At 41.2% G+C, this 124584-nt stretch overlaps 8 protein-coding genes, 1 long non-coding RNA gene and 1 pseudogene across 12 annotated transcripts; 2 read left to right on the forward strand and 8 right to left on the reverse strand.

Moving 5' to 3' along the window:
- Window positions 1–1782: 1782 nt before the first annotated feature.
- Window positions 1783–10224, reverse strand: LOC146546382 (vitamin D3 hydroxylase-associated protein-like). Of its 2 annotated transcripts, XM_085265568.1 has the most exons (15): window positions 9934–10224; window positions 9487–9600; window positions 9001–9141; window positions 8724–8857; window positions 8366–8572; window positions 8228–8268; window positions 7978–8102; window positions 7660–7785; window positions 5394–5491; window positions 5060–5159; window positions 4938–4981; window positions 4796–4835; window positions 4612–4720; window positions 3954–4099; window positions 1783–2325 (listed from the first exon to the last, which is right to left on the reverse strand). In XM_085265568.1, exons 1-15 carry the CDS (start codon window positions 10111–10113, stop codon window positions 2203–2205), a joined length of 1728 nt encoding a protein of 575 aa, XP_085121694.1. In that variant the 5' UTR covers window positions 10114–10224; the 3' UTR covers window positions 1783–2202. The 2 variants fall into 2 exon arrangements, 1 of the variants encoding a protein (XP_085121694.1); XR_014890816.1 differs by lacking the exon at window positions 1783–2325 and having other exon boundaries at window positions 4082–4099; window positions 4230–4720; window positions 9934–10222.
- Window positions 10225–15470: 5246 nt separating this feature from the next.
- Window positions 15471–16345, forward strand: LOC146546383 (uncharacterized). The gene is made up of 2 exons (XR_014890729.1): window positions 15471–15583; window positions 15917–16345. It is a non-coding gene; the product is annotated as an uncharacterized LOC146546383 (long non-coding RNA).
- Window positions 16346–16815: 470 nt separating this feature from the next.
- Window positions 16816–26150, reverse strand: LOC146546384 (vitamin D3 hydroxylase-associated protein-like). The gene is made up of 16 exons (XM_085265105.1): window positions 26040–26150; window positions 24307–24544; window positions 23859–23972; window positions 23373–23513; window positions 23096–23229; window positions 22738–22944; window positions 22600–22640; window positions 22350–22474; window positions 21995–22120; window positions 21807–21904; window positions 21473–21572; window positions 21351–21394; window positions 21209–21248; window positions 21025–21133; window positions 20059–20204; window positions 16816–17133 (listed from the first exon to the last, which is right to left on the reverse strand). The coding sequence occupies exons 2-16, from the start codon at window positions 24484–24486 to the stop codon at window positions 17011–17013; spliced, it is 1728 nt and encodes a 575-aa protein (XP_085121231.1). The 5' UTR covers window positions 24487–24544; window positions 26040–26150; the 3' UTR covers window positions 16816–17010.
- A 6807-nt stretch (window positions 26151–32957) lies between these two features.
- Window positions 32958–41207, reverse strand: LOC146546385 (vitamin D3 hydroxylase-associated protein-like). The gene is made up of 15 exons (XM_085264061.1): window positions 40917–41207; window positions 40470–40583; window positions 39984–40124; window positions 39707–39840; window positions 39349–39555; window positions 39211–39251; window positions 38961–39085; window positions 38643–38768; window positions 36377–36474; window positions 36043–36142; window positions 35921–35964; window positions 35779–35818; window positions 35595–35703; window positions 34921–35066; window positions 32958–33292 (listed from the first exon to the last, which is right to left on the reverse strand). The coding sequence occupies exons 1-15, from the start codon at window positions 41094–41096 to the stop codon at window positions 33170–33172; spliced, it is 1728 nt and encodes a 575-aa protein (XP_085120187.1). The 5' UTR covers window positions 41097–41207; the 3' UTR covers window positions 32958–33169.
- Window positions 41208–47788: 6581 nt separating this feature from the next.
- Window positions 47789–55596, reverse strand: LOC146546386 (vitamin D3 hydroxylase-associated protein-like). The gene is made up of 15 exons (XM_085265103.1): window positions 55284–55596; window positions 54837–54950; window positions 54351–54491; window positions 54074–54207; window positions 53716–53922; window positions 53578–53618; window positions 53328–53452; window positions 52973–53098; window positions 52785–52882; window positions 52451–52550; window positions 52329–52372; window positions 52187–52226; window positions 52003–52111; window positions 51037–51182; window positions 47789–48106 (listed from the first exon to the last, which is right to left on the reverse strand). Exons 1-15 carry the CDS (start codon window positions 55461–55463, stop codon window positions 47984–47986), a joined length of 1728 nt encoding a protein of 575 aa, XP_085121229.1. The 5' UTR covers window positions 55464–55596; the 3' UTR covers window positions 47789–47983.
- A 6562-nt stretch (window positions 55597–62158) lies between these two features.
- Window positions 62159–71417, reverse strand: LOC146546387 (fatty-acid amide hydrolase 1-like). 2 transcript variants are annotated; one of them, XM_085264060.1, is made up of 15 exons: window positions 71385–71417; window positions 69106–69219; window positions 68720–68860; window positions 68443–68576; window positions 68085–68291; window positions 67947–67987; window positions 67697–67821; window positions 67337–67462; window positions 67149–67246; window positions 66815–66914; window positions 66694–66737; window positions 66552–66591; window positions 66368–66476; window positions 65402–65547; window positions 62159–62476 (listed from the first exon to the last, which is right to left on the reverse strand). In XM_085264060.1, exons 2-15 carry the CDS (start codon window positions 69112–69114, stop codon window positions 62354–62356), a joined length of 1443 nt encoding a protein of 480 aa, XP_085120186.1. In that variant the 5' UTR covers window positions 69115–69219; window positions 71385–71417; the 3' UTR covers window positions 62159–62353. The 2 variants fall into 2 exon arrangements, with proteins under 2 accessions (XP_085120186.1, XP_085120185.1); XM_085264059.1 differs by lacking the exon at window positions 71385–71417 and adding an exon at window positions 70796–71378.
- Window positions 71418–72264: 847 nt separating this feature from the next.
- Window positions 72265–81132, reverse strand: LOC146546388 (vitamin D3 hydroxylase-associated protein-like). The gene is made up of 15 exons (XM_085266533.1): window positions 80861–81132; window positions 79030–79143; window positions 78307–78447; window positions 77843–77976; window positions 77499–77705; window positions 77367–77407; window positions 77130–77254; window positions 75734–75859; window positions 75556–75653; window positions 75229–75328; window positions 75093–75136; window positions 74948–74987; window positions 74764–74872; window positions 73737–73870; window positions 72265–72646 (listed from the first exon to the last, which is right to left on the reverse strand). The coding sequence occupies exons 1-15, from the start codon at window positions 81083–81085 to the stop codon at window positions 72524–72526; spliced, it is 1761 nt and encodes a 586-aa protein (XP_085122659.1). The 5' UTR covers window positions 81086–81132; the 3' UTR covers window positions 72265–72523.
- A 114-nt stretch (window positions 81133–81246) lies between these two features.
- LOC146546389 (vitamin D3 hydroxylase-associated protein-like) lies at window positions 81247–108483 on the reverse strand (annotated as a pseudogene). Its single transcript, XR_014890939.1, has 16 exons — window positions 108386–108483; window positions 95015–95389; window positions 92844–92957; window positions 92535–92675; window positions 92227–92360; window positions 91613–91819; window positions 91488–91528; window positions 89514–89638; window positions 89261–89386; window positions 89042–89157; window positions 88790–88889; window positions 88626–88669; window positions 88491–88530; window positions 88307–88415; window positions 87869–88014; window positions 81247–85302 (listed from the first exon to the last, which is right to left on the reverse strand). The product of XR_014890939.1 is annotated as a vitamin D3 hydroxylase-associated protein-like (transcript).
- Window positions 108484–108622: 139 nt separating this feature from the next.
- uqcrh (ubiquinol-cytochrome c reductase hinge protein) lies at window positions 108623–111763 on the reverse strand. The gene is made up of 4 exons (XM_085266537.1): window positions 111556–111763; window positions 111227–111253; window positions 110729–110890; window positions 108623–108850 (listed from the first exon to the last, which is right to left on the reverse strand). Exons 1-4 carry the CDS (start codon window positions 111595–111597, stop codon window positions 108818–108820), a joined length of 264 nt encoding a protein of 87 aa, XP_085122663.1. The 5' UTR covers window positions 111598–111763; the 3' UTR covers window positions 108623–108817.
- A 958-nt stretch (window positions 111764–112721) lies between these two features.
- On the forward strand, window positions 112722–116999 carry LOC146546391 (cytochrome P450 2J6-like). The gene is made up of 9 exons (XM_085266534.1): window positions 112722–113006; window positions 113094–113256; window positions 113500–113649; window positions 113732–113892; window positions 114875–115051; window positions 115174–115315; window positions 115560–115747; window positions 115841–115982; window positions 116181–116999. Exons 1-9 carry the CDS (start codon window positions 112803–112805, stop codon window positions 116357–116359), a joined length of 1506 nt encoding a protein of 501 aa, XP_085122660.1. The 5' UTR covers window positions 112722–112802; the 3' UTR covers window positions 116360–116999.
- The last annotated feature ends 7585 nt before the right edge of the window (window positions 117000–124584 follow it).

Here is a 124584-nt window from a genome sequence, read left to right on the forward strand (position 1 = left end):
GGAGACCCGGTGCTGAGTGTGATGGTGCTGGACCGGTGGGGGCCGAGTCTGACAGACTGTGGTCTATTTGTCAGGAAGTCCTTGATCCAGAGGCAGATGGAGGTGGAGAGTCCCAGGTGAGACAGTTTCTGGACCAGGATCTCCGGGATGATATGATTGAATGCTGAGCTAAAGTCCAGAAAGAGCATTCTCACATAGCTTCCTCGGTGCTCCAGGTGACTCAGCGCAGTGTGGAGCGCTATGGTGATAGCGTCCTCGGTGGATCGATTTGTCCTGTAGGCAAATTGGTGGGGGTCCAGACTGGGAGGCAGACCGGCCCTGATGTGCTGACAGACCAGCCTCTCAAAGCACTTCATCACTACAGGCGTAAGTGCAACAGGCCTGTAGTCGTTTGGGCTGGCCACAGCTGTCTTCTTGGCGATGGGGATGATGGTGGAGGTTTTGATGCAGGGCGGGACGGTGTTTGATGACAAGGAAAGGTTGAAGATTTTAGTGAAGACTCCGGTCAGTTCGTCAGCACATGCTCTGAGAACCTTTCCATGTATTCCATCAGGACCTGCCGCCTTCCTGGGATTCACTGACCTTAGAACACACCTCACTTGGTGCTCCCTGAGTGTTAGTGTGCCAGTGCTGGGGGCGGGTGGAAGTGGTGTGGCAGCTGAGGGCCTGGTCGTCTCAAACAGCGTTAACAGCGTTCTCTGCAATAAGAAAGAGAGAATTTATTGTGTCGGTTAAAGCTGATATCAGCATGACAATAAAACATCCCTGATAACAACTGAGGTAAGGTGTTTTCTCACACGGGGCACTCTGTCAAGTGAGATCTTTCACTGTAAGCCAATGACTGTTGCCACGTGGAAAGACTATCAGGAGAACAAATCAGGGAGTGCCAATTCTTAACCACGGCTCTTTCCCTGTGTCATTCTTTCAACCAATCAGACAGATGCACATTCTCATGTAAATCTTTCTATAACTGCTAAGATAGTTTACTCTCTTTTGGAAGTTGACTGCTTGCAGACTGTATGTTAGAGAGTTATTTCTGGGATGCTGGGATGATAGCTCCCTCAGGACTTAAACTCCGGTCAGAGAGTGGGGCACAGAGAGTGATGTCCGGATATACTTTAATGGAAGTTAACAGCAGCTCAACAGTAGGCATACTTAACGAATGTGGGAGGGGTGGACAGACGTGTGGTTCTGAATAACAAGAAACAAGGAGAAACAATTTTCACATGTAAACAACAATCGTCACTTCCCAACATCATGCCAATATAATGAACTGTAACACAAATAATCAGCTGAATGCTCTGACATAAGAAAGTCCCACAATCCCATTTGAACAGGCAGGAAACAAGAATATCTGCATATCTCAGGCAACAGAAAAGACCTAATGCCCCCAAATTAGGAAAGGTCAGCAATTACATGGTCTTCAGTGCCCTCTAGTGGCTAAATAACCCAACTGCGGTGCACAGATCCAACCCGCAACAAATGCTACGGTGGTAAGTCACATGCCTCTATCAATCTCGATAAATCTCCTAGCATAAACCCCCTGTAATTAACGTCAAAGTACAGCCCGTGCTATAAGTGGGAATGGACTCGTAGAACTGGAGGGATTTTGACTCACATTTGCACAGGAACGCACACGTCTGGAGATCGCTATTCCCCCGCACTCATGGAGAAAAACATGCCTAGTGCTCCTCGGACTCGTGATACGGCAGGACCGTAGCAAACAGTAAGAACAAAGTGGAACTTATCGGCAGAAATTAACACTGCACTTATAGCGATGCGATTGAAATAGAAGGAGACTTTCGGACACACTGTAGTTTTCTGAACAGAAGAGATCCATGTATGTGCTGATTTTTGATCAGCCAATGCTTTAATAAATACACCAAAAGATGAAGCGTTTTGACTGCAGGTTCCTAAAAGTGGATAAATGATCATGATAACAATGGTGATAGCAAGACAATATAAAAGACCCACCTTTAAAATATAAGAACAAAAAACATAAATGCATAATTTTGCCAGTTAATTTTTATTTAACCTTTAGCAAACAGCCAAAAAACCCCAGAAAGTGCCCAGATTAAGCTTGTAGTGCAGAGAATATTCCATTTATGACACCATTAGCTCATTATTACAGGAAATACTCAAGTTAACATGTTTCCTCTGAAGTCTGCAGCCTCTCCTGTGAGACTGACAAAGAAAGCAGCTTTATTTCTTGCTTTCTTTGACCAGTTGTTCCACTTCCTTCATGAAGCGCAGGCAGAGCTCATCCTGCCACGGCAGAGCAACACACTGAACCGCCACAGGTAGACCCTCGCCACCAGTCACTGCCTGAACACAAAAACACACTCCTGTCACTTAATGCTCAGCAGCTGAACGCACCACAGTCTCCTTCATCCACCTACTGTGATAAAAAGAAACTCTATAAATATTGGAGCCGCAATAGACTGATCTGGTTCAGTTCTTGGTTCTGTGTAAAGTCATGTTAAGTACATAGAATTGAAGTGAATGTCCAGAGTAATACATCACATTTTTAAATAACATTCCACAGAAAAAAAATTGCATTTCTTAATTTAGTTATTACAAGATAAAACTGATACTAAGGGAAAAATTAGATTCAAGCAAGTAATGTTTATTATTACTTCAACATGCACAGATGAGTAATAGGGAACATCAAACGATGAGCTCTACATAGCCCGAGACAGATGTGCTACAGCAGCTGATTGAAACCACATTAAAGTACACTGACGCACATTCACAAGTATACAAAAAAAAAAAAAATGTATCTGTATTTTAGACTTTACATCAGGGGCTCCTGACTTGTTGTTGCTGCATGAAAAGCTAGCCTGACACTGAGTCTAAGACACCAGATTTATGTGTACGCGTGTACATCTGTGATCTCACGTATTGTCAAAGTGCATGCAGCTGAATTTGTGTAGACCCACCAGTAATAAGTAATGGTGTTGGAGCACAGCTGATGTGCTGAAAACCGTGTGCTGTTCATGATCCTGGAATTATAACTGTTTAAGTGGAGTATAATAAAACTTTAAAAGCACACTTTTACTTAATAACTTTTATCAACATAAATACATTGTTTAGTATGATGTCCTTCAAAGGTCTGATTCTTCTGAGGATCAGTGCTGTCCTCCTCCCTGTTTCTCCATTTTTTGGCCGCTTCTCTTTGAACCCTATTGCACAGGCTGTGAAACTGAAGAGCTGGAAGCAGTTTTGTTGCCGCTGGCATTGTGTGACTCGTTTAGCTTGAAGGTTACAAGTCACCTCTGACTTCATTGAATAAATTTAGCATTAAGTGGTTTGGTAGTCAGTTCCTTGGAATGGTTAGTCTGATTAGCTATCGATCTTGCTTATCGGTTGCACTTGCACATGAGATACAATCAGCTGATTTCAATTCATATGCCGCAGGGCGAAAATAGTGACACAGTCTACAACGTGGATATAAACATTACTTTTATTTTAAATTGCAGAAAAGAACAAGCGTTAAGTTACAGTGAAAACCTCCAGAACAGAAACAACTGCAACAGTTTTTAATCTACTGCACAATATTTTGAAGGCATTTATCTGCTATAAAAAGACAGGCCAGGAAAATCTGATTCACATTCTCTGTATTTTATCCTCAGTTACTTTGACACAAAGGCATCTGCTGTGATGCTTACACTTCTAATAAAGTCTCACATGTGTCAGCTTTGTTTTTATACATAGATATAACAATAGGAATATGTACTGATAAATGATCAGAATTATAATATTTCTGGATGTCTGCGATAAAACTGAATCAACATCGATATGCAGCACTAATTTTACTCTTACTGCACTTTCTTTACAAAAATCTACTTTATGCCTTTTTAATGCTAAAACCCAGTTTTGTCCTGACACAACGTGTTAGTAAATCTGGCTCTATGTTCTCACTCAGTCTTATCTCACTGGTACATGTTGCCTACCTCTTTGAAGAGTTTGTCCCACATGTCCTGATAACAGCCCTTATAGTGCTTGAGTTCCTCCTCATCCTTTGTGGTCACTGTGGAAACAGTGACTACACCCGCAGGAAAGGTAAGGAGATTGTAGAGCATCGTGTAGCTGGCAGCAGCTGAAAGTGTAGAAAACAAAAATAAAGAAACATAAACACCATTCTTAGCCTTTACAAATGCAATTATTGTTTAATTTAAATATAATTTAGTTAATGCAGTAATGCCTTTGCTTGTTGTAATCCAGGTTACCTTTTAATCAAGTAATGTCTGGAGACAGTTTCATGACTCTTACTGTGCTGCACTCTGTCCTGTAATGCCCAGTTTTCCCAGCAGTAGACAAAAGCAGTCGTCCTCATCTTTGATGAAATGTCTCTTTTTCTTCACTTTTTTAAGTCCTGTCACACTCTTGTATTGTAACATGTAACTGTTTTGTTTCTTATATGTATCCGGTTCCCCAGTGAGGAAACTCTCTGAATCCACTACAACATGAATTACACCTTTAGCTAAACTTCATTTACAAATAGAAGTACTAAACACAATAAAAATTAAACTGGAAAAATAAAGCGGTTGTTTTCTTAGTCCCTGCAATCTTTTGCCTTTTATAGTTTACAGCTATCATAATCAGCCATACTTAAAATTTTGCCACAGTATAAGAAGTTGTAGGCTGGACCAGTCACAGGACACAGCAGCACATCAATGTTGCAGCTCCTCCAATGTGCTATTGTCTCTTGAATGTAGTCCTAAAGAAAACACAGGAAATCTCAATTTCTCCTTCAGACTTTCATACGTGACCATGCATCACCAGCTGACAGTACCTCAACAGCAGCATGTTGCTTCCACAGCTCTGGAACAGATCTAAGAATGAAGCAGAATGTTTGGATATAATTCCTAGCACATGGAAATGTAACAAAGAAACGATTCAAGCACAAATGAAGAATTTCAAGGATACTTTCTCACCCAACTCCACAAAGAGCATCAAAGTTGGCAGAAAGACGAGGAAACTGCCAAAAAAAATCAGCATCATTATAAATGTTTTATCAGACTGAACTGTGAAGTTAACTGTTAAACCAAGGACTCACCACGGGTTTGAGCAAGAATGAAATGGTTTTCTTCAACCACTTGGGAAAGCCGTAAGGAAAAACCTGAGGCTCCAGACAAGGGTCCACAGGTCCCCCTTCCCTAAAATGAAAGAGATCATTGGCACAGGAGAAAACAGTCTGTTCAGAGACACTGAACTGAGAATTACTGTAATGGTTTCAAAAAGAACCACAACCCCATGTTGCTCGTAAAGACAATGGCAGCATGGTGATGTTTAGTGGTTAGAACTAAAAAGAAACAAAATCTCAAAATGTTAGATGATTTAAGTTTAGAAAACAAATGGTACTAACTGACTTATTAAATGGAACAACTCACAGTTTTTGTAGCAGGGTGGTAGCTCCATCTGCAAATAAACCCTTTAAAAATAGTTCAGGGATAATTTGATCCATCTTCAGTGGACAGTAAGGGACGAGCTAAAGGCAAAAATGACAGGATTAATGACCTATGACTCGTAGGGCTATGCGATATGTCGAAATACACTCAACAAAAATATAAACGCAACACCTTTGTTACTGCTCCCATTCCCCATGGGATGGACGTAGAGACCTAAAATTCATTCCAGATACACAATATAACCATCCCTCCCAAACAGTGGTCACAAATCAGTCCAAATGTGTGGTAGTGGGCACATCTGCTATATTGAGATAATCCATCCCACCTCACAGGTGTGCCACATCAGGATGCTGATCTGACATCATGAGTAGTGCACAGGTGTACCTCAGACTGCCCACAACAAAAGGCCACCCTGGAATGTGCAGTTTTTTGCGCTATTGGGGGTCTGGGGACCCAGAACCGGTCAGTATCTGGTGTGACCACCATTTACCTCATGCAGTGCAACACATCGTCGCATGGAGTCTATCAGATTGTCAGTTGTGGCCTGTGGAATGTTGGTCCACTCCACTTCAATGGCTGTGCGAGGTTGTTGGATATTCGTGGGAACTGGTACACGCTGTCGTATACGCCGGTCAAGCACATCCCGAACATGCTCAATGGGTGACACGTCCGGTGAGTATGCTGGCCATGCAAGAACTGGGACATTCTCAGCTGCCATCTGCCCTGAACAATGTGAACCATGATTCATCCGTGAAGCGCACACCTCTCCAACGTGCCAGACGCCATCGAATGTGAGCATTTGCCCACACAAGTCTGTTACGGCGACGAGCTGGAGTCAGGTCAAGACCCCGATGAGGACGACGGGCATGCAGTTGAGCATCCCTGAGACGGTTTCTGACAGTTTGTGCAGAAATTGTTTGGTTGTGCAAACCAATTGTTCCAGCAGCTGTCTGGGTGGCTGGTCTCAGACGATCTTGGAGATGAACCTGCTGGATGTGGAGGTCCTGGGCTGGTGTGGTTACACGAGGTCTGCAGTTGTGAGGCCAGTTGGATGTGCTGCCATATTCTCTGAAACGCCTGTGGAGACGGCTTATGGTTGAGAAATGAACATTCAATGCACGGGCGACAGATCTGGTTGACATTCCTGCTGTCAGCATGCCAATTGCACGCTCCCTCATTGCTTGTGGCATCTGTGGCATTTTGCTGTGAGACAAAACTGCACATTCCAGGGTGGCCTTTTGTTGTGGGCAGTCTGAGGTACACCTGTGCACTACTCATGATGTCAGATCAGCATCCTGATGTGGCACACCTGTGAGGTGGGATGGATTATCTCAATATAGCAGATGTGCCCACTACCACACATTTGGACTGATTTGTGACCACTGTTTGGGAGGGATGGTTATATTGTGTATCTGGAATGAATTTTAGGTCTCTACGTCCATCCCATGGGGAATGGGAGCAGTAACAAAGGTGTTGCGTTTATATTTTTGTTGAGTGTATATCAGATGACTTTATGAAAACATCTATCATTTCAAATTATATGCTATCGTTTGGCATGGTGTCGCAAAATAAACTGTTTACAGCAATATTTTTTCATCGGGACACAGAGAATACCAGCTTAGCCAGTGAAAATGAGGCAACAACAGGTAGCTCCAAATGGAAGGACCAGTCAAAATAAATCAAGGACCTTATTACCTCTGAAGCATGGACATGGTTTGGTTATGAAAGGACTGACGCGGAGCGGAAAACTGTACTATGCAAATTACGCTGCAAACCACTCACCACCACAGACTCAAACACGACAAACTTCTTCTACCACCTACACAAGAATCATGTGAAAGCGTATGGAGCGAGTTTATGGATGGGAAGCAAAAAAGAGTCGTCAGGTGCTCAAAATAAACTTTAGACTCAAACATTAGAACAGGCTTTTCCCCGCAGCACGCCATGTAATAAATACATACAAATAGAAATTGGAGCCCCTGTCACAACTTATGTTTAAAAATGTATAGCTTCATGCATGGGTCAAAGTACTCGACTCCAGGTACACAACGCCCAGCTGAAAATACTTCACGCAAGTCGAGTTGCCCGAGATTTACAGAATTTACAGAAAATGCCCTGTTTTGTGATATCTATTGTTATCAGGATGAAAAATGTCCTATATTGGGATATGAGATTTTGGTGATATCGCACAGCCCTAAATCACATACGTGGCTTGACAGTGATCATAGTGTGTGTGGTGACGTCTTACTGTGTGCCCTGCTTGCTCTAGCAGAGCTTTGACCTCTCTGACGCCTCGGGCCATGCTTGGAGATGGATGCGTGTAGCCATTGCTTTCCAAATAACCGATCCTTAGAGGTCTGGAGCTTCTGTATATCTAAGGGTTAGAATTTTCATTTCCTGAGTCAATTAAATATAATCAGATGTTTTTGCGAAGTTTAAGATTACAGCCTGTAAAGCGTAATATAAAGTGAAGGATTAGGACAACTATGTATCGGTTTAATTTGTAGTTTTTAACCAAAAGAATAATCATTAACAGATTATATGAACCTCACAGTACAGGACACACCTCCATGTTAAAAGGTAATGGTGGAACAGTGGGGTCCAAAGAAAACATGTGGTCACAAAGAAGTGCCTGCATGCACAGAGCCAGGCTGTCCACATCTCTTGCCATGGGTCCAGGAGATGACGACACTAGTTTCATACGAAATATAAAGCAGTGACTCAAATATTTGAGACAGTTTGTGTCTGTGAAATATTGCTATACAGTGGTTATGTAACTACATTTACTTTATATGTAAAGTACATATGTTTCTTACCCGACTTTTGCCCTCGATAAATTGGACGAAGGCCCTGTAAACTAATCATTACACAAAAGTGTTAACAAAGACAAGAGTTTAACTCAGTGTAACTCAATGTGTAATAAATTTCCAGGAAACTGACTGAATGAGACCCACCTGAGCCGACCTGCAGTTGGCTTGAAACCACAGATTCCACAGAAGGATGCAGGAATACGGATACTGCCACCTATATCAGTGCCTATACCAAGCAGAGAGCCCCCTCCCCCGATGAGAGCCCCCTCCCCACCAGATGAACCTCCAGAGGTCTTCTGGGGGTTATGAGGGTTCACAGTCTGCCCGTAGATAGGATTACTGCAGTCATAGCTGTCAACAGACAGTTAATGAGTCTCTGCATATTATTTTCATTCATATTTTCATTATTTGCACATTTGGAATGGACAAAGGCAACTTAACACATGCACTCAGTTTTAAATGTGCTGTAGATTTTTATGTGAGTAACTGATAAAAGATGTACTTTAAAAGAGCTTGAGGCAAGTTGGTTCTCACAAAGGGAATAGCTCCTTGTTTCTTCAGGACTTGAACAAGCACACTGTCCTTTTCAGCGGGCTGGTCCAGGTTAATGACCACACCACAAGAACAGTCATGATTCTAGTGTTGGAAAAAACAAAGATGATAATGTTACATCAAATACCTGAGCTATGATGCTCGAGAATACTGTACCATACTTATAAATACTGATGGGAAATACTTTAACTGTAACTGAAATTTGCATTGCATAACCTTTGTAATACCTTAAATGTAATATTTTCTTTGACGCTAACTGGAACTCCGTACAAGAGACCATCCTTGTTGGAGCCAACAGTTGTCAGCTGGTCCAAACTCTCCAGCAAAATTTCAGTGCAGCAGTTCAGCTTTTTGTTTACAGCCAGAGTCTGTTGGAAAGGAAACAAGCACAGACAGTTTGAGATTAACTTATTCACCTAAAGGGATTTTAATCTTTGTAAAATATTAAACTCTTGTTGGAAACACAAACATTACTTGACACATCAGTCTGTGTTGCTTATATGAATATTTTTATCCAGTGTGTCTAAACTTTAACTGTAATAAGACAATTCTGTGTAAAAAGAACTAAAAAGCAGTGAGTTATAAGTAGGAGTAATGTCAAAAATAAACAACATTAAGATAAGTCTGAGTAATTTAAATGATTACTTGTTTAAAAATGACTTTTGCTGTATTTGATCTATTATGAAAGATTTGTGTCATGCTGGATATTGAACCTTTTCCATGTAAGAGTAAAGCACATCCTCGGGGCGCAGTAAACCTTCGTTCAGCTGCTGTGTCAGCTCAGACAGGGAGAGCGTCAGGATGAAAGCAGAGTCAGTTGTCGGATGCTAGGAGACACAGACCCACACAGAATCATTATGTTATTATTTCTTTTAAAGGCTGCAACAAAGAGACGGAACCACATCCATGTACAGATTCAGGATTCTTCCTTCCACTTTTTTTTTACAAACTTTCTCAAACACAGCAATGAGTTCACTGCACTTAAACGGTTTGCACAGTCATAACTTTCATTTTCATGCTCAAGCATGGAGACATTGCAAAGTGCCAGTATTTTGGTATTTAATAACTACACCTCTGCCAGGTTAAACTAAAAGCAGATCATTAGCTGAGATTATCGATAAAGAGAAAGTAGAAAAATCCCCAAAGCTCTGAACTCTCACCGACTGTTTGTACCGGAGCACCGCCTGCTCTGCCCGCTGCAAGCTCTCGTCTCTCCTGTTTCTGGCTCTCTTGATCTTTTCCTCTGCCTGTCGGAGGCTGTTGATCTTTTTCACCCGCACAACCAGGTATCCCACAATGCAGGCAACACCAGTGAGCAGAGCCGCTGTCCACTTGTCCATCTTCACTCTCTTAATAAACGGTTCAGTGTTCTGCGTGATTTTCGTCTTTGTCCTGGGGCTGCAAATGGGTTTAAATGCCACATGGTCCTAACACACAGCTGTTTAAATGCGACAGGCTTGCCTTGTTTTTAGCTGTGAACTAAAGTGGGCGTGGTGAGCATGTAGGGTTGATTAACTTCAGGACAGACAAAAAGCCTTTTTTAGTTACTCATTAACCAGTAGCCACCAACAACTAATATGATAAGAGATAAGATAAGATAAAACTTTATTAATCCCTCGGGTGGGTTCCTCTGGGAAATTCGGTTTCCAAAAGCACAGCACCGACAGAAGTTACAGTTACAGAATATTATATACACACACACATATAAATACAGAGACATATATAAATAAAATATACGAAGGGGATAAATAGGAATAAAAATGAAAATACAAGTGAATTGCACATTTCAAGTATGGAGTCTATTGCACCATTGACTATTAACAAAAGTATTACACAAAAGGTATTGCACAGTGAAGTGAAGAGGCACTACAGCTTAGTTGTTCCCCCCTCCCTTGTCCCCCTGTTTCCCCTCCCTCTCCCCTCCAGAGAGGAGTTAAACAGTCTGATGGCGTGTGGGACAAAGGAGTTTTTAAGTCTGTTAGTTCTTGTCTTGGGGAGAAGCAACCTGTCACTGAACAGACTCTTCTGGTTGTTTATGGCCGTGTGCAGAGGATGCCCAGCATTGTTCATAATGTCCATCAGTTTCTTTAATGTCCTTTTCTCTGCCACTGTCACCAGAGTGTCCAGCTTCATGCCGACCACAGAGCCAGCCTTCCTGATCAGTTTCTCCAGCCTGGATGAGTCCTCCTTTGCTGTGCTGCTCCCCCAGCACACCACAGCATAGAAAAGTACTCCAGCAACCACTGACTGGTAAAACATCCACAGGAGCTTCCTGCAGATGTTAAAAGACCTCAGCCTCCTGAGGAAGTACAGTCGGCTTTGGGCTTTTTTATACAGGTGCTCTGTGTTGCATGACCAATCCAGTTTGTTGTCCACCCACAGCCCGAGGTACTTGTACGTGTTGACCACCTACACCTCCTCCCCCTCTATCTGAACCGGCAGTGGACCTGCTCTAGACCTCCCGAAGTCCACAACCAGTTCCTTAGTCTTTGAGGTGTTGAGTTGCAGGTGGTTTGTGTGACTCCATGCAACAAAGTTCCTCACCAGGCTCCTGTACTCCTCTTCCTGATCATCCCAGATACACCCCATGATGGCTGTGTCATCTGCAAACTTCTGAATGTGGCATAATTCAGAGTTGTAGCAGAAGTCAGAGGTGTACAGGGTGAAGAGAAGAGGGGACAGCACAGTTCCCTGTGGTGCTCCTGTGCTGCTGACCACAGTGTCCGACGTGATGTCCTTCAGCCTGACGTACTGTGGTCTGTCGGTGAGGTAGTCGGAGATCCAAGCCACCAGGCAGGGGTCCACCTCCATCCTGTTCAGTTTTTCCTGAAGCATACAGGGCTGGATGGTATTAAAGGCACTGGAAAAGTCAAGAAACAGGATCCTGACCGTGCCTTTTCCCCCATCCAGGTGTGAGTGGGCTCTGTGCAGGAGGTACAGGATGGCATCCTCCACTCCGACATCCGCCTTGTATGCAAACTGTAGTGGGTCCTGGGCATGTTGTACCTGTGGTCGGAGGAGGTTGAGGAAGAGCCGCTCTAGAGTCTTCATAAGATGTGACGTCAGTGCCACCGTTCGGAAGTCATTCAGCTCATTGGGCCGGTTCCTTTTGGGGACCGGGACGATGCAGGATGTCTTCCATAGGGCGGGCACTCTCCCCAGTCGCAGACTGAGATTGAAGACTCGTTGTAGCGGCTCCCCAAGTTCAGCAGCACACGCCTTTAGCATCCTAGGACACACCTTGTCTGGGCCTGCTGCCTTTCTGGGGCGAAGCTTCCTCAGTTGCCTCCTGACCTGATCCACTGTGACACTGGGAGATGTTTGGGAAGAGGGGAGGGGGGGAGATGTCTTGCTGCTGAGAGAGGGATTCGAGGAGGGGGGTGTCATGGTGTCAGGAAGGGGGGGAAGCGAGGGAGGTAGGAGAGTGGGGAGAGGACTCTGTAGTAAAGGTGAGGGTGAGGGTGGGGGTTGTGGGCTGGTCAAAACCTGTTTCTTTCGTTTGCCTTCTCCACAGTCCCCCCCACTGTACTTTTCTTGGTGTTGTGGCCTGTGATGGTTTTCACACCATTCCAGACCTCCCTCATATTGTTCCTCTCCAACTTCTGCTCCACCTTCCTCCTGTAGGTGTCCTTTGCTTCCCTCAGGCAGCGTTTCACCTCCTGCTGTGCTGCTTTCATCTCCTCCTTCACTTTGCTCCTGAAAGCCTTCTTCTTCATGTTGAGGACAGCTTTGACTTCCTGTGTTACCCACGGTTTGTTATTAGGATAACACCGTACCGTCTTAGCAGGGGCGACTGTGTCCACACAAAAGTTGAGGTAGTCTGTAAGACAGTGTGTCGCCCCCTCTATGTCCTCACCATGTGGGCTCAGAAGCACATCCCAGTCTGTGGTGTCATAGCAGTCTCTCAGAGCATCCTCCTTTTCTGGGGTCCATCTCCGGATGGAGCGCGTTGTGACAGGCTGCCTTTGGACGAGGGGTGTGTATTGTGGCTGTAGGTAAACCAGGTTGTGGTCTGACTTCCCTAGTGGGGGGAGGGGGGTGGCTCTGTATGCATCTCTCACATTAGCATACAGTAGGTCAATTGTCCTGTTGCTCCTTGTGGGACAATTCACAAACTGGTGAAAAGCAGCCAGAGTAGAATCCAGTGTGGCATGGTTAAAGTCTCCAGATATAATAATGAAAGCCTCGGGGTTTTGTGTCTGAAGTCTTGCTGTGACTGTGTGTATTTTCTCACAGGCAGCTGTTGAGTCAGCCCTCGGAGGGATGTAAACACACACACAGATCACATGACTGAACTCCCGAGGTAGATAATATGGCCGCAAGCTAACAGCTAGCAGCTCCAGGTCCGGACGGCATACCGAAACTTTAACGGAGACGTGTCCAGGGTTACAGTATCTGTTGTTAACGTAGACCAGGGACGTGCAGAGGGGGGGGGGGGCTAGAGGGGCTTGAGCACCCGCCCCTTTCCTGATGAGTGCCCAAAGTGCCCTTTTGTTGAGGCAACTTTTAAAATTTTTTTATTTATTTTTTTATGTGTGTGTGCGTGCGGAGTCCTTTCTGTGCCCCTCAACAATAATATTTAACTATTAATCACAGTTTTGCTAAATAAAAGGATCTGGCTTGCATCAGTCACATGATCACTATTAACCAATGATCGCCCTCGACGGCAGAACGCGCTGGTTACGAGCCGGGAACGAGCTCACAAAGAGCACGCGCATTTTTTGCGGTCCGGAGCTGTAGGAGAAACACAAGTTAACTCAGAGACACAGACTGATGCGACAAAACCAGTAAGTAGGTGTACAGCGTACACTGTAGTGTGTAGCACCCAGGAGTATTAGCTTATTACGTACACGTTGGTAAGCTGTCTTGTTGCAACTGACGAACTGAAACAAACGAGCGTGCTGTGTGTGCAACAGCGCGACAAACATTACCTGTCCTTTTATTAACTGCACAGGTAGTGCTGGTCATAGCTGCTGGCTACCTGTGTAAGGCTGTCATGGGTCTGTAGCTCTGTCACCGTTTTAGGGAACATATTTAGTTTTAAAGTATTTAGAACATATTTAGTTTTAGAGTAAGTTTCTGGGCATTTCCTGCCTTTCTGGAGGGATTATATTTCACTAAAAAACGATCTAATATGCATGTCCACATAATAATTATTATAATTATAATATATTAAAAAACACAAGCTGTATTTTAAAAAACATACATTAAGAAGCAGATTATATTAGATTTATATTTTAAATAAGACAAAAGTTGGATTTTACAGCAGCAAAATGATTGTATCTCTAGTTTAAAAATGTAATAAGCTTTGCCCTGCACAGAGTGGATAGTGAAACAAATGGAATCATCATAAATACATTATTTCATATTTATTACTTCCCCCTCCTCATTGCTTTATTATTGTAGCTCTAGTAATGAATAATAATGTAAGGATTCTGGATCAGCACCATGATGCCCATAGTATATACAGTATTCTGAAGAAGGTCTAAAATGTCACTGTGTGTGCATGTGTGTGTTTTATTTAGCTGGATTTAAAAAAATATTACTCATGATATAACATTGTGCAGACATGGCTGGTAAGGACATGAGGAGGAAACAGTAGGAGCTGTGTGAGGCTACTAAAGGCAGTGCTATAACATTTTTCTGTCATCATTTTATTATAGATTAAGTGCAGGAGTTGTTAGGTGTGGATAATTAGATTATAGTTTATTGCAATAGCAAGTTGTGCCTTGTTCTCAGATAGACAGCAAGTGGAGAGTGATATATGAAATGATGGGATGGAAGGAAGAAGAGAAGCAAAGAGTGATTCACAGGCAGAGCCGAGTTTATGTCACAGTTTTTTGTTGCCTTATGGTTCCAAGCGCTGTCACCAATCTTTGCATTTTGTTATTATCTCATGACACTTGTTTAATCAGCTACCATCTCTCCTGTGGACTTTTTAATGTCTACAGTCTCAGATCAACACAGCCCTGCCCTTCCCATATTAGATTCTTGATGAATGTGTGTTGTTGTTATTCAGCCTGGTTCAATGTGCCCCTTTTTAACTTTGAGCACCCGCCCCTTTAAACCTCTCTGCACGTCCCTGACGTAGACAATGAGTCCCCCACCTCTGCTTTTTCCGCTGGCCTGCGTGTCCCTATCGGCTCTCACGGATGTGAAACCGCATAGGTCTACGTTAGCCTGTGGCGTTAGCTCGGTTAGCCACGTCTCCGTGAAGATAAACAAGCTGCACTCACGGTATAGTCTGTGGTTGTTCAGAGCGCACAGTTCATCAATCTTATTCTGTAGCGCGTTCACGTTGCCCATTATCACTGTCGGGATTGATGGTTTGAATCGCCTCCGGTGATCCGCTCTCCTCGCTCCAGCATGAGCGTGAGAAAGAGTGATTAACCCACTAACAAAAAATCAATATGCTATGTAATTAATAGCATAACACAGTACTAACTTAGCCTATATGCACAAGAACATAAATAATAAACTTCATTCAACACTGTAAAATTAATTAGCTCCAAGAAATTATGGATACAACTATAAATATAGTTATTTGGCTTATATCGTGATATATATCGTTATCGCCCGAAATGAAAAAGCATATCGTGATATGAAAAAATCTTATATCGCCCAGCTCTATTAACAATATAGCTCCAAGCTACCTCATTGAGCTACTTAGATTATACACCCCTGCTAGAGTACTAAGATCATCTTCCCAGTCACTCTTGGTACTGCCGAGATCCCGGCTGAAGACTAGAGGTGACCGAGCGTTTGCCTTGGCTGCACCCAATCTATGGAATAACCTCCCCATCGCTGTCCGTGAGTCTGATTCCATTCAATCCTTCAAATCGCGGTTAAAAGCCCACCTATTTAGCCTTGCCTTTTTCTACCAGTTAATGCTTGTTAGTTAGTTTAATGCTTATTTCTATCTCCGGTCTATTCTTAACTACTTTTAATCATTTTTAAAATTTTTGACTGTTTTATCCTTTACATATATTGTTCTTTTATGCTTTTATATGCATTTCTTTTGCTTCTATGTTTTTAATGCCATTTAACCTGCTAGCATGTTGGTACTTTGCCATAGCCTGTTACGAACTTGCACGTTCATGTGTTTGTTTTGTGCAGGTGATGTACCTTTTTATGTTAATTCAGCTGTGCCAGGGCCCTGCTCCGATTGGTGCGTGGATACACCGCCCCGACGTGACTGGTTCCAGCTGGAGGACCCGCCCATTAAAAGGAGTCTGGAGTGCTACTGCAGGAGAGGTCCTCGCGTTTCTCCTCATGACCCAGCAGTGTAACTGTGGCAGCCGCTGGCTACAGTGCGGCTTAAAAGTTGTGGAAGTGGAGTGGGTAGGGGTGAGCTGCCGTTTCTTTTGATCACCCGTTTTTTCCTGTTTTGAATTAGTTAAGGAGGTCAGACTCTGTCTTTACTTTTGACTTTGTTTTGGTAAGGTCAGGGGAGCGGGATTTGTGTAGATTTGTTTTTGTTTATTATTTTGGCCTTGGCTCACCCTGAAGTGTTGACACTCCCGTTTTGTTGTTCCTTTTTTTCACTTTGTAAATAAATCACATTATAACGAACGGATTTGTTTCCTGTGGCTGCTTGGGTCTTGGGGTGGGAAGCGAGTGCCTCACTCATGTTATTGCCTGGCCCTAGACGGGTCGTAACAAGCCTTCATCCTTCCCTGTTACTTCATCTTACCCTCTTGTATGTTAAGCACTTTGGTACACCACTGGTTTTAAATGTGCTGTATAAATAAAGGTTATTGTTGTTGTTGTTGTTGTTGTAAACAAAAGCAAATGTAGTATGTACTAATTTGTATATGTATACAATGTAAATCGTAGAATTATGTGCACAAACAGTAATATTACTTTACATACTTATTATTTAATGCTAATTCTTAACATTTTTACACATGTACTAGCACTGTCTCTTTGCCTACTGTTGACATGATTCCAGTTTTCGTTCTTTTAGTGCCTTTTCATACTTTATTACATGAAATGGATGGTAATACGACAAAAGACCTACAACAATAAGAACAAAAAATGTGTAATTTTAACAATTACCTTTTATTTAACCTTCAACAAACAGCCAAAAAACAAAAAGTGCCCAGATTAAGCTTGTAGTGTAGAGAATACTCCACTATTTATGACACCATTAGCTCATTATTACAGGAAATACTCAAGTTAACATGTCTCCTCTCAAGTCTGCAGCCTCTCCTGTGAGACTGAGAAAGAAAGCAGCTTTACTTCTTGCTTTCTTTGACCAGTTGTTCCACTTCCTTCATGAAGCGCAGGCAGAGCTCATCCTGCCACGGCAGAGCAACACACTGAACCGCCACAGGTAGACCCTCGCCACCGGACACTGCCTGAACACAAAAAAACACTCCTGTCACTTAATGCTCAGCAGCTGAACGCACCACCTAAATGTGTAATTTACTAAACAGGGCAAAAGAGCACAATCCCCAAATAGTGCTGAAAGGTGTTTACCTAGAAAAAAAATGGATTTGCTGAATTCATGGGGAAGTCATGTGTGTACATGTGTTCATCTGTAATCTCACGTATTGTCAAAGTGCATGCAGCTGAACTTGTGTAGATCCACCAGTAATAAGTAACGGTTGTTGGAGCACAGCTGATGTGCTGAAAACCGTGTGCTGTTTACACTCCTGGAATTATAACTGTTTAAGTGGAGTGTGATAAAACTTTATTAAGGAAAAATGTATTTTTAAAGTTTATCAACATAAATACATTGCTTTAATGTCCATCAAAGGTCTGATTCTTCTGAGGATCAGTGCTGTCCTCCTCCCTGTTTCTCCATTTTTTGGCCGTTTCCCTTTGAACCCTATTGCACAGGCTGTGAAACTGAAGAGCTGGAAGCAGGGGCGGAGCGTGGGGGTGGCTTACGGGGCTTAAGCCCGGGTTGTTTTGTCAGAAGCCCGGGGTCTTTTGGAGTGTAATTTTTCATAGTTAGATGTCTGGCTGACAACTGTATAAAACAAAAAGTACACACAATATTCGAAGCACATAGTGCACACTGTGGGAATTTACGACTGTGCGTGAATCCCCCCCTGATATTGGTATGATCCAAGCTCAGGCACTAAGCGACTGAGCGAGGGGGCGGGGCAGCTGCTGCCCGTGAGTGCGCTGTTGGAGAGACGGAGCCAGCCATATTAAGGAGAGCTTAAGTTTGACCAGGTACCAAAGCAAATAATTCGTACCGTACAAATAATGTAAATATGACGGTGCATCACGAAAGATTGATATGAAACTGATCACTTGACCAATATTACGTTACTTGCTCTTCAAGTGAATCAACAAATGGCAAAATGAAAAGCCGAACAAATGCTATTTTTTTTAGAGAGTCTTAGCTTACGTGTGTTTATTTCATATTTTCAGTTCTTACCCTCCCCGACTAAATCGGTTTCAGTTATGTACTGAAACATAAGAATGGACATTCGAGGGTTCTTTCAAAGAAAAAACTCAGGTAAATGTTATTTTATATATTATGCTTTGTATGTTGTTCAGTATATTTCTATGCAAAACAAGAGGGATTTCAGTACACAGCAGGATATTCACATTTGTAACCAGATATTTACATACACTTTAGGGAGAAAACATAAAACATTTTTACTGTACAACATCAATTTAGAGTAAATTTTTGTTTTAGATAAATATTGAAATATATTTTGAATTAGTTAAATTTCAGAATAAAGAGAGACAGAGCTATTTTTATCACTTTCATCAAATTTAGGAGTACATGTACACTAAATTTATTGTTAATTAATAAGAAAACTCCAGACGATTCCATTCTGAGCTGAAGAAGCTTCTGATAGGTTAGTAGAGTCCATGTGAGTAAACTGGTGGCACAGCTGTGGATGCATATAAGGCAAAACACAGAGCCTGTTTCTGTGACATGGGAAAATCAAGAGATATCAACCAAAACACCAGGAAAAGAACTGTGGAGCTCCATAAATGTGGCTCAAGTTTGAATACAATTTGGTGCCATTTGCAATTAAGAAATACAGATAGTTTCTCTCTTTACTCTTAAAGTTAACAAATATGTTTTTATATTTATCAATCTAAAAAAATAAACATTTAGTCTGATTTGATGTTACAATTAAAAAAGTGTTTTTATCTGAAGAGTAAATATCTGGTTTCAACTGTATATTTGATGATTGTCAGCACAAAGAGGGAGAGAGAGGAGAACGAGGACAGAACAGATGAACAAGAGCAGGTGAGACACACATGTTAGTCAAATGGTTGTTTACCAAAAGTATCACCGTATCACAGGTCCTCATGTATCTCGTACCTAGTGTTTCTTTTTAGGTTTGTTATTTTTCAAATTCTGTATTTATTAAGTTCTGCAGGCTTGTTTGCACAACAAGGCTAAATAATTATATAAACTTTTCTCAATCTAAATAGTGGACTTTGGTAGAATTAAAAAATAAGTGTAGTGCAGGTCTATGATGATTTTTAGTGCTATCATCTAGTTCTGATTCTGGTTCTGTCTCGGTTAAGTCCTCAGTAGTCCTGATTTTGAACTGTTGTAGTCCTGTTTTAATTCTGGATCAGTTCTGGGTCTGGTTGAATTGGGGTTTAGTCCCTGTGTCTTGATACAGCCCTGACCTTGTTCTGCCTTGCTGCTTAATTAAAAAACTAGTTTAAGGTGTCCTGCACATGTGATATATATTTTTCCCTATATGAAGTCATTCTTTTTTGAACAGAGCCTATTAATCTTTCAGTCATTTCTACACCCCCCCCCCCCCCCCCCAAAAAAAAAAAAAAAAAAAAATCCCACATGCATACTACTCTTTGGGCTAAGCCCCGGGTGTTTCAAATGTCTGGCTCCGCCTCTGGCTGGAAGCAGTTTTGTTGCCGCTGGCATTGTGTGACTCCTTTAGGTTAGAGGCTCCAGGTCATCTCTGAAGCTATTGAGCAAATTTAGCATTAAGTGGCTTGGTAGCTCTGTACCTTGGAATTGTTAGTCTGCTTGCCTATCGATCCTGCTCAATGGTTCCACTTGCACATGTGCTGCAATCAGCTGATTTCACTTCATATGCCAGAAGAGGAAAATAGTGACGCAGTCTATAGCGTGGATATAAACATTAAACACGTGCAAATGGATCATTTACAAAAGTCTCTGAGCCCCCACTTCTTAACTGAAGTCTTCTTACTGCACTCGCTTTGGAAAAATCTATTTTTTTTCATGCCAAAAGTTTGTCCTGACACAACGTGTTAGTAAATCTGGCTCTATGTTCTCACTCAGTCTTATCTCACTGGTACATGTTGCCTACCTCTTTGAAGAGTTTGTCCCACATGTCCTGATAACAGCCCTTATAGTGCTTGAGTTCTTCCTCATCCTTTGTGGTCACTGTGGAAACAGTGACTACACCCGCAGGAAAGGTAAGGAGATTGTAGAGTATCGTGTAGCTAACAGCAGCTTAAAACGCAGAAAAGACAAAACAATTACTTACTTACTTACTCTATATCCAGACCCAGGTTACTTTTTAAATCAAGTAATGTCTGGAGAGTCGTCCTCATCTTTGATGAAATGTCTCTTTTTTTCCTCTTTTCAAAGTTCAGTTGTATTATAACGTGTAACTGTTTTGTACACTAAGGAGCTTGGAAATAAAAGTGTCTGGACTTCTTTAGGTTTCTTGAAGACGTTTCACCTCTCATTCGAGAAGCTTCTTCAGTTCCAAGAGCAGCTGGTGGAGAGTCCCAGATTTTAAGCCCCATGGAAGTGTCCCCAAGAGGGTCATGGACCACCCATTGATCCTATACCTAATCACACCATCCAAGGTGTGAAAACGGGTGTAAGTCACAAGCAGCAATGATGTTTTTCTTTCCAAGCTCCTTAGACTACAGTGACCTGGATGACTGAGTTCACAGACATGTTTTGTACACTGTCATTCTTTTTTTTTATCATGTCTATCCAGTTCCCCAGTGATGAAACCCGCTGAATCCACTACAACATGAATTACACTTTAGCTAAACTTCATTTACAAATAGAAGTACTAAACACAATAAAAATTAAACTGGAAAAATAAAGTGTTTTTTATTAGTTACTGTTATCTTTTGCCTTTTATATTTTACATATCTTTGTAATTTTCTGAAACTATTAAAGTAACAATATCTGATCTAATTTGTGACTTTTGCTTCACACTTTAAACATCTTTAAAGTCCTGTAATTACATTTTTTTGAAAACAAAGTGATAAATACAGAAACTAAGTTGTCTGTCATACTGAGTTAATCATACTTGAAAGTTTGCCACAGTATAAGAAGTTGTAGGCTGGTCCAATCACAGGACACAGCAGCACATCAATGTTGCAGCTCCTCCAATGTGCTATTGTCTCTTGAATGTAGTCCTAAAGAAAACACAGGAAATCTCAATTTCACCTTCAGACTTTCATACGTGACCATGCATCATCAGCTGACAGTACCTCAACAGCAGCATGTTGCTTCCACAGCTCTGGAACAGATCTAAGAATGAAGCAGAATGTTTGGATATAATTCCTAGCACATGGAAATGTAACAAAGAAACGATTCAAGCACAAATGAAGAATTTCAAGGATACTTTCTCACCCAACTCCACAAAGAGCATCAAAGTTGGCAGAAACACGAGGAAACTGCCAAAAAAAATCAGCATCATTATAAATGTTTTATCAGACTGAACTGTGAAGTTAACTGTTAAACCAAGGACTCACCACGGGTTTGAGCAAGAATGAAATGGTTTTCTTCAACCACTTGGGAAAGCCGCAAGGAAAAACCTGAGGCTCCAGACAAGGGTCCACAGGTCCCCCTTCCCTAAAATGAAAGAGATCATTGGCACAGGAGAAAACAGTCTGTTCAGAGACACTGAACTGAGAATTACTGTAATGGTTTCAAAAAGAACCACAACCCCATGTTGCTCGTAAAGACAATGGCAGCATGGTGATGTTTAGTGGTTAGAACTAAAAAGAAACAAAATCTCTAAATGTTAGATGATTTAAGTTTAGAAAACAAATGGTACTAACTGACTTATTAAATGGAACAACTCACAGTTTTTGTAGCACGGTGGTAGCTCCATCTGCTAAAAAACCCTTTATCAATAGTTCAGGGAAAATTTGATCCATCTTCAGTGGACAGTAAGGGACGAGCTAAAGACACAAATATCAACACTAAGGACCTATGACTCATATCACATACGTGGCTTGACAGTGATCATAGTGTGTGTGGTGACGTCTTACTGTGTGTCCTGCTTGCTCTAGCAGAGCTTTGACCTCTCTGACGCCTCGGGCCATGCTTGGAGATGGATGCGTGTAGCCATCGCTTTCCAAATAACCGATCCTTAGAGGTCTGGAGCTTCTGTATATCTAAGGGTCAATCTTTTTTACTTCCTCAGTCAATTAAACATAATCAGTTTGCAAAGGTTAAGATTACAGCCTGTAAAGTTAGTTCTGTATCTCAGGACATTAATAACAGGTGAGGTAAGAGTAATATAAAGTGAAGCGTTAGGACAACCATGTATCCGCTTAATTTGTAGTTTTTAACCAAAAGAATAATCATTAACAGATTATATGAACCTCACAGTACAGGACACACCTCCATGTTAAAAGGTAACGGTGGAACAGTGGGGTCCAAAGAAAACATGTGGTCACAAAGAAGTGCCTGCATGCACAGAGCCAGGCTGTCCACATCTCTTGCCATGGGTCCAGGAGATGACGGCACTAGTTTCATACGAAATATAAAGCAGTGACTCAAATATTTGAGACAGTTTGTGTCTGTGAAATATTGCTATACAGTGGTTATGTAACTACATTTACTTTATATGTAAAGTACATATGTTTCTTACCCGACTTTTGCCCTCGATAAATTGGACGAAGGCCCTGTAAACTAATCATTACACAAAAGTGTTAACAAAGACAAGAGTTTAACTCAGTGTAACTCAATGTGTAATAAATTTCCAGGAAACTGACTGAATGAGACCCACCTGAGCCGACCTGCAGTTGGCTTGAAACCACAGATTCCACAGAAGGATGCAGGAATACGGATACTGCCACCTATATCAGTGCCTATACCAAGCAGAGAGCCCCCTCCCCCGATGAGAGCCCCCTCCCCACCAGATGAACCTCCAGAGGTCTTCTGGGGGTTATGAGGGTTCACAGTCTGCCCGTAGATAGGATTACTGCAGTCATAGCTGTCAACAGACAGTTAATGAGTCTTTGCATATTATTTTCATTCATATTTTCATTATTTGCACATTTGGAATGGACAAAGGCAACTTAACACATGCACTCAGTTTTAAATGTGCTGTAGATTTTTATGTGAGTAACTGATAAAAGATGTACTTTAAAAGAGCTTGAGGCAAGTTGGTTCTCACAAAGGGAATAGCTCCTTGTTTCTTCAGGACTTGAACGAGCACACTGTCCTTTTCAGCGGGCTGGTCCAGGTTAATGATCACACCACAAGAACAGTCATGATTCTAGTGTTGGAAAAAACAAAGATGATAATGTTACATCAAATACCTGAGCTATGATGCTCGAGAATACTGTACCATACTTATAAATACTGATGGGAAATACTTTAACTGTAACTGAAATTTGCATTGCATAACCTTTGTAATACCTTAAATGTAATATTTTCTTTGACGCTAACTGGAACTCCGTACAAGAGACCATCCTTGTTGGAGCCAACAGTTGTCAGCTGGTCCAAACTCTCCAGCAAAATTTCAGTGCAGCAGTTCAGCTTTTTGTTTACAGCCAGAGTCTGTTGGAAAGGAAACAAGCACAGACAGTTTGAGATTAACTTATTCACCTAAAGGGATTTTAATCTTTGTAAAATATTAAACTCTTGTTGGAAACACAGACATTACTTGACACATCAGTCTGTGTTGCTTATATGAATATTATTATCCAGTGTGTCTAAACTTTAACTGTAATAAGACAATTCTGTGTAAAAAGAACTAAAAAGCAGTGAGTTGTAAGTAGGAGTAATGTCAAAAATAAACAACATTAAGATAAGTCTGAGTAATTTAAATGATTACTTGTTTAAAAATGACTTTTGCTGTATTTGATCTATTATGAAAGATTTGTGTCATGCTGGATATTGAACCTTTTCCATGTAAGAGTAAAGCACATCCTCGGGGCGCAGTAAACCTTCGTTCAGCTGCTGTGTCAGCTCAGACAGGGAGAGCGTCAGGATGAAAGCAGAGTCAGTTGTCGGATGCTAGGAGACACAGACCCACACAGAATCATTATGTTATTATTTCTTTTAAAGGCTGCAACAAAGAGACGGAACCACATCCATGTACAGATTCAGGATTCTTCCTTCCACTTTTCTTTTTACAAACTTTCTCAAACACAGCAATGAGTTCACTGCACTTAAACGGTTTGCACAGTCATAACTTTCATTTTCATGCTCAAGCATGGAGACATTGCAAAGTGCCAGTATTTTGGTATTTAATAACTACACCTCTGCCAGGTTAAACTAAAAGCAGATCATTAGCTGAGATTATCGATAAAGAGAAAGTAGAAAAATCCCCAAAGCTCTGAACTCTCACCGACTGTTTGTACCGGAGCACCGCCTGCTCTGCCCGCTGCAAGCTCTCGTCTCTCCTGTTTCTGGCTCTCTTGATCTTTTCCTCTGCCTGTCGGAGGCTGTTGATCTTTTTCACCCGCACAACCAGGTATCCCACAATGCAGGCAACACCAGTGAGCAGAGCCGCTGTCCAGTTGTCCATCTTCACTCTCTTAATAAACAGTTCAGTGTTCTGCGTGGCTTTCGTCTTTGCCCTGTGGCTGCAAGATGCAAAAATCCAAGCGGACCTAACAGTCAGATGTTTAAACACGACGACAGGCTTGTCTTGTTTTAGGCGTGGCCGTGTTGTGTACCGTAGCTTCCCTAATCTACATGCACAGCAACATGTCCTTTCATTTTAATAATAAGCCACATTCCAAAATGTAAAATCTAATTAGTTCTCAGAATGTAAATAAATTATGCAAAATCTCTGCCTTAAAGAAAAGTACAGCTTACTTAAGATTGCTGAGTTAGAGCAACTTATTCATTGTGAGTACACAGCAGTAAGAATAGCTTGATTTTTCTGAGTGAGAAATACTAAATGTTAACTGACAAACATTTATTGTTCAGCAAAATTAAAAAATAGTTTGTGGTAACTTACGTTTTAACATTTTGCTTATGTGACCAAGTGGTCGGCGGAGTTATAAAAGAATAATAAAATGACAACGCTATAGGGGAATTTCACCCCCAGGAAATATATATTTAAGAAAAATAGATAAAAGGAATAAAGAGAGGCCGCACAGATTCAAGGATGCACACCGAGGCAGATTGGCTCCAATATTAAAACTGTTTTATTTATAACAAAAATAAATAAAATATTAGAAAATCAAATGTAGCGTCGTGTTGACAGTGTCCTAAAACTTTAGGACACTGTCAACAACGACGCACCGCAAGAAGAAAATCACTACAGCCCACCCGGTGCTGTACAAAAGAAAGTGCGAAAATGACCCACCACCTGAGGTCTCAGGGCCACTGGCACGTCCTCCGTTCACCGAAATAAAACACAGAAATACGTTAAAAGAATAAAAGGACACTGAGCGTCCGGCTCGCTACAGATCATAAAAAACTAAAACCAACTTTAATTAAAGAAATCACGCGCGCGCGCACGCACACAATACTGGAAGGCGTACGCCCCACGAGTCAACTACAACTCCAGCAACAATCCAGAATAAAATAAAATAAAACCAGGCGAACCAGAAAAAGGTAAGCCTACAGTTTCACGACGAGACAAGACAGCAGGCTCCACCGAGGAGGAGCCCTCACAACAGCAGCTGGGAAGGCGTTTCACTCTTCCGATTAAGGTCGGGCAGTTTGCCAGGGAGATGTGAAGGCAGCAATCAAACCCTATAACAACAGATAAATATAACCTTAACCTCCGGTAATTGTGAATGCTAATAAAAGTAGTAGGACCGGAGGCGCTATACTCTCACGGGTGGAGATAACTGGAGCACTTCTCTCCGCAACGCCGGAATAAAACAAACTGCCGCGCTGTAGCTGTCATATGATCTACTCGCTTGCTGATCAATCCGTTGTGGTGTGCCAGCATTGGCTGCTGCTTTTTGCCAAACGGATGGGAGGAATAAACCAGGAGAACACCGGCTTTGTCATGGTCCTGGGTCGGTGACCCAGCGCTTTGAGTTTATGATTATTATTTTCTAGTTTATTCTGTTTTTGTATTAGTTCTTGGGGTTTGGTTGTCGTGTTTCTTTTCCCTACCTGTGTCTCCCTCTGTGCTCTGTACAGGTCCCCGAGTTTTGTGTTGTAAAACAGTCTGTGTGTGTCCTGTTTTACTTTGTAGGGCTGTGTCTCGTTATGCCCATTAGTTCCAGCTGTGTCCCCTCCTGTGTGCCGTTTCCTGATTACCTGGTGTGTGTATTTATATTTTGTGTCTGCCTGTGCTTCTCGTCGCGTCGTCTGTGTTTCTCTGTGAATCTCCTGTGTAGTCTACATTGTTCCATGTTTCTTCGTGTCTTTCTGCTCCTCGCTCTATGTCCTCCATTTCGTATTAGTTTTCCCAGTTTAGGTTTATGTTCGGTTCTGCCCACACCTTGGTTTTGTGCACTGTAAATAAAACCCACTTGCACCTCTGCTATTGGATCCTCCTTTCTCACCCTCCACACGACTGCCGCCCCAGCCGTGACAGGCTTAACTTTATATGGACTGGCGCCACCCTGCAATCAATATGCAGGTGGGTTCCCAATTAACCTAGTGGCGCAGCCGAGAGCAAGCGCAGTAGAGCGAGCGAGGGAGAGAGAGAAAAAGAAAGGCGAGTAGCCCATCCGGCTACACTTACAAATTAAATGCAACTAAATCCCATTAAATTTGTATCACTGTTGACTTAAAAGATTTCTTGTCCAACAACACAATAAACAATATAAAAGTGTATGTAAATATGAATACAAAATAATAATGAAAAACACTTCTTGTAAAGCGTTAAATCAGCGTAACGATTATTTTTAAACGCAAAAAATTGATCAGCCAACATACTGGAAACTGTTCTCCTGAACAACAAACCACCACTACTGTAGCTGGTGTTATTTAATGTTTTCAATGTTTTCAAATCAACATTTCATATTTTTTATTTTATATATGTATCTGTTACACGATTTAAACTTTAATAACTTCACAACCAATAAAAGCCTTGGATGTAATCCTTTTGAAACTACGTTCACATAACTTTGTATTGCAATTTACATTAATGATATTGGCTGTTGAAGCTAAAGGTTTCCCGAAGGAATTTTTCTGCTGTTTTCTGACCACCGCATGGATTGTTCCCAAGATCGTTTGTGTCTCGGCATTTTCTGGATCCTGTTGATGTCTGCTTGATGTCTGTGTAAAAGGTTAACATCTGTGTTTAAGTTGAAATGTGTGGCTGGTAAATCTGGATTACACTAATAGTTAAAAAGTTAAGAGATAAAAAGGCTTATGGGGATGTTAGTTCAGTTTATGTCTTCATACAAGGAAAAAAGGGAACCCCCCAGTTATAATTTGGTCTTTGTTATATCGTTCAGTGTTAAATCAGTATTTTCTAATTACACTTTACATCTTCCATGGCATTACTTAAAAAATACCACTAGGTGGCGCATAGCGGCCGGGAGGAGCGTAAACCCCCTGGGAGGCAAATCTGCAGAATAAATCCTGCAGTTGAAACGTAAACAAGTTCATGATCTGTGCCTCTTTATTTCAATATACAGGTGGGTTACTAGTCCTCAAAATGACTAATAGGTAACACAGTAGAAGAAATAAGACTGTTGTGAACTCGTGAATGAAAGTATACCGTTATAAGCTGCAGGATCTAGGATCGCACCCCTCCCAGGCACCTGTCACACCAGGGGGGCAACATCTGCTTAGTCGTGGTCGGCTTTGATGACCTCCGCCGTGAAACCTGAGGCCGCTGCGTCGGATTTCTCGACTTGCTGAAGCCCGTGCTCCAGCTCCTGCTCCTGCTCCTGCTCCAGCTCCTGCTCCAGCTCCAGCTCCAGCTCCTGCTCCTGCTCCTGCTCCAGCTCCTGCTCCAGCTCCTGCTCCTGCTCCAGCTCCAGCTCCTGCTCCTGCTCCAGCTCCAGCTCCAGCTCCTGCTCCTGCTCCAGCTCCTGCTCCTGCTCCAGCTCCTGCTCCTGCTCCTGCTCCTGCTCCTGCTCCTGCTCCAGCTCCTGCTCCTGCTCCTGCTCCTGCTCCTGCTCCAGCTCCAGCTCCAGCTGCTGCTCCTGCTCCTGCTCCAGCTCCAGCTCCAGCTGCTGCTCCTGCTCCTGCTCCAGCTCCAGCTCCTGCTCCTGCTCCAGCTCCTGCTCCAGCTCCAGCTCCTGCTCCTGCTCCTGCTCCTGCTCCAGCTCCAGCTCCAGCTCCTGCTCCTGCTCCTGCCAGGATTGGCCTGGTGAGTGACAGATCGCTTTTGAACGACACTTTTGATCTTCTGGACTTTTTCGGTTCCCGTGATCTGGATTTCCTGTGTGTGACTGAGACGTAGCTGAGTGGTGGCGAGTCCAGTGCTCTGTCTGAACTTCTACCAGTGGATTGCTGCTATTTTAACTCGCCACGGACGTCAGGCGGAGGTGGAGGCACAGCGGCTATTTACAAAAAAGATGACAAATGTAAGCAGTGTTTTCTGAAGCCTTCATTCTCCAGCTTCGAACTTACCTCGCTTGAGGTGAGTCACACAAACCCGGTTTTCTGCGCCTCATCTATTGCATGGAAATAAAACAAGAACTTCATAAACGACTTCCATTTTTTCCAGCTGGGATTATGCCCAACTATGATCATGTTCTTATTGCTGGCAATTTTAATATACGTGTGTTGTCCTGATAAACCACTGGTAAAGGACTTTTTGGGCCTTTTGACTCTTTTAACCTGGTATAGTCCGTGCCAGGCCCTACACATGAGCACGGACACACACTGGACCTTGTTCTTTCATGTGGTCTGCCTGTCACTAACCTGGAGATCTGTGACTCTGTGCTCTCAGATCATATGCCTGTGTTATTCAATGTTGCTTTTACACATACTGCAGTTAAATCTCGCGCTGCTGCTCTGCACTGTCGGGTTATTAACCCCTCCACTGCCACGCATTTTTCTGTTGCTTTTAATCAGCCCTGTGGCCCTTCTGACTTTGTCTCCTCTGATACAGAAGACCTTAATTCCTGGTCTTATTCTTGCTGTCAAACTATCTTGGAATCTGTGGCTCTAGATATTATTTCAAACTCTAAGACTGCTGGAATTGCTACTAGAACACTGCCAAAGAGGCAAAAAGGGAATACTTTGCAAATATTATTTCTTCCAACAGTCATAACCCACTTGTGTTATTTAAAACCATTGAGGCTGTTCTTAATACTCCATTGAATGTCTGTTTGGAAGTTTCTGCTAATATGTGCAATCATTTTCTGAGCTTTTTTATAGTAAAGGATGTCACCACCAGGGCTCTCATACAGCTTCTGACTCTGACCTCTCTGTCTCTGTTGTTTTTACTCAGTTTGAGCTTGTGACTCTCTTGATTTTAGGGGATGTGGTTCATCATATTAGGCCTGGCAAATAGAACTCTTTCTGTCAGCCTTCTCAGTTTTGTATCATCTTCTGCTCAGAATGCAACATTTTCATTATTTATTTATGATGAAATTAAAAAAATATTTTCCCAAAAGTTTACATAATGAATGACATACGACACAAAAGCAAATGTACTAACTCATATCACCATCAATGAAAATAAGTTGGGGGTTTCTTATTATTATTTTACAATAATTTCAGTTCAAAGTAATTCAGTGAGTGCTGTCAGGGAACATGTTAACTATCAGGAAGGAGCAGTTAACAGGAAATTAGCCCACTTTAAAGTCCAGAAAGAGTAATTTATCATTTTTATAATATAATTCCATCCAAAATACTTTGAAACATATGCTGTTGGGTAAATATCATGGTATGCTAACTATATTTAAAAAATAAACTGGGTTGCACCAGCTACCTTGACCTCAAAACCTTTTTTCTGAAGATTAGTATCTATAAGTTGCTGCACATTCAGGACATAGATGTTGCAACACAGATTGCTCATTGCCATTCATTAACTAAAATACACACACACACACACACACACACACGCACACAGTTTCTGTTTTATATGCTAGTGAGCTTATTTTTTAAACATTAGCTGTGAAGCAATTTAAACACACATGACTTTAGCCTGTACAAATACAACTGACTTGACTTTAGTAAAATACATAAAACGAATGTTACAGACAGCTTAGAGCAAAGAGATATAGGTGTGTTTTGTGCAGATTATTTTCGATACCTATCGTTTAATGTTAATTTTCAATATTTTCAAACTTGTACTAGCACTGTCCCTTTGCCTAATATTGACATGCTTCTAGTTTTCAGGCTTTTAGTGCCTTTTCATGCTTTATTACATGAAATGGATGGTGTTAGGGAGAAATATTTTCATGTATGGTTAAGATGTCCTTTTATACTTCTATATTTTTTGTAGAATAGAATAGCCTTTATTGTCATTGTACAGAGTACAACGAAATTGGAGTGCCACTCCCTTGGTGCAAGATTCAATAATAAATATAAATGTAAAATATAAAAAGTACAATAAAACAATCGCAAGTACTCAAACAATAGTAAGTATGATATATACAGGATAGCAGCATTAATATAATGACAGTATGAATAGCAGCATAATATAATGGCAGTGACGGTATGGTATAGCTAAGCAGGTTCAATTGTTTTGTGCTTATTTACTACGGTGATAGCTCTGGGAAAGAAGCTATCCCTGAATCTGTTTGTCCTGGTTTTATGTGACCTGTACTGTCGGCCTGACAGTAATAGTTCAAACAGTTGATTGCTGGGGTGAGAGTAGTCCTTGATGATATTGCCACCGAGAGTTTGCAGTGACCTCCAGGCTGGGCAGAGAGCAGCCAGTGATCTTCTGGGCTGTGTTAATGACCCTCTGCAGTACTTTCCTGTCCGCAGCTGAGCACCCTGCATACCATGTTGTTATGCCGTACGTTAGGATGCTCTCTATGGTGGCTCTGTAAAATGTCACCAGCAGCCTCTCCTCCAGGTTGTTCCTCCTGAGCACTCTCAGAAAGTGGAGACGCTGACGTGGAGACGAGCAGTCGGATGTGTAGAGCGTAAACAGGAGGGGACTCAAAACACATCCTTGTGGAGACCCGGTGCTGAGTGTGATGGTGCTGGACCGGTGGGGGCCGAGTCTGACAGACTGTGGTCTATTTGTCAGGAAGTCCTTGATCCAGAGGCAGATGGAGGTGGAGAGTCCCAGGTGAGACAGTTTCTGGACCAGGATCTCCGGGATGATATGATTGAATGCTGAGCTAAAGTCCAGAAAGAGCATTCTCACATAGCTTCCTCGGTGCTCCAGGTGACTCAGCGCAGTGTGGAGCGCTATGGTGATAGCGTCCTCGGTGGATCGATTTGTCCTGTAGGCAAATTGGTGGGGGTCCAGACTGGGAGGCAGACCGGCCCTGATGTGCTGACAGACCAGCCTCTCAAAGCACTTCATCACTACAGGCGTAAGTGCAACAGGCCTGTAGTCGTTTGGGCTGGCCACAGCTGTCTTCTTGGCGATGGGGATGATGGTGGAGGTTTTGATGCAGGGCGGGACGGTGTTTGATGACAAGGAAAGGTTGAAGATTTTAGTGAAGACTCCGGTCAGTTCGTCAGCACATGCTCTGAGAACCTTTCCATGTATTCCATCAGGACCTGCCGCCTTCCTGGGATTCACTGACCTTAGAACACACCTCACTTGGTGCTCCCTGAGTGTTAGTGTGCCAGTGCTGGGGGCGGGTGGAAGTGGTGTGGCAGCTGAGGGCCTGGTCGTCTCAAACAGCGTTAACAGCGTTCTCTGCAATAAGAAAGAGAGAATTTATTGTGTCGGTTAAAGCTGATATCAGCATGACAATAAAACATCCCTGATAACAACTGAGGTAAGGTGTTTTCTCACACGGGGCACTCTGTCAAGTGAGATCTTTCACTGTAAGCCAATGACTGTTGCCACGTGGAAAGACTATCAGGAGAACAAATCAGGGAGTGCCAATTCTTAACCACGGCTCTTTCCCTGTGTCATTCTTTCAACCAATCAGACAGATGCACATTCTCATGTAAATCTTTCTATAACTGCTAAGATAGTTTACTCTCTTTTGGAAGTTGACTGCTTGCAGACTGTATGTTAGAGAGTTATTTCTGGGATGCTGGGATGATAGCTCCCTCAGGACTTAAACTCCGGTCAGAGAGTGGGGCACAGAGAGTGATGTCCGGATATACTTTAATGGAAGTTAACAGCAGCTCAACAGTAGGCATACTTAACGAATGTGGGAGGGGTGGACAGACGTGTGGTTCTGAATAACAAGAAACAAGGAGAAACAATTTTCACATGTAAACAACAATCGTCACTTCCCAACATCATGCCAATATAATGAACTGTAACACAAATAATCAGCTGAATGCTCTGACATAAGAAAGTCCCACAATCCCATTTGAACAGGCAGGAAACAAGAATATCTGCATATCTCAGGCAACAGAAAAGACCTAATGCCCCCAAATTAGGAAAGGTCAGCAATTACATGGTCTTCAGTGCCCTCTAGTGGCTAAATAACCCAACTGCGGTGCACAGATCCAACCCGCAACAAATGCTACGGTGGTAAGTCACATGCCTCTATCAATCTCGATAAATCTCCTAGCATAAACCCCCTGTAATTAACGTCAAAGTACAGCCCGTGCTATAAGTGGGAATGGACTCGTAGAACTGGAGGGATTTTGACTCACATTTGCACAGGAACGCACACGTCTGGAGATCGCTATTCCCCCGCACTCATGGAGAAAAACATGCCTAGTGCTCCTCGGACTCGTGATACGGCAGGACCGTAGCAAACAGTAAGAACAAAGTGGAACTTATCGGCAGAAATTAACACTGCACTTATAGCGATGCGATTGAAATAGAAGGAGACTTTCGGACACACTGTAGTTTTCTGAACAGAAGAGATCCATGTATGTGCTGATTTTTGATCAGCCAATGCTTTAATAAATACACCAAAAGATGAAGCGTTTTGACTGCAGGTTCCTAAAAGTGGATAAATGATCATGATAACAATGGTGATAGCAAGACAATATAAAAGACCCACCTTTAAAATATAAGAACAAAAAACATAAATGCATAATTTTGCCAGTTAATTTTTATTTAACCTTTAGCAAACAGCCAAAAAACCCCAGAAAGTGCCCAGATTAAGCTTGTAGTGCAGAGAATATTCCATTTATGACACCATTAGCTCATTATTACAGGAAATACTCAAGTTAACATGTTTCCTCTGAAGTCTGCAGCCTCTCCTGTGAGACTGACAAAGAAAGCAGCTTTATTTCTTGCTTTCTTTGACCAGTTGTTCCACTTCCTTCATGAAGCGCAGGCAGAGCTCATCCTGCCACGGCAGAGCAACACACTGAACCGCCACAGGTAGACCCTCACCACCAGTCACTGCCTGAACACAAAAACACACTCCTGTCACTTAATGCTCAGCAGCTGAACGCACCACAGTCTCCTTCATCCACCTACTGTGATAAAAAGAAACTCTATAAATATTGGAGCCGCAATAGACTGATCTGGTTCAGTTCTTGGTTCTGTGTAAAGTCATGTTAAGTACATAGAATTGAAGTGAATGTCCAGAGTAATACATCACATTTTTAAATAACATTCCACAGAAAAAAAATTGCATTTCTTAATTTAGTTATTACAAGATAAAACTGATACTAAGGGAAAAATTAGATTCAAGCAAGTAATGTTTATTATTACTTCAACATGCACAGATGAGTAATAGGGAACATCAAACGATGAGCTCTACATAGCCCGAGACAGATGTGCTACAGCAGCTGATTGAAACCACATTAAAGTACACTGACGCACATTCACAAGTATACAAAAAAAAAAAAAATGTATCTGTATTTTAGACTTTACATCAGGGGCTCCTGACTTGTTGTTGCTGCATGAAAAGCTAGCCTGACACTGAGCCTAAGACACCAGATTTATGTGTACGCGTGTACATCTGTGATCTCACGTATTGTCAAAGTGCATGCAGCTGAATTTGTGTAGACCCACCAGTAATAAGTAATGGTGTTGGAGCACAGCTGATGTGCTGAAAACCGTGTGCTGTTCATGATCCTGGAATTATAACTGTTTAAGTGGAGTATAATAAAACTTTAAAAGCACACTTTTACTTAATAACTTTTATCAACATAAATACATTGTTTAGTATGATGTCCTTCAAAGGTCTGATTCTTCTGAGGATCAGTGCTGTCCTCCTCCCTGTTTCTCCATTTTTTGGCCGCTTCTCTTTGAACCCTATTGCACAGGCTGTGAAACTGAAGAGCTGGAAGCAGTTTTGTTGCCGCTGGCATTGTGTGACTCGTTTAGCTTGAAGGTTACAAGTCACCTCTGACTTCATTGAATAAATTTAGCATTAAGTGGTTTGGTAGTCAGTTCCTTGGAATGGTTAGTCTGATTAGCTATCGATCTTGCTTATCGGTTGCACTTGCACATGAGATACAATCAGCTGATTTCAATTCATATGCCGCAGGGCGAAAATAGTGACACAGTCTACAACGTGGATATAAACATTACTTTTATTTTAAATTGCAGAAAAGAACAAGCGTTAAGTTACAGTGAAAACGTCCAGAACAGAAACAACTGCAACAGTTTTTAATCTACTGCACAATATTTTGAAGGCATTTATCTGCTATAAAAAGACAGGCCAGGAAAATCTGATTCACATTCTCTGTATTTTATCCTCAGTTACTTTGACACAAAGGCATCTGCTGTGATGCTTACACTTCTAATAAAGTCTCACATGTGTCAGCTTTGTTTTTATACATAGATATAACAATAGGAATATGTACTGATAAATGATCAGAATTATAATATTTCTGGATGTCTGCGATAAAACTGAATCAACATCGATATGCAGCACTAATTTTACTCTTACTGCACTTTCTTTACAAAAATCTACTTTATGCCTTTTTAATGCTAAAACCCAGTTTTGTCCTGAGACAACGTGTTAGTAAATCTGGGTCTATGTTCTCACTCAGTCTTATCTCACTGGTACATGTTGCCTACCTCTTTGAAGAGTTTGTCCCACATGTCCTGATAACAGCCCTTATAGTGCTTGAGTTCCTCCTCATCCTTTGTGGTCACTGTGGAAACAGTGACTACACCCGCAGGAAAGGTAAGGAGATTGTAGAGCATCGTGTAGCTGGCAGCAGCTGAAAGTGTAGAAAACAAAAATAAAGAAACATAAACACCATTCTTAGCCTTTACAAATGCAATTATTGTTTAATTTAAATATAATTTAGTTAATGCAGTAATGCCTTTGCTTTGCTCTTTATCCAGATGTTGTAATCCAGGTTACCTTTTAATCAAGTAATGTCTGGAGACAGTTTCATGACTCTTACTGTGCTGCACTCTGTCCTGTAATGCCCAGTTTTCCCAGCAGTAGACAAAAGCAGTCGTCCTCATCTTTGATGAAATGTCTCTTTTTCTTCACTTTTTTAAGTCCTGTCACACTCTTGTATTGTAACATGTAACTGTTTTGTTTCTTATATGTATCCGGTTCCCCAGTGAGGAAACTCTCTGAATCCACTACAACATGAATTACACCTTTAGCTAAACTTCATTTACAAATAGAAGTACTAAACACAATAAAAATTAAACTGGAAAAATAAAGCGGTTGTTTTCTTAGTCCCTGCAATCTTTTGCCTTTTATAGTTTACAGCTATCATAATCAGCCATACTTAAAAGTTTGCCACAGTATAAGAAGTTGTAGGCTGGACCAGTCACAGGACACAGCAGCACATCAATGTTGCAGCTCCTCCAATGTGCTATTGTCTCTTGAATGTAGTCCTAAAGAAAACACAGGAAATCTCAATTTCTCCTTCAGACTTTCATACGTGACCATGCATCACCAGCTGACAGTACCTCAACAGCAGCATGTTGCTTCCACAGCTCTGGAACAGATCTAAGAATGAAGCAGAATGTTTGGATATAATTCCTAGCACATGGAAATGTAACAAAGAAACGATTCAAGCACAAATGAAGAATTTCAAGGATACTTTCTCACCCAACTCCACAAAGAGCATCAAAGTTGGCAGAAAGACGAGGAAACTGCCAAAAAAAATCAGCATCATTATAAATGTTTTATCAGACTGAACTGTGAAGTTAACTGTTAAACCAAGGACTCACCACGGGTTTGAGCAAGAATGAAATGGTTTTCTTCAACCACTTGGGAAAGCCGTAAGGAAAAACCTGAGGCTCCAGACAAGGGTCCACAGGTCCCCCTTCCCTAAAATGAAAGAGATCATTGGCACAGGAGAAAACAGTCTGTTCAGAGACACTGAACTGAGAATTACTGTAATGGTTTCAAAAAGAACCACAACCCCATGTTGCTCGTAAAGACAATGGCAGCATGGTGATGTTTAGTGGTTAGAACTAAAAAGAAACAAAATCTCAAAATGTTAGATGATTTAAGTTTAGAAAACAAATGGTACTAACTGACTTATTAAATGGAACAACTCACAGTTTTTGTAGCAGGGTGGTAGCTCCATCTGCAAATAAACCCTTTAAAAATAGTTCAGGGATAATTTGATCCATCTTCAGTGGACAGTAAGGGACGAGCTAAAGGCAAAAATGACAGGATTAATGACCTATGACTCGTAGGGCTATGCGATATGTCGAAATACACTCAACAAAAATATAAACGCAACACCTTTGTTACTGCTCCCATTCCCCATGGGATGGACGTAGAGACCTAAAATTCATTCCAGATACACAATATAACCATCCCTCCCAAACAGTGGTCACAAATCAGTCCAAATGTGTGGTAGTGGGCACATCTGCTATATTGAGATAATCCATCCCACCTCACAGGTGTGCCACATCAGGATGCTGATCTGACATCATGAGTAGTGCACAGGTGTACCTCAGACTGCCCACAACAAAAGGCCACCCTGGAATGTGCAGTTTTTTGCGCTATTGGGGGTCTGGGGACCCAGAACCGGTCAGTATCTGGTGTGACCACCATTTACCTCATGCAGTGCAACACATCGTCGCATGGAGTCTATCAGATTGTCAGTTGTGGCCTGTGGAATGTTGGTCCACTCCACTTCAATGGCTGTGCGAGGTTGTTGGATATTCGTGGGAACTGGTACACGCTGTCGTATACGCCGGTCAAGCACATCCCGAACATGCTCAATGGGTGACACGTCCGGTGAGTATGCTGGCCATGCAAGAACTGGGACATTCTCAGCTGCCATCTGCCCTGAACAATGTGAACCATGATTCATCCGTGAAGCGCACACCTCTCCAACGTGCCAGACGCCATCGAATGTGAGCATTTGCCCACACAAGTCTGTTACGGCGACGAGCTGGAGTCAGGTCAAGACCCCGATGAGGACGACGGGCATGCAGTTGAGCATCCCTGAGACGGTTTCTGACAGTTTGTGCAGAAATTGTTTGGTTGTGCAAACCAATTGTTCCAGCAGCTGTCTGGGTGGCTGGTCTCAGACGATCTTGGAGATGAACCTGCTGGATGTGGAGGTCCTGGGCTGGTGTGGTTACACGAGGTCTGCAGTTGTGAGGCCAGTTGGATGTGCTGCCATATTCTCTGAAACGCCTGTGGAGACGGCTTATGGTTGAGAAATGAACATTCAATGCACGGGCGACAGATCTGGTTGACATTCCTGCTGTCAGCATGCCAATTGCACGCTCCCTCATTGCTTGTGGCATCTGTGGCATTTTGCTGTGAGACAAAACTGCACATTCCAGGGTGGCCTTTTGTTGTGGGCAGTCTGAGGTACACCTGTGCACTACTCATGATGTCAGATCAGCATCCTGATGTGGCACACCTGTGAGGTGGGATGGATTATCTCAATATAGCAGATGTGCCCACTACCACACATTTGGACTGATTTGTGACCACTGTTTGGGAGGGATGGTTATATTGTGTATCTGGAATGAATTTTAGGTCTCTACGTCCATCCCATGGGGAATGGGAGCAGTAACAAAGGTGTTGCGTTTATATTTTTGTTGAGTGTATATCAGATGACTTTATGAAAACATCTATCATTTCAAATTATATGCTATCGTTTGGCATGGTGTCGCAAAATAAACTGTTTACAGCAATATTTTTTCATCGGGACACAGAGAATACCAGCTTAGCCAGTGAAAATGAGGCAACAACAGGTAGCTCCAAATGGAAGGACCAGTCAAAATAAATCAAGGACCTTATTACCTCTGAAGCATGGACATGGTTTGGTTATGAAAGGACTGACGCGGAGCGGAAAACTGTACTATGCAAATTACGCTGCAAACCACTCACCACCACAGACTCAAACACGACAAACTTCTTCTACCACCTACACAAGAATCATGTGAAAGCGTATGGAGCGAGTTTATGGATGGGAAGCAAAAAAGAGTCGTCAGGTGCTCAAAATAAACTTTAGACTCAAACATTAGAACAGGCTTTTCCCCGCAGCACGCCATGTAATAAATACATACAAATAGAAATTGGAGCCCCTGTCACAACTTATGTTTAAAAATGTATAGCTTCATGCATGGGTCAAAGTACTCGACTCCAGGTACACAACGCCCAGCTGAAAATACTTCACGCAAGTCGAGTTGCCCGAGATTTACAGAATTTACAGAAAATGCCCTGTTTTGTGATATCTATTGTTATCAGGATGAAAAATGTCCTATATTGGGATATGAGATTTTGGTGATATCGCACAGCCCTAAATCACATACGTGGCTTGACAGTGATCATAGTGTGTGTGGTGGCGTCTTACTGTGTGCCCTGCTTGCTCTAGCAGAGCTTTGACCTCTCTGACGCCTCGGGCCATGCTTGGAGATGGATGCGTGTAGCCATTGCTTTCCAAATAACCGATCCTTAGAGGTCTGGAGCTTCTGTATATCTAAGGGTTAGAATTTTCATTTCCTGAGTCAATTAAATATAATCAGATGTTTTTGCGAAGTTTAAGATTACAGCCTGTAAAGCGTAATATAAAGTGAAGGATTAGGACAACTATGTATCGGTTTAATTTGTAGTTTTTAACCAAAAGAATAATCATTAACAGATTATATGAACCTCACAGTACAGGACACACCTCCATGTTAAAAGGTAATGGTGGAACAGTGGGGTCCAAAGAAAACATGTGGTCACAAAGAAGTGCCTGCATGCACAGAGCCAGGCTGTCCACATCTCTTGCCATGGGTCCAGGAGATGACGACACTAGTTTCATACGAAATATAAAGCAGTGACTCAAATATTTGAGACAGTTTGTGTCTGTGAAATATTGCTATACAGTGGTTATGTAACTACATTTACTTTATATGTAAAGTACATATGTTTCTTACCCGACTTTTGCCCTCGATAAATTGGACGAAGGCCCTGTAAACTAATCATTACACAAAAGTGTTAACAAAGACAAGAGTTTAACTCAGTGTAACTCAATGTGTAATAAATTTCCAGGAAACTGACTGAATGAGACCCACCTGAGCCGACCTGCAGTTGGCTTGAAACCACAGATTCCACAGAAGGATGCAGGAATACGGATACTGCCACCTATATCAGTGCCTATACCAAGCAGAGAGCCCCCTCCCCCGATGAGAGCCCCCTCCCCACCAGATGAACCTCCAGAGGTCTTCTGGGGGTTATGAGGGTTCACAGTCTGCCCGTAGATAGGATTACTGCAGTCATAGCTGTCAACAGACAGTTAATGAGTCTCTGCATATTATTTTCATTCATATTTTCATTATTTGCACATTTGGAATGGACAAAGGCAACTTAACACATGCACTCAGTTTTAAATGTGCTGTAGATTTTTATGTGAGTAACTGATAAAAGATGTACTTTAAAAGAGCTTGAGGCAAGTTGGTTCTCACAAAGGGAATAGCTCCTTGTTTCTTCAGGACTTGAACAAGCACACTGTCCTTTTCAGCGGGCTGGTCCAGGTTAATGACCACACCACAAGAACAGTCATGATTCTAGTGTTGGAAAAAACAAAGATGATAATGTTACATCAAATACCTGAGCTATGATGCTCGAGAATACTGTACCATACTTATAAATACTGATGGGAAATACTTTAACTGTAACTGAAATTTGCATTGCATAACCTTTGTAATACCTTAAATGTAATATTTTCTTTGACGCTAACTGGAACTCCGTACAAGAGACCATCCTTGTTGGAGCCAACAGTTGTCAGCTGGTCCAAACTCTCCAGCAAAATTTCAGTGCAGCAGTTCAGCTTTTTGTTTACAGCCAGAGTCTGTTGGAAAGGAAACAAGCACAGACAGTTTGAGATTAACTTATTCACCTAAAGGGATTTTAATCTTTGTAAAATATTAAACTCTTGTTGGAAACACAAACATTACTTGACACATCAGTCTGTGTTGCTTATATGAATATTTTTATCCAGTGTGTCTAAACTTTAACTGTAATAAGACAATTCTGTGTAAAAAGAACTAAAAAGCAGTGAGTTATAAGTAGGAGTAATGTCAAAAATAAACAACATTAAGATAAGTCTGAGTAATTTAAATGATTACTTGTTTAAAAATGACTTTTGCTGTATTTGATCTATTATGAAAGATTTGTGTCATGCTGGATATTGAACCTTTTCCATGTAAGAGTAAAGCACATCCTCGGGGCGCAGTAAACCTTCGTTCAGCTGCTGTGTCAGCTCAGACAGGGAGAGCGTCAGGATGAAAGCAGAGTCAGTTGTCGGATGCTAGGAGACACAGACCCACACAGAATCATTATGTTATTATTTCTTTTAAAGGCTGCAACAAAGAGACGGAACCACATCCATGTACAGATTCAGGATTCTTCCTTCCACTTTTTTTTTACAAACTTTCTCAAACACAGCAATGAGTTCACTGCACTTAAACGGTTTGCACAGTCATAACTTTCATTTTCATGCTCAAGCATGGAGACATTGCAAAGTGCCAGTATTTTGGTATTTAATAACTACACCTCTGCCAGGTTAAACTAAAAGCAGATCATTAGCTGAGATTATCGATAAAGAGAAAGTAGAAAAATCCCCAAAGCTCTGAACTCTCACCGACTGTTTGTACCGGAGCACCGCCTGCTCTGCCCGCTGCAAGCTCTCGTCTCTCCTGTTTCTGGCTCTCTTGATCTTTTCCTCTGCCTGTCGGAGGCTGTTGATCTTTTTCACCCGCACAACCAGGTATCCCACAATGCAGGCAACACCAGTGAGCAGAGCCGCTGTCCACTTGTCCATCTTCACTCTCTTAATAAACGGTTCAGTGTTCTGCGTGATTTTCGTCTTTGTCCTGGGGCTGCAAATGGGTTTAAATGCCACATGGTCCTAACACACAGCTGTTTAAATGCGACAGGCTTGCCTTGTTTTTAGCTGTGAACTAAAGTGGGCGTGGTGAGCATGTAGGGTTGATTAACTTCAGGACAGACAAAAAGCCTTTTTTAGTTACTCATTAACCAGTAGCCACCAACAACTAATATGATAAGAGATAAGATAAGATAAAACTTTATTAATCCCTCGGGTGGGTTCCTCTGGGAAATTCGGTTTCCAAAAGCACAGCACCGACAGAAGTTACAGTTACAGAATATTATATACACACACACATATAAATACAGAGACATATATAAATAAAATATACGAAGGGGATAAATAGGAATAAAAATGAAAATACAAGTGAATTGCACATTTCAAGTATGGAGTCTATTGCACCATTGACTATTAACAAAAGTATTGCACAAAAGGTATTGCACAGTGAAGTGAAGAGGCACTACAGCTTAGTTGTTCCCCCCTCCTTTGTCCTCCTGTTTCCCCTCACTCTCCCCTCCAGAGAGGAGTTAAACAGTCTGATGGCGTGTGGGACAAAGGAGTTTTTAAGTCTGTTAGTTCTTGTCTTGGGGAGAAGCAACCTGTCACTGAACAGACTCTTCTGGTTGTTTATGGCCGTGTGCAGAGGATGCCCAGCATTGTTCATAATGTCCATCAGTTTCTTTAATGTCCTTTTCTCTGCCACTGTCACCAGAGTGTCCAGCTTCATGCCGACCACAGAGCCAGCCTTCCTGATCAGTTTCTCCAGCCTGGATGAGTCCTCCTTTGCTGTGCTGCTCCCCCAGCACACCACAGCATAGAAAAGTACTCCAGCAACCACTGACTGGTAAAACATCCACAGGAGCTTCCTGCAGATGTTAAAAGACCTCAGCCTCCTGAGGAAGTACAGTCGGCTTTGGGCTTTTTTATACAGGTGCTCTGTGTTGCATGACCAATCCAGTTTGTTGTCCACCCACAGCCCGAGGTACTTGTACGTGTTGACCACCTACACCTCCTCCCCCTCTATCTGAACCGGCAGTGGACCTGCTCTAGACCTCCCGAAGTCCACAACCAGTTCCTTAGTCTTTGAGGTGTTGAGTTGCAGGTGGTTTGTGTGACTCCATGCAACAAAGTTCCTCACCAGGCTCCTGTACTCCTCTTCCTGATCATCCCAGATACACCCCATGATGGCTGTGTCATCTGCAAACTTCTGAATGTGGCATAATTCAGAGTTGTAGCAGAAGTCAGAGGTGTACAGGGTGAAGAGAAGAGGGGACAGCACAGTTCCCTGTGGTGCTCCTGTGCTGCTGACCACAGTGTCCGACGTGATGTCCTTCAGCCTGACGTACTGTGGTCTGTCGGTGAGGTAGTCGGAGATCCAAGCCACCAGGCAGGGGTCCACCTCCATCCTGTTCAGTTTTTCCTGAAGCATACAGGGCTGGATGGTATTAAAGGCACTGGAAAAGTCAAGAAACAGGATCCTGACCGTGCCTTTTCCCCCATCCAGGTGTGAGTGGGCTCTGTGCAGGAGGTACAGGATGGCATCCTCCACTCCGACATCCGCCTTGTATGCAAACTGTAGTGGGTCCTGGGCATGTTGTACCTGTGGTCGGAGGAGGTTGAGGAAGAGCCGCTCTAGAGTCTTCATAAGATGTGACGTCAGTGCCACCGTTCGGAAGTCATTCAGCTCATTGGGCCGGTTCCTTTTGGGGACCGGGACGATGCAGGATGTCTTCCATAGGGCGGGCACTCTCCCCAGTCGCAGACTGAGATTGAAGACTCGTTGTAGCGGCTCCCCAAGTTCAGCAGCACACGCCTTTAGCATCCTAGGACACACCTTGTCTGGGCCTGCTGCCTTTCTGGGGCGAAGCTTCCTCAGTTCTCTCCTGACCTGATCCACTGTGACACTGGGAGATGTTTGGGAGGGGGGGGGGGGAGATGTCTTGCTGCTGAGAGAGGGATTGGAGGAGGGGGGTGTCATAGTGTCAGGAAGGGGGGAAGCGAGGGAGGTAGGAGAGTGGGGAGAGGACTCTGTAGTAAAGGTGAGGGTGAGGGTGGGGGTTGTGGGCTGGTCAAAACCTGTTTCTTTCGTTTGCCTTCTCCACAGTCCCCCCCACTGTACTTTTCTTGGTGTTGTGGCCTGTGATGGTTTTCACACCATTCCAGACCTCCCTCATATTGTTCCTCTCCAACTTCTGCTCCACCTTCCTCCTGTAGGTGTCCTTTGCTTCCCTCAGGCAGCGTTTCACCTCCTGCTGTGCTGCTTTCATCTCCTCCTTCACTTTGCTCCTGAAAGCCTTCTTCTTCATGTTGAGGACAGCTTTGACTTCCTGTGTTACCCACGGTTTGTTATTAGGATAACACCGTACCGTCTTAGCAGGGGCGACTGTGTCCACACAAAAGTTGAGGTAGTCTGTAAGACAGTGTGTCGCCCCCTCTATGTCCTCACCATGTGGGCTCAGAAGCACATCCCAGTCTGTGGTGTCATAGCAGTCTCTCAGAGCATCCTCCTTTTCTGGGGTCCATCTCCGGATGGAGCGCGTTGTGACAGGCTGCCTTTGGACGAGGGGTGTGTATTGTGGCTGTAGGTAAACCAGGTTGTGGTCTGACTTCCCTAGTGGGGGGAGGGGGGTGGCTCTGTATGCATCTCTCACATTAGCATACAGTAGGTCAATTGTCCTGTTGCTCCTTGTGGGACAATTCACAAACTGGTGAAAAGCAGCCAGAGTAGAATCCAGTATGGCATGATTAAAGTCTCCAGATATAATAATGAAAGCCTCGGGGTTTTGTGTCTGAAGTCTTGCTGTGACTGTGTGTATTTTCTCACAGGCAGCTGTTGAGTCAGCCCTCGGAGGGATGTAAACACACACACAGATCACATGACTGAACTCCCGAGGTAGATAATATGGCCGCAAGCTAACAGCTAGCAGCTCCAGGTCCGGACGGCATACCGAAACTTTAACGGAGACGTGTCCAGGGTTACAGTATCTGTTGTTAACGTAGACCAGGGACGTGCAGAGGGGGGGGGCTAGAGGGGCTTGAGCACCCGCCCCTTTCCTGATGAGTGCCCAAAGTGCCCTTTTGTTGAGGCAACTTTTAAAAATTTTTTATTTATTTTTTTATGTGTGTGTGCGTGCGGAGTCCTTTCTGTGCCCCTCAACAATAATATTTAACTATTAATCACAGTTTTGCTAAATAAAAGGATCTGGCTTGCATCAGTCACATGATCACTATTAACCAATGATCGCCCTCGACGGCAGAACGCGCTGGTTACGAGCCGGGAACGAGCTCACAAAGAGCACGCGCATTTTTTGCGGTCCGGAGCTGTAGGAGAAACACAAGTTAACTCAGAGACACAGACTGATGCGACAAAACCAGTAAGTAGGTGTACAGCGTACACTGTAGTGTGTAGCACCCAGGAGTATTAGCTTATTACGTACACGTTGGTAAGCTGTCTTGTTGCAACTGACGAACTGAAACAAACGAGCGTGCTGTGTGTGCAACAGCGCGACAAACATTACCTGTCCTTTTATTAACTGCACAGGTAGTGCTGGTCATAGCTGCTGGCTACCTGTGTAAGGCTGTCATGGGTCTGTAGCTCTGTCACCGTTTTAGGGAACATATTTAGTTTTAAAGTATTTAGAACATATTTAGTTTTAGAGTAAGTTTCTGGGCATTTCCTGCCTTTCTGGAGGGATTATATTTCACTAAAAAACGATCTAATATGCATGTCCACATAATAATTATTATAATTATAATATATTAAAAAACACAAGCTGTATTTTAAAAAACATACATTAAGAAGCAGATTATATTAGATTTATATTTTAAATAAGACAAAAGTTGGATTTTACAGCAGCAAAATGATTGTATCTCTAGTTTAAAAATGTAATAAGCTTTGCCCTGCACAGAGTGGATAGTGAAACAAATGGAATCATCATAAATACATTATTTCATATTTATTACTTCCCCCTCCTCATTGCTTTATTATTGTAGCTCTAGTAATGAATAATAATGTAAGGATTCTGGATCAGCACCATGATGCCCATAGTATATACAGTATTCTGAAGAAGGTCTAAAATGTCACTGTGTGTGCATGTGTGTGTTTTATTTAGCTGGATTTAAAAAAATATTACTCATGATATAACATTGTGCAGACATGGCTGGTAAGGACATGAGGAGGAAACAGTAGGAGCTGTGTGAGGCTACTAAAGGCAGTGCTATAACATTTTTCTGTCATCATTTTATTATAGATTAAGTGCAAGAGTTGTTAGGTGTGGATAATTAGATTATAGTTTATTGCAATAGCAAGTTGTGCCTTGTTCTCAGATAGACAGCAAGTGGAGAGTGATATATGAAATGATGGGATGGAAGGAAGAAGAGAAGCAAAGAGTGATTCACAGGCAGAGCCGAGTTTATGTCACAGTTTTTTGTTGCCTTATGGTTCCAAGCGCTGTCACCAATCTTTGCATTTTGTTATTATCTCATGACACTTGTTTAATCAGCTACCATCTCTCCTGTGGACTTTTTAATGTCTACAGTCTCAGATCAACACAGCCCTGCCCTTCCCATATTAGATTCTTGATGAATGTGTGTTGTTGTTATTCAGCCTGGTTCAATGTGCCCCTTTTTAACTTTGAGCACCCGCCCCTTTAAACCTCTCTGCACGTCCCTGACGTAGACAATGAGTCCCCCACCTCTGCTTTTTCCGCTGGCCTGCGTGTCCCTATCGGCTCTCACGGATGTGAAACCGCATAGGTCTACGTTAGCCTGTGGCGTTAGCTCGGTTAGCCACGTCTCCGTGAAGATAAACAAGCTGCACTCACGGTATAGTCTGTGGTTGTTCAGAGCGCACAGTTCATCAATCTTATTCTGTAGCGCGTTCACGTTGCCCATTATCACTGTCGGGATTGATGGTTTGAATCGCCTCCGGTGATCCGCTCTCCTCGCTCCAGCATGAGCGTGAGAAAGAGTGATTAACCCACTAACAAAAAATCAATATGCTATGTAATTAATAGCATAACACAGTACTAACTTAGCCTATATGCACAAGAACATAAATAATAAACTTCATTCAACACTGTAAAATTAATTAGCTCCAAGAAATTATGGATACAACTATAAATATAGTTATTTGGCTTATATCGTGATATATATCGTTATCGCCCGAAATGAAAAAGCATATCGTGATATGAAAAAATCTTATATCGCCCAGCTCTATTAACAATATAGCGCCAAGCTACCTCATTGAGCTACTTAGATTATACACCCCTGCTAGAGTACTAAGATCATCTTCCCAGTCACTCTTGGTACTGCCGAGATCCCGGCTGAAGACTAGAGGTGACCGAGCGTTTGCCTTGGCTGCACCCAATCTATGGAATAACCTCCCCATCGCTGTCCGTGAGTCTGATTCCATTCAATCCTTCAAATCGCGGTTAAAAGCCCACCTATTTAGCCTTGCCTTTTTCTACCAGTTAATGCTTGTTAGTTAGTTTAATGCTTATTTCTATCTCCGGTCTATTCTTAACTACTTTTAATCATTTTTAAAATTTTTGACTGTTTTATCCTTTACATATATTGTTCTTTTATGCTTTTATATGCATTTCTTTTGCTTCTATGTTTTTAATGCCATTTAACCTGCTAGCATGTTGGTACTTTGCCATAGCCTGTTACGAACTTGCACGTTCATGTGTTTGTTTTGTGCAGGTGATGTACCTTTTTATGTTAATTCAGCTGTGCCAGGGCCCTGCTCCGATTGGTGCGTGGCTACACCGCCCCGACGTGACTGGTTCCAGCTGGAGGACCCGCCCATTAAAAGGAGTCTGGAGTGCTACTGCAGGAGAGGTCCTCGCGTTTCTCCTCATGACCCAGCAGTGTAACTGTGGCAGCCGCTGGCTACAGTGCGGCTTAAAAGTTGTGGAAGTGGAGTGGGTAGGGGTGAGCTGCCGTTTCTTTTGATCACCCGTTTTTTCCTGTTTTGAATTAGTTAAGGAGGTCAGACTCTGTCTTTACTTTTGACTTTGTTTTGGTAAGGTCAGGGGAGCGGGATTTGTGTAGATTTGTTTTTGTTTATTATTTTGGCCTTGGCTCACCCTGAAGTGTTGACACTCCCGTTTTGTTGTTCCTTTTTTTCACTTTGTAAATAAATCACATTATAACGAACGGATTTGTTTCCTGTGGCTGCTTGGGTCTTGGGGTGGGAAGCGAGTGCCTCACTCATGTTATTGCCTGGCCCTAGACGGGTCGTAACAAGCCTTCATCCTTCCCTGTTACTTCATCTTACCCTCTTGTATGTTAAGCACTTTGGTACACCACTGGTTTTAAATGTGCTGTATAAATAAAGGTTATTGTTGTTGTTGTTGTTGTAAACAAAAGCAAATGTAGTATGTACTAATTTGTATATGTATACAATGTAAATCGTAGAATTATGTGCACAAACAGTAATATTACTTTACATACTTATTATTTAATGCTAATTCTTAACATTTTTACACATGTACTAGCACTGTCTCTTTGCCTACTGTTGACATGATTCCAGTTTTCGTTCTTTTAGTGCCTTTTCATACTTTATTACATGAAATGGATGGTAATACGACAAAAGACCTACAACAATAAGAACAAAAAATGTGTAATTTTAACAATTACCTTTTATTTAACCTTCAACAAACAGCCAAAAAACAAAAAGTGCCCAGATTAAGCTTGTAGTGTAGAGAATACTCCACTATTTATGACACCATTAGCTCATTATTACAGGAAATACTCAAGTTAACATGTCTCCTCTCAAGTCTGCAGCCTCTCCTGTGAGACTGAGAAAGAAAGCAGCTTTACTTCTTGCTTTCTTTGACCAGTTGTTCCACTTCCTTCATGAAGCGCAGGCAGAGCTCATCCTGCCACGGCAGAGCAACACACTGAACCGCCACAGGTAGACCCTCGCCACCGGACACTGCCTGAACACAAAAAAACACTCCTGTCACTTAATGCTCAGCAGCTGAACGCACCACCTAAATGTGTAATTTACTAAACAGGGCAAAAGAGCACAATCCCCAAATAGTGCTGAAAGGTGTTTACCTAGAAAAAAAATGGATTTGCTGAATTCATGGGGAAGTCATGTGTGTACATGTGTTCATCTGTAATCTCACGTATTGTCAAAGTGCATGCAGCTGAGCTTGTGTAGATCCACCAGTAATAAGTAACGGTTGTTGGAGCACAGCTGATGTGCTGAAAACCGTGTGCTGTTTACACTCCTGGAATTATAACTGTTTAAGTGGAGTGTGATAAAACTTTATTAAGGAAAAATGTATTTTTAAAGTTTATCAACATAAATACATTGCTTTAATGTCCATCAAAGGTCTGATTCTTCTGAGGATCAGTGCTGTCCTCCTCCCTGTTTCTCCATTTTTTGGCCGTTTCCCTTTGAACCCTATTGCACAGGCTGTGAAACTGAAGAGCTGGAAGCAGGGGCGGAGCGTGGGGGTGGCTTACGGGGCTTAAGCCCGGGTTGTTTTGTCAGAAGCCCGGGGTCTTTTGGAGTGTAATTTTTCATAGTTAGATGTCTGGCTGACAACTGTATAAAACAAAAAGTACACACAATATTCGAAGCACATAGTGCACACTGTGGGAATTTACGACTGTGCGTGAATCCCCCCCTGATATTGGTATGATCCAAGCTCAGGCACTAAGCGACTGAGCGAGGGGGCGGGGCAGCTGCTGCCCGTGAGTGCGCTGTTGGAGAGACGGAGCCAGCCATACTAAGGAGAGCTTAAGTTTGACCAGGTACCAAAGCAAATAATTCGTACCGTACAAATAATGTAAATATGACGGTGCATCACGAAAGATTGATATGAAACTGATCACTTGACCAATATTACGTTACTTGCTCTTCAAGTGAATCAACAAATGGCAAAATGAAAAGCCGAACAAATGCTATTTTTTTTAGAGAGTCTTAGCTTACGTGTGTTTATTTCATATTTTCAGTTCTTACCCTCCCCGACTAAATCGGTTTCAGTTATGTACTGAAACATAAGAATGGACATTCGAGGGTTCTTTCAAAGAAAAAACTCAGGTAAATGTTATTTTATATATTATGCTTTGTATGTTGTTCAGTATATTTCTATGCAAAACAAGAGGGATTTCAGTACACAGCAGGATATTCACATTTGTAACCAGATATTTACATACACTTTAGGGAGAAAACATAAAACATTTTTACTGTACAACATCAATTTAGAGTAAATTTTTGTTTTAGATAAATATTGAAATATATTTTGAATTAGTTAAATTTCAGAATAAAGAGAGACAGAGCTATTTTTATCACTTTCATCAAATTTAGGAGTACATGTACACTAAATTTATTGTTAATTAATAAGAAAACTCCAGACGATTCCATTCTGAGCTGAAGAAGCTTCTGATAGGTTAGTAGAGTCCATGTGAGTAAACTGGTGGCACAGCTGTGGATGCATATAAGGCAAAACACAGAGCCTGTTTCTGTGACATGGGAAAATCAAGAGATATCAACCAAAACACCAGGAAAAGAACTGTGGAGCTCCATAAATGTGGCTCAAGTTTGAATACAATTTGGTGCCATTTGCAATTAAGAAATACAGATAGTTTCTCTCTTTACTCTTAAAGTTAACAAATATGTTTTTATATTTATCAATCTAAAAAAATAAACATTTAGTCTGATTTGATGTTACAATTAAAAAAGTGTTTTTATCTGAAGAGTAAATATCTGGTTTCAACTGTATATTTGATGATTGTCAGCACAAAGAGGGAGAGAGAGGAGAACGAGGACAGAACAGATGAACAAGAGCAGGTGAGACACACATGTTAGTCAAATGGTTGTTTACCAAAAGTATCACCGTATCACAGGTCCTCATGTATCTCGTACCTAGTGTTTCTTTTTAGGTTTGTTATTTTTCAAATTCTGTATTTATTAAGTTCTGCAGGCTTGTTTGCACAACAAGGCTAAATAATTATATAAACTTTTCTCAATCTAAATAGTGGACTTTGGTAGAATTAAAAAATAAGTGTAGTGCAGGTCTATGATGATTTTTAGTGCTATCATCTAGTTCTGATTCTGGTTCTGTCTCGGTTAAGTCCTCAGTAGTCCTGATTTTGAACTGTTGTAGTCCTGTTTTAATTCTGGATCAGTTCTGGGTCTGGTTGAATTGGGGTTTAGTCCCTGTGTCTTGATACAGCCCTGACCTTGTTCTGCCTTGCTGCTTAATTAAAAAACTAGTTTAAGGTGTCCTGCACATGTGATATATATTTTTCCCTATATGAAGTCATTCTTTTTTGAACAGAGCCTATTAATCTTTCAGTCATTTCTACACCCCCCCCCCCCCCCCCCCCCCAAAAAAAAAAAAAAAAAAAAAATCCCACATGCATACTACTCTTTGGGCTAAGCCCCGGGTGTTTCAAATGTCTGGCTCCGCCTCTGGCTGGAAGCAGTTTTGTTGCCGCTGGCATTGTGTGACTCCTTTAGGTTAGAGGCTCCAGGTCATCTCTGAAGCTATTGAGCAAATTTAGCATTAAGTGGCTTGGTAGCTCTGTACCTTGGAATTGTTAGTCTGCTTGCCTATCGATCCTGCTCAATGGTTCCACTTGCACATGTGCTGCAATCAGCTGATTTCACTTCATATGCCAGAAGAGGAAAATAGTGACGCAGTCTATAGCGTGGATATAAACATTAAACACGTGCAAATGGATCATTTACAAAAGTCTCTGAGCCCCCACTTCTTAACTGAAGTCTTCTTACTGCACTCGCTTTGGAAAAATCTATTTTTTTTCATGCCAAAAGTTTGTCCTGACACAACGTGTTAGTAAATCTGGCTCTATGTTCTCACTCAGTCTTATCTCACTGGTACATGTTGCCTACCTCTTTGAAGAGTTTGTCCCACATGTCCTGATAACAGCCCTTATAGTGCTTGAGTTCTTCCTCATCCTTTGTGGTCACTGTGGAAACAGTGACTACACCCGCAGGAAAGGTAAGGAGATTGTAGAGTATCGTGTAGCTAACAGCAGCTTAAAACGCAGAAAAGACAAAACAATTACTTACTTACTTACTCTATATCCAGACCCAGGTTACTTTTTAAATCAAGTAATGTCTGGAGAGTCGTCCTCATCTTTGATGAAATGTCTCTTTTTTTCCTCTTTTCAAAGTTCAGTTGTATTATAACGTGTAACTGTTTTGTACACTAAGGAGCTTGGAAATAAAAGTGTCTGGACTTCTTTAGGTTTCTTGAAGACGTTTCACCTCTCATTCGAGAAGCTTCTTCAGTTCCAAGAGCAGCTGGTGGAGAGTCCCAGATTTTAAGCCCCATGGAAGTGTCCCCAAGAGGGTCATGGACCACCCATTGATCCTATACCTAATCACACCATCCAAGGTGTGAAAACGGGTGTAAGTCACAAGCAGCAATGATGTTTTTCTTTCCAAGCTCCTTAGACTACAGTGACCTGGATGACTGAGTTCACAGACATGTTTTGTACACTGTCATTCTTTTTTTTTATCATGTCTATCCAGTTCCCCAGTGATGAAACCCGCTGAATCCACTACAACATGAATTACACTTTAGCTAAACTTCATTTACAAATAGAAGTACTAAACACAATAAAAATTAAACTGGAAAAATAAAGTGTTTTTTATTAGTTACTGTTATCTTTTGCCTTTTATATTTTACATATCTTTGTAATTTTCTGAAACTATTAAAGTAACAATATCTGATCTAATTTGTGACTTTTGCTTCACACTTTAAACATCTTTAAAGTCCTGTAATTACATTTTTTTGAAAACAAAGTGATAAATACAGAAACTAAGTTGTCTGTCATACTGAGTTAATCATACTTGAAAGTTTGCCACAGTATAAGAAGTTGTAGGCTGGTCCAATCACAGGACACAGCAGCACATCAATGTTGCAGCTCCTCCAATGTGCTATTGTCTCTTGAATGTAGTCCTAAAGAAAACACAGGAAATCTCAATTTCACCTTCAGACTTTCATACGTGACCATGCATCATCAGCTGACAGTACCTCAACAGCAGCATGTTGCTTCCACAGCTCTGGAACAGATCTAAGAATGAAGCAGAATGTTTGGATATAATTCCTAGCACATGGAAATGTAACAAAGAAACGATTCAAGCACAAATGAAGAATTTCAAGGATACTTTCTCACCCAACTCCACAAAGAGCATCAAAGTTGGCAGAAACACGAGGAAACTGCCAAAAAAAATCAGCATCATTATAAATGTTTTATCAGACTGAACTGTGAAGTTAACTGTTAAACCAAGGACTCACCACGGGTTTGAGCAAGAATGAAATGGTTTTCTTCAACCACTTGGGAAAGCCGCAAGGAAAAACCTGAGGCTCCAGACAAGGGTCCACAGGTCCCCCTTCCCTAAAATGAAAGAGATCATTGGCACAGGAGAAAACAGTCTGTTCAGAGACACTGAACTGAGAATTACTGTAATGGTTTCAAAAAGAACCACAACCCCATGTTGCTCGTAAAGACAATGGCAGCATGGTGATGTTTAGTGGTTAGAACTAAAAAGAAACAAAATCTCAAAATGTTAGATGATTTAAGTTTAGAAAACAAATGGTACTAACTGACTTATTAAATGGAACAACTCACAGTTTTTGTAGCACGGTGGTAGCTCCATCTGCTAAAAAACCCTTTATCAATAGTTCAGGGAAAATTTGATCCATCTTCAGTGGACAGTAAGGGACGAGCTAAAGACACAAATATCAACACTAAGGACCTATGACTCATATCACATACGTGGCTTGACAGTGATCATAGTGTGTGTGGTGACGTCTTACTGTGTGTCCTGCTTGCTCTAGCAGAGCTTTGACCTCTCTGACGCCTCGGGCCATGCTTGGAGATGGATGCGTGTAGCCATCGCTTTCCAAATAACCGATCCTTAGAGGTCTGGAGCTTCTGTATATCTAAGGGTCAATCTTTTTTACTTCCTCAGTCAATTAAACATAATCAGTTTGCAAAGGTTAAGATTACAGCCTGTAAAGTTAGTTCTGTATCTCAGGACATTAATAACAGGTGAGGTAAGAGTAATATAAAGTGAAGCGTTAGGACAACTATGTATCCGCTTAATTTGTAGTTTTTAACCAAAAGAATAATCATTAACAGATTATATGAACCTCACAGTACAGGACACACCTCCATGTTAAAAGGTAACGGTGGAACAGTGGGGTCCAAAGAAAACATGTGGTCACAAAGAAGTGCCTGCATGCACAGAGCCAGGCTGTCCACATCTCTTGCCATGGGTCCAGGAGATGACGGCACTAGTTTCATACGAAATATAAAGCAGTGACTCAAATATTTGAGACAGTTTGTGTCTGTGAAATATTGCTATACAGTGGTTATGTAACTACATTTACTTTATATGTAAAGTACATATGTTTCTTACCCGACTTTTGCCCTCGATAAATTGGACGAAGGCCCTGTAAACTAATCATTACACAAAAGTGTTAACAAAGACAAGAGTTTAACTCAGTGTAACTCAATGTGTAATAAATTTCCAGGAAACTGACTGAATGAGACCCACCTGAGCCGACCTGCAGTTGGCTTGAAACCACAGATTCCACAGAAGGATGCAGGAATACGGATACTGCCACCTATATCAGTGCCTATACCAAGCAGAGAGCCCCCTCCCCCGATGAGAGCCCCCTCCCCACCAGATGAACCTCCAGAGGTCTTCTGGGGGTTATGAGGGTTCACAGTCTGCCCGTAGATAGGATTACTGCAGTCATAGCTGTCAACAGACAGTTAATGAGTCTTTGCATATTATTTTCATTCATATTTTCATTATTTGCACATTTGGAATGGACAAAGGCAACTTAACACATGCACTCAGTTTTAAATGTGCTGTAGATTTTTATGTGAGTAACTGATAAAAGATGTACTTTAAAAGAGCTTGAGGCAAGTTGGTTCTCACAAAGGGAATAGCTCCTTGTTTCTTCAGGACTTGAACGAGCACACTGTCCTTTTCAGCGGGCTGGTCCAGGTTAATGACCACACCACAAGAACAGTCATGATTCTAGTGTTGGAAAAAACAAAGATGATAATGTTACATCAAATACCTGAGCTATGATGCTCGAGAATACTGTACCATACTTATAAATACTGATGGGAAATACTTTAACTGTAACTGAAATTTGCATTGCATAACCTTTGTAATACCTTAAATGTAATATTTTCTTTGACGCTAACTGGAACTCCGTACAAGAGACCATCCTTGTTGGAGCCAACAGTTGTCAGCTGGTCCAAACTCTCCAGCAAAATTTCAGTGCAGCAGTTCAGCTTTTTGTTTACAGCCAGAGTCTGTTGGAAAGGAAACAAGCACAGACAGTTTGAGATTAACTTATTCACCTAAAGGGATTTTAATCTTTGTAAAATATTAAACTCTTGTTGGAAACACAGACATTACTTGACACATCAGTCTGTGTTGCTTATATGAATATTATTATCCAGTGTGTCTAAACTTTAACTGTAATAAGACAATTCTGTGTAAAAAGAACTAAAAAGCAGTGAGTTATAAGTAGGAGTAATGTCAAAAATAAACAACATTAAGATAAGTCTGAGTAATTTAAATGATTACTTGTTTAAAAATGACTTTTGCTGTATTTGATCTATTATGAAAGATTTGTGTCATGCTGGATATTGAACCTTTTCCATGTAAGAGTAAAGCACATCCTCGGGGCGCAGTAAACCTTCGTTCAGCTGCTGTGTCAGCTCAGACAGGGAGAGCGTCAGGATGAAAGCAGAGTCAGTTGTCGGATGCTAGGAGACACAGACCCACACAGAATCATTATGTTATTATTTCTTTTAAAGGCTGCAACAAAGAGACGGAACCACATCCATGTACAGATTCAGGATTCTTCCTTCCACTTTTTTTTTACAAACTTTCTCAAACACAGCAATGAGTTCACTGCACTTAAACGGTTTGCACAGTCATAACTTTCATTTTCATGCTCAAGCATGGAGACATTGCAAAGTGCCAGTATTTTGGTATTTAATAACTACACCTCTGCCAGGTTAAACTAAAAGCAGATCATTAGCTGAGATTATCGATAAAGAGAAAGTAGAAAAATCCCCAAAGCTCTGAACTCTCACCGACTGTTTGTACCGGAGCACCGCCTGCTCTGCCCGCTGCAAGCTCTCGTCTCTCCTGTTTCTGGCTCTCTTGATCTTTTCCTCTGCCTGTCGGAGGCTGTTGATCTTTTTCACCCGCACAACCAGGTATCCCACAATGCAGGCAACACCAGTGAGCAGAGCCGCTGTCCACTTGTCCATCTTCACTCTCTTAATAAACGGTTCAGTGTTCTGCGTGATTTTCGTCTTTGTCCTGGGGCTGCAAATGGGTTTAAATGCCACATGGTCCTAACACACAGCTGTTTAAACGCGACAGGCTTGCCTTGTTTTTAGCTGTGAACTAAAGTGGGCGTGGTGAGCATGTAGGGTTGATTAACTTCAGGACAGACAAAAAGCCTTTTTTAGTTACTCATTAACCAGTAGCCACCAACAACTAATATGATAAGAGATAAGATAAGATAAAACTTTATTAATCCCTCGGGTGGGTTCCTCTGGGAAATTCGGTTTCCAAAAGCACAGCACCGACAGAAGTTACAGTTACAGAATATTATATACACACACACATATAAATACAGAGACATATATAAATAAAATATACGAAGGGGATAAATAGGAATAAAAATGAAAATACAAGTGAATTGCACATTTCAAGTATGGAGTCTATTGCACCATTGACTATTTACAAAAGTATTGCACAAGGTATTGCACAGTGAAGTGAAGAGGCACTACAGCTTAGTTGTTCCCCCCTCCCTTGTCCCCCTGTTTCCCCTCCCTCTCCCCTCCAGAGAGGAGTTAAACAGTCTGATGGCGTGTGGGACAAAGGAGTTTTTAAGTCTGTTAGTTCTTGTCTTGGGGAGAAGCAACCTGTCACTGAACAGACTCTTCTGGTTGTTTATGGCCGTGTGCAGAGGATGCCCAGCATTGTTCATAATGTCCATCAGTTTCTTTAATGTCCTTTTCTCTGCCACTGTCACCAGAGTGTCCAGCTTCATGCCGACCACAGAGCCAGCCTTCCTGATCAGTTTCTCCAGCCTGGATGAGTCCTCCTTTGCTGTGCTGCTCCCCCAGCACACCACAGCATAGAAAAGTACTCCAGCAACCACTGACTGGTAAAACATCCACAGGAGCTTCCTGCAGATGTTAAAAGACCTCAGCCTCCTGAGGAAGTACAGTCGGCTTTGGGCTTTTTTATACAGGTGCTCTGTGTTGCATGACCAATCCAGTTTGTTGTCCACCCACAGCCCGAGGTACTTGTACGTGTTGACCACCTACACCTCCTCCCCCTCTATCTGAACCGGCAGTGGACCTGCTCTAGACCTCCCGAAGTCCACAACCAGTTCCTTAGTCTTTGAGGTGTTGAGTTGCAGGTGGTTTGTGTGACTCCATGCAACAAAGTTCCTCACCAGGCTCCTGTACTCCTCTTCCTGATCATCCCAGATACACCCCATGATGGCTGTGTCATCTGCAAACTTCTGAATGTGGCATAATTCAGAGTTGTAGCAGAAGTCAGAGGTGTACAGGGTGAAGAGAAGAGGGGACAGCACAGTTCCCTGTGGTGCTCCTGTGCTGCTGACCACAGTGTCCGACGTGATGTCCTTCAGCCTGACGTACTGTGGTCTGTCGGTGAGGTAGTCGGAGATCCAAGCCACCAGGCAGGGGTCCACCTCCATCCTGTTCAGTTTTTCCTGAAGCATACAGGGCTGGATGGTATTAAAGGCACTGGAAAAGTCAAGAAACAGGATCCTGACCGTGCCTTTTCCCCCATCCAGGTGTGAGTGGGCTCTGTGCAGGAGGTACAGGATGGCATCCTCCACTCCGACATCCGCCTTGTATGCAAACTGTAGTGGGTCCTGGGCATGTTGTACCTGTGGTCGGAGGAGGTTGAGGAAGAGCCGCTCTAGAGTCTTCATAAGATGTGACGTCAGTGCCACCGTTCGGAAGTCATTCAGCTCATTGGGCCGGTTCCTTTTGGGGACCGGGACGATGCAGGATGTCTTCCATAGGGCGGGCACTCTCCCCAGTCGCAGACTGAGATTGAAGACTCGTTGTAGCGGCTCCCCAAGTTCAGCAGCACACGCCTTTAGCATCCTAGGACACACCTTGTCTGGGCCTGCTGCCTTTCTGGGGCGAAGCTTCCTCAGTTGCCTCCTGACCTGATCCACTGTGACACTGGGAGATGTTTGGGAAGAGGGGAGGGGGGGAGATGTCTTGCTGCTGAGAGAGGGATTCGAGGAGGGGGGTGTCATGGTGTCAGGAAGGGGGGGAAGCGAGGGAGGTAGGAGAGTGGGGAGAGGACTCTGTAGTAAAGGTGAGGGTGAGCGTGGGGGTTGTGGGCTGGTCAAAACCTGTTTCTTTCGTTTGCCTTCTCCACAGTCCCCCCCACTGTACTTTTCTTGGTGTTGTGGCCTGTGATGGTTTTCACACCATTCCAGACCTCCCTCATATTGTTCCTCTCCAACTTCTGCTCCACCTTCCTCCTGTAGGTGTCCTTTGCTTCCCTCAGGCAGCGTTTCACCTCCTGCTGTGCTGCTTTCATCTCCTCCTTCACTTTGCTCCTGAAAGCCTTCTTCTTCATGTTGAGGACAGCTTTGACTTCCTGTGTTACCCACGGTTTGTTATTAGGATAACACCGTACCGTCTTAGCAGGGGCGACTGTGTCCACACAAAAGTTGAGGTAGTCTGTAAGACAGTGTGTCGCCCCCTCTATGTCCTCACCATGTGGGCTCAGAAGCACATCCCAGTCTGTGGTGTCATAGCAGTCTCTCAGAGCATCCTCCTTTTCTGGGGTCCATCTCCGGATGGAGCGCGTTGTGACAGGCTGCCTTTGGACGAGGGGTGTGTATTGTGGCTGTAGGTAAACCAGGTTGTGGTCTGACTTCCCTAGTGGGGGGAGGGGGGTGGCTCTGTATGCATCTCTCACATTAGCATACAGTAGGTCAATTGTCCTGTTGCTCCTTGTGGGACAATTCACAAACTGGTGAAAAGCAGCCAGAGTAGAATCCAGTGTGGCATGGTTAAAGTCTCCAGATATAATAATGAAAGCCTCGGGGTTTTGTGTCTGAAGTCTTGCTGTGACTGTGTGTATTTTCTCACAGGCAGCTGTTGAGTCAGCCCTCGGAGGGATGTAAACACACACACAGATCACATGACTGAACTCCCGAGGTAGATAATATGGCCGCAAGCTAACAGCTAGCAGCTCCAGGTCCGGACGGCATACCGAAACTTTAACGGAGACGTGTCCAGGGTTACAGTATCTGTTGTTAACGTAGACCAGGGACGTGCAGAGGGGGGGGGGCTAGAGGGGCTTGAGCACCCGCCCCTTTCCTGATGAGTGCCCAAAGTGCCCTTTTGTTGAGGCAACTTTTAAAATTTTTTTATTTATTTTTTTATGTGTGTGTGCGTGCGGAGTCCTTTCTGTGCCCCTCAACAATAATATTTAACTATTAATCACAGTTTTGCTAAATAAAAGGATCTGGCTTGCATCAGTCACATGATCACTATTAACCAATGATCGCCCTCGACGGCAGAACGCGCTGGTTACGAGCCGGGAACGAGCTCACAAAGAGCACGCGCATTTTTTGCGGTCCGGAGCTGTAGGAGAAACACAAGTTAACTCAGAGACACAGACTGATGCGACAAAACCAGTAAGTAGGTGTACAGCGTACACTGTAGTGTGTAGCACCCAGGAGTATTAGCTTATTACGTACACGTTGGTAAGCTGTCTTGTTGCAACTGACGAACTGAAACAAACGAGCGTGCTGTGTGTGCAACAGCGCGACAAACATTACCTGTCCTTTTATTAACTGCACAGGTAGTGCTGGTCATAGCTGCTGGCTACCTGTGTAAGGCTGTCATGGGTCTGTAGCTCTGTCACCGTTTTAGGGAACATATTTAGTTTTAAAGTATTTAGAACATATTTAGTTTTAGAGTAAGTTTCTGGGCATTTCCTGCCTTTCTGGAGGGATTATATTTCACTAAAAAACGATCTAATATGCATGTCCACATAATAATTATTATAATTATAATATATTAAAAAACACAAGCTGTATTTTAAAAAACATACATTAAGAAGCAGATTATATTAGATTTATATTTTAAATAAGACAAAAGTTGGATTTTACAGCAGCAAAATGATTGTATCTCTAGTTTAAAAATGTAATAAGCTTTGCCCTGCACAGAGTGGATAGTGAAACAAATGGAATCATCATAAATACATTATTTCATATTTATTACTTCCCCCTCCTCATTGCTTTATTATTGTAGCTCTAGTAATGAATAATAATGTAAGGATTCTGGATCAGCACCATGATGCCCATAGTATATACAGTATTCTGAAGAAGGTCTAAAATGTCACTGTGTGTGCATGTGTGTGTTTTATTTAGCTGGATTTAAAAAAATATTACTCATGATATAACATTGTGCAGACATGGCTGGTAAGGACATGAGGAGGAAACAGTAGGAGCTGTGTGAGGCTACTAAAGGCAGTGCTATAACATTTTTCTGTCATCATTTTATTATAGATTAAGTGCAGGAGTTGTTAGGTGTGGATAATTAGATTATAGTTTATTGCAATAGCAAGTTGTGCCTTGTTCTCAGATAGACAGCAAGTGGAGAGTGATATATGAAATGATGGGATGGAAGGAAGAAGAGAAGCAAAGAGTGATTCACAGGCAGAGCCGAGTTTATGTCACAGTTTTTTGTTGCCTTATGGTTCCAAGCGCTGTCACCAATCTTTGCATTTTGTTATTATCTCATGACACTTGTTTAATCAGCTACCATCTCTCCTGTGGACTTTTTAATGTCTACAGTCTCAGATCAACACAGCCCTGCCCTTCCCATATTAGATTCTTGATGAATGTGTGTTGTTGTTATTCAGCCTGGTTCAATGTGCCCCTTTTTAACTTTGAGCACCCGCCCCTTTAAACCTCTCTGCACGTCCCTGACGTAGACAATGAGTCCCCCACCTCTGCTTTTTCCGCTGGCCTGCGTGTCCCTATCGGCTCTCACGGATGTGAAACCGCATAGGTCTACGTTAGCCTGTGGCGTTAGCTCGGTTAGCCACGTCTCCGTGAAGATAAACAAGCTGCACTCACGGTATAGTCTGTGGTTGTTCAGAGCGCACAGTTCATCAATCTTATTCTGTAGCGCGTTCACGTTGCCCATTATCACTGTCGGGATTGATGGTTTGAATCGCCTCCGGTGATCCGCTCTCCTCGCTCCAGCATGAGCGTGAGAAAGAGTGATTAACCCACTAACAAAAAATCAATATGCTATGTAATTAATAGCATAACACAGTACTAACTTAGCCTATATGCACAAGAACATAAATAATAAACTTCATTCAACACTGTAAAATTAATTAGCTCCAAGAAATTATGGATACAACTATAAATATAGTTATTTGGCTTATATCGTGATATATATCGTTATCGCCCGAAATGAAAAAGCATATCGTGATATGAAAAAATCTTATATCGCCCAGCTCTATTAACAATATAGCTCCAAGCTACCTCATTGAGCTACTTAGATTATACACCCCTGCTAGAGTACTAAGATCATCTTCCCAGTCACTCTTGGTACTGCCGAGATCCCGGCTGAAGACTAGAGGTGACCGAGCGTTTGCCTTGGCTGCACCCAATCTATGGAATAACCTCCCCATCGCTGTCCGTGAGTCTGATTCCATTCAATCCTTCAAATCGCGGTTAAAAGCCCACCTATTTAGCCTTGCCTTTTTCTACCAGTTAATGCTTGTTAGTTAGTTTAATGCTTATTTCTATCTCCGGTCTATTCTTAACTACTTTTAATCATTTTTAAAATTTTTGACTGTTTTATCCTTTACATATATTGTTCTTTTATGCTTTTATATGCATTTCTTTTGCTTCTATGTTTTTAATGCCATTTAACCTGCTAGCATGTTGGTACTTTGCCATAGCCTGTTACGAACTTGCACGTTCATGTGTTTGTTTTGTGCAGGTGATGTACCTTTTTATGTTAATTCAGCTGTGCCAGGGCCCTGCTCCGATTGGTGCGTGGATACACCGCCCCGACGTGACTGGTTCCAGCTGGAGGACCCGCCCATTAAAAGGAGTCTGGAGTGCTACTGCAGGAGAGGTCCTCGCGTTTCTCCTCATGACCCAGCAGTGTAACTGTGGCAGCCGCTGGCTACAGTGCGGCTTAAAAGTTGTGGAAGTGGAGTGGGTAGGGGTGAGCTGCCGTTTCTTTTGATCACCCGTTTTTTCCTGTTTTGAATTAGTTAAGGAGGTCAGACTCTGTCTTTACTTTTGACTTTGTTTTGGTAAGGTCAGGGGAGCGGGATTTGTGTAGATTTGTTTTTGTTTATTATTTTGGCCTTGGCTCACCCTGAAGTGTTGACACTCCCGTTTTGTTGTTCCTTTTTTTCACTTTGTAAATAAATCACATTATAACGAACGGATTTGTTTCCTGTGGCTGCTTGGGTCTTGGGGTGGGAAGCGAGTGCCTCACTCATGTTATTGCCTGGCCCTAGACGGGTCGTAACAAGCCTTCATCCTTCCCTGTTACTTCATCTTACCCTCTTGTATGTTAAGCACTTTGGTACACCACTGGTTTTAAATGTGCTGTATAAATAAAGGTTATTGTTGTTGTTGTTGTTGTAAACAAAAGCAAATGTAGTATGTACTAATTTGTATATGTATACAATGTAAATCGTAGAATTATGTGCACAAACAGTAATATTACTTTACATACTTATTATTTAATGCTAATTCTTAACATTTTTACACATGTACTAGCACTGTCTCTTTGCCTACTGTTGACATGATTCCAGTTTTCGTTCTTTTAGTGCCTTTTCATACTTTATTACATGAAATGGATGGTAATACGACAAAAGACCTACAACAATAAGAACAAAAAATGTGTAATTTTAACAATTACCTTTTATTTAACCTTCAACAAACAGCCAAAAAACAAAAAGTGCCCAGATTAAGCTTGTAGTGTAGAGAATACTCCACTATTTATGACACCATTAGCTCATTATTACAGGAAATACTCAAGTTAACATGTCTCCTCTCAAGTCTGCAGCCTCTCCTGTGAGACTGAGAAAGAAAGCAGCTTTACTTCTTGCTTTCTTTGACCAGTTGTTCCACTTCCTTCATGAAGCGCAGGCAGAGCTCATCCTGCCACGGCAGAGCAACACACTGAACCGCCACAGGTAGACCCTCGCCACCGGACACTGCCTGAACACAAAAAAACACTCCTGTCACTTAATGCTCAGCAGCTGAACGCACCACCTAAATGTGTAATTTACTAAACAGGGCAAAAGAGCACAATCCCCAAATAGTGCTGAAAGGTGTTTACCTAGAAAAAAAATGGATTTGCTGAATTCATGGGGAAGTCATGTGTGTACATGTGTTCATCTGTAATCTCACGTATTGTCAAAGTGCATGCAGCTGAGCTTGTGTAGATCCACCAGTAATAAGTAACGGTTGTTGGAGCACAGCTGATGTGCTGAAAACCGTGTGCTGTTTACACTCCTGGAATTATAACTGTTTAAGTGGAGTGTGATAAAACTTTATTAAGGAAAAATGTATTTTTAAAGTTTATCAACATAAATACATTGCTTTAATGTCCATCAAAGGTCTGATTCTTCTGAGGATCAGTGCTGTCCTCCTCCCTGTTTCTCCATTTTTTGGCCGTTTCCCTTTGAACCCTATTGCACAGGCTGTGAAACTGAAGAGCTGGAAGCAGGGGCGGAGCGTGGGGGTGGCTTACGGGGCTTAAGCCCGGGTTGTTTTGTCAGAAGCCCGGGGTCTTTTGGAGTGTAATTTTTCATAGTTAGATGTCTGGCTGACAACTGTATAAAACAAAAAGTACACACAATATTCGAAGCACATAGTGCACACTGTGGGAATTTACGACTGTGCGTGAATCCCCCCCTGATATTGGTATGATCCAAGCTCAGGCACTAAGCGACTGAGCGAGGGGGCGGGGCAGCTGCTGCCCGTGAGTGCGCTGTTGGAGAGACGGAGCCAGCCATACTAAGGAGAGCTTAAGTTTGACCAGGTACCAAAGCAAATAATTCGTACCGTACAAATAATGTAAATATGACGGTGCATCACGAAAGATTGATATGAAACTGATCACTTGACCAATATTACGTTACTTGCTCTTCAAGTGAATCAACAAATGGCAAAATGAAAAGCCGAACAAATGCTATTTTTTTTAGAGAGTCTTAGCTTACGTGTGTTTATTTCATATTTTCAGTTCTTACCCTCCCCGACTAAATCGGTTTCAGTTATGTACTGAAACATAAGAATGGACATTCGAGGGTTCTTTCAAAGAAAAAACTCAGGTAAATGTTATTTTATATATTATGCTTTGTATGTTGTTCAGTATATTTCTATGCAAAACAAGAGGGATTTCAGTACACAGCAGGATATTCACATTTGTAACCAGATATTTACATACACTTTAGGGAGAAAACATAAAACATTTTTACTGTACAACATCAATTTAGAGTAAATTTTTGTTTTAGATAAATATTGAAATATATTTTGAATTAGTTAAATTTCAGAATAAAGAGAGACAGAGCTATTTTTATCACTTTCATCAAATTTAGGAGTACATGTACACTAAATTTATTGTTAATTAATAAGAAAACTCCAGACGATTCCATTCTGAGCTGAAGAAGCTTCTGATAGGTTAGTAGAGTCCATGTGAGTAAACTGGTGGCACAGCTGTGGATGCATATAAGGCAAAACACAGAGCCTGTTTCTGTGACATGGGAAAATCAAGAGATATCAACCAAAACACCAGGAAAAGAACTGTGGAGCTCCATAAATGTGGCTCAAGTTTGAATACAATTTGGTGCCATTTGCAATTAAGAAATACAGATAGTTTCTCTCTTTACTCTTAAAGTTAACAAATATGTTTTTATATTTATCAATCTAAAAAAATAAACATTTAGTCTGATTTGATGTTACAATTAAAAAAGTGTTTTTATCTGAAGAGTAAATATCTGGTTTCAACTGTATATTTGATGATTGTCAGCACAAAGAGGGAGAGAGAGGAGAACGAGGACAGAACAGATGAACAAGAGCAGGTGAGACACACATGTTAGTCAAATGGTTGTTTACCAAAAGTATCACCGTATCACAGGTCCTCATGTATCTCGTACCTAGTGTTTCTTTTTAGGTTTGTTATTTTTCAAATTCTGTATTTATTAAGTTCTGCAGGCTTGTTTGCACAACAAGGCTAAATAATTATATAAACTTTTCTCAATCTAAATAGTGGACTTTGGTAGAATTAAAAAATAAGTGTAGTGCAGGTCTATGATGATTTTTAGTGCTATCATCTAGTTCTGATTCTGGTTCTGTCTCGGTTAAGTCCTCAGTAGTCCTGATTTTGAACTGTTGTAGTCCTGTTTTAATTCTGGATCAGTTCTGGGTCTGGTTGAATTGGGGTTTAGTCCCTGTGTCTTGATGCAGCCCTGACCTTGTTCTGCCTTGCTGCTTAATTAAAAAACTAGTTTAAGGTGTCCTGCACATGTGATATATATTTTTCCCTATATGAAGTCATTCTTTTTTGAACAGAGCCTATTAATCTTTCAGTCACTTCTACACCCCCCCCCCCCCCCCCCCCAAAAAAAAAAAAAAAAAAATCCCACATGCATACTACTCTTTGGGCTAAGCCCCGGGTGTTTCAAATGTCTGGCTCCGCCTCTGGCTGGAAGCAGTTTTGTTGCCGCTGGCATTGTGTGACTCCTTTAGGTTAGAGGCTCCAGGTCATCTCTGAAGCTATTGAGCAAATTTAGCATTAAGTGGCTTGGTAGCTCTGTACCTTGGAATTGTTAGTCTGCTTGCCTATCGATCCTGCTCAATGGTTCCACTTGCACATGTGCTGCAATCAGCTGATTTCACTTCATATGCCAGAAGAGGAAAATAGTGACGCAGTCTATAGCGTGGATATAAACATTAAACACGTGCAAATGGATCATTTACAAAAGTCTCTGAGCCCCCACTTCTTAACTGAAGTCTTCTTACTGCACTCGCTTTGGAAAAATCTATTTTTTTTCATGCCAAAAGTTTGTCCTGACACAACGTGTTAGTAAATCTGGCTCTATGTTCTCACTCAGTCTTATCTCACTGGTACATGTTGCCTACCTCTTTGAAGAGTTTGTCCCACATGTCCTGATAACAGCCCTTATAGTGCTTGAGTTCTTCCTCATCCTTTGTGGTCACTGTGGAAACAGTGACTACACCCGCAGGAAAGGTAAGGAGATTGTAGAGTATCGTGTAGCTAACAGCAGCTTAAAACGCAGAAAAGACAAAACAATTACTTACTTACTTACTCTATATCCAGACCCAGGTTACTTTTTAAATCAAGTAATGTCTGGAGAGTCGTCCTCATCTTTGATGAAATGTCTCTTTTTTTCCTCTTTTCAAAGTTCAGTTGTATTATAACGTGTAACTGTTTTGTACACTAAGGAGCTTGGAAATAAAAGTGTCTGGACTTCTTTAGGTTTCTTGAAGACGTTTCACCTCTCATTCGAGAAGCTTCTTCAGTTCCAAGAGCAGCTGGTGGAGAGTCCCAGATTTTAAGCCCCATGGAAGTGTCCCCAAGAGGGTCATGGACCACCCATTGATCCTATACCTAATCACACCATCCAAGGTGTGAAAACGGGTGTAAGTCACAAGCAGCAATGATGTTTTTCTTTCCAAGCTCCTTAGACTACAGTGACCTGGATGACTGAGTTCACAGACATGTTTTGTACACTGTCATTCTTTTTTTTTATCATGTCTATCCAGTTCCCCAGTGATGAAACCCGCTGAATCCACTACAACATGAATTACACTTTAGCTAAACTTCATTTACAAATAGAAGTACTAAACACAATAAAAATTAAACTGGAAAAATAAAGTGTTTTTTATTAGTTACTGTTATCTTTTGCCTTTTATATTTTACATATCTTTGTAATTTTCTGAAACTATTAAAGTAACAATATCTGATCTAATTTGTGACTTTTGCTTCACACTTTAAACATCTTTAAAGTCCTGTAATTACATTTTTTTGAAAACAAAGTGATAAATACAGAAACTAAGTTGTCTGTCATACTGAGTTAATCATACTTGAAAGTTTGCCACAGTATAAGAAGTTGTAGGCTGGTCCAATCACAGGACACAGCAGCACATCAATGTTGCAGCTCCTCCAATGTGCTATTGTCTCTTGAATGTAGTCCTAAAGAAAACACAGGAAATCTCAATTTCACCTTCAGACTTTCATACGTGACCATGCATCATCAGCTGACAGTACCTCAACAGCAGCATGTTGCTTCCACAGCTCAGGAACAGATCTAAAAATGAAGCAGAACGTTTGGATACAATTCCTAGCACATGGAAATGTAACAAAGAAACGATTCAAGCACAAATGAAGAATTTCAAGGATACTTTCTCACCCAACTCCACAAAGAGCATCAAAGTTGGCAGAAACACGAGGAAACTGCCAAAAAAATCAGCATCATTATAAATGTTTTATCAGACTGAACTGTGAAGTTAACTGTTAAACCAAGGACTCACCACGGGTTTGAGCAAGAATGAAATGGTTTTCTTCAACCACTTGGGAAAGCCGCAAGGAAAAACCTGAGGCTCCAGACAAGGGTCCACAGGTCCCCCTTCCCTAAAATGAAAGAGATCATTGGCACAGGAGAAAACAGTCTGTTCAGAGACACTGAACTGAGAATTACTGTAATGGTTTCAAAAAGAACCACAACCCCATGTTGCTCGTAAAGACAATGGCAGCATGGTGATGTTTAGTGGTTAGAACTAAAAAGAAACAAAATCTCTAAATGTTAGATGATTTAAGTTTAGAAAACAAATGGTACTAACTGACTTATTAAATGGAACAACTCACAGTTTTTGTAGCAGGGTGGTAGCTCCATCTGCTAAAAAACCCTTTATCAATAGTTCAGGGAAAATTTGATCCATCTTCAGTGGACAGTAAGGGACGAGCTAAAGACACAAATATCAACACTAAGGACCTATGACTCATATCACATACGTGGCTTGACAGTGATCATAGTGTGTGTGGTGACGTCTTACTGTGTGCCCTGCTTGCTCTAGCAGAGCTTTGACCTCTCTGACGCCTCGGGCCATGCTTGGAGATGGATGCGTGTAGCCATCGCTTTCCAAATAACCGATCCTTAGAGGTCTGGAGCTTCTGTATATCTAAGGGTCAATCTTTTTTACTTCCTCAGTCAATTAAACATACCGTAATCAGTTTGCAAAGGTTAAGATTACAGCCTGTAAAGTTAGTTCTGTATCTCAGGACATTAATAACAGGTGAGGTAAGAGTAATATAAAGTGAAGCGTTAGGACAACCATGTATCCGCTTAATTTGTAGTTTTTAACCAAAAAAAAAATCATTAACAGATTATATGAACCTCACAGTACAGGACACACCTCCATGTTAAAAGGTAACGGTGGAACAGTGGGGTCCAAAGAAAACATGTGGTCACAAAGAAGTGCCTGCATGCACAGAGCCAGGCTGTCCACATCTCTTGCCATGGGTCCAGGAGATGACGGCACTAGTTTCATACGAAATATAAAGCAGTGACTCAAATATTTGAGACAGTTTGTGTCTGTGAAATATTGCTATACAGTGGTTATGTAACTACATTTACTTTATATGTAAAGTACATATGTTTCTTACCCGACTTTTGCCCTCGATAAACTGGACGAAGGCCCTGTAAACTAATCATTACACAAAAGTGTTAACAAAGACAAGAGTTTAACTCAGTGTAACTCAATGTGTAATAAATTTCCAGGAAACTGACTGAATGAGACCCACCTGAGCCGACCTGCAGTTGGCTTGAAACCACAGATTCCACAGAAGGATGCAGGAATACGGATACTGCCACCTATATCAGTGCCTATACCAAGCAGAGAGCCCCCTCCCCCGATGAGAGCCCCCTCCCCACCAGATGAACCTCCAGAGGTCTTCTGGGGGTTATGAGGGTTCACAGTCTGCCCGTAGATAGGATTACTGCAGTCATAGCTGTCAACAGACAGTTAATGAGTCTTTGCATATTATTTTCATTCATATTTTCATTATTTGCACATTTGGAATGGACAAAGGCAACTTAACACATGCACTCAGTTTTAAATGTGCTGTAGATTTTTATGTGAGTAACTGATAAAAGATGTACTTTAAAAGAGCTTGAGGCAAGTTGGTTCTCACAAAGGGAATAGCTCCTTGTTTCTTCAGGACTTGAATGAGCACACTGTCCTTTTCAGCGGGCTGGTCCAGGTTAATGACCACACCACAAGAACAGTCATGATTCTAGTGTTGGAAAAAACAAAGATGATAATGTTACATCAAATACCTGAGCTATGATGCTCGAGAATACTGTACCATACTTATAAATACTGATGGGAAATACTTTAACTGTAACTGAAATTTGCATTGCATAACCTTTGTAATACCTTAAATGTAATATTTTCTTTGACGCTAACTGGAACTCCGTACAAGAGACCATCCTTGTTGGAGCCAACAGTTGTCAGCTGGTCCAAACTCTCCAGCAAAATTTCAGTGCAGCAGTTCAGCTTTTTGTTTACAGCCAGAGTCTGTTGGAAAGGAAACAAGCACAGACAGATTCAGAGAAACGTTTTCCCCTGAAAGAAGTTTTCATGCTTCAAGGGGATGAACATTCCTGTCAAAAATAAAAAAGAGAGACAAGTCCTGAAAATTAAAATAGTTACTTGATTACTAATGATTACTTCTAAAAATTAGCTTTTGGTGTATTTGAGCTATTATGAAAGATTTGTTTTGTTATATTAAGTGAACCTTTGTGTCATGTTGGATACTGAACCTTTTCCATATAAGAGTAAAGCACATCCTCAGGGGTAAGTGAGCCTTCCTTCAGCTGCTGTGTCAGCTCAGACAGGGAGAGCGTCAGGATGAAAGCAGAGTCAGTTGTCGGATGCTAGGAGACACAGACCCACACAGAATCATTACTTCAAAAAAACATTTAAAGCAAGAATTTAAGACTTAGTATCACCTCTAATTTTGCATCCTAGTCATGGAACAACCTTCAGAACACATTAAAGCTCTCCCTGACAGAGTTCATAACACTCAAAAAGACTTATGTAACCGAAGACTGTTATTGCTATTTATAAGCTGGATCATATATTTTTGTATTATTTTGTCTCTAACTACTTATTAAGTGTTTTGATGTTATATTTGAATTGTAACTTGTAACAATGTAAGGGTTTGTCCTCTTGACCAATTTATCCTTGAAAAACTGATGTTAATCTCAAGGGATTTTTCTGGTTCAAAAATAAATAAAATAAAATAAATTAAATTAAACAAAAAAAGCATTGAACCAGGATTTTTCCTTTGTCTGTGTTCCACCTCTGTATACTTAATTACTTATGTAATTAAGTAATACCCTCACCCTGAGGCTCTCTTACGCCCTACACGTATAATTAATTTTGCAACTGTGGAGAATTTTTCTGTCTTTCCTGAAACTTGCCTCCTCCATTCCTGACTGTTCCCTATCTCCCATGGTTGATGATTTTGCTAGCACCCTTTTTTCCACATGCTCCTCCATCCTCAATACTGTTGCCCCTGTTAAAATGAAGCGCCCTAGATAATTTCCCGATGTTGGCTAAACGATTCTACACGTGACAGTAGTATCCCCCGTGGCCAACTCCGTGATGCCTTGGGTTCCTTTGATAGTTTCCTCACCGACACTGTTAGTGACCTGGGTGTGTTTTTGGATAGCTCTTTTAAATTCGACAAACAAGTGTCTGCTCTTGTCAAATCTTGCTTCTATCAACTGCGTCTTATTAGCAAGGCCAAACATTATGTCACGCCTTTGTGACATCTAGGTTAGATTATTGCAGCTCCCTTTACTTTGGTCTTAACTCTACTCTTCTCCATAGACTGCAAATTGTTCAGAAAGCGGCTGCGCGTCTCCTTACTGGTAGTGGGGGGCGTGTCTCTATTAACGCTGTCCTTGCCGACCTGCACTGGCTTCCTGTTAAGTATCACATTCAATTCAAAATCCTGCTGCTCACCTTCCGAATTATTAACAATATAGCTCCAAGCTACCTCATTGAGCTACTTAGATTATACACGCCTGCTAGAGTACTAAGATCATCTTCCCAGTCACTCTTGGTACTGCCGGTACTTTAATTTATATATTTTATCTTATTCTTTCCCAGTTAAATTTACCCTTCAGTCTAATTTGTGTTGTACAGTTATTTCATTTTTAACTTTAATCTTTATATTTTATTTTATTCCTTCCTAGTTAAATTTACCCTTTTTAATTTTCATATTTATTTCCTATCTTATTCAGAGCCTTTTCTTCTTTTCTTTAGGTCACGAGCAGTTGTCCAAGCATTTCACTGCATATCGTACTGTGTATGACTGTGTACGTCACAAATAAAATTTGAATTTGGATTTACCAAATTGTTTGTCCATAGTTCACCAGGTTTGAACTAATATCTCCAAAGATTAACTTAAACAATTCAAAGTCCAGGGCTCTGAACTCTCACCGACTCTTTGTAGCGGAGCACCGCCTGCTCTGCCCGCTGCAAGCTCTCGTCTCTCCTGTTTCTGGCTCTCTTGATCTTTTCCTCCGTCTCTCGGTGGCTGCTGATCTTTTTCACCAGCATAACCACGGATCCGACAACGCAGGTAGCACCAGTGAGCAGAGCCACTGCCCACTTGTCCATTTTCACTCCCTTAATAAACTGTTCAATATTCTGCAAGGCTTGCATTTTTGTCCTGTTGCTGCAAACTCGACTAAATGACAAGTGGACTTTACACACGGTTGTTTAAATGGGACAGGCTGACCTTTGAGCAAAATACATAGGCGCGTTAAGCAAGTAATAGCTCCTACTTTAATAAAACAATGACGCTCACTCACTGCGCGTGCGTACTTCCAAATACTCTGTGAATGACAGAGTAAACAAAAACAACAAATATGTGTTGAAGTGCGTGTGCATCCAAATTAATTACAGGAAGTCCATTTAAGACTTCTCCTTAGAACGATCACCTAAACATTTTCACGTAAGTTCTGTATTTTATAGTGATTATTATCATTTTTATATTAGGATAAAGGAGAGCCGACCGCTTACTCGCCTCTTTTCCCCTTTCTGCACCGCATCAGCTGTTAGCTTTCCGTGACCCGGAAATTATTCTCCCTCCGGAACAACGGATATTAGTGTTTCGAGTTTAGTTACTTTTGACATTATTATATATATAACTATATTAACAACAGTTTCAACCTTTATTATTGTCACGATGATCATGTCATAATTCCGTTTAATATATGAAACATTTTACAACAAAAAAACAACAACAACAAAAAAATCAACAACAACCCCAAAACAAAGCCGCCACCCCCCCCCCCCCCCCCCCCCCATCAGAGATCTTCGGGGCAGGTTTGAAAGATCAAATCAAATGTAATACGGCTTATAAAACAGGAACTGTTTATTTTATTCGTTTATAAATATCAATGTCAAACCACTACATTAGAAAAATAAATGGTTTGTTTTAATGTCATTAGCAGATGAACAATACACATATAGTGAATGTTATGGTCATTTTGGGCTAATAATTTCTTTGAAATGTCCTTTTTTTCCATGGTGGGCCGATTGCAAGCTGTACCTCAGAAAGTTTTGGTAACCCTCAACAAGCTTCTGGCATAGTTCTGTCTGGATATTTGACCGCTTTTCTTGTCTCATTCTTCTCATGTCTGCATATATTGTATGTGTACATATTTAAGTATTTCACATAGTTTGCTTGTTTGTTTGTTTGTTTACTTGTAACCGTTTGAATAAATTTGTGACTTTTTTGTAATATTGTTTAGTATGCTTTTTGGTCTTTTTATTGTCTGTGAGGTTATTTTGGTCTATACAAATAAAGCAGACTTCCCTAATGATTTCACATTTTATTTTCTCAACAAGATCTAGCATGTTTGCTGTTATGGATATAAAGAAATATAAAGCATAGATGGGGATAGCAAGACAAAAAAAACACATGGTTTATTAAATGAATGTATGAAAGAAAGATGAAAAATGAAAGAGTTAGAGTTCCTAAAGCCTTTAGGAAACAATCAAAGACCAAAATAAACACAAAATGAATAGACTGTACTTGTACTACTAAGATTCATCCACCATTTATGACTCGATTTGCTCATTATTACAGGAAATACTCAAGTTAACATGTCTCCTCTGAAGTCTGCAGCCTCTCCTGTGAGACTGACAAAGAAAGCAGCTTTACTTCTTGCTTTCTTTGACCAGTTGTTCCACTTCCTTCATGAGGCGCAGGCAGAGCTCATCCTGCCACGGCAGAGCAACACACTGAACCGCCACAGGTAGACCCTCGCCACCAGTCACTGCCTGAACACAAAAACACACTCCTGTCACTTAACGCTTGGCAGCTGGACACACCACAGTCTCCTTCATCCACCTACTGACAAACTCTGAAACTACTAATACATTGTGTGTATATCTGCATGGCAACAAGGAATGTGACAATATTTCTAGTTACAATAGTCTGATACGTTTCATTTCTTGGTTTTGTGTATGGATGGGCCTTTTACATGTTGGTGTTAAAGAGTCTGTTTAATCATTATACCCACCACCACCACACTGGACATCTCTAAGTACATAAATGCTCCCGGAACCATAATGTAAAGTCATGTAAAGGCAGCTGATTTCCCTATCTCTTATACAGCATTTTCTTTAATAAAATGCAAGAAAAAAAATGCTGGTTTCAATGTTCCCAGTCTAAGGGCTTTTTAACTTTAAACATATTGTCAAAGTTTTGGTCATCTGTTTGTTAATTTGTTGGTTATTTAGTGGAGATGCTTTTGAGTGCCCATTGTGGTTTCTCAATCCAACTATTAGAATAAACAACCAACACTGTGAAAACACTTAAAAAAATTCTCTTACCCAATCGGTAACATTCAGAATAAAATTACGTGCCTCACAAATGTTTCACATGATGTTACTTATCAGGGCTGCAATATAGAGCTGTTGCATTAATTTAATTGCCATTTTGAAATACACAGAGGATTTGGGGAATGACATCAAGTAAAAGGTCCACTGATCTCTTACTGACACTATTGATTGGTCACCCATATTGGACATTTAACATTAGTGAAACAGGTCAACAGCTGTAAGTTCTATGGCATCATAACATTATCGTGGTCATCACAGTTCTATCCTGTTAAAGAAGCTCAGAAATGACCTCACTTTTAGAAAACCTAAGAGCCCTAACTTCCACTAACAAGCCAGGCTGGTCCAGGACAGAAAGATGCAGGTGACTGAAACCCCCCCAGAAATTTATTCTATAATAAATTCATCTATAGTTTAGGCTTCACATCCGTGTCTCCTGAGAGATTATGCCTGCATGAAAACCTAGTCTTACAGTAGATCCAGCTCCATATATTTCACCAGTCTTCCCTCACTGGTATGTTTCACTTACCTCTTTTAAAACCTTGTCAAATTTGTCGGGATAGTGCTCGAATTCCTCCTCATCCTCTGCAGTCACTGTAGAAACAGTGACTACACCGGCAGGAAAGTTTAGGAGATTGTAGACAAATGTGTAATTGGTATTGACTGAAAAAAAAAACATTGAATGATGAAGAATACGGAAAGAGAATTCTTTCTTTAACCAATACAAATTTTGTTGCCATTTCATCAACTCATGATTTGGAAATTTTAATAAAAATGCATTCACATTGCCATTTGTCTTAATGTTCTAATCTACATGTAATTCTCTTAACTGAGTAATCTCTATAGCAATGGTGGGCAATAAATTTTCCCAAGGGGCTACATGTGAAACTACAACTGCCTTGGAGGGCTGCACTAATAAGTGGAACTTTGTGAATCTTTAAACAAAACAGCTCTGGATGAATGTTGCTCTCCATCTGGCTTGAAAGAAATTGCAACTTTCCCATGAAAGCCTTCATCAAGTTGTACAAATGCCTTCTATTCAGCATCGCAGGGCTTTGGAATGTCTTTGCCTTTCTTATCACAACACCTCCCAGTGTATATTTCAATGCAAATGTAACAAAGTCAGCTCCAGTTCAAAATTTCAAAAATTTGTCCATGTCAGGTTTGAACCACAGCAGAATGCTCTCCATAAACTTAGTACACCGCTCTCCTCGGGACTTCACTGAATACTAAGAGGGAATGTCTTGTAAAAACAAAAAGATCCCAAAATCAACACTACTTTCTGCATCATGTTTTTTTGTATGTCAGGTGACATCCTTCAGGGGTAACAGACTAGCATCTCTCAGAAATGGCTCTTCCAAAATAAATGACGGGAAAGCTGTAATCTCTGGAACATGTACATTTTAGAAAACTAACAGTCACCTAAAAATATTTCTGATCTTATTTGTGACTTATGTTTAAAACTAAACATCTTATAGTTTACCTTGAGATTACAATTTGTTGAAAACAAAGTGACGCACAGACTATGCTGTTTTATTGTACTCAGTGTACCATACCTGAGGTTTTGCCACAGTATAAGAAGTTGTAGGCTGGTCCAATCACAGGACACAGCAGCACATCAATGTTGCAGCTCCTCCAATGTGCTATTGTCTCTTGAATGTAGTCCTAAAGAAAACACAGGAAATCTCAATTTCTCCTTCAGACTTTCATATGTGACCATGCATCATCAGCTGACAGTACCTCAACAGCAGCATGTTGCTTCCACAGCTCTGGAACAGATCTAAAAATGAAGCAGAACGTTTGGATATAATTCCTAGCACATGGAAATGTAACAAAGAAACTGAGATTCAAGCACAAATGAACAATTTCAAGGATACTTTCTCACCCAACTCCACAAAGAGCACTCATTCTGGCAGAAGTGTGAGGAGACTGGGGTAAAAAAAAGTTTCATCAGAATAAACTGTCAAGATCAAACTGATGTATGAATTCATATACATCTGTCAGAAGACGAAACAACGCACCACAGGTTTGAGGAAGAATGAAATTATTTTCTTCAACCACTTAGGAAGCCTGTATACAAAAATTTGTGGCTCCAGACAAGGGTCCACAGGTCCCCCCTCCCTAAAATTAAAAAAGGAATCCTTGGCACATGGGAAAGTAGTTTGGTCAGAGAAATTACTGTAATGGTTCCAAAAAGAAGCACAAGCCCATGTGCCCTATAGATAATGTCAGAATGGCGATGTTCACTGGTTAGCGCTGAAACAAAAATTACATTTCTAGCTATTAGATGATGTAAGTTAACAAGAACATATTAAGTAATTATTAAAAAAAAAAAAGATCCAACTCACAGTTTTTGTAGCAGGGTGGTAGTTCCATCTGCCAATAAGCCCCTATGCCACAGCTCAGGGACAATTTCATCCATCTTCAGTGGACAGTAAGGGACAAACTAAAGACATAAATAATATTAAAGACATATGGCTCACATAACACACTTGACCGCAATCAGTGTGTGTGGTGACGTCTTACTGTGTGTCCCGCCTGCTCTAGCAGAGCTTTGACCTCTCTGACGCCTCGGGCCATGCTTGGAGATGGATGCGTGTAGCCATCGCTTTCCAAATAACCGATCCTTAGAGGTTTGGAGCTTCTGTATATCTAAGGGTGAATCATTTTGAGAGATGAGATGGTGAGATAGCCTTTATTTGTCAGTTGCAGTATCAGTATATGTATGTGTGTGCATGTCCATAGTTCAGCTGAGACAATGTCCTTCGCCCTGCCAGGCTAAGTAAACAGCCAAAACAGCTGTGTAAACAGCTGGCGCCAAAGGGGTATCCGCATAAGTGATGGTGGTTTTTACTTTAGTGCGAACAGCTCATTTGAATTTCAAAGCAGTTCTACAGTCCAACACTGGTCTCTCAATCTCCCGTTGGAGAGCCGCGAGCTTCGCCATACTTGCGTTCTGTGATGTTGTCATTTCTTGTGCTCAAGGAGCCAATTCTGAGAACTCACGGCAGTGTGCCTTCCCGAGATGTCATCCAATTTGCGCCCAGAGATGTTATTCCGGGCTAGCCCTTCCGAGATGTATCCAGTCTGCAGTCAGAGATCTTATTCTGAGTATTCACAGCAGCCGTAGCCTCTCCAAGATCTTATCCGTGCTGACTCAATAAGACCATTTTGAGAAACTCACGCCTCTCCCATCGTTCCAATCCCAGCGGGCAGCCTTGTGGGGGTTTGAACAGCCAGTTCCGCTTCCTTAATTCTTCGATAACTCAGGGCCAAGCCAGCTCCAATCAGCCAGAACCCTGTTACCATGGTTCCGAATAGGTAGATATCTTCAGCACTCAGGCTCACCCGAGCCCAAACTTCTCGTTGAGAAAGGGGTGTCAATTGCATTCAGAGACCAGTTGATCCAATCCATAATTCCTCTTTTAGATTTTAGAGAACAGACTGTGAGAGAGTGTTCCAGGGAAAATACAAAAAAACCACGAGACTAGACAAGGACATAAGCAGGGAAGATAAGGTTGAGGAGAAAAAGTGCGCCTGCCTCCTCCGAGAGCCAAAGAAGAAAGGAAAAGATGGCCTTTAGTTAACTTGTTTTTAAATATAAATGTTAATGTATTGTTTATTCTAAGACATTAATACATTTAATAAGTGTGTTAAGACAATAAGCCATTTCATTAATTTACAAGTTTGAACATTTAGTAACTATCTGGTCAAAGTCCAGTAAAATAATCCTGAACAGTCTTCATTTCACCTTCAACTTTCAGGTTAACCTCCTAGCACCTGGCGTCCACATATGTGGACATCACATTTTGGGTTGTGTAGACCAAAATACTACATACTACAAGGGCCTGATGTCCACTTACAAGGGTGTTATACTGCCACTGTATGAGGCAATTACAAAAATTGTCATCAACAGACACACCTCCATGTTAAAAGGTAATGGTGGAACAGTGGGGTCCAAAGAAAACATGTGGTCACAAAGAAGTGCCTGCATGCACAGAGCCAGGCTGTCCACATCTCTTGCCATGGGTCCAGGAGATGACGACACTAGTTTAATATAAAACAAGAAGCAGTAAACCATATTCCCAGACTGTGGAACATTACAGCAGTTATGTAACGTCACATTTTACTTTGTTTAGTAAGTAGATATGTCACTTACCTGTCTTTTGCCCTCGATAAATTGGACGAACTCCCTGTAAACTAATCATTACACAAAAGGTGTTAACAAACATAAATGCTTAACTCAGCAATGTGTAATAAATTTCCAGGAAACTGACTGAATGAGACCCACCTGAGCCGACCTGCAGTTGGTTTGAAACCACAGATTCCACAGAAGGATGCAGGAATACGGATACTGCCACCTATATCAGTGCCTATACCAAGCAGGGAGCCCCCTCCCCCGATGAGAGCCCCCTCCCCACCAGATGAACCTCCAGAGGTCTTCTGGGGGTTATGAGGGTTCACAGTCTGCCCGTAGATAGGATTACTGCAGTCATAGCTGAATGTGGCCAAAGACATATGGGTAATGAGTCCTTGCATATTATGCACACTTGTAATGGGCAAAGACAACTAAATAAGTGCACATAGTATTTAAATGTACTCCAGATTTATGTCAATCTCTGATAAAAGATTTACCTCAAAAGACCTTGAGGCAAGTTGGTTTTCACAAAGGGAATAGCTCCTTGTTTCTTCAGGACTTGAACAAGCACACTGTCCTTTTCAGCGGGCTGGTCCAGGTTAATGACCACACCACAAGAACAGTCATGATTCTAGTGTTGGATTAAAACAAAGACAATAATTGTACATCAAATACCTGAGCTATGATGCTCAAGAATACTATACTCAGTCCTGTTTACACTGAGTAGGAGACGCTCTGTATCTCACTGTACATCTGTATAGTGACAATAAAAGCATTCTGTTCTATTCTATAACATACTTACTAATACTGATGGGTACAGAAGAGGATTAGGACCAACGAAAAAAAAGTGGGCACGTCTTTTTTTCTTCTACTTTTCTCAGAATTCTGGAAAAGAAGAAGAAAAAAGACGTGCCCACTTTTTTTTCGTTGGTCCTAATCCTCTTCCGTAGATGGGAAATACCTTAAATGCAATATTTTCTTTGATGCTAACTGGAACTCCGTACAAGAGACCATCCTTGTTGGAGCCAACAGTTGTCAGCTGGTCCAAACTCTCCAGCAAAATTTCAGTGCAGCAGTTCAGCTTTTGGTTTACAGCCAGAGTCTGTTGGAAAGGAAACAAGCACAGACAGATTCAGACAAACATATCAATCTTTGTAAGCCCTCTGTGGAATATCAAAGTCTTTTTGGAAACTCAAATATTTCTTTGGCACATAAATCTGGTTTGCTTTCATAAATATGTCTATAAACCTTAACCGTAGCAAAGACACAAGTGTAAGTAATAAGAAATACCTAGTTAGCTGATAGTATACCTAAAGTAGAACACTGATACAAGACTGGAAAATGAAATTGATTATTTAGTGTAGACATTATCTTTTGCTCTATTTTATCCATTATGTAAGCTCTGTGTTATGTTAGGTCAGGGGTGGGCAACTCCAGGTCTCGAGGGCAGGTGTCCGGCAGGTTTCAGATCTCACCCTGGGTCAACACACCTGAATCACATGATTAGTTCAATGCCAGGCCTCTGGAGAACTACAAGACATTTTGAGGAAGTCATTTAGCCTCTTGAATCAGCTGTGTTGGATCAAGGACACATCTAAAACCTGCAGGACACCGACCCTCGAGGCCTGGAGTCGCCCACTCCTGTGTTAGGCAGTGAACCTTTGCGTCATGCTGAACACTGAACTTTTTCCATGTAAGAGTAAAACACATCCTCAGGAGTAAGTGAGCCTTCCTTCAGTTGCTTTGTCACTTCAGATAAAGACAGGCCAAGGATGAAAGAAGAGTCAGTGGTTGGATGCTAGAAGACACACAAAGAACCATGTCAGAAAAAAGCTGCAACAAAGAACTAAAACGGTATGGATCTACAGAATCAAGATTCTTTATTTGCCAGTGTTGCATCTCCCTACCAAATTGAATAAAAGACAGCTTGCTAATGATGAAATAAACAGCAATGAAGATGTATAGAAGGAAAAACCCATCGTAAATTGTGTAGACAACAATGTGAATAGAACCAGAACAGGCTCAAGAAAACTGAGCACTGACTTTTGTATGGACCTATCAGAGGGATGAATTGCTCAAAAGCATTTTGAGTAACTCACTGCATTTAGGCATGGAAGCATGTTCAAGATGACCTGCTCAGATTCATCAAAATTGTGAAGAAACGTGATTTATGTGACTAAACGTGGCATGACTGTCAGTGCCAGATGTTCCGATCTCAGTATTTTAAACGCTACTGATCTACTGAAGTTTTGAAAATGCCTTGTTGATGTTGATATACATATACTCAAAAGTTTAGTGGTTTCTCGACAAGAACATCGACAGGCTCCTGTATTTCTTATTATGCCCTCAAGAGGGCACGCAGCATCCTACGGGACTGCACACACCCAGGACACCGGGTGTTTAAGCTGCTGCCGTCTGGCAGGAGGTTCAGGCTGCTGAGGTCCCGAACAAATAGACTCAAGGACAGCTTTTACAACAGGGCAATAGCCCTGATCAATGCAAATAGCTGACCTGACTGGATACCTCCCTGGACTTTTTAGGGGGAGTTTACAATGTTTAAAACAATAACAATAATATTTATATTTATAACAAGGTGCAATAATAATTAATGTGCAATAATAACAGTGTGCAATACACATACACTTATTCTTCTTTTTTATACTAAGTTAATATACTGTGTTGTGTTGTTTGTTACGTTGTGATGTGTCATATCGTGTCGTGTTGTGTTATATGTAGTGCCGACGTAGGACAGTTTTTCCAATTTCATTGTACTACTGTACTATGTATGACTGTGCAATGACAATAAAGAGTTATCTATCTTATCTCTATCTTATCTTATGCTTATAAATGACATTACGGGCAGAAAAGTAGCTTCTGCAAGGGTTTCCTTAGAATAACAGAAAAACCATATTTACTTCTAAAGAAAAAAACAAATACCTGATTGTATTCGTTTTCGGATGGCTGCTTTGCTACATTAGTGCAAGATAATGCACTAATGTAACAAAGTTCAAATCTTCTTCTTGGTGTTATTGAGTTCACTGTACTCTTCTTCTGATTCTGGTCTCTAAATTCACCAGAATCTAATCAAATAGAGGACCTTTATAGTGTGTTGGAATAGGAGATTTGCATTATGGATGTACAGCCAACAACTCACCAAAACTGTGTTATGTTTTTGTGTCAATTTGGATCAAAACTCTAAGAAAACAACTAGTTGAATCTCTGCCAGGAAGAATTTGGGGGGTGGCTTTAAAAGAAAAGGCAATCTAATCCAGTAATAGCAAGGTGTCTCAAATAACTTCTCCACAGAGTGTAAATGCAAAAGACAATCTAGAAATAGCAGTAGGTTATTATCGCTGTGTTTGTCGGCTAAGTTTATTTTTTTTTGCTCAAGGTAAGCCTGCTGACAACAAAAGCTGTCAGTGATCTGATAAATTATGTCAGGTTCGAACTAAAAGCAGAAAATTCAATGTTAAACTTTCCCCAAAAAAACTCCTAAATTAAGGCTGAACTCTCACCAACTCTTTGTATCGGAGCACCGCCTGCTCTCCCCGCTGCAAGCTCTCATCTCTCCTGTTTTTGGCTCTCCTGATCTTTTCCTCTGCCTTTCGATGGCTGCTGATCTTTTTCACCAACACAACCACAGATCCCACTGCACAGACAACACCAGTGAGCAGAGCCGCCCTCTGACTGTCCATCTTCACTCCCTTGAGAAAATCCTGGATGTTCTGCAAGGCTTGCATCTTTGTCCTGTCACCGCAACTCCAGTTTTAAATGGCACAGGTCAGCCTTAGTCAGGCTTAAGTATGCTAATCAAGAGGGCGCTGTTGTGCCTAAATCGTTGTCAGGGACCAAGCAGTAAAGCATAAAGGACACAGCTGTTTTAATTCAAAAAGGGGGTTTTATTGACCCAAAAACATGAAGATATATTTAACAAAGCCAAAACTTAAACAGGAAGACCAATAAAAGAGGTCAACTCAATAGACTAAACTCAAGATAATAATTAACAAAACCTCAAACAAACATAAGATAAACTGACCTGCTGAAATGGGGGAACTTAAACACTGGTTTAGCTAAACCAAATGACACACACGGGGAAAATAAAATGGCTGCCATATAACCAACTAATACAAGTCAATTAAACAAACATGAAACACCCCCCAGGCAATGAAGCTTGTGGTGCTATCCAATTAGGCTGTGAGTGGTACTTCAGGTCTCCCAGCCCTTTGCCACACCTTTTGCCAGACATAAACACACCAGCAATGTTTTGGTTCTATAACATTTTTCTATTATTACTTTATTATGAATTATAGGTGCAAGAGTTTTAGAGTGTGGATAATTAAATAATAGATCAATGTAATAGCAAATTGTGCCTTGTTCTCAGATTCACAGCAAGTGGAGAGTGATAGATGAGATCAGGAGATGGAAGGAGGAAGAGAGGCAAGAATGATTCACAGGCAGAGAAAAGTTTGTTTCTCACAGTTTTGTTCCCTTATGGTTTCAAGCACTGTCACTAATCTTTGCATTTTATTATTATCTCATAACACTTGTTTAATCAGCTACCATCTCTCCTATGGACTTTTTAATGTCTACAGCAGGAGTGGGCGACTCCAGGCCTCGAGGGTCGGTGTCCTGCAGGTTTTAGATGTGTCATTGATCCAACACAGCTGATCAGGGCTGGACTGGGACAAAAAATCAGCCCGGGCATTTTGACTAGTTACCGGCCCACCATGGTATTATAGGAAAAGCCATAAAGCCTTTATAATAAACTTAAACCTACACCATCCTCCCTATTCTGGTATTCTAAACAGTACTTAGCAAAACTATAAAACAACCTAATTTATAATTACATATACCTCACTAATAGGGTTGCCAACTCCCAGCAAAAAAAGAAAAGAAAGAAAAATAGGGAACCACTCCCCCACCCTCTGCCTCAAGATGCTTTACTGACAAAACCGATTTTAATTTAATGCACGTATAAAACAAATGCACAGACATCTATTATTTTTCTCCAGTAATTAAATAGATTTAACATCTTTCTTCAACAGAATTGCAGACTGCACAGATGGTATCTTAACAAAGGAAAGAATACCATAACTTACTAGGGCATATACTAGACTTAATATTTACTGAATACAATAATGGATTTCTATACATTTTACATCAGATAAAAAGTTTGGTTGTAAGATTCAGATAATTATTTATTAAAAGGTAGACATCATGACCAGCAGCTTTACAGCTGTGGCTCCAGCAAACATCAGCTGATACTAGAAATTAATATTAAATAAATTCTAACAACAGCTGATCAAGCTTAAACGTGCTGCTGCTGTTTACCGCGACATCCGCTGGTTTCCTCTTTCTGGCGCAAAGTGGGCGATAAATAAACAAGAGAGAAAAGCCGATCAGCTGATCATTGATCAGTTTCATGATTGAAGTAGAAACAGGAGAGGGAGGGGGAGAGGATGAGAGAAGAAGAGGCAGCTGTGCAGCGTAAACACAGAATAACTCCAGCTTTGTGTCTTTTTCATTGTAGCTGAAGTCCGGGACAAACTGTTCCTTTTCACCTCAATACCAAACGCTTGATATTTTCTCTGAATACGAGACGATTCCGTTTTTTACGGGACGGTTGGCAACTCTAATAATTAGCCTTATGAACAAAATAAAGTTCAACATCAGTAACATAGCACCACCCAGCTGTATAGAAACTCTGTCATGCTAGCTAGTACGCAGTACGAAAAAGTCAACACAACGAAAATAAACTCCACCTAAACTTGGTTCATATCTGACCCAGATGGACTGCAGGTCATAACTTCTTACCTGAAGTTCAGTTCACCTGACACTCGGACCAGCAGCCGCTTCGGGTCTCTCCTCTTGCCTCCCTTTTCCTTCATCCACCTGCTGGCTTCCACCACTTGCTAATGTTATTGAATCTGTGGAAGCTCTGCGATAGCCACCACACGAAGTAACGAATAACAAGCCTATTTAAATCCCAGTAACGAGTAACGCCTTCCTGGTTTTGGCATAATAACTAGTTACCGTGCTCGTTACCACAATAATAACGTAGTTACTGTAACGCGTTACTTAATAACGCATTAGTCCCAACACTGCTCACCACATATCCAAACCAACATCATGACCAGCAGCTTTACAGCTGTGGCTCCAGCAAACAACAGCTGATACTAGTAATTAATATTAAATAAATTCTAACAACAGCTGATCAAGCTTAAACGTGCTGCTGTTGTTTAGTGCGACCTCTTTCTGGTGCAAAGTGGGCCAGCCTGGTTCTGCCGGAGGTTTCTTCCTGTTAAAAGGGAGTTTTCCTTCCCACTGTCGCCAAAGTGCTTGCTCACAGGGGGTCATATGATTGTTGGGTTTTTCTCTGTATCTACTGTACAATATAAAGCACCTCGAGGTGACTGTTGTTGTGATTTGGAGCTATATAAATAAAATTGAATTGAAAATTGAATTGAATTGAAAAATGTTTATAGAGGTCATACTTTTATCAAGGGGTATACATTTGTCATGACTGACTTGAGTAGCTGAGTAAGTTAAAGGGTTGCTAGATCAAGACTAGCAACCCTAAAACGGAGAAACCTTTATTATCTAGCGTGCATCAAGACTTAAAACATGGAGCAGTTGAGTCAGTTTTAATTCTCACATGTTTAAACTGCCTTGCTCACTACTGCTCAGGTTACCTGTTGGGAAGTTTTGAACAAAAAGCCTGTCTTCTAAAAGCTATATGGAAGTTCTGGAAGTTTTTTTTTCAATAATATCAATAATACATGAGTTCAAAATACAGTCGTGGAATGTGGAAGCTGCTCTCTTCTGTTGTTTTTTTGGCTACATTATTACATGCTGTAAATTCAATTCCAAAAAATTGAAAAAGTTCTACATTTTGTTTGTACATTTTTTTTTACTGAAGCTCACTTGATAATTACAACAAAGTGACAACAAAGCCCAAAACTCGTGACAACCAATCCTATATAAGGGTTTCAATCATCAACAATGCATGCAAGTGAAACAGTGTGACAACCAACCCCAGTCAACCCTACTGGCAGTGCAGAGGATGCTCAACCCTTTGACACATTTAAATAGCATTTATGGGGAAAACTCAAGTGATAGGTTTGTAGCTTGAACCTATTCGCTGGAACGTTGAGGACAATATAATTACACAGCAAGCAAGACACGAAGTAGGCAAAGTTCTTCATGTTTCTCGTGCACGGGAGAGAACCGGACAAACGCCGTTCCTTCGCTTGACCCCAGTTGCTCTCGTCCGTTCTCCCGTAACACTACTCTTTTATTGAGGTTACATGAATATGCATAGGTTCATGAACATATGACGTCTACATACACACAAAGAGTACCTTGCCTTTGTGTGTGTGTGTGTGTGTGTGTGTGTGTGTGTGTGTGTGTGTGTGTGTGTGTGTGTGTGATCTGTGTGAGGTCAAGATGTGACCCTGTGAAGACTCCCCAAAGCTGGTGCCAGGAGTCTAGCGGGTCCATCTGAACAAAAGGCTCTTATACTTAATGAGATATACGTGTGTTTGCCATATATCAACAAGAGAAGATACGACCTCTCCTAGGAGGTGTGTGATCTTATGCCAGAACACTCTGTAGAGGAGTGAACGCACTCCCCTCTTCATGCTACACAGAGTTGTTACAGACCTCCTAGGATGAGACATTCTTTCAATCTACAAATGATTATACACCTCTAAGCATATATGGTTAAATATTTCTAAGCATAATTGGCAATCAACAATACAAAACCTAACATCAAGTTAACGTGTCTCCTCTGAAGTCTGCAGTCTTTCATGTGAGACTCAGAATGAAAGCAGCTTTACTTCTTGCTCTGTTTGACCAGTTGTTCCACTTCCTTCATGAGGCGCAGGCAGAGTTCATCCTGCCACGGCAGAGCAACACACTGGACCGCCACAGGCAGACCCTCGCCTCCAGTCACTGCCTGAACACAAAAAAAACCACACCTGTCACTTAACGCTCAGCAGCTGAACATACCACAGTCTTTTGCCTTCACCTACTGACAAACTGTGGAATTTCAGATACAGATTATGTATAAGTGCAAGGACAGAAGACCTGCAAAAAGACTAAGATGAGACAATAAATGACAGAACCACAAGGAAATGATACAAAACACTGACAAATTTTGGAGTCACAATAGTCTGATCTGGTTCAGTTCTTGGTTCTGTGTAGGATGGATCAAATTGGGCAATGACCTTTCCGAAAGCACTGGAGGGTTGCCCATTATTGGACATTCTTTATGAGATGAGATGAGATGAGATGAGATGAGATAGCCTTTATTTGTCAGTTGCAGTTACCCACAACCGAGATTCAGATTCAGAAGACTTTATTTATCCCCAAGGGGAGATTAAGAGACTGACTTTGCCGACCGTACATACAATAGACAAACATCACATTGGGGAGACAGGTCAGGCTGGGTAGCTGGCCGGTCAGCTACACGAGCAGCGACCCGGGACCGAACAATGGAAAAATGCACAACATCAGGAAAGACAAGGAGAAAAAAGAACTCCCCCAAGACTGAGCTCCAACAGGGGGATCAGTTTGAGAACAGAAAAAAAACACCTCAGCGCATAGTACATGAAAAACTCTTAATACACCATAGAAACACATGACAAGCAACAGGGATGGATAAAAGGTGAGAGACAGCCACTGTAGACAGCGCATCCAGGCCTGCAGCATATGCGCTGGTTCCCTGTGATCCACCGTCTGCATTGGGAGGGGATAAGCATTGAAGGCATTTGGAAGGGGAGCGGGGATGAATGTATATCTGTGTATGTCCAGAGTTCAGCTGAGAGAGTATCCTTTGCCCTGCCAGGCTAAGTAAACAGTCTTCCAGCCAACCCAAGTGGCCTTGCGTAGGATAGGGGAGGAAGAGTCTAAACACCATCCGTTATCCGGGAGAATTTGTTTTGTTCAGCTCCAGCCTTGAGACCACAGCTGTTGCCGAAATGGTAGCTACATGAAATGATGGTGTTTTTTTCCTTTAGTGCGAACAACTTACGTGAATTTCAAAGCCGTTCTAGCAGTCCGACACTGGTCTCTCAATCTCCCGTTGGAGAGCCGTGAGCTCAAAGAGCAAATTCTGAGAACTCAAGACCGCCGTGAGCTGTTATTCAATTTTCGCTCATATATATATATATATATATATATATAAAATTGGCAAAATGGAGAATGGCTGATTTTGAAAAACAAGAACTATTTAGTACTTTATATTCTTTCTTTTATATTTCCAGAGGTCTAAATTGCAGTAACAAACCCTTTTTAATCTTCACAGAGGTGTAATAGGAACATGACTCTGACGGCCGTGTCTACAACAGCACAATTGAAATAATCTGCTAATATTCATTCATTTATCATATTCATATAAATCAGATACAGAGTAAGACTGTCCACTTCAACCTTACTTTCACATTTAAGTTACTTTGCAGCCCTCCTGTAGGCCCCTCACATGCAGGAGGTGGAATGTAATGTATGAAACTTATGGGCAGTGGTTACAGTCTTGCTGCCTGTATGTTAGAGTTCTCACTGACTGGTTGAGACGGTTGGTACCCTCACTTGACTGATGTAGTTAAACAACTCCTGCATGACTCATTTCAATCTCATCTCTGCTTTTGACAGATGATGTGCTCCTGTTGGCTTTATCAGGTTGTGGTATCCAGCTCTAACTGGAGCGGTGGGTATAAGAATTTGCACTTCCAAGTCTGAGACTGTGGTCTTCAGCCAGAAAAGGACGGAGTGCCTACTTTGAGTCAGGGAGGAGTATGGTCATGAGCTTTGGGTTGTGACCGAAAGTTCAAGATCGCAGATCCAAGCCTTCTCCAAAGGATTACTGGACTCTCCCTTAGAAGTAGTGTGAGGTGTTCAGCCATCCAAGAGAAGCCAGAGTAGATCTGTCACTTCTCTACATTGAAAGGAGCCGGTTGAGGTGGTTCGGGCATCTGATTAGGATGCCTTCTGGACACCTTCAGGGTGAGGTATTCCAAGCATGTGCTACATTGGAGACATGATATCTCTCATCTAGCCATAATAAATTATCTATAGTTTAAGCTTTACATCTGTGTCTCCCAGAAGATTATTTCTGCAGGAAAACCTGCTGTCACAGTAGCTTAAACTACACTATGTGTTCAATTAGTCATCCCTCACTGGCATGTGTTACTTTCCTCTTTCTTTTTCTCTTTTTTGAGTAATGACACCAACTTTGATACACCTCAAACAGGCAGAAACATTTGACCTCACACAATGCAATTAATTTGCATGAGTGTAATGTCTTTGATACGCTGCTTAGAAATGGTGGTTCTCAAAGTGGAGCCAATGAGAACCCAATGAGGTCAGAGAACTGATTTGCAATTGGAATCGCTAAATTCTTATCTATTCCCATCCCTACTTGGTAATCTGTATGTTTTTAATCACATCTTTGTGTAGCATTCCAAATAAACTGACGAGTGACTATGTTTTCAATCAGTCTTATCTCACTGGTACATGTTGCCTACCTCTTTGAAGAGTTTGTCCCACATGTCCTGATAACAGCCCTTATAGTGCTTGAGTTCCTCCTCATCCTTTGCGGTCACTGTGGAAACAGTGACTACACCCGCAGGAAAGTTAAGGAGATTGTAGACAACTGTGTAACTAATAGCAGCTGAAATAACAGAAAATATAAATATATTATTATGTAGAATATTTATTAATATTCAATATAATAATTAATATTGAAATTTATTTGTCCAGGCTGTCAGGCTGCTCTTGCCAAAGTAATGTTAAAAAAAGCAGTTACAATCAAAGAGTCAAAGTTGTGCTGTGATTCAATGCAAAATCACAAAAAATAATCCATTCTCTAACAGGGAGTTTATCAGCAAGTGTTTTGTGGCTGAAATTGGACAAACTGTGATAAACAGAACACTATGTTGTCACTTGTACTGAGTGTATCATACTTGGAATTTTGCTACAGTAAAACAAGTTGTAGGCTGGTCCAATCACAGGGCACAGCAGTACATCGATGTTGCAGTTCCTCCAATGTGCTATTGTCTCTTGAATGTAGTCCTAAAGAAAACACAGGAAATCTCAATTTCATCTTCAGATTTTCATACGTGACCATGCATCATCAGCTGACAGTACCTCAACAGCAGCATGTTGCTTCCACAGCTCAGGAACAGATCTAAAAATGAAGCATATCATTCCTAGAACATGTATAATATGAAAATCTAACAAAGGATGAAGTACAAATAAAACATTTCAAGAATACTTTCTCACCGAACTCCACAAAGAGCCCTCATGTTGGCAGAGACACGAGGAGACTGCAGATAGATAGATAGGTATGCATTATTCTGCTAAATCACTCAATCCGGTGATTTAAATAAACAGACCATCTATTTGACTATTTTTGTATGCGTCTGTCACAGAATTGGAGGGCTTACCTTAGATTTGAGCAGAAATGAATGGATTGTCTTATACCACTTAGGAAGACGGTAACGATGAAACTGTCCCTTCAGACAAGGGTCCTCGGGTCCCCCCTTCCTAAAAAGAAAGGGCTCATTAGCACATAAGAAAAAAGCCTATTTTGAGATACTTAACTAATTAATGGAATAGTTTCAAAACCAGTCAACACCATCGTGTGCTCAAGAAGACAATGGCAGCATCTCTAGGTATTAAAAACCTATTAACTAAACTGTTAAAAGAAAAAACTCAGTTTGGTTAACAGGCTGGTACCTCCATCTGCTAAATAACCCTTTACCATTAGTTCAGGGAAAATTTCATCCATCTTCAGTGGATGGTAAGGGACCAACTAGAGAAACAAAAGCCAACATTAAAAAACATGACTTGAAAATGATTGTTATATGTTTTTGTTTTTGTTTTTGTGTGTGTGTGTGTGTGTGGTGACGTCTTACTGTGTGTCCTGCTTGCTCTAACAGAGCTTTCACCTCTCTAACGCCTCGGGCCATGCTTGGAGATGGATGCATGTAGCCATCGTTTTCCAAACAACCAATCCTTAGAGGTTTGGTGGTTCTGTATCTCTAAGAGGGAATCACTTTTTGTTTTTAATGCTCACATGAAATGAGACCATTTATGCATATATATGCACAGGCAATTACAACAAAGGATTATCAACAAGTGACATGAATCCCACAGTACAAGACACACCTCCATGTTAAAAGGTAATGGTGGAACAGTGGGGTCCAAAGAAAACATGTGGTCACAAAGAAGTGCCTGCATGCACAGAGCCAGGCTGTCCACATCTCTTGCCATGGGTCCAGGTGAAGATAGCACTAGTTTAACATGAAACAAGAAGCAGTAAACAAAATTCCCTGACTGTTTTTTCCCAGGACTGTCTATCAGTATCCCAATTTTGACTCTGTATATATGTAGTAGGGGTGCAACGATATTCGTATCGATATTGAACCGTTCGATACAGTGCTCTCGGTTCGGTACGCATATGTATTGAACAATACAAAATTTGTAATTTATTTTATCAGCTTTCCTTCTGACGATGCTGTCTGTGTTGAGCGCTCAGTGAATCTGCGTTCGACTACTCCGCCTAGGCTGCACTTTTGAGCGCAGATCCACTGAGCGCTCAACACAGACAGCATCGTCAGAAGGAAGAGCGCAGGGCAAGCTAGCGAGACAGAAGTTAAGCTCTCCTTGCAACATGGCAAATTGAACCTCCCCCACCCTCATTCAGATCTGGCGTTTGGAATTATTTTGGTTTTCATGTGACGTATGACCCTGAAGGTAAGCGAGTCATGGACTAAAGTAAAACAGTATGTTGGATGTGCCACGCAATGCTCAATTACATGGCTGGGAACTAGTGCGTTAGCGCAGTTAGCTCGTTAACGTGTTGGCCGTCTAGCCCCATGCACGGGTGATCAGGGGTAGCTCGTTAACGGAGATTTGCAGTGTTGTGGCGTTAAGGTCATTTCAACGAGATTAACCTGACAGCACTAGTGGGAACACAACGAATATGACTGCACATTTACACCGACATCATCCTAGTGCAAAGACAAGTGGAAGCAGACAAAAACAACAAGCGCGTATGCTACAAACTTTAACCGAGTCATTTAGACAGCCGTTAGCACATGATTCTCCTTATGGGGACCTGATATGTTTAATATGCTGCTGAGAATATAGCCCAGAAGAAGCGTATAGTATAGCTTTTACTTTGGAAAGAGCCATTTCTCTGTAATAAAACTCTCTTTTCCAAAGATGAGTGATTCCTCAATCAGATACAGGGCTCGCAATATCGCTAGCCCGACGTCCCGGGGCTAGCGATTTTTCCAGTCGGGCTACCAAAATCTATCTCTGCCCTGCCCGTCGGGCTATTGTAGGAAGGAAAAATATATGTCAATGCTTTTGCATTCTTTCAGAAATGTAGCTGGGTAATTATGTCATTGGCATCGGTGAGCCACTGTCAATATGTGACATTGAAATCGTGTTTGAATTTGCGCTTGTTTTTTTGCTTTCACTTTGCAATCGCGCAAACTGTGTATAGAGAGTGACAGCACTGATTGGTGAGTGTCGATAATTTGTGCACCAATTCCTCTGACATCGTCTTATCAATCGTTAGCTTACTACGCAAACATGACAAGTGAAATCTCCCGCAGCTTAAACATGTGAGAGGTTGATCGCGCAGAGAATCGCTGAGCGTTATGTGAGTGCCTGTGTAAGAGCAGCAGGATATATATTTCAGTTCTGCTGAGCCAATTAAGACAGGTCAGGGTGAAGAAGTGACAGCCAAAGAAAAGCTTACCACAAAACGGAGAAGTTATGACAAATGAGACTATAAGGCAAAAAGAAAGTGCAGCTTTATGGTTTCATGGACAAAAGAATTTCTGTGGCTGTGATATGATGAGCTAAATAACCAGGGCTGCACATAAGTGGTCTGCAGGTGCGCATTCGCTGTCAAAATAAAAAACACGCACAAGGGTTAGGGTTAAATTTAAAAACTGTACTTTTGAGTTAAAATATATATTTATAATTTTAATAAATGACAAATTAAAAAGGCATGAACATTTTTTTTGTATCGAAAAAATATCGAACCGTGACACCAAAGTATCGAACCGAACCGAACCGTGAATTTTGTGTATCGTTGCACCCCTACTAAGTAGATATGTCACTTACCTGACTTTTGCCCTCGATAAGTTGGACAAACTCCCTGTGAACTAATCATTACACAAAAGGTGAGATAAAAGTTTTTCTCAGCAATGTATAATAATTTTCCAGGAAACTGACTGAATGAGACCCACCTGAGCCGACCCGCTGTTGGTTTGAAACCACAGATTCCACAGAAGGATGCAGGAATACGGATACTGCCACCTAGATCAGTGCCTATACCAAGCAGGGAGCCCCCTCCCCCGATGAGAGCCCCCTCCCCACCAGTTGAACCTCCAGAGGTCTTCTGGGGGTTATGAGGGTTCACAGTCTGCCCGTAAATAGGATTACTGCAGTCACAGCTGAATTTGAACAGACAAGAAGGTGAGAAGTCTTTGCATGTTATGCACATGTGGAATAGCAAACACAACTGACTGAGTTTTAACCACATCAGACATAAAAGGCAGATGGGGTATTGTCATCACCCCTCCAGGTGGGCAGAGTGGATACCCAAGTTTGTGAATGTGATAACTCCAGAATTAAGTGAGGTGACATAGGAATTTCGAATTGGTGTATCTTCTAAAAATCTTGGATGACTTTGAATCTCAATGACTTCGCCCTTAAGGTCATAGGTCAGCTTTTCTAAAAATTACCCGGATTTTCAAATTTATGCCATAGGTGCATCTAGGAGGCTGACGGGCAGAAATGGCAGACACCGGTATTTTTAAATTGGCTCTAGATTTATGTCAATCACTGATAAAAGATTTACCTCAAAAGACCTTGAGGCAAGTTGGTTTTCACAAAGGGAATAGCTCCTTGTTTCTTCAGGACTTGAACAAGCACACTGTCCTTTTCAGCGGGCTGGTCCAGGTTAATGATCACACCACAAGAACAGTCATGATTCTTGTGTTGTGAAAAAAAAGAGAAAGAAAGAAGAAAAAAGATGATAATGGTGCTTCAAAGATGTGAATAATAATGCTTGGGAATGCTATAAGTTAGACATAACATAGAAATTAGTTAGAAATACTGACCAGAAGGCCTGCAATTGATATTTGCATTATTTAACCTTTGTAATACCTTAAATGCAAGATTTTCTTTAATGCTAACTGGAACTCCGTACAAGAGACCATCCTTGTTGGAGCCAACAGTTGTCAGCTGGTCCAAACTCTCCAGCAAAATTTCAGTGCAGCAGTTCAGCTTTTTGTTTACAGCCAGAGTCTGTTGGAAAGGAAACAAGCACAGACAGTTTGAGATTAACTTATCTACCTTGAAGGGACCTTGATCTTTGTAATCACTCTGTAAAATATTGAACTCTTGTTGGAAACATTGAACCTTTTGGTGTATTTGAGCTATTATGAAAGATTTGTGTCATGTTGGATACTGAACCTTTTCCATGTAAGAGTAAAGCACATCCTCGGGGGTAAGTGAGCCTTCCTTTAGCTGCTGTGTCAGCTCAGACAGGGAGAGTGTCAGGATGAAAGCAGAGTCGGTTGTCGGATGCTAGAAGACACAGACCCACACAGAATCATTATGTCATTAAAAAAGCTGCAGCAAACAAATAAAAGCATATGAATGTAGAGATTTTCCACTTCTTTACAAACTCTGTCAAACGTGACAATGACAATTCACAGTGCTTAAATGGTGTCAATGGAAAATTGTATTTAGTAGTCAGTATAATCTTTTAGTGATATAAGTTTGCATATGGTAGAATACTGCATGTAGTTATTTGTATTAGGAAATATTTAACCATGTATGCTTAGAGGCATATAATTAATTGTGTAGTGACAGGATGTGTGATCTCTAACAGGCTGCAGGCTTGGTGTGCACTCCAGGAATGCACCCCCACGTCCTGGGAGCATGAGAGTTCGTACCTTGTTTTATCGTTTTACGGTAGGATTAACGTAGCTATGTCTGTTTTAGTTTAAGTGCTTTAACTGCTGGACTTCCTCACCGTGTTATCTAGGGTGAACCATCTAGGGTGGGGGAGACTACCGTCTTTGTGACCAAGGATGTACCTTTTGTGCTTTCATGTTATATGACCCTTTGATCAGCAACACACACACACACACACACACACACACACACACACACACACACACACACACACACACACACACACACACTGAAGTATAAAATAAAGACCGGGGCAGTTTCTCAGCGCGAGTCTCAGTTTGGAGGCTGCCCTTGCTAGCAAGAAGTTCTGTGTGTTTCTCTTCTCTGAGTCTTTACTGAAGAAGTGTTTTAGAACATTTTCCCTAACAAATGGTCTCCACAATTACCAGATTTAAATCTGACAGAGCACCCTTAGGATGTGGTGGAACAGGAGATTTACATCACTGATGTGCAATCAACAAATCAACTGCAACTGGTAATGCTATTGTGTCAATATGGACCAAAATCAAACAAACGACCTAGAATAGCTGCATATTATTGGTGTGCTTTTAACTTTTATTTTAATGCTCATGTTTAAAAGCCCTCCTGCCAGCATGGCAGGTAATGGCCCATTGAAGTTGCCCGTATATGACTTACTTTTGTAACGATTTTGAAATGCTCTAAATAGAAAAAATCCTGTTTCCACAGGATAATTTCACCTTAGATCAACAGTATACAACCTCACGATGTTACCATATCAATTTCAATTACTTTGGAAAGTAAAATCAGACTGACTTGATATTGACATGGTATCACGTGGGGCTTTATACTGTAAATACAGAGTGAAATTATCCTGTGGAAACAAGAATTTTTCTTTTTAGAGCATTTTGAAATCGTTAGAAGAGTAAGTCAAATATGGGCAATTTCAGATTTCTGTGGTTGGATAGTGTTGATATAAAATGCAACTAGTCTTTGTAAATATGACTTTTGCTTTTAACTCATTCACTGCCAGGGTTTTTGAGCATTTTTACTCATTTTTGAAGAGCCACAGAAAACTGTGTGTTATGATCATATAAACGCTGAACCTACCAAAATGAAGAACAGACTCATTTTCTACCATTTTCCATTCTTTAGTAATCAGCTGTAGAAGAGAGGTGGGTTCCACCAAAAATGCCTGTTTTGACCACAAAAAGGGAGAAAACGAGCTTTTTGTGAAAAATACATTTCAAGCAGTCTGATGTTCACTGACAAGCTGCCCGAGGTTGTATTCTAGCCCCTCCCATTGAAAAACGTAATTGACGTCTATAGACGTCAATGGCAGTCAACGTAAGTTTTTCAATTGACGTCTATAGACGTCAATGGCAGTGAATGAGTTAAGAGCATTCTGAAGTCATTGAAAGAGAAGTTCAAAAATGAAAATTCACAGGGCTTTTACTTTGAAATCCAAAAGGAGATGGCTTTAATATTGACATGTTATTTTGAAATCAGGTTTCAACATCTTTTGCCATAATACTTTGAATACACAGGGAATGTAAAACAAAGTGGAGGCTGGCTTGACTGCAATGCTTGAATTGGAGGCTGGCTTGACACCAGTGCCAGGTCTGAACTAAAAGCACATAATTTGTTTTGATTTCTATCTAAAGAAAAAGTTAAACATTTCAGTGTTTAAAGCTCTGAACTCTCACCGACTGTTTGTTCCGGAGCACCGCCTGCTCTGCCCGCTGCAAGCTCTCATCTCTCCTGTTTCTGGCTCTCTTGATCTTTTCCTCTGCCTGTCGGAGGCTGTTGATCTTTTTCACCCGCACAACCAGGTATCCCACAATGCAGGCAACACCAGTGAGCAGAGCCGCTGTCCAGTTGTCCATCTTCACTCTCTTAATAAATGGTTCAGTGTTCTGCGTGGTTTTCGTCTTTGTCCTGGGGCTGTAAATCATTGGCGGAGCGGGTAGGGAGGCTTACTGGGCTTAAGCCCGGGTTGTTTCAGAAGCCCAGGGTCTTTTGGAATCTAGTTTATTTCACAGTTAGATGCGAGGGGGGAGAAGCTGCTGCCTGCGAGTTTTCTGTAGAAGTGCAGACAGAGGAGAGCTTAAGTTTGACCAGGTACCAAAGCAAATCATTCCTACTGTACAAATAATGTAAATATGACGGTGTATCACAAAAGATTGATATCAAACTGATCACTTGACCCATATTACGTTACTTGCTCTTCGAGTGAATCAACAAATGGCGAAATGAAAACCCGAACAACAACAATGCTGTTTTTTTCAGTCTTAGCTTACATGTATGTTTATTTCATATTTTCAGTTGTTACCCTCCACGGCTAAATAAAGCACTCTAAATCGGTTTCAGTTATGTACTGATGACCACAACAATGGACATAAGGGGCTTCTTTCAAAGAAATAACTCAGGTAGATGTTATTTTATATATTATGCTTTGTATGTTGTTCAGTATATTTCTATGCAAAACAAGAGGAATTTCAATACACAGCAGTATATTCACTGTTTAAACCAGATATTTACACTTTAGGGGGAAAAAAAACATAAAACATTTTTTTTACTGTTGAACATCAATTTAGTAATTTTTTTTGTTTTAGATAAATAAATATTGAAATATTTTTTGAATTAGTTAAATGTCAGAGTAAAGAGAGAGAGAGAGAGATGTCTATTTTTTAGCACTTTCATCAACCTTCCTTTCATATCAAACATCCTTGAAAGAGTAGTTGTCAAACAGCTAACAGATCATCTGCAGAGTTTCAGTCAGGTTTCAGAGCTCATCACAGCACAGAATCAGCTTTAGTGAAGGTTACAAATGATCTTCTTATGGCCTCTGACAGTGGACTCATCTCTGTGCTTGTCCTGCTAGACCTCAGTGCAGCGTTCGATACTGTCGACCATAATATCCTATTAGAGCGATTAGAACATGCTGTAGGTATTACAGGTACTGTGCTGCAGTGGTTTGTATCATATCTATCTAATAGACTCCAGTTTGTGCATGTAAATGGAGAGTCCTCTTCACACACTGAGGTTAATTATGGAGTTCCACAGGGTTCAGTGCTAGGACCCATTCTGTTTACATTATACATGCTTCCCTTAGGCAGCATCATTAGAAGACATAGCATACATTTACACTGCTATGCAGATGACACCCAGCTCTATCTGTCCATGAAGCCAGATGACACACACCAATTAATTAAACTGCAGGAATGTCTTAAAGACATAAAGACCTGGATGGCTGCTAACTTTCTGCTTCTTAATTCAGATCAAACTCAGGTTATTGTACTCGGCCCTGAAAATCTTAGAAATATGGTATCTAAGCAGATTCTTACTCTGGATGGCATTACCTTGGCCTCCAGTAACACTGTGAGGAACCTTGGAGTCATTTTTGACCAGGACATGTCCTTCAACACACATATTAAACAAATATGTAAGACTGCGTTCTTCCATTTGCGCAACATCTCTAAAGTTAGAAATATCCTGTCTCAGAGTGACGCTGAAAAACTAGTTCATGCATTTATTACTTCCAGGCTGGACGACTGTAATTCATTATTATCAGGATGTCCAAAAAACTCACTGAAAAGCCTTCAGCTAATCCAAAATGCTGCAGCAAGAGTCCTGAGAGGGACTAGAAAGAGAGCAGATTTCTCCTGTTTTGGCTTCCTGTTAAATCCAGAATTGAATTCAAAATCCTGCTCCTCACATACAAGGTCTTAAATAATCAGGCCCCATCTTATCTTAATGACCTTGTAGTATCATATCACCCTATTAGAGCACTTCGCTCTCACACTGCAGGCCTACTTGTTGTTCCTAGAGTATTTAAAAGTAGAATGGGAGGCAGAGCCTTCAGTTTTCAGGCCCCTCTTCTGTGGAACCAGCTTCCAGTTTGGATTCAGGAGACAGACACTATCTCTACTTTCAAGATTAGGCTTCAAACTTTCCTTTTTGCTAAAGCATATAGTTAGGGCTGGACCAGGTGACCCTGAATCCTCCCTTAGTTATGCTGCAATAGACGTAGGCTGCCGGGGATTCCCATGATGCATTGAGTTTTTCCTTTCCAGTCACCTTTCTCACTCACTATGTGTTAACAGACCTCTCTGCACTGAATCATATCTGTTATTAACCTCTGTCTCTCTTCCACAGCATGTCTTTTATCCTGTCTTCCTTCTCTCACCCCAACCGGTCGCAGCAGATGGCCCCGCCCCTCCCTGAGCGTGGTTCTGCCGGAGGTTTCTTCCTGTTAAAAGGGAGTTTTTCCTTCCCACTGTCGCCAAAGTGCTTGCTCATAGGGGGTCATATGATTGTTGGGTTTTTTCTCTTTATCTATGAAGCGCCTTGAGGCGACTTTTGTTGTGATTTGGCGCTATATAAATAAAATTGAATTGAGTTGAATTGAATCAAATTTAGGAGTATATATGCACGAAGTTTATTGTGTCTTTAATTAATAAGAAAACTCCAGACGATTCCATTCTGAGCTTAAGAAACTTCTAATAGGTTAGTAGAGTCCACGTGGATGCATATAAGACACCCCAAAACACAGAGCCCGTTTCTTTGACATGGGAAAATCAAGAGATATCAAGCAAGACACCAGGAAAAGAATTGTGGAGCTCCATAAGTGTGGCTCAATTTCTCACCCCAACCAGTCGCAGCAGATGGCCCCGCCCCTCCCTGAGCCTGGTTCTGCTGGAGGTTTCTTCCTGTTAAAAGGGAGTTTTTCCTTCCCACTGTCGCCAAAGTGCTTGCTCATAGGGGGTCATATGATTGTTGGGTTTTTCTCCGTTTCTATGAAGCGCCTTGAGGCAACTTTTGTTGTGATTTGGCGCTATATAAATAAAATTGAATTGAATTGAATACAATTTGGGTTCCATTTGCAATTAAAAAATACAGACAATTTCTCTCTTTACTTTGAAATTTAACAAATATGTTTTTTATATTTATCAATCTAAAATAAATAAACATTTAGTCTGATTTGATGTTTTACAATTAAAAAGTGTTTGTGTTTTTACCTGAAGAGTATGTAAACTGTATATTTGATGATGTTGGTGTTTGGCTTGATTGTCAGCACAAAGAGGGAGAGAGAGGAACAGAGAGGGAACAAGAGCAGGTGAGACAGACATGTTAGTCAAATGGTTGTTTGCCAAAACTCATCAGAACATGTATCCAGTCCCTAGTGTATCTTTTTAGGTTTGTTATTTTTCAAATTCTATATTTATTAAGTTATGCAGGCTTGTTTGCACAACAAGGCTAAATAGTTATGTAAACTTTTCTGAATCTAAATAGTGTACTTTGGTAGAATTAAAAAATAATATGGTACAAATTATGTATTGAAAAGCAATACTTGAATAATATTGACCCTGAAAATGTCATCAATAGGTTCGCAAAACTCAGGCCTCAATGATACAGTCTCATGTTACCACAATAAAGAGGTGTTGTCAGTGTCGTGCAGGTCTATGATGATTTTCAGTGCTACTATCATCTAGTTTTGATTCTGGTTCTGTCTTGGTTAAGCTCTAAAGTAGTCCAGATTTTGAACTGTTGTAGTCCTGTTTTAATTCCGGGTCAGGTCAAAATGCAATTGACTGCCTTCTGTTGTGTGATCGGAAGAGGTCTCTTGAAACGTCATTGGGAGTGTGAGGTGAGATAAGCTCTCTTCTGTGGGAATTTGTAACATGTGTTTTTGTACATTTTAACTTGTGTGACCACAGGTTTTTATGCTGTGTTCAGCCCTCTGGTTCTCCAAATGATACTGTCCCTCAACGATTGTTAAAGGAGATTGCCTAGGACAGGCTGTTCTTACTATTATAAACAGCAGTTTGATATCTGGTGTAGTCCCTGCTCATTTTAAGCATGCAGTAGTACAACCCTAGTACAACCCAAGAAACCTGTCTTGCAGGCATTCATGGTACTGCTTTGAATTGGTTTAGGTCTTATCTTTCTGTCAGAACTGTGTTAACTTTTTAGTGTATGAATCCTTTTCTGCTGCTCTTCAGTTTGAGGTTCGCAATTCTAAGGCCTCTGCCCTTTTCATTACATTTACAGCCCTTGGGAACCATTCTTAAAAGGCATGGATTATCCCTCCACTGCCAAAAACTGCCAGATTTATCTGCCTCTGAAGCAGAAAGATGCTTTCTCCATTAAACCGCTTCTGGCATGTCTAGAAGATATTAAAACATGTATGGCCCTAAACTTTTTAAAATGTAATTCAAGCAAAACAGAGGTGATTGTGTTTGGTCCTAGCAGAGCCCTGGCAGGGCTGGCATGGGAAGAAGCAGTTATTTAGTCTATTGGTTTTGAACCTGATGGATCTGAACTTTTTCCAGAGGGCAGGATGTTCAGGGTGTATGATCTCTGGTTGCCAATCTCGACTGATTGTGAACGGTCTGTGAGAAAGTTTTTGGAAGTCCAAGTTGGCTTGGCTATAAGGATGTCTGGGATGATGGTATTGAAGGCCAAGCTGAAGTTAAGGAAGAGCATCCTTACTGATGTCCCAGAAAACATAGGCAAACAGGATCAAACTGCTTTAATTTAATCTAATGTGCTGATTTTATTGTTTTAATTGAATTTTGATTATCATTATCATTATTATTTATTTTAAATTAATTTATAGGGTTTTTTATGTCAAGTGTACAGCACCTTGTTTTCAGCTGGGAGTTGTCTGAAAGTGCTATATGAATAAATTGATTGCTTCCTAAATAAAGCTTGAGCCAAAAAGCGAGTGCTGTCAGGGCACACAGTGACATATCATAAGGTCATAAGGGAGCGACTGTCAGAGTTTTACCCCTGATACTGCTGGATAAACAGAAGCTCACCCAGGAACGAGGTCACACAGAGCTCAAATTTTCACTCGCGAGACAGAAGCAGTTGTCTCCAGCCCACTTCAACTTGCTTTCCCTCTGCAGGCTGTTTTTATTGGTTACACACATGAATATTCATAAAGCTTGTTGCTGTATTACCTATGAGAAATTGCTATAACTGGTTACAAAGTGTGATTGTGCTGTGCCAGGAAAAAAATCTAAGGAGTGAAAGGGTCAGACCCATACGAGCATAGTGGAGCATAGTGGAGTAAGGACGTTAGCGTGCTGCCCAACTTGATGACCAAGATGAAGGAAAAGAAAAACAGAAGGGAATTATTGCACATTGCTGGGTAGAACTTTTATCTTTGTTAACACCTTTTGTGTAATGATTAGTTCATGAGTAGTTCATCCAATTTATAGAGGGTAAAAGTCAGGTAAGTGACATATCTACTTACTGGACCCATGGCAAGAGAATGTTCTACGAGAACAAAGGCGTAAAAAGAACACAGTGTTAGTTGTTTCCTTATTTCTTATTAATGTTCACAGTTTGAGCTGCTCTAAAATGCATTTTTTTTTTAAATTTACTCATTAACCAGCAGCCACCAACATCAGAAAATGAATACAATACAGAGTGAGTACACCACTAACAAAAATCACTGCTATGTGATTAACAGCCCAAAACTCTGTTATGAACATATACATTCTATGTTATAAACCAACTGAGAAACCCAGTGAAAGAAACAATAATATGAAATAACTTATTTTCAGTGACTAGCTTTTGTGTGCTAAAGGAAAAAGTTAAAAATTTACCAATTGTACTTTGGTCTACCCAATTCTTGCCACATAGTAAAATCCCAAATGTTGCACTTGGAACAGAAAACTCCAAAATAACCTCCGTTTTAGCTTTGACCACTCAGTTTGGTTTACTGACTTTCATTATTCAAATATACCTTTGTGGCGTTTGAATTTTAACCAGATTAACCGATTGTGAACTCACATATTCGTTAATGTCACTATTTTACTTGTTAGGACAAAAAAGGGGGGATGGAGCAGAGGAAGCAGAGGTCTCACAGATTACACCTATGCTCCTAATTTTCTAAAACAATGAGATTTGCAGGAAAGATAGTGCCGGTCCTAAATCAACTCAATCATTTGATCACTTATTTATGATCAAATAAAAAAAGATTTCTCTCAAAGAATTTATATGATGAATGGGAAACTAAACAAAGGCAAGTTTATTAATATAGCACAATTCAACAGCAAGGTGACTAAAGCAAATGCACTATGTACTAATTCATATATGCATACAACGTTAATCATTGAGACTTACTACCACATGCAGTAATTGCTCATGAGGAACAAAGTGAACATCATTATCAATGAAAATACATTTTTTTATTATTATTAAAAAATGTATTTATTTTCAAAGTAATTCAGTGAGTGCTGTTAGGACACATGTTACCTATCAGAAGGGAGCTGTCAGCAGGCAATTAGTGTACTTTAAAGTCCAAAAAGAGAAATTTATTGTTTTCTAACACAATTTCATCCAAAATTCTTTGTTGAAACATATACTGTCGGGTAAATATCACAGTATGTTAATGGGCAGCACTGTGGCACGGTGGTTAGCACTGTTGCCGCACAGCAAGAAGGTCCTGAGTTCAATTCCAACATCAGGCCGGGGTCTTTCTGTGTGGAGTTTGCATGTTCTCTCCGTGTTTGCGTGGGTTCCGGAGTACCCGGAGGTACTCCGGCTTCCTCCCACCGTCCAAAGACATGCAGCTTGTGGGGATAGGTTAATTGGATAATCCACATTGTGAATGTGCGAATGAATGTGAGTGCGAATGGTTGTCTGTCCCTGTGTGTTGGCCCTGCGACAGACTGGCGACCTGTCCAGGGTGTACCCCGCCTCTCGCCCTATGACAGCTGGGATAGGCTCCAGCGCCCCCCGCGACCCTGAAAGCGGGAGCGAATGGATGGATGGATGTTAATGATATTTAAAAAATTAAAATAGGTGGCACCAGCTTCCTCAAAACCTTTTTTCAGAAGATTAATATCTGTCTGCAAACGGAGATATTGAAACACAGACGGCTCACTGCCACTGATTAACTAAAATATACACACAAACACTCACGTAGTTTATGTCTGTTTTGATATGTTAGTGACCTTATTTTTTAAATATTGCTTAACTTTCATTTAACCTTTAGCAAATAGACAAAAAACAACGTGTTTAAATTGAGCTTGTAGTGCTTGTAGTGTACTCCACCATTTATCAGCTGGTTAGCTCATTATTACAGGATATACTCAAGTTAACATGTTTCCTTTGAAGTCTGCAGAAAAGTTTATTTACAATCACCAGGTGAAATATAAACAAAGTGCCGGGTCGAGATTTCCAGGGATCAACGGGAAGGAGGGGGGGAGGTCCGTACACACAGTCACGATCACACGCCACACTCCTCTTCTGCCCAAACACACTCTCGCTCCGCTGGCACCACACCACACTGCCAAACTCAGGAATCCAGGGAAGGTAAACAGGAACAGGCCCAGGGTTTGTACAGCCTGTACACACCCTGGAGTCTTTGGCGGATCTAGAGGGGTGGTATGGGGGTGCATGTGCCACTCTAAAATGATCTCTTACCTCCTTAGTGCCACCCTCTTTGTGCATATGACAGTGTTGTTCATTAAAATAAGATGGCATTAACACTTTGAGCCTAGCAGCAATTAAAACTGAATATAAATTCTAAAACTTTTTGGTAGCAACTGATGCCTGTGACTGTGCCAGAGCACATTTGAATCAGCACCATGGGCATCATAACACGGCCATCATGGGGTGTATCTGGGATGATCAGGAAGAGGAGTACAGGAGCCTGGTGAGGAACTTTGTCGCATGGAGTCACACAAACCACCTGCAACTCAACACCTCAAAGACTAAGGAACTGGTTGTGGACTTCGGGAGGTCCAGAGCAGGTCCACTGCCGGTTCAGATAGAGGGGGAGGAGGTGGAGGTGGTCAACAAGTACAAGTACCTCGGGCTGTGGGTGGACAATAAACTGGACTGGTCATGCAACACAGAGCACCTGTATAAAAAAGCCCAAAGCCGACTGTACTTCCTCAGGAGGCTGAGGTCTTTTAACATCTGCAGGAAGCTCCTGAGGATGTTTTACCAGTCGGTGGTTGCTGGAGTACTTTTCTATGCTGTGGTGTGCTGGGGGAGCAGCACAGCAAAGAAGGACTCATGCAGGCTGGAGAAACTGATCAGGAAGGCTTGCTCTGTGGTCGGCATGAAGCTGGACACTCTGGTGACAGTGGCAGAGAAAAGGACATTAAAGAAACTGATGGACATTATGGACAATGCTGGGCATCCTCTGCACATGGCCATTAACAATCAGAAGAGTCTGTTCAGTGACAGGTTGCTTCTCCCCAAGACAAGAACTAACAGACTTAAAAACTCCTTTGTCCCACACGCCATCAGACTGTTTAACTCCTCTCTGGAGGGGAGAGGGAGGGGAGACAGGAGGACAAAGGAGGGGGGAACAACTAAGCTGTAGTGCCTCTTCACCTCACTGTACAATACCTTGTGCAATACTTTTTGTAAATAGTCAACAGTGCAATAGACCTCAATACTTGAAATGTGCAATTCACTTGTATTTTTATTTTTTATTCCTATTTATTCTATTTATCCCCTTCGTATATTTTATTTATATTTGTCTCTGTATTTATATATGTGTGTGTATGTGTGTGTGTGTATATATATATATAATATTCTGTAACTCTGTAACTTCTGTCGGTGCTGTGCTTTTTGGAAATCGAATTTCCCAGAGGAACCCACCCGAGGGATTAATAAAGTTCTATCTTATCTTATCTTATCTTATCTTATCTTATCTTATCTTATCTTATCTTATCTTATCTTATTTCAGATTTGGCACAGGTGGTTGGTTGTTACACCGTGGAAATGGAATGAAGGTGAGTGTCATTAATCGTCTGGGGTCACAGGACACGCCGCACCTCCAAATCACATGACTGATTTAAGCTGACATAACAACAAGCTGCAGTCACGCTGAGTCTCTATTTCAGCTCGTGTTGAAAGTTCGGATTTCAAAGTATACATCAGTTTCTAAATTTTAATGACAGGCCACAAAATCCAGAGTTATAATAAAAAATAAAATAAAAAAAATTAAAGAAAGGTAAAAAGCCACCTCTTTCCTATTGGTGGAAACGTACTATGTCGACCAATAAAAAAAATTGCAACACATGATTTGGTTGTTTAGGGGAAGTTTTGGGAGTGACAGCAACGAGAGAGAGAGATTGATAGCGAGTTTTGAGATGTGAGAGATTTGTGACATTTAGCGTGGAGTGTATAGTTAGTGTGTTGTGTTGAACTTAGTGTGTAGTGTATTCCTTGCTCTGTTTTGTGTGTCAGTGAGGGTACTAATGAATGTCACACAGGCAGATTGGTAAACACTGTCTCCAGGTGGAAAATCAGAGGAGTGTTACACCTCCTGCTGTCAGGCCTGCAGGTTTATGCCTGTGGTGTTCGTGGCAGACAAGTAATTTTCTTTTTTACTTGTGGGGCATCTTATTGTGACACTTGATTCTTCTCTCATTTTAGTTATAGTAGTATTTTTAAATGGTTGTACAAATAAATAAAACAATTTGAAGGTGAGATACAAATGTAAAATCAAAAGTAGTCAAAAATGGCCCAATAAATCATGAAAAATTAGGTTTCAATGTTTGTTCATGACAGTGCAGATCTCTGACATTTTGTGTAAATTTAAGCACGTAACAATTTGATTTTTTTCTAACAAAAAACTTTGTTAAAGTTAAGTTAGACTTTTGTTGTGTTTGTAAATGAATGGTTATTAACATTCCAGAGAAAATGGCATTTTATTAAAAATATTTAACAATAATACTCATTAACTCAGATTATTTTTGATACACCCTAGTGATTTCTTAAGGGAAAATCAAATACAAGCAGTTGAACGTGACAGGGAATGTGGGGGATGACATGAAGTAAACATGCAGCTGGCTGAGAAAGAAAACTTCTCTGACACCATTGGTGGGTCACCGGCTATTGGACATTCTTTAAAATTTTTTATATTATTGAAACTGAAATGCAGCAGACGAACAGCTATACTGTAGGTTCCCTGGTATCACATGACTATCACATTTCTTAAGAAAATTCAGAAATGACTCCACTTTTTAAGGAAACATAAGAAGGCTGACTTCAACAATATGCACAGAGGAGTAATAGGAAACATCCAACCATGAGATCTACAAAGCCTAGGACAGATGTGCTACTGCAGTGGCTGAAACCACATTAAAGTACACGGATACTTTAATTCTGAAGTAGAATCACCGTGGTGATCACTTACAACAAAGATAGCATGTGCCTTGCCTTGGTCTGCGCCTGCTGGTGTAGTCTTTTGGGTTCCTGCCCTTTAGCCTTCACACCTAATTCTCATCATACCATCAAAGACAGGTTTTTATGGTCCATGTTCTTTGGAAAGGAATTACTAAATATTTACCAGTCATAATCACCTGCCTGTCAAGCCCCCGCTGTCTCTGCCTACTTAAGGAACTCTAAAAAGTCACACCCGTTGCTGCCTTCCTTCTGGAAAAAATCAAGTAAGAATCTAATCCAATCAGCACATTAAGGCTTCCTCTCTTCAAACCAATCAAATTATTCAAAATATACTTTTGGGTTCAGGTCTTACATTAGTCTTCCACCATAACTGCCTTGGTGGATATGACATTGCTATGGTGTGAGTGGATCAAAGTGACATAAATTTTGTCATCAGCTGGTGAGCATGGGGGTTCATGCAGATGTCCACATGAGTACATGTTTCTTATCTGCTGGATACCAAAAGTTGCTCGGCATCTGCTGGCCCAAGATATGTTTTGCTGCCATTTCAAGCAGCAATGCGCATCTACATTTTTATAAGGTAATATAGAAGCTGAAGACACGAGTGTACAATCATTATTCAATTAAATTTTATTTATATAGCAAGCACTTGGCGACAGTGGGAAAGAAAAACTCCCTTTTAACAGGAAGAAACCTCCGGCAGAACCAGGCTCAGGGAGGGGCGGGGCCAACTGCTGCAACCGGTTGGGGAGAGAGAAGGAAGACAGGATAAAGACATGCTGTGGAAGAGAGACAGAGGTTAATAACAGATATGATTCAATGCAGAGAGGTCTGTTAACACATAGTGACTGAGAAAGGTGACTGGAAAGGAAAAACTCAATGCATCATGGGAATCCCCGGCAGCCTACGTCTATTGCAGCATAACTAAGGGAGGATTCAGGGTCACCTGGTCCAGCCCTAACTATATGCTTTAGCAAAAAGGAAAGTTTGAAGCCTAATCTTGAAAGTAGAGATAGTGTCTGTCTCCTGAATCCAAACTGGAAGCTGGTTCCACAGAAGAGGGGCCTGAAAACTGAAGGCTCTGCCTCCCATTCTACTTTTAAATACTCTAGGAACAACAAGTAGGCCTGCAGCGTGAGAGCAAAGTGCTCTAATAGGGTGATATGGTACTACAAGGTCATTAAGATAAGATGGGGCCTGATTATTTAAGACCTTGTATGTGAGGAGCAGGATTTTGAATTCTGGATTTAACAGGAAGCCAAAACAGGAGAAATCTGCTCTCTTTCTAGTCCCTGTCAGGACTCTTGCTGCAGCATTTTGGATCAGCTGAAGGCTTTTCAGGGAGTTTTTTGGACATCCTGATAATAATGAATTACAGTCGTCCAGCCTGGAAGTAATAAATGCATGAACTAGTTTTTCAGCGTCACTCTGAGACAGGATATTTCTAACTTTAGAGATGTTGCGCAAATGGAAGAACGCAGTCTTACATATTTGTTTAATATGTGCGTTGAAGGACATATCCTGGTCAAAAATGACTCCAAGGTTCCTCACAGTGTTACTGGAGGCCAAGGTAATGCCATCCAGAGTAAGAATCTGCTTAGATACCATATTTCTAAGATTTTCATGGCCGAGTACAATAACCTCAGTTTGATCTGAATTAAGAAGCAGAAAGTTAGCGGCCATCCAGGTCTTTATGTCTTTAAGACATTCCTGCAGTTTAACTAATTGGTGTGTGTTATCTGGCTTCATGGACAGATAGAGCTGGGTGTCATCTGCATAGCAGTGTAAATGTATGCTATGTCTTCTAATGATGCTGCCTAAGGGAAGCATGTATAATGTAAACAGAATTGGTCCTAGCACTGAACCCTGTGGAACTCCATAATTAACCTCAGTGTGTGAAGAGGACTCTCCATTTACATGCACAAACTGGAGTCTATTAGATAGATATGATACAAACCACTGCAGTGCAGTACCTGTAATACCTACAGCATGTTCTAATCGCTCTAATCGATTATAGTCAACAGTATCAAACGCTGCACTGAGGTCTAGCAGGACAAGCACAGAGATGAGTCCACTGTCAGAGGCCATAAGAAGATCATTTGTAACCTTCACTAAAGCTGTTTCTGTGCTGTGATGAGCTCTGAAACCTGACTGAAACTCTTCCAATAAACCATTCCTCTGCAGATGATCTGTTAGCTGTTTGACAACTACTCTTTCAAGGATGTTTGATATGAAAGGAAGCTATAATTAGCTAAGACTGCTGGGTCTAGAGATGCTTTTTAAGTGAAGGTTTAATCATTAACCTTTACTGTACTGTAGATTCATTACATTTTTTACCAGGATTTTGATGATATAACAATACAGAAGCTCAGACATTCAAAGGCAATGCAGATAAAGTTACTGCAATAGTTTGAAAAAAAAAAAAAAAAAAAAGTGATTTCTTTGCTTCTGGGGTTGACTTCTCCTTGATTTTGTCTAACTGGTGGAGAATACAGCAGCAAGTACTTGTGCTCTCAAAAGTGGTATGAATGGCATGGAGCTGCGGCGGTGTTCTGGGAATCCATCCTACCTGACAAACAATCCTACCCGTTGTTTCTACGCATGCGCACAACACGAAATTCAGTGGCGAACCGTCATACCTATGCAAATATAAGCTACTAACGTAAAATTAAGTGCCAAACTGTCCTACCTTTTCAAATGTGACGTACAAGCATACTTTAACAGCTAAAATTAAGTGGCAAACCATCCTACCTTTGTGAATGTGACCTACAAGCATACTTTAACGGCTAAAATTTAGTGGCAACCCGTCCTGGCTTTATAATTATAAGCTACAAGCATACTCTGATGGGCAAAGTTCAGTGGCAAACCGTCATACCTACTGACAGCAGAAATGTGCATAAACTACTTACAGCAGGACGTTTTGCCAAAGTAGGACGTTTTGTCAGAACAGCGGCACCACTGTTTGTGTAAAACAGAACTGATGTGGCCATCATAGTTGGGATATCAGTAGTTGACTTGTTGGCGGAGCTGGCTTGCTGAAAGAACATTTCAGCAAGTATTTACCAGTGACTGTAGAAAAGCAGAGATTTTATCATATTGTAAAAAAATATATATTTAAAAAAAAAAAATCACCATGGGGCAGATGGTAAGATGTTTAAGTCATCATCTTTAATGAAATGTTGACTCAGACATGTTAAATACTTTTTTACATGAGCAGATAATGTATACACTTCAAGTTACAACATACAGTAGATCCACAAATGGATGTATTTTACTCCAAGTTCTTCTTACGATACAATATGTGAAGAAAGCCATTAGCCAGTGGTCAGTTACTGAGAGCTTCATTTGACAGAATGGAACAATTTATGTGCCACCTGTAGAGAAGACATACAACAAATAATTCATCAGTGCAAACAAACAACACAGACATTTCATATCACTTAAGTTACTGCTCTTACATGTAGGCCATACAAATGGATAGTTTCTTGTATATGTTGCTCTTATGTTGGCAACTGCCAGATAAAGGTGTGTCATATTGCCATGGTAAGCTAAAGTTAACTTCATGTATGAGGGACTGCAGCTTTGCTTGCAAATGTTGAGTAAAAATGTAATGATGATTATCTCTATGATTTCTGATAAAAATCTCCCTTCAGTCACATTTATCTAAGCCTTCAGGAGATCAAAAATGTCTTCAAGAGTAAAAGCAGTCCTACTTTACACATCATAATACCACTCACTTTCAGGTTTGCACTCATACAGAGCAAAACATGGAGCTCAGTCATAAAACCAAAGGCCAGGTCTATTTATTAGTTTAGTTTATTATCACAATCCAGATTGCTCAATCAACTACAATTGGTTATAGATCAACTTGAAACTGGAGAACAGCAGTTCTTGAGACAGACAGTGGAGGTGGAAACACTGTCTAAAGATTTAAAAATTCCTCCAAGAGCATTCTTAAAGTAACAACAACTTTGGGGGTTGTTATTTATTTTCTATTAAATAATAAGACAGCCTAAGCAGCTATTAGCATTTATTATGATAAAAGAACAGTTTTTACAATTCTAACAAACTTCAAAGTCAAACTTAGGTATGCCCACCTTTATTATTCAACACAGCCTGAACTCTGTTAGGCAAGGTTTTCTATAATTTCTTTAAGTAACTTTTAATAACTCCCAATACTTACTGAAAGGGCTTTGAGAACTACTGCTCAAAATCACTTGAAAGATTCTGACACCCTCACTTTGATTTTTCAGACTCCTGAACACTCAGTGACTGGACTGACACACACACACACACACACACACACACACACACACACACACAAAAGACTTAAAAACAGTTTTTACCAAGCCATACGACACATCAACCACAACACTTAAACACACAACACAGCACTCAGAAGCTACCCTGCAGCTTCACAAGTACTCTGTTTAAACTGCACTGGTCACTTCACTTTATTGTTATTGATATTTATATTTAAAAGTGCAATACTGTAATTTTCTGCTGCTCATTCCTGTGCAATATCCCATCTGCCCTCCCGTCATATTTCTTTTCAAGATTTTCTTATTTAATCACTAGTGTACATATATTTATAGATACATATATATTTAGTCATCTTTTCTCTTTTACCATGTCTCTCTAATATTTTGCTCCTTACTATTTTTTTTATTATTTTATTTTATTATATTTTCTCCTACTGTATCATGCTACTGAGTGACTGCTGCTCATCAAACACATTTCATTGCAATGTTGACCCTGTGCTAACTTGCATATGACAAATAAAACCGAAAACAGAACACGAACACACACACACGAACACACACACACACACACACACACACACACACACTCTATATCAAGCACTTATCTGCAAAATCTCATACACACATGCCTTTTTTAAGTTACTGTTTGTAAAATGCTCAGTCTTTTAGCACAACCCACTGTCATTGTTGCACTTTTCTATTGCACCGTTTTTGTTTTGTTTTCTTTATTTTGCAATTTTTGTACACTTGCACTTTATGTAGTCCTCTGTTGATTGTCTGTTATATGTTATACATAGCACCATGGTCTTGGAGGAATGCTGTCTCACTTCACTGTACCACAGCACATGGTTGACGTGACAATAAAGCCACTTGACATCGACTCTTTGAAAACAAAACATAAAGAAACGAGGGACTGAGAACACCTGCTCTTTTGTCAGTGTTTTTTTTTTAGTCTTTCTGTCTGGTACAGCTGCCTAACGGCACACTTACACAGTGGTCTCGAGCATGTAGGAAGTCAAACAGCTCCTCGGTACAGTCCTCCTCCGTTGAAGACCGGGAGCCAACTCTGGTCTCACATTGCTCCAGACGTTCCCAGTTGTGAATGCAGTGTTCTGTCTCCGCACACTTCTGCCGCAGTGATTCAATAGGATCCTGAAGGAGAAAGTTTAACACTCAAAGCAACTGGCTTTCAATAAGAGACACATATGCCAGTGTCAGTGTCCAAATGAGTGCAATGCCATATAGCTGAGGAAAAAAGGAAAGTCCATTTGGAAAGAAAAAAAAAAATCCATGAAGTGGGTGGTTTGTTTTTGTTTTCTTTTTATATACGGGAAAACTGCCACACATTTTTTTCAAATATCAAATGACAAAGTAAATTATCACTTTTTGTTTTTTTAAATTGGTTTTGTTCAGTAAAGACCAAAATAAAACCATCAGTCATAATGGGATATATACTTTGATTCTGTTAAGGTTATTTAATTAACATACCACCATCTCTTCCTCTTCTTCCTCCTCCTGAAATACACAAGACCAAATTAATAACACCAATAAACCACCACCCTCGAGAAATTGTTATCAATTGCTTTTGTATCGATTCATCTTCACCAGTTAGTCCGTCATTATTATCACTGACTGCGATTTGATTCTACTGCGTTAATTAACCTTTAATCTTATTCTGAACAGAGATGTATAGAGAGGTTGGCTAATGCTAATGTCAACTAAGGATGCATCGTAGTTAGCCTCGGTGTATTAGCCTATAAGCTGAACGTCAAACGTCACTAGCTTACGAAATCGTATCTGTAACAAATACTAAGAACCTCTGGTTCTCCGTTCGTGATCCTTTTCTCCTCGAAAACCATGATCTGGTCTTATCCTTGAATCAGCTAGCTGTCAAATCTCAGATATTGGAGGACACACCAGGTCATACGAGCTAATAAGCTAACGAAGGCAAACACTTCCGGTTGCTTAACTTACATATCGTTAGCTTCATAGCATAATTGCCTAAGTCATTTGACTAAGTCAATGACTTAGGCACTTATGCTATGAAGCTAACGATATGTTTTATTTTGAAGTTAATCATCTACTTCCCCCGAGGGTAGGATATCCGAGTTTTATCAGTTTTAAGATGTGAACGCAAGGTGCACATTACAAAGCCACTTATTTGTTTTTAAACCCATATAACAGATAATGCAATTCATTCATTTGAAACATGAGCCAAATTTTTAATGCACGACGACTTAAAAATTGTTACACTCTATACTACCATCGTGTGTTAGGAAGTGGTACTACATTATGAATTTGGCCACGTTCTTAAAGCCCTTTTTTGAGTACTTTGTTCTTCCTTTGTTCCCTTTAGAGTTTTTTGCTTCAAATGGGTCATCTGAGTTGCTTTCCTGTTTCAACAATATGAAATAGAGTTAGTTTGTTAAATAAGGTGAGAAGAACACCACTGGCTTTCCCAGAACTCTTCTGAAATGAAAGCTTAATGGCAAATACAAACCAAGCAAAGTTCTCATGGAATGGAAACAGGATTTTAGTTTTGGTACATTTAAAAGTCAGCCTTGAAGAAACGCAGATTTGACCATGGTTGGTTGTGAAAACATGTCGTTTTATGATCATGCAAGGCTTTAAAAATCTCACATCTTCCACTCTGTCAAATGGCAAAACTACAAACTCATTTTCAAGATTCCAATGAGCATTTTTTTTTTCTGTGTATGTTAGTGTTGCCCCAAAGATAGCAGTTTTAAAGTGGTAAAAATAAGAACTGAAGTATTAAAGTTTGGCTATTTCTTAAATCTAATCAAGCCACCCTCAAGCCAAAAAGATTCTCTACTGTTGAGCAACAATACTTGATTTTAGCATCCTAGATTAAAAATGTTTTTCACATCCTTTTTTCTCCATGAAATAAGGCCAGAGTTCAGAGTAAACTTTATTTGCTTTGCCAAGTGATAGTAATACTGAGCTTTGCCCTCACTGCAGTGATAGCACTTGTTGCCTACTCTCAGACTGAGTCATCTGTCTTACAGGAGAAATCGTACCCACGTACAGTGACTGTATTTACAGAATGGATTCAATCATTTCTGTAATTGGAACCTATGTTTCCTGGGATCTCAAGAGTCTGCTGCTCTTCGCTGCAGTTTTCATCATCACTGCAGACTATATTAAGAATCGTCGGCCAGCAGGCTATCCTCCAGGACCCCGGGGTCTTCCAATTATGGGCAACCTATTCACTATAGATCAGAACAGGGCCCATGAGAGTATGACACAGGTACCTGTGAATCTTAAAATTTTACTTATTAACTCATATTTTCATCTCAAGCCTTGTGTGTATCTTCTTTGATAAATCCTTTGCCAGTTAGCAGAGAGATATGGAAATGTGTACAGTCTACGGATGGGACAGGAACGGATGGTGGTTTTAAACGGGTTTGATATTCTGAAAGAAGCTCTAGTGACGCAGGGAGACAGCCTGGCGGACCGCCCGGACCTTCCTTTACAGATTGATAGAGCACACAGACTAGGTAAGGGTACTAAAGATCAACACAGATACAAAGTTTGATAGTTTAAACTTTTAAGGTTTTTGGCCTTACCCAGAACCAGTTGTATTATTCTGGTTTGCCCAAAGACTCTCGGTTTGGTTGCTTCAAATTTAACTTTAAGAAAGGAGTTAGGGATAAGAATAGAGAAGTGGTTATATAGTCCTAAAACACAACCTTCTTTTTTATAGTTGAGAAGTTTGCTGTCCCTGCTCTTTTTCTGATCAGGTGTCATTGCCAGTAGTGGAAACCTCTGGAAGCAGCAGAGACGCTTTGCACTTTCGACCCTTAGACAGTTTGGATTTGGCAAGAAGTCACTTGAATCTGTGGTCCTGGATGAATTTACATATTGTGCAAAAAACATCAGAAGCTATAAAGGTACGCGCTTATTTCACGGTAAGACTTTTAGAATGAACAGATTCACATAAATTTACATAAAAGTTTCTCTTCTATTCTGGAGGTAAGCCATTCGATCCACACCTCATCCTTAACAATGCTGTCTCCAACATCATCTGCTCCCTGGTGTTTGGCCATCGCTTTGAGTACAGTGAAGAGAAGTTCATTAAAATGATGCAACTGTTTGATAAAGGATTCCAGATTGAAGGCTCCATTTGGGGACAGGTACAGCATTTAAATATACTGATCACATCCTAAATTCACGGGCCACAGCTCTGCCATTTATTCCTTACAGGAATGTTTTTTTTAAATGTCAGTGAATGATCTTTTTCAACACAGGTATGTAAAGTTTATTAATATTAAGTCTCCTCACTACTAGAAGCATACGTACTGAAGTGTCTGACGCAGTAAAAGAAAAATAGTCACCTTTTAGGCGAGAAAAGAGGTGATAACAAACAGGAAATTAACACTGAGCAGTGACATGCAGAGTAGGAGAGAATATCCAAACTGTATAGATGAAGCTATAGAGGTTTTATATTGATGGACACATTTTTACACTAGCAATAAAGAAAAACACTTTAAAAAAACACACACACACACAAAGACAAACGATTCCCCCAATCAGAACTTTATCTTTTAGGTTTTGTACTCAGCAAAATCACTGACAGCAATGCTCAAATCCAAAGTCATGATGCTATATTCATCCTGGAGTCTTGTCTCTTCCTCTTTCTTTTGACCACCACTGTTTTATTTTGCTTGGTAAGCATGATTAGAAATCCCGCAACACTGTTGCCAAAAACCAAATTGTTGCTTAGTTAACAGCTTAGCACACATTTTCCACAAAAGGTTAGAAAGAACAAGTAATCTTTTTCCCAGCATGTCTCTCCACCATCAGAACTTTAAGAAAAAACATGTATTTTATTCAGAAACCTATAAAATGATTGAGTTTGAGTTTGCAGTTAATATTCAATTCATAAGAAAAATGTATAGCATACAAAATTTTGGGACCTTTGGATCACAAAGTGGAAATATGACTTAATAAAACTCTTATAATATGTCCACTTTTTTGGCTGCCCCTCCCTGAGTCTGGTTCTGTATTATTAACCAAACTTTTGACTGGTGCTGTACTTTCCAGTAGTTTATTTAGACTGAGGCATGGCATTTGCACTAACGTGAATGTATTGTTCCAATCTGTTTCCGTTTGTAGATCTACAATGCATTTCCTGTACTGATGAGACGTTTACCAGGTCCACATCAGAGTGTCGGGCAGATGTGGAATGAAGTGAAGGATTTCATACGAGTAGAGCTAAATGAGCACAAGAAGACCTGGGATCCCTCAGAAACACGTGACTACATTGATTGTTACCTCAGTGAGATTCAAATGGTAGGAGATTAGGCTTAATTTGCCATTATAAATTGCCATGTAATTCAGGTAACACTGCCAATAAAGGCACTTTTTAAAATCATTTCCAATGTTTTAAAATGTGTGTTTGCATGTATTTTCAGAATAAGGGGCAGGACGACAACACTTTTGATGAGGAAAATCTGGTTATTTGTGTTTTGGATCTTTTTGCGGCTGGATCTGAAACCACATCCACCACCCTGCGCTGGGCTTTCCTCTACATGGCAAAATATCCTGAGATTCAGGGTAAGAGTATTGACCAGGCCTGGAAAGCTCTCTGTTTTTATTAAATAATCTGGACATGTGTGGCACTAAAGGAACATTCTGGTCATAATTTAAGTGTAAACTTTACTATTTCCAGGTTATACTCAGCTTTTTAGATGTATAATGTATTGTGCAATGGTGCACAAATCTCTTTAATAATCAGCGCTGTTGCACTACGCTGTAAATTTCATTGCTGAAATACTGTTTTCTTTTGTCTTTTGCACAGAAAAGGTACAGGCTGAGATAGACAGAGAGATTGGAGAGTCCAGACAGCCTTCAATGGAGGACCGTGCAAACCTGCCTTACACTGATGCTGTTATCCATGAGATCCAGAGGATTGGAAACATAGCTCCTCTTGGCGTGCCGCATGTCACCAACAGAGATGTCGAGCTGGGGGGCTACACAGTCCCAAAGGTCATTGCTCAAACCAATTTTCAGTAAAAGACAAACATGGTTTATGTCATATTTCATTTTGTGTGTTTTATTTACCATTATTCCAATTGCCAGGGAGTTATAGTAATTCCCAATTTGACATCTGTGCTGTTTGACAAGAAAGAGTGGGAGACGCCTCACACCTTCAATCCAAATCACTTTCTGAATGAGGAGTGCAAGTTTGTGAAACGAACAGCTTTTCTGCCTTTCTCTCTTGGTAAGGAACGACTCTGTAGATATTTTATTAATGTCTGTGCAAGATTTTTCAGCAGCCTCTTTAAGTATACACTGTGCTGTTGAAGAGATGATTAGTGAAGGACAAAAAGGGATCGTAGGTCCTTCTATAAAATCGGCAACTAATCTGTGCACAGTCATCCAAAGGAAATCTAGGACTAATGTCAGTGTCTTGTCTCAGGTAAGCGGGTGTGTCTTGGAGAGAACCTGGCCAAGATGGAGCTTTTCCTCTTCTTCACCTCCTTCATGCAGCACTTCACATTCTCCATGCGTGCCGGGGTGAAGCCTGATATGGACTACCGCTTTGGGCTCACTCTGACACCGAAGAATTATGAAATCTGCGTAACCCCACGTCATTAGAAACTGCCAGCACTTGTGATCTTATTACCAGTTCAAGGTTTAAGGAAAAAAATGACAAGATTAATAGTATCACAGGCTGGGTCTCCGACCCAGCGCTCTGAGTTCTTTTTGTATTTTTCTCATTTTTGATATGTGATTAGGTTTTGTGTTATTTCCTATTTGCCTTTAGTTTGGGCAGTTATTGGTTATTGTTCCTGGGTTTTCTATGTTTTGGGGTTTTGTATTATTCATCACGTATTAGGTCTGTTAAGTTTGTGTTGTCATGTTTAGTTTTAGTTTTTCCTGTTTTATTCTGACAGTGTCATGTGTTCTTTGTTCATTGTATTTAGCTTTCCTCTCCTGGTCCTGTCATTAGGTTTATGTCAGTCAGCTGTTCCCCCATGTGTCTCCACTTCCCCTGATCACCTCTTGTATGTATTTAAGCCCTTTGTTTTCTGCATGCCATTGTCGGGTCGTCTGTTTATCTCACCAGAGTTACAGTTATAGTCTTAGCCTGTTAGTTTCCACCACAGTTATAGTTATAGTTTTTGGTCTTAGTACCTCTTAGTGTTTTGTTTCTTAGTGTTTTGACAGTTTGCTTTGGTTTCCTGGTTTTTCCTTGCCGTTATCATTAAAGGATCACTTTTCCGTTAAAACCTTACTACTCCTCGTCGTCATCTGCTTTTGGGTCCTGTTTCCACACACATCGGCGCACCCCGCCGTGACAAATAGTTGATCACATGTTTTGATTTGAATTTCACTACACACCAGTGAAATTTCTCTTGCCTCTTTAACAATAAGTGCATCATTACCTTTAGTTATTACTGTTAGTTACATCTGAAGGACAAATCTATCAATCAAATTAACCACTCGAACAGTCAGAGACAGTAAAATTCCTATTGCAAAATAAACACCTAGACTTCAGCTCAAACACTATTTTAAGTGCGACATGAATGGAGAGTTTTTGTCTTTCATGAATGGTCTAAGGAGCTTGGAAAGAAAAGCGTCTGGACTTCGTTAAGTTGCTTGAAGATGTTTCACCTCTCATCTGAGAAGCTTCTTCAACTCTAGGATCAAATGGTGGAGAGTCCCAGATTTAACCCCTGTAGGAGTGGCCCCCCAGGCAGGACTGGACTGGGACAAAAAAATCAGCCTGGGCATTTTGACGATAGACCAGCCCACCAGGTATTATAGGAAAAGCCATAAAGCCTATGAAAACAAATGCTGGTGTGACAGTGTTGTACACTATCTTGTTGGTGTATATGTATCTAAAAAACTTAAACCTACACCATCCTCCCAATTCTGGTATTTTAAACAGTACCTACCGGAAATATCAAACAACCTGATCAATAATTACATATACCTAACTAGCAGGGTTGCCAACTCCCAGCAAAAAAATAGGGAACCACCCCCCATCCTCCGCCTCATGATGCTTAATCGACGTAATCAACTTTCATCTTTTGCCAGGGTAAAACAAATGCACAGAAACCAATTATTTTTCTACAGTAATTAAATAGATTCAACATCTTTCTTCAACAGAATTGCAGACTGCACACATGGTACCTCCTCAAAGGAAAAAGTACTATAGCTTACTAGGGTATATTAGACTTAATGTTGACTAAATACAATAATGGATTTCTATACATTTTACATCAGATGATCACTTTGGTTGTAAGATTCAGATAATTATTTAATAAAAGCGAGAGATTTTAAATAATAATAAGAAAGAAAAGTATTTCCTTGTGCCCCCCTCTCCCTGTTAATGCCCTACCTGCACCCCTGGCAAAACTTTGCTAGACCCGCCCCTGTACAGTTACCAGCTGTCAGCTACGTAGAAAAGGATCCTGGTGTTATTTGTCTCTCAGAAACAGTTCATAACTTCCCTTCAACTCATTCATGTCACCTAAAAGGTAAACCTGTTTCTCCATCACCTATTCAGCTCTGATGATTCAGTAAGGACATCTCCTGGTTTCATCTTCATGTTTCCCTCTCACCAAACCGATATCATGACCAGCCCCTTTACGGCTGTGGATCCAGCAAACATCAGCTGATACTAGAAAGTAATGTTAAATAAATTCTAACAACAGCTGATCAAGCTTAAACGTGCTGCTGTTGTTTAGCGCGACGTCCGCTGGTTTCTTCTTTCTGGTGCAAAGTGGGCGATAAACAAACAAGAGAGACGGGACTTACTACAGAAAAGCCAATCAGCTGATCATTGATCAGTTTCATGATTGAAGTAGCAACAGGAGAGGGAGGGGGAGAAAATGAGAGAAGAACAGGCAGCAGTGCAGTGTAAAGACGCAGAATAACTCCAGCTTTGTGTCTTTTTTTTCATTCTAGCTGAAGTTTGGGGCAAATTGCGTTCCTTTACACCTAAATACGGAACTTTAAAGTTCAACATTATCGGCTGTAATTGTTCCAGCCCAGAGTCAATCATGACCAATTGACCAATCCACCTTTCATTGTTTATAACGTTACAAAAAAACAAACAAACAAAAAAACGTCGGCCCATAAAAACGAAAAATCACCATCAGGCATACCGGGCATTTGCCCAGTATGCCTGATGGCCAGTCCAGCTATGCCCCCAGGGATCTCAAAACTGGATTATAGATGGCAGACAGTTGGTGTCGTAAGTCACCGCCTCTGTTCAAAGGTGGTCGCTCACAGTGGACATAGATGGGGGCAGGGACATCTCAGTAGGTAGGGTGGTGACCCCATGATCGGAAGGTTTAGGGTTCAAATCCATTCAACGGCAACCCTGAGGTACCTCTGAGCAAGGTACCGACCTTATATACTGCTCCCCGGGCGCCCAGTGGCTGCCCACTGCTTCACTGAGTGAATGGGTTAAATCAGAGAGGAATTTCCCCAGGGGGGACCAATAAAGTATACATCATCATCATTAGATGGCTTCTTTCACTCCTCTTTCAAACCATCTTCTCTGTCCAAAATGTGAACAGTGGCATCCTTGAAAGAGTGACCTTTGTCCTTTAGATGCAGATGGACAGCCGAGTCTTGTCCTGTGGAGGTGGCTCTTCTATGTTGTGCCATGCGTTTATGAAGTGGCTGTTTGGTTTCTCCAATGTAGAGGTCTGAGCATTCCTCGCTAAACTCTACAGCATACACTACATTGTTAAGTTAAGAATGGCCATCTTTGAACAGAGGTGGTATTGTGCAAGTCTGGTGAGGAACTTTGTCGCATGGAGTCACACAAACCACCTGCAACTCAACACCTCAAAGACTAAGGAACTGGTTGTGGACTTCGGGAGGTCTAGAGCAGGTCCACTGCCGGTTCAGATAGAGGGGGAGGAGGTGGAGGTGGTCAACAAGTACAAGTACCTCGGGCTGTGGGTGGACAATAAACTGGACTGGTCATGCAACACAGAGCACCTGTATAAAAAAGCCCAAAGCCGACTGTACTTCCTCAGGAGGCTGAGGTCTTTTAACATCTGCAGGAAGCTCCTGAGGATGTTTTACCAGTCGGTGGTTGCTGGAGTACTTTTCTATGCTGTGGTGTGCTGGGGGAGCAGCACAGCAAAGAAGGACTCATCCAGGCTGGAGAAACTGATCAGGAGGGCTAGCTCTGTGGTCGGCATGAAGCTGGACACTCTGGTGACAGTGGCAGAGAAAAGGACATTAAAGAAACTGATGGACATTATGGACAATGCTGGGCATCCTCTGCACACGGCCATTAACAACCAGAAGAGTCTGTTCAGTGACAGGTTGCTTCTCCCAAAGACAAGAACTAACAGACTTAAAAACTCCTTTGTCCCACACGCCATCAGACTGTTTAACTCCTCTCTGGAGGGGAGAGGGAGGGGAAACAGGAGGACAAAGGGGGGAACAACTAAGCTGTAGTGCCTCTTCACCTCACTGTACAATACCTTGTGCAATACTTTTTGTAAATAGTCAACAGTGCAATAGACTCAATACTTGAAATGTGCAATTCACTTGTATTTTTATTTTTTATTCCTATTTATTCTATTTATCCCCTTCGTATATTTTATTTATATTTGTCTCTGTATTTATATATGTGTGTGTATGTGTGTGTGTGTATATATATATATAATATTCTGTAACTCTGTAACTTCTGTCGGTGCTGTGCTTTTTTGGAAATCGAATTTCCCAGAGGAACCCACCCGAGGGATTAATAAAGTTCTATCTAATCTAATCTAGGTTAGTGCAAGTCTGCCGTTAGGTTTTGTACTCACGGTTGCCTTTTGTATGCGTGTTTCCTCAGGAGGAATTGTGGCGACCAGGAGGCAGCACACGGACAGTACACAGGGAACGGAGACAGAGCATGGGATAAGGGAGAAGACACGGAACGGGAGTCGGGATCGCACGGGGGATTTATTGTTGTTTGGATTTTCACCCCTGTAAATAAACGCACTGCCTTTAGCGTCAAGTCCTGCATTTTGGGTCCTCATTTCTCACATCCCCACGGTCTGCCAGCCAGACCGTGACAGAACGATCCAGCCAACCACCATGGACCCAGCAAACTCAGGAGTTGCCACGGAGGAGAGATCGCTCGCGCAGCTATGGGATTATTGCCGGAGCGTAGTCCAGGCCGTAGATCCACACAGGAGACACATACAGGTAGTGTTCCTTGACCATCACCTCACATCCACTACCTTCACCACGAACATTCTGGACATTAACAAACTTAGGCACCTGGTCACTAGGTTAAGGGAGAGCTCGAGTTTTGAACTATTTGGCTTGGGTGGTCCGAGCAGGGACAGTTTGGCCGCTCTCCTAGAGACTCTAGCCGCTTGGTTTTTCACGCGTCGGCGGAGGGCTTTCCCGTCGATGCTCGCGGCACAATCGTTTGATCCACCGTTACGGAAGGCATGCCGCACTCTCTACCATCATCCCATTACGCCTCAACCCACTCCTGCGGTTTCAGCCCGGTCAGCTGGCAACGGACCAACAGCGCTCATCACCGCAGTGAGTAAACCCGACTCATTTGTGTCTATTAATCATGTCATTGAAAATCAAAACCCAGATGAACAGCAGAAGACAGTTTCCATACACCCGGCCCCGCCTTCACGGAGGAGAAGGCGTCCTCGCAAGCAGCGTTCAACTACATCCACACTCACTCCTGTACTGGTCGAAGACTCAGGACCAGCGGCTCTGGACGCCACAGTGAGTAAAATGGACTCTGCCGGTGCTATAAATTCCCTTCCTGTAAACATGAAAATAGAAACTGTTTGCTGTACCTCCAAAGACTCAGAAAATATTCCCTCTGAGACTGTAAGCTGGGAGCTAGGGAGTTCCGAGCATACAGACCCGAATGACTTTTTGGCTCAGTCTGGCCGCATGGAGACTGAGGTTCTCCCCAGGGCTTCCCCAGAGACCGAACTGGAGGTCTCAGTTGCCTCTGGACCCCTGGAATTTGTTGAGCCGGCTGTAACATTTTCATCCTCTCCACCCTTCATAACAGCCATCTCACCCTCACTTCAGCCTGCTGCCCAGCTGGTAGCTCAGTCTCACAGCTGTATTTGTTTCCTGGGATTTCAATAGTCTGCTGCTCTTGACGTTGGAGTCTTGGATTTCTGTTCTTAGCTGAGTGGAATGGCACATGGTGTGGTCTTCTACTACTGTAGCCGATCCACTTCAAGGTTCACCATGCTGTGTGTTCACAGATGCTCTTCTGCATACCTTGCTTGTCATTAGTTGCCTTCTGCCTACAATTCAAAACCTGTACAACGCCAGGACCATGTGGTGGGTAAGAAATACTGGAGATGAACCTTTCACCATGGACATAAACTCCCCTGTACCAGGAGCTGTAGCCCATCAGGACCAGTACCCCTGGAAATAAGAACTGAATATGTGAGTGTGTGTGATATAACCATAACACACACTTAAACGTATTTACTCCAGATTTAAAAAGTTTGCTCACTGGATTCATTGCACTGAGCTGTGTACTTTGCACATTATGTTCACAGACTTTGCACAACTGTTCTTCCTAGTTTATAATGTTTATGTATTTTTGTACCCTACTCTTCTAAATATTTCGGTTTGTATATATACAGTTGTGTGAAAAAGAACATTTTCACAGAATTTGCTGCAGACCTGTGAAAAACTAAGCGTAACCTATCATTCAGGAACTTGTAGAACCATCTTTAGCAGCAGTAACTAATTAACATCTGAGAAATCATTTACAGTGTTTAGTTCACTGAGGTTGGCAGGCATTTGTTTATACACAGAATTCTTAAGTCCTGTGCATAAACACAGCATTTCACGCATTTACTTTTTCAACCATTCTGTTGTAGATTTGCTGCTGTGGTTGGGATCACTGTCCTGTTTCATAGGTCTTACTTACAGAATGCCTTACTTTGGTATGTTTGAGGAGTTCTTGGTAGACTCAGGGACTGTGACGTGCCCAGGTCCAGTGGCTAAATCCTGTCCTCTCTACTACTGTGTTTGAAGGTTGATATTTTCTCTTTTTGGAACATTGTCTAAAAATAGACTTAAATAACCTTTACTATCCATTGTGATACACAGTTTGAACTTCAGTATGTCATCTTGACAGTGTCAGTGCCCCTGAATGCACTGATATTTGCATCAACAAGGACTTGAAGAAAAGGTGTACGTAGTGGTTAGAGAAAGAAACTATTTGCCAGAAAATGTCAGGTTGGAATACCCAAAAAAGACTCAGTGGATTAAAGGTGGCACTATCTATGTAGGTTTCTATTGAAAACACACAATTTGTCTCAAATGCCCCAAATAACTCATTTGCCTGTTGGTCCCCTGGAGATCTAACAGGACCTAACTAAGCCTTCTTCTCAGATTTTGGAGACGTTATGCAATCAAAAGGCACTGGGCAATAGGCTAGCGAAGGCACACACTAGACTTCCAGTTGCTTTACTTTCAAAATTAAACTTCAGTTCGTTACCTTTGTCGACTCATTGCCTGGGGAAAGGTGAACATACGTATTGCAAATTTTAAACAGAGTGCACGTTTAACATATTATTTAGAGGCCACCTCGAATCCAAGCGGATTATTTGGTGGCAACACAATTTGGGATCCTTTTTATACTTCAGAGGCAGGACACAAAATGCTCGATAAGCAAAACATTTCACTTCGACTCACAGATCAAAGCTCCAACTGTTTTATTTAAACGACCTGTATTTTATTTTGAAGTCAATCCTCTACTCCCCCCGAGGGTCGGATTTCCGAGTTGGGACGGCGTCTCGTTATCCAGACGGTGTTTATGAGTTTCAAGTTAGATTAACGTGAAAGCAACGTCGACGTTACAAAGACACTGTATTTTAATACCCATCGTTTAAACTCTGTGTTGATGTTTAAAATTGCTTTATCTCACTTTTAATCAGTCCGGGTCGCTCTTTATGGACAACAACGAATTTTGCATATTATCCTAACATAACAGATCGTGCAATCGATTCATTTGCAACATTAATCAAAATGTTAATGCATTGCTATTTGGAACTTTACTTTTAATACTCTATGCTACCACCTTGTGCTGAAAAGTGTTGCAACATTAAGGAAAATGAATTTGGCCATGTTCTTTTTTTTTTTTTTTTTTTTTTTTTTTTTCTAAATGACATCAGAAACAGCAGTATGCGACATTACGTGATGGCAGAGCTTCAGTTCATCCTTTGTTTTTTTTTTTTGTTTTGTTTTGTTTGTTTTTTTAATAAATAGGACAGGGGGAATGAATGAGAGAGAGAGGGGGAGAGAAAGAAAGAAAACCAAAGGGGAGAAGAGACGGTGAGAAGGGGGGGGAAGAGAGACAAAAAAAAAAAAAAAACTCCTGGGTCACCTGTATGGAGAAAAAAACAAACAAACAAACAAACAAAAACAAACAGAGGAGACAGCAAACAACAAAGAGCAACATAATAATAGAGAAAACAAAGCACCATCACAATAAACTAGCTAGTCATAGATATCAGTATTTACTAAGTAATAAACGATATTGTGCAGCACGCAAGATAGACAGCGCACAGTGTGCTTTGAGGCAGCAGCCAAGAAAGCTTTAGTCCGCGTCTGTGAATACCCATGTGTGCATACCTGTGTGGATCAGCATGCTTGCATTCCAAAGGTTTCTCCATGTAATGATCTGCTAGGGAGTGTGGGGGGGCCACAGCCCCGTCCTCCAGGGTGTGAAGCGGGTATGGAGGAGATCAAAACTCCAGACATCCAGAGGCCCCCAGAACACAAGAGACCATGGAAGACCAACAGAGGGGCAGCCGCGCCACTGTCCCAGTAAGAGCTGAGGAGAGTCCCAG

Source organism: Mchenga conophoros, linkage group LG23, assembly GCF_057382185.1.
Source record: "Mchenga conophoros isolate Kocher_MC1m ecotype Shallow Benthic linkage group LG23, M_conophoros_male_GT1.1, whole genome shotgun sequence".
In the NCBI taxonomy this organism is placed as follows: Eukaryota; Metazoa; Chordata; class Actinopteri; order Cichliformes; family Cichlidae; genus Mchenga; species Mchenga conophoros.

Excerpts from the sequence above, each read along its gene's own strand:
- LOC146546382 (XM_085265568.1), bottom strand. The coding sequence starts at position 10,113 with ATGGACAAGTGGACAGCGGCTCTGCTCACTGGTGTTGCCTGCATTGTG. Across the intron at positions 8,573-8,723 it reads TTGCCTCAAGCTCTTTTAAA|CTATGACTGCAGTAATCCTA; the intron begins GTACATCTTTTA and ends GTCTGTTGACAG. Across the intron at positions 8,103-8,227 it reads TTATCGAGGGCAAAAGTCGG|TGTCGTCATCTCCTGGACCC; the intron begins GTAAGAAACATA and ends GTATGAAACTAG.
- uqcrh (XM_085266537.1), bottom strand. The coding sequence starts at position 111,597 with ATGGTTTTCGAGGAGAAAAGGATCACGAACGGAGAACCAGAG. Across the intron at positions 110,891-111,226 it reads AAGAAGAGGAAGAGATGGTG|GATCCTATTGAATCACTGCG; the intron begins GTATGTTAATTA and ends TTTCTCCTTCAG. Across the intron at positions 108,851-110,728 it reads TACATGCTCGAGACCACTGT|GTGGCACATAAATTGTTCCA; the intron begins GTAAGTGTGCCG and ends TCTTCTCTACAG.
- LOC146546386 (XM_085265103.1), bottom strand. The coding sequence starts at position 55,463 with ATGGACAAGTGGACAGCGGCTCTGCTCACTGGTGTTGCCTGCATTGTG. Across the intron at positions 54,492-54,836 it reads TTTACTCTTACATGGAAAAG|ACTCTGGCTGTAAACAAAAA; the intron begins GTTCAATATCCA and ends CCTTTCCAACAG. Across the intron at positions 52,551-52,784 it reads ACCACCGTGCTACAAAAACT|GGAAGGGGGACCTGTGGACC; the intron begins GTGAGTTGTTCC and ends CTTTCATTTTAG.
- LOC146546387 (XM_085264059.1), bottom strand. The coding sequence starts at position 71,020 with ATGCAAGCCTTGCAGAATATTGAACAGTTTATTAAGGGAGTGAAAATG. Across the intron at positions 67,822-67,946 it reads TTATCGAGGGCAAAAGTCGG|TGCCGTCATCTCCTGGACCC; the intron begins GTAAGAAACATA and ends GTATGAAACTAG. Across the intron at positions 66,738-66,814 it reads CATTCTTGCTCAAACCCGTG|TTTCCTCGTGTTTCTGCCAA; the intron begins GTGAGTCCTTGG and ends TTTTTTTGGCAG.
- LOC146546388 (XM_085266533.1), bottom strand. The coding sequence starts at position 81,085 with ATGCAAGCCTTGCAGAACATCCAGGATTTTCTCAAGGGAGTGAAGATG. Across the intron at positions 77,706-77,842 it reads TTGCCTCAAGGTCTTTTGAG|CTATGACTGCAGTAATCCTA; the intron begins GTAAATCTTTTA and ends GGCCACATTCAG. Across the intron at positions 75,137-75,228 it reads CATTCTTCCTCAAACCTGTG|TCTCCTCACACTTCTGCCAG; the intron begins GTGCGTTGTTTC and ends TTTTTACCCCAG.
- LOC146546391 (XM_085266534.1), top strand. The coding sequence starts at position 112,803 with ATGGATTCAATCATTTCTGTAATTGGAACCTATGTTTCCTGGGATCTC. Across the intron at positions 115,052-115,173 it reads ACCTCAGTGAGATTCAAATG|AATAAGGGGCAGGACGACAA; the intron begins GTAGGAGATTAG and ends ATGTATTTTCAG. Across the intron at positions 115,316-115,559 it reads AAAATATCCTGAGATTCAGG|AAAAGGTACAGGCTGAGATA; the intron begins GTAAGAGTATTG and ends TCTTTTGCACAG.
- LOC146546384 (XM_085265105.1), bottom strand. The coding sequence starts at position 24,486 with ATGGACAACTGGACAGCGGCTCTGCTCACTGGTGTTGCCTGCATTGTG. Across the intron at positions 23,230-23,372 it reads AAGAAAATATTACATTTAAG|AATCATGACTGTTCTTGTGG; the intron begins GTATTACAAAGG and ends TTCCAACACTAG. Across the intron at positions 17,134-20,058 it reads GGGACAAACTCTTCAAAGAG|GCAGTGTCCGGTGGCGAGGG; the intron begins GTAGGCAACATG and ends TTTTGTGTTCAG.
- LOC146546385 (XM_085264061.1), bottom strand. The coding sequence starts at position 41,096 with ATGGACAAGTGGACAGCGGCTCTGCTCACTGGTGTTGCCTGCATTGTG. Across the intron at positions 36,143-36,376 it reads ACCACCCTGCTACAAAAACT|GGAAGGGGGACCTGTGGACC; the intron begins GTGAGTTGTTCC and ends CTTTCATTTTAG. Across the intron at positions 33,293-34,920 it reads GGGACAAACTCTTCAAAGAG|GCAGTGACTGGTGGTGAGGG; the intron begins GTAGGCAACATG and ends TTTTGTGTTCAG.